The sequence below is a fragment of the Tinamus guttatus genome, unplaced genomic scaffold (assembly GCF_059628265.1).
Source record: "Tinamus guttatus ecotype Peru unplaced genomic scaffold, ASM5962826v1 Tinamus_guttatus_pri_ptg000423l, whole genome shotgun sequence".
NCBI lineage: Eukaryota > Metazoa > Chordata > Aves > Tinamiformes > Tinamidae > Tinamus > Tinamus guttatus.
Window position 1 is genome coordinate 4,438,005 of NW_028288957.1, and position 118,072 is coordinate 4,556,076.

Below are 118,072 nucleotides of genomic sequence, written 5' to 3' on the forward strand. Positions count from 1 at the left end.
CTAGAGAGGGAAAAAGGCTGAGAAAAGAAGGTAAAAATCAGTTATGAAAACTAGGTCATGCTAGCAGCAGACCACATCTCTAAGGACTTTAAAGGGACAAGAGAAAGGGTCTACAAGGGCACTTTTTCTAAGCAGCAGAGGATAAACAGCCCTGCTCCTCCTTTTCCCACTTCCTGCAACTTGCCTACTGCAATCTCATTTCCCCATCCCACATCTTCCTGGGAAGAAATTCTAACGAAAGGAATATGACCTTCCATTATGATAAAAGTATATGATATATACTGTATAAGGTATATATGTACATTGTGCAGGAAGATAATCCATTTTGATTTTGTGAAAGATGCAACTGTAAAAATATGGGGTAAATCATCCCGTATTAAACATCAAATTTAAATAGGAAAAAAAAAGTCTAAAATCACAGTTCATCTATGTCAGCAGGTAAGACCAGTTCACCTGAAAATTGTGTGCTCACTGCAGAAAACGCAGGGTGAAATACTCATCACAGCCCTGATCCTGGCAAACCATTAAAAAAACATTTCAAACTGAGAGGCCGCAGGAGGAAATGACTTGCCCAGCTCACCTTGCACGGGAAGGACAAAGCTGCCCAGAGTGTTCAGTCGGATGCCGACCTTGCTAACACTTCAGACCAAGAAGTTTCCAGGTAGAATGAAATGCTGAAATTCTCCATCCTGCCCAGAAAGCTGAACTGCACAACGGCATCTTCCCATTAACCAGGTAAAGCAACACCATACATGGTAATGCTGCCAACAATGTACCAGTCCCTGTAGATTTTATTCATTGTTCCATTTTAATTTACTACCCATTATTTCATTCCTATCAAGATTAAACATGTCATGAAGCCACTGCTGAATTATGCCCAAGTAACTACATTTGGTAGATTATGCTCCTCATTCTTAATAATGCACATACTCTGACTGTTTCCCAAGTGAGTACGTACCCAAAAGGACAATCACACGCAAAAATCAGAATACCTAGCACTTAAGGCTCCTGTTTATTCCCACCTGGTCAAGACAAATCCCATTTCAGAAAAAACCTTACAAATTTGCAAGCCAAGAACTTCTGAGGGTTGGCTTGTAAATCCACATTTGGATATCCAAGTAAAAGTAGCATTCCACAGAGAGAAATATGATTGTTTCAAATAAGTATTAGATATCCAGTGAAGCAGACGTGAATGAGCATTACCTCGTATGAGCAGTGCATTTTAGAAACAAACATCCCCAATGACCTCTACTTATTGCATCCTGGTATACACGGCTGAAACAGGCTCCTCTCAGATGAACTGACGCCAAGGACACACTCCAGATACTAACGGAAGTTCAGTCCACAGGACCAGACCCATGGCAAAAATCTGAAACATGGGTACTGTGATCAACTTCTCCTCCGAGGCACACACACTACATCTGTATCTTTAGTATCAGGTTCTTCAATAGCATTAATGTTTTTAACGAAAGCCTGCAGCTTTTCAGAAAAGAGTATGTTTAAAGAACCTTCACAAAATATAGCCAGGAGAAAAAATCCTTTTTTCAGGACCTGCAACACTTCCAGGTCATGCCTAAAAAATGAAGAACACATTTTAAGCAAATGCTGAAGAACAGAGTCCAGTACCTGACTTGCCCGGGATGTGTTCACAAGTACTGCCTCTTTTGCAAGGTGTGATCTTGGGAGGTTTTTTTAGATGGAAATTTAAACATCTCTCTGAAACCAACTTTGGATGCACAGAATAAAACTGGAACTTGTTTCCCTTCCCCCCAAAATACCCATAAGGGTTTTTTAATTTTTCACAGCCCTACTTTAAACGGAAATTGCGGAGGTCCAGATATAGGTATGGCACAACTGCAGAGAGCAAGCACAGGCATTGTCACCTACCCATTTCCCTTGTACTCAAAGGTCTTGCAAAACATCTCTTTCAGGCAACTCCTGCATATGCAAACTTTTTCATCTCCTTACCCTCAGATTCTTCTGAAGACAGAGGCCTGACCCAAGCACAGCAATAAACTGGAGACTTCAATAATATCAAACCTGTTTCAAGGGCGGAAGGAGGGAGGAAGAAATAAAGCCAGGCCAACCATTCAGCACATCTGATCCTCCCTCATCTACCCAGCAGTGACAGGCACCTCTCTACTACCTTAAAACCTGTAGGCAAGAAAAAGGAAGTCCCATCACACACGTCTCAGCCTCTGCTCATGACTTTCCCTGGGACACAATGCTGCAAGGTGCATCCCCTAGCAAATGTATGTGTAAACAAATCAAGGTGGTAAAACCTGCCATCTCAGGCCAGGACGTTAATGGCATGAGAACGTGTAGATTCAGACAGGCACACACACAGACAACTGGCAGAACAGCGAAGCTTAAGGTTCCAACTGGACACCATGCACACAGAAAAGATGCACTTTCTCTACTCACCAGTTAGCCTCCGAAGTCAGGAGAAGTTTCTAACATCTCTATATGTAAGTTTCTAACATCTCTATATGTATATAGGGATGATACACTCTCTTTTGCAACAACATAAGCACAAAATTGATCAAAGACATTAAAAGACATAAAATTGACTAAGGGAACACTTGCACAAATCCATTTGTGTAAATTTAGGGAAAAAAATCCCTAAAACAAACAAAAAAGCATAGAGGAATTTCCTGGCTTACCATGACTACTACTTTTAACTCCTTCAAAACCAAAACAAGTGAAACAATTTGGGCTCAAATTCTACACATTCCAAACCTGCTCAGAGTACAAATAACTACAGGCCTTCGCCAGGAGCACCAGATTTCTCTGGCATACCAAACAGCAAATAAAAATAATAAATAATAAATAAATAATAAAATAAAATAATAAAATAAAATAAAATAAAATAAAATAAAATAAAATAAAATAAAATAAAATAAAATAAAATAAAATAAATCCTCCCAGGAAAGACGACACATTTCATATATGCAACAGAAAGCCCACTGTCTTGACAATGTTACGGACGTTTAGACAACTGAAGAAAGGGTTGGGAAACAGAGACAATGGAGGAAAGGGATTAATCTGGAGGACAAGGCAGACTTACTAGAAAAAAATACTGAAAGAAGTGGATGGTAGAAGGTAATCAATTTAAGTTCTGCTAAAAAAGAAAAAGCAAGAAGTCATTTAAGAGCTACCAGTGAACAACAATAATAAAAAAAATCCAATAAAAGGCCCACAAGAATAAAGCTGCTAGCTAGCACAAGGGAAAGTGATGATCGTGCCTTTACTTCCAAGAGTAAATACCTATGTCCCATGTGTACATCCAATTCAGCGCTGCTCCCAGCTGGAAACAGAAGATGAAGCTTGTTTTATTTTATATATGCACTGACCTCTGCACCTGAACAGTTACTGCAACACCAAAAAAGGAGAATTTCAGTTAGAAAATTCCAATAATTTTACAGAGTGTGACATACAAAAAAAGCCTATTTTACCTCTAACTATGGAAGCTTACTAACTACTTCTGCACACAGAACATTGTTACAGAGAAAACAAAATGAGAAATACAACTTACCTTGTCACCAATTTGTAACTTAAGGATACACAGCACAGAAGGACTCCACTTTATAAAATTGATTTTGTTTGTTTGTTTATATGCTTATATAACCAGCATTCAAAATTGAAACTAATCAATAATCTTTGAAGTGATTTACTTGGTTCGATTCAGAAACTCCTCCTCACAGACCTAAGGTATCAAGTAAGCTGCTCCCTTGGCCACTCAGTGGAGACTCCATCTCTTTCAGGACTTACAGCACAAGATGTGCGCACTGTTCTGCAACAGGCGCAGAACCTTCAATTTATTTACTGCACAGTTGTTTTGAGCAGCCTTAAGTACCCTCCCATGTGATGCTTAAGAAAGGCCACAGATCTGAAATGGATTAGGATTACCAAAGGGGATTATGAATGAGAAATGCAATACGCTGGCTCCTCTCATCTTAAACAACAAATCTGCTCTTACACACATTCCAGTTGCCTTTTGTTAATGCAAACTTCCAGAAGATTTAAAGGTTTCACTCCCCATTTTCGTCAGAAAAATCTTTGGGCTTTGTAGGTAGGGAGTCTGCCATACAGGAACCAAAGCAGGAGGATGCAAGCAATTCGATTATCTACAAGTGATTCTTCCTTTATTTAAAAGCAGAAAACAAAAACTTCCCGAATCCACCAAACCTTTAAAAACTACTATATTTCATGTTTTCTTCCCCATCTGGCATTGCTAAAATGGTTTTAAGCTATGAAAAATGCTCTTATTTTTATCAAATTTCAATTCTTACACAAAAACAACACAACACTCATTTCCCAGGTTAAATAATTATTTCATAAGATACATCATTAATAACTTTCTTACTGTTTGTATTTTTAGCACGTAATTACATTGCTACAACCTGAAAGCTAAATATTCCCTCGATTAGCAAGAAAAAAAAACATTTAGATTAACATATACTCTTCTGCTTGGCATCTGGATATGTGAACCTTTATGAACTGAGGAAATGCAAGACTTTCATTTAAAAAATACAAAATAAAAATAAAATCAACTTCTTTAAAACTAGTCTCCTTTCTTTCTTGTTTAAAATACAAAAATAAAAAATCTTTCAATATGCCACTTGGTGTCTGGACCTAAGCAAGTTCTTCACAGCTAATGAGACGAACAGGAACAGAGCTTATATATATATATTCATGAATAACATGGAAATGAAGATACTATTTTACAAACCACAGAGAATCTGGCCACATCCATTGCCAGAGGCTGTTTGGCCTTACACAGCCAAGGCAAGAAGACCATGCTAAATTGCACAGGTGAGGATCTTTTTCCCTCTAGTTGCGGGTGGCTGTTGAATAAAGGAAACCTTCTGGGATCAGGAGTCCTTGTCCGCTCTGTGAACTCAAGCAGTATTGATGTGAAGTTTTATCTAAGATACTGTGATCTCTTTTGTATTGTTCCTCAGGAACCTCTGCTTTTCAACGGCATCAGTTCTGGCACAGGAGTCCTCGTAACAGCGTTGTGCAAAGTGGGTCAAGGCAAAGCTTGTGGTGCATTTATCCGGGCAGAAGCAGAGGATGCAGGTAAGCAGGTTATGACACTGAGCAAGACTAGTGCAGGACGATCAAGGGCCCACTCCTCCGGAAGGCTCTCTCAGGAAGTCTGCCTAACCCATGTGCAAATACCGCAGGCAGCATTGCAATGCCTGCAAATGGTGCTCTGGCCACAGGCAAGCACCCCTTGGACCCTGTACAGGCGAGTGTTCTTCCCCTAAAGGCTGCCAAAATATTTCTATCTGTTTTATTCATCACAGGAACCAAGAAAGAACAAGGGGTTATTGTCTCTAAGTACAACACACACCAAGCTGCATACATGAGACATCACCAAAGGGCCTCTGTGCTTGAAGTCATGGGAGAAATTTTCTATTTGAAGATCTAACAATCTTACTGCATCATCCTCTCCCAGGTAAAATTCTCACTGACATTAGTGGGATTTTTTTCCAATGAAGAATCAAACCTTTAAGCTATATGTGAAGGTATCCACTGATCTTGACTGCACAGTCCTTTCATATTCCTGCTCTGTTTCCACGAAATGCCTGCATTGACAATACACAGGCACAGCATAAGCAGACCAACCAAAAATGGATACACTAGAGAAGTTAGTTGTAAACCTTCTACTGAAGGCAGCTTTCGAATGTGCGCCTAAAGCACGTGCTATCAGATCACAGACTTCTCTCATGTATCACATGAATAAAAACACAATAATGTACGGCTCCCCACAGGGCTACTCCATCTAGCCATGTTTCCTTGCCTTACATTCCTTAAACTGATGGAAAATTCTCCCACTGTGGTTAAACACCTTATCTACTACCAGAAGGCAAGGGCTTTTAACATTATGTAGGAGCCTCCTTTGGACTACATGCCTCCCAGTCACCTTTCAAAACCCTCGTAAAAAGAGTTAAAGGGGTTTGTCCATCAGAGAACCAGTCCTGTTAGACTCAGGACCATACACCCGCCACGTGTCAGAGAAAAAGACTACGACATAAACAGCAATATTAGAGGTCTTCATAAATCAGACAACCAGCTGCGCATCTTTATTTCATTATATGCAAACCTACAGCACAAGCAAAAATATAAACTTTTCTTTTTATTTATTATTAATTACATGAGTACATTCAAATTGCACAATAACTATTTCCAAGAGCAGTAAAAATACTTTGTAGCCATAAATGCCTGTTAGAACATCATTGCAGTTAAAATAAAACCAAACTTCTACTATTGTTCATTAACGGTATCATTTGGTAACATTTCAAAGAACTAACAAGTCATTATTACCTGAATAGTTCATGTAATTAATAGGCAAAACAACTGCAGTGCTTTTAAGAGTACTTTTAAAAGTATGTGCTGGTCTTGGAAACCTTCAGCATTTCACCCATTTTGTCTGTTGAAATAAATAAATAGATAGACAGACAGATAGATAAATAAGGGAGCATAGGCTCATATAAAGTCAGGAAAGAAAGCAAAGTCTTTAGAATCTCCAGATGAAATGAATTAATACTTCTATAATCAGCTGTATTATAGTAGTTGCCCAGTACAACTGCTACCACTAAGATCCAAGAATAGTTTAAAATAAACTACTCAAACTGGAATGCAGCTCCTCATGCTCCTGCCAATCACACGCAGTTTCTTGGAATAGAAGTAAACATAACTTAGTACCTTCCTCTGAACACATCACAACTCTGATGTGGAGAACACCTGGGGAGTTCAAGCACTTGCCATTTTTCTGCATGTCCGTAAGACAAACGCCCCAGAGGATCATCATGGTCAGTTGTCTGTGAGGGACTGCCATAGACTAAGCCTGATCCTTCTTGGTGCCAAGTGTAGAGCCCTCTCCTGTTGGGGTTCAGCTCACTACGGGCATGACTGTCATAGCCAACCACCTGGGTTGTTTCCCGGGAATGAGATTTGTAAAAATAATAGATAAAAGGTTTATCTCAAGAGGTGCTACCTTTAGGTAACAACACCACTCACTCTGATAAGGCACTTTTTCTGAGGTGCAATAAAGGGTTTGCAAAGGAAGTCAGTACTTAACTCTATCTCTAAAACAGCAAGAAAAGCTATTTGCCCAAGGTCAAGAAGCAAACCAAGGGAGAGTCAGGAATTCCAACTACATTACTTGACGCCACTGCAACGTTTTGTGCCTCAGTGACTCTTCACTAGCTAGAGTACCAACATGCTACTTACCCCTCTTCATGTCACAGTCCTGATCCACGTCCTGTACTTATCTGGAAATGCAGCGCTCATTACTGTGGTATACACTGTGTTACTGGTAGGGGAAAAAGAGAAGAATGAGGGAGTCAGAATCATTCTGAAGACAAATGATTCATTTATAAAAACAGCAAAGCAGCAAAACTAATTTTAGCAGAAGCAATGCTCTTTGTACATACAGAAGTGTTAAAAGGACGCTGATAAAAATGAAGGTTCTTGGCACAAACTTTTACCATTTTTTTTTCCACTTAGTACAAGAAAAATGTGTTTCTATATCTGTTTAATCAGTGTGGTAAAACATTAGCATGACTGATCTTTGCAGTCACATGAACATAATTTTCTCCTTTTCCAAATTTGCTTATAAAGCAACAGAGATGAAGTCCTGGCACTGACTTTGAGGACACCATTGCCAAGCTCAAATGTGAAAAACAGATCCAGAGTAAAACAAAACAAGGTACCTGCAGAGGTACAATTTGTGTAACAGCGCAAAACAATAGTGGTATACTGAAATTATTCTGTTTTAGAAATCTTGTTTCTAATGTATGTGTCCCATGTATTATTTTTCCTTTTCGTACAGAAAATAAAACAGCAGAAATGCTGCTGCTGGTCTGAGCAGTCATTTTTTTTTTCAGTGCTACAAAAGGCAGAGTCTCCCTGTAACCAGATGTTACCTAATGAAGTGCAGTTTGATGTCTGGAAAGCGAGCAATAAAACAAGAAAGAAGAGTTCTGCGAAATATGAGGACAAAATTCCCTGTGCACAAGCAGTAATTTAAGCTAGGAAATCACAAGATACTCAAAAAGACATACACAAAAATCTTGAAGTCTGTGTTTGGCTTTTAAGTGCCCTGAGGCATGGCAGGAATCACTGGTGAATACTGAACCTAATACTTACTTGTTTAAGACCGGCTTCACTGACAATACCTGTGCAGAAAGTTTGAAGAGTTGTCATTTTGGTAAATGAAAGGAAATTAAAAGGCTGTTTAGAAACAGCAGTAAGATTAAGTTATGAAAATGAATAATGCAGAATCAAGGATTATTCTTGCCATTTTCTTTTTAACATCAGACTGTATCACAAAAATATTTAAAATAAAAACTCTGAAATATCCAAGACCTAAGATCTCAAAACTAACTGAAAATAACCACTCTTCTCTAATACTTTCTTTGACTGCTCCAGTATTCATAACTGTGCTTGAGCTGCACAAAAATGATTGTGGTTGTAGATTCACCTCCTGCCCTTTCACGTTCTCCTTTTAGCTGTGGCCACACTACCAAATATTGTCAGCGAAGGCCAGTCATTCACAGACCCCTGGAAGGAATAAACCTTATTTCTACATAAACTTCATGTATTCCACGCCCCTAACTGTGGGAAACTGCAGGCCACACAATATACCTGATTAAAATTCCATTAAGTATCAGTGCTCTTTCAGTTGATTTCCATATGCTTTGGATCAAGCTCTAGTATCACACGGTTATAATCAGACTAGTTATAGGAGTTCCTTCAATCAAATCTCTCTGTCCAAATGTCACATGATGAAATCCACAGAGAAAATGTAAGAATTTGGATCACGGATAAGAACAGGTTCTGGATGCCTCTGATTCTGATGTTATTTTCTGCTATGCACACTTATGGAAATTTGGGTTGTTTCAGTGCTTTTTTGCAGGCTTATCTGACCCATCTACCGAAAAACCTGGATTTGCAGACTCTTACGGAATGACTATATCGGAACATACCATTATACATACTCATTGCTCTTCTTAACCTAAATCCCCATGTGAACACCATTGGAACTTTCCATTCCTAATCTAAACTCAGTATTTGAGCCCATCACTAACTCACCTAATGTATGAGCAGCAGTTCTGATCAGAGAGTCAAACTCCGCCACACAGCTTTTTCCTGTTTACTTACACTCAGAATCACCTCACTGTACAAATATTGGTGCATTACAATTTTGCTTCCATCATTAAAGCAATCCAGGAAATTGGATTCTTCACCAAAGAAGTAATTATCATTTGATATTACTGTTGAAATATATCAGGATTTAAAATCTAAAAATATTGCATTTCCTTGATGCACGGCAAAAAAATCAAACCTCACTCGAAACTGCAGTATTATATGCAATAAAGAAACATATAATCAATATATTAAAATGTGCTTCTAAAAGCCTTATGGTGCTTTTGAAAATAGCAGTCTGTTTCTAGATTAGTAATAGTAAAGAAACTCCGTGAGAACTCTGGAAGCCCTTTTTGAATAGACCTAGACGTTACTCCTGATCAATGTAAAATAATTTAACAGTATTCTCAGTTTTTTCAAAACTTGCAAATATCTGTAGTTCGATGCAAGAATTGATATTGGGTCCCTAACCAATGTTTCATATCCCCATATCATTTCATAAAAACAAAACATTAATTAATAGTTCCACAACATGTATTACTGAAATGTCTTAAGGCATGAACCTGCTTTCTCCTCAAAAAAAGTTCTCCCTAACAACTGTGTTAAATTTACGAGAAAACAGAAGCACTGCTTCAGCTCTACTCCTGAATTCTCAGTGGGAAATCGAAACGGACTGTCCAGAGAAGTTGTGCACCTATTTATCAATTGAAGTTCACAGGAGCTTAAAATCAGTGCCCAGATATCTCAGTCTGGGCATCCAGAGACGAAGTAATCCAGAACTAACAGACTCCTGAAAGTCTGGATTTGACTCGAGTCACCCAATGAATTTCCAAAAGAATCTGACTTGTGAGTGTCCACCAGGAGATGACATTTCAAAATAAAGCTATCCAGAGTGCGTCCTGCAATACACCTTTTTTTTTATTATGACTTAATTGTACAGCTTTTGAACCCTTGCCAAAAATGTAACTGCTCTTACAACTGCTTTGGAGCAAAGCTGACATGCCACGATTTAGAATTTAAAAGAAATACCTGAAAGAGTGTATCAAAATTAATATTCTGCTGCCCAGTGGCATTGAGAGCTCTGATGGCTGGAGTTCTGCAAGAAAACAATACAATATCATTAAACACACTTTACTGTTTCAAAGCTACAACACATGACTAAGAAAAATCTCTCCCCAAATGCCTTAACATTAGAATGCTTTCTAGAGTGCTGTGTGACTACATCCTGTATCTTACTGCCAAAGCTACTATGTTACTGTATTGTGAGAACAGAACAGTTGGGAAACTGCCAGTAACTTCTTGTATACTACACAGCCTAATGATTATATTATGTCTGTGAGTTTTTTAATAATGCCATCAAATACTTTTTTTTACTGTAAGGTCTAAATCCCACTTTTTTAATGATTTCTGCTTTAAAAGGGCCTTTTCGACTATGGAAGAATATACCCAGATCTCTGCACGTTTTCAAAATAAAAGTAGTATCTCACTATACAGCTCCAAACTAAATTTACCTTCGATCATCACAAGGAGGAGGGGTAGTCCAGTGGTCATAGTTTGTCTCCACACGAAACCACCTATACCATAATACACAAACACAAAAGACATCTCAACGGGTAATTATTAAAGACCAAAAGTGAGTATTTCTGTACTGCCAGAAGGAAAAAAAAAAAAAAAGCTCTCTCAAAAGCCTCTTTCCTGAATCTCTGGCAAGCCCAACGGATCCCCCTGTTGATACACATAGCAACCTTTATAAATTACTGAATACAAACAAAACAAAAATGAGGGAGCCTTTAAGTCTCATTTCTCTTGATATCTGGTCAAAGAACAAACACATACACACATTTTTTCCTCTACTGTCTATCTAGACCGCCCCAACCTGACAAGGTGGTTTCACTCTTTTTCTAGGAAGGAGAGAGGAATGTTCCTTCCAGAGAGTCTTATTAAAGCCTGTCCTATAAAAGGTATTAAGAGATGAGTCTCTACAGAAAGCACTCCCATTACCCTTTGCTATCACTCAAAAACAAGCAGGGAAGATGAAACCAAGGCTTTTTATTCATACTTACTCTCCACCTAAAGGATCCAGAGGCCAGAGATCTGCTGGCCCTCTTCTGTTCCTCGTTATGACCATGCCTTCTTTGGGTGACACGCCTCCTACGATATAGTACACTTCTGCAATGATGGGAACGCTAGCTAGGCTAAGAACAGCAGACTGAAAGTCCTCCGCTCTGCTCAGGGTCTAGTGCAAGAAGAAGGCCAGAATGAAACAAAAATCACAAAGTGCCTCTCGACATATTACAAAGAAAGAGTTCCCTGATAACAATATCCGACATAGTTTCAAATAACTATTGGATCATCATCCAAGGGAAAAACTGCCCAACTGTATCCCATTTTACTGTATCCCTCCCCACTAAACGAAATTCTCCCCAGGGTAGAAGCATTTGCACAGCTCTCAAAGATTTCTGACACTCATCAGTGCTAGGTGAGTTAGCCACCCAAAGGACAAGAATTGCCTCTATCATACATGTTGCTGACAACTTAGGAATGAGAACTAACCCCCTTGTAAAAATATTTTATCGATCTATTAAATTCTCTGTGGAAATAGCAGTCAGAACAACAGATCTGTTATAGATCTTAAGTTCAAGTAAAATGATTGTGAAACCTGAGAATGCTGTGCACTTACATCTCGGACAAGCCAGCTGACCGGGTAATTTCGATTCAGGAAAGCAGCTATTGCATTTTCCCACCACCTACCACCCTCTGGAAAAAAAAAATTACAAAGGCATGTTATGTATACTGTATGAAATGAATCTTTCTGTCTTCCTTTCTTTTACAGGTCTACTTTTGCACTCTTTCCCTCCGCTGCACTACAAAAGAGCAGTGCAATAAATTCTCTTGCTATAGCACTATCACCATATCATTAAAGTCATGCAGGTTCCACTAAACAGGCAAAGCACATGCCATTTCCAAGTAATAGGAGCCTCTTGTGACATCTTGGGTTTATCAATGCTGTTCAGAACACTGAATGCTGATAACACTCCTTTGTTGTTATCGTACCACTTCACTGATAGCTATATATTAAACCTGCAGGGGCACGCTGCAAAATGAGGCTAGGGTCAAACATACCTGAAAGGCCTTCACTTTAGAAAATGCACCCTTCAAATGCTCAGGCATGCAGTTTTGCAGTTTTCTGAATCATTAGGTACAGATATATGTTTGGAGAATCACGGAAAGCTAAATTCTGAGTGAAATAGGGCAGCATTTATCAATGTGAAACGGCAGCATTTCAGGAAAGAAGCTAATAAGCACATCTACCTGCGACTACAGGTGAAATATAAATAGACTACATAATCCCAACAGAAGTTCAGTCAGGGGCAGCTGGATTAGCACTCCTGCTTTTTAGAATATATCTTGGGATCTGTAACGACCTAAGAGATTGGGATCTTAGCTTTTCAGCCTATTCTGATTGTTTCAGTTTTGTGACCTGTGTTGCAAGGTTGGACAGTAAGGTGATAGGGAGCTGGTAAGACAGAAAATAAAGACGATTGAACAGTTTGTATTTAGTGATAGATTCAAGAGAGCTACAGCAACAAACTCAACCAATCTGAAAGCTTTCTATCAGAAAATATGCAATGAAATCAAAAATGTCTCTTTCAAGACCACCCTCAGTACTTCAATGATCTGTCTCCATGAAGATGCTTATACTGACTTCACCATCAGCTTTAGCAATTTTAGTTGTAAGAAACCACACACAGAGCTGCAAAGAGAGAGAGAGAGATGCTTGAAAGGCTGCAGTAGACAGAAGTGGGAAGTGCATTCAGTAACAGAAAACATGTATCTCAAAACAAGTTAGTGCTAGAAATTTCAGGCCAAAAGTAGCACATTCCTTTTGGTCATGATCTACTAAATGTTTCAATTTAGAAACATTTTTTATTCATAGTTGAATGCTGAATAATGACAAGGGAAAGGCTAATGTATCAGGGAGTAGCTCTTCATAAAGCATACTGCCAAAAGGACTGCGGCTCTATTTATAAAATAATCAACAGCTCTCAGCTCAACTATTAGCACAAATTACCCATAATTTATCTTACTGAACTTGTTCCACACGAAATGTGCAGAAGAAAATTAGGAGAACTAAGAAAACAGGAAATACAAAGGTCAAGTTTATAATTATTCATATGCCAAAAAAAATCAGAAAAAAAAATGTTGTCACTTGACAGACCTTCATCCTAATTTGTAGTCATCCTTCTCCAGCAATAAATCACACTTTTCACTTCCCTCAATCTCAGTTGTACAGAGATATATTAAAAAAAAAAGGAAGTAGTCAGTCTCAATTCATTATCTAAGTGCCACAGATGTTGGGCGAATGTTGTCTATAACTAAAAAGACGTCTGTATTTATATTGCTGTCTATAATTTAAAAGTGTCAAAGTTCAAGGCACACAGATGGATGATAGCACGTGGTTTTGTGATGTACCAGGGCAGCCATTTCACCCAAATCTGGCAGTCCTTCATTCTCATTTCAGGCTCAGGTGCACAGAATGGATCTGTGCATGGACTATCGCATCTCCCAGCTGTCTCAAACTATTTTATACTGAAGTCTGAAGCATCCTGCTGAGGAATTAATATCTCTGTAATATATCTATTGAATACTGATCCTACAATATCTAAAAAACATGAGAAAAAAGACTGCCCGAATTCAAAAAGAATATTTGCTTATCAGTAGTCAAATATAAACATTTATTTTAGATGTAGCTTCTAATTCAGACTGGATTGTTCCTTGCTGACATAAACAGTCAACAAAGAACAGAATAAAATGACTGATTCTTAAAAATAAAAAGAGGGGCCAGGAGATCACAACCCAATCTCTGGTTTGGACATGGTGTTGAAGGACATGGCAGTGATCCCTCCTCTCCTTTCTAACTCTTAACAAGGCATTTTATTATCATCAGATACTATTCATCAACAGCAACATCTCTCCTGTTTCCTCAGTTGCTTTTCCAGTATCTCCTGGGACCATGTCAAGTGCCCCTGCCTTTCCCCTAGATCTCACAGTTCTTTACGTGCTTGTCTTCCAGCCCTCTCTTTCAAGTTGTTTTGTGGGGATAGATAAAAATGGAATATAAAGGACAGAGCACCTCAGGAAGCAGCAGTTTACTTGCCATACAAGACATCTCTTTACTCTCTGCCCCTATTTTGCCTTCTCTAGTTGTGTCCCTGAAAAGATCCCATGAATTCAATTCTTCCTGATTTCCCCAAGGTTCTCTTCGCACTTTTCAAGCTCAAATGACAAACACTGTGCTGACAAACACCTCTCTTCTACGCAGCTGCCAAAAAGCAGCACTCCATGTGACACGACTCCCTGTGGTCTCAATTTCAGCTCTCTCCTGGCATCCTTACCGCATTTTCCCTCTGGGAGAATAAGGCAACGCGCTGGAAGAGGCAACAATCAACTGAAATAGTGTACGTGCTGTCAAGTGCAGAAAATTATTTTACCTCGTTCATCACCAGAGATTGTGAACTTGTGGGGGCTCTGTCCAGTCCATAGGCCTACATAGCCAAAAAATGTAGTGCCTTGATATGCTATCTGCAACCACAAAACATACAGTATTTTAGTATTCTGGATCAGAGCACATTTTTAAACACAAGCAATACTCTGAAAGGGCATCCTGCAATTCTTTCTGTGAATTTCATACATTATTTTAGAAGTCACCATAAAAACTTGGCCTCCAACTAAAGAAAACATCATGAAGTAAATTATAAAAGAACTCTACAGGCCAAAATTCAGCACATTTAGTTTGCTCACAATAACCAAGTACTATAAAAATGTTGCAAGTAAGAAAAAAACAATAACTTTTCTATTGCAAAAACAACTAATGAATACTAAGAAAAACTACATTGAAGAGGACTGTATTAAAAACTATTCGTTCATAATGATTTTTCAGAATCTAAACCATATACATTGGCCACAAAAACTAGCATCTGAAAAAGGCATTGGGATCTGCCAAAGTCTATCTCTTTCCTATATTCTCTAGTATTCCTTCTTGTTTTTAAATGTCTTTACTTTCTTCTCCCAGTGGTTCCTTCTAAATATTGATCTTGAGATGCTAGATTATTTACACTGTTCTATCTGTTCCTATTTCTCCTCACCGACTGAATAGGCACAACGGTGTTCCAGGAAATCAATAACCTAGCATTTTCACACTAAATTTTGTTGCCTACACAGTAGTATAACTGCATACAATTCTTTCAGAGACCACCACCTAGCCATGCCCACCATAGATCATACCTGCCCACATTTTATAAATTGCACATCAATTGTAATCTTGCTTAAAATATCTACAAAATCATAATCCAGGTTCCGACCATGGTAAATGTTTCCTTTATCATCCTGAGCAACAATACTGGTACAGAACCTTCAAAAGAAAAAGCAGAAAAAAATGAGTTAAGAAAAACTAAGGTGACATTTTTCAGCATTACGGCAAGCTAGTCAAACTAGCTTAGCATTTCAGGAGCTGTAACTTTTAAGTATTTTACTAACATAAGCATACAAATAGGAAACCACAGTACATGGCTAACACTTGCACTTCCTGACCTGAGAATACAGCCCCTCCTTCTACTTTTTGATAGAATTCTTAAGAGCTTTCATTTCTTCTTGAACACAACAAAAAAGATGACGCACACAAGTTCGGCTGAAACTCTGCATAACTAGGAAACATTACAATGCCCTATGCAACTCCTGCATGATAACCAGATGAGGGCCCTATCCTACACCTGTATCTATACTGTATATACCTTACCAGGTCTCATCAGGCACAGAAAGTCAAAACTCTTATGTTGCATCATGTCAGATATTACAAACCAGGTAGGTAGCAGCACTTCCACTCAGAAAAAAAAAATCGTATTTTCAAAACCCACCTTTTCAAAATTCAGATGAGAAGCTGACATGTAAGAATAATCACAAGATACCAGGCTGAAACTTTTAAAATTTCATTTTCCTAGACTACTTCAATTTGCATCTTGTTTATATTTTTAATTACCATTAGATTACAAGTTCAAATAAAATCCTCTTAAATCTAAAACACAAGCTGTTTCTCACGTTAGTCGTTCAAACGAAAGTTAGACCATAGCTCCAAAACAGGAAATGTGCTGTAATTACCTTTTGAATATTAAGAGGTTCAGTTTCACTGAAACAGATTTCTTTTTTATTAAGCACATATATACATACATATAGATATTTAGATATTTATTAAGTATATTTATTGTGTGGAATTGAAAACTTTTCTTCTCTGGAGTGGGGTTTGTCAAGCCAGTGATGCAAAGCACAGCCTTTCAGAGCTGTAAATTGCAGACAAGTAGTCTTTTGCTGTGAGCAACCAGAAAAGCAACCAGGAAACCTTTAGCTTGTGAGCAAGTAATCTTAAACTTGAATAAGCTTTATTGGGGTTGAAAATGGTCAATGTCCTCCATGAATAACTAAAATGACTTTTGAGGTATTAATTCTTGTAAAGAAACAGTATTACTCTTAATTGAGTATAGAGATTAGAAAAAGTAATAATAAAATATGAAGAAGTGTCTGTATCGATCTATTTTTAGTTAAAACAAAGATGGAGAAAAAACAACTTGATCCTCATACACAGAGTATCTTCTATCCTCCTGCACATACTTCTAGTGCAAAAGAAGGAATGGAAAACGAGTATTTTTTTCCACTGAGGTTTTCTTTCCCATCATAAAAGTAACTGCAACCATTTTGCATTGAGAAAAATAACAATAATAAAAAAATCCCATTATGTAGCCAGCATGATGGCCCATCCAGACAAATGTCTTGGAAGCCACTTTATCCCAGCTAAAGAGTCTAACTGTAATTAATAACTTTTAAAAAATGTATTTTTAAGGCACAACTATTGTTTTCCATTTCCTTCTTGATAAACTACAACAACTTAAAGGAATGCATTAGATTTATCTTAAAAGAAGAGCAAACTAAAAAAGTTTAAAGAGATGGTCCTTCCTTACCAGCAATTTCTTACTATGCTTTTTATTTATATTTTTTATATATTTTTATAACACAATGGCTGTGTACTACCATTATTAGTAAATGATAATGCTGCAACATGCTTTCTTCGATTTCTCACACAAGCAATGGGGAGAGAATAAAACTATCCAGATTAATATATGAAATATATGAAATATTAATATATGAAATCCTAACAGAAGAAGCAATAATCTACCATGTGCCTTCAAATATACACTTTCAATGAACTAAAATGAATCTCTACTTCACTTCTATCAGTATTCAGATCAGATTCAATCAGTACCAGATACTTACGCTGTGGACTCATAGGCAAAGTTCAGCAAAACTCCATCTCCCAGACTTATCCCCAGCGCTTTGCACAGTCCCAGAATTTCCCCTACAAAGGGCTGGGGCATAAAGAACTCCAATTCTGCGGCAAGTGGCCGAATAACTTCATGGACCCATTTTGGTACTGCTTCACTGCAAAACATGCTCAAGGAATTAATTAAGTATTACCCAAGAATGTGACAGGTCTGCAGAAAGGTTGCAGCATACGCTCAGAAATTAAATACTCGTCGTACCTGCTACTACTCCGATCAGCCTACACCATTTGGCACTGATCATTTACTAGATCCACCTCCCACCCTGCACCACATATCCCTGCACCCCTGCTGGCTCTGGCGCATCCCCAGGGATGTCCACGCAACCTCTGAAACCAGCACTAAGCTTGTGTCTCCCGCCTGCTGAGGCAATTCATAAACTTTTGCTCTCTACCACTGATCTCTTACAGTTCACCCTTTGATGGGATTCCTAACGTAGCAGCACTAAGCTTGCCCTGAGTTAATACTCAGAAAACTGAAAATTTGCAGAATAATTGAGGAATATGCCGCCTGCGCAGCATTACCCCTGCTCTTCATTGCAGCCCCACTGCTACGGCTGAGGGGGAGCAGATGGGTCCCGAGCCTGTCCCGCTCCTGGCAGGAGCTGCGGGAAGGGTGACAGGGACCCAGGGCCGCCCTTTTTCCTCTGAGGGACACCTTGCTGCTCCCCACGGAGGGTCACGCAGCCGCTTCGTCCCTCTTCCCGCACCCTCCGCCTGCACCAGCCCGGAGAAGAGCGAGGGGCACCAGGCTCCGCCGCTGCCCCACACTCACTCAATGACCCGGGCGACGGCGGCGCGCAGGAAAGCGGGGTCGAAATGCCGCAGCAGCGGCAGCCACCGCTCCTCGGCGGGGCTGTCCAGGCTCACGTTGCAGCGCAGCGGCGCCGCGGCCGCCGCCGCCCCGCACAGCGCCGCCAGCAGCCCCCACAGCGCAGCCCCCCGCGCCATGGCGCCCAGCACCGCCGCCCCCCGGCACCGCCGCCGCCACCCCGGTCTTCCCCGCCGCGGCGCGGCCCGTAACTGCAGCGGCCACCCCCGCGCGGCCGCCCCGCAGGGGGCAGGGCTCGGGCATGGCGGCCGCCTCACGCCGTAACGGCCGCCCCCGCCGGCTGTAACGGTCGCCTTAAGGAAGCCAACGGTCGCTGGCTCCGAGCTACGCAAGGGCGGCCGGCACGCCGCAAGAGGGAGGGTGGCGGGAAGAGGCCTCCTCCCTTTAAGTTCTCAAGTGTTGAGTTGGCCCACGCACACGCAGAAAAAGCCACAATTGTTCAGGTACCAGAGGAAACAGAGGAGCTGCATTTTCTACCCCTGGGTCTCGTATGCCTGAGCCGCTCCCCTAGGAGCACACAACGATAGGAAAACAAGATTAGTTCGTGTCCTGCTTACAGAACCATCTTTCCCTTTAAATAGAAAGATTAAAATGAATTTTATTCTTTTCTCATACATTTTAACGTTAGAGTATAATACTTCTCCCCCTCCACTGTTTCAATTCATCAGTGGTACAATTATTCTTTTTATTACTCAACAGGTAAAAATAACCACTCACAAAATGGCTTATTACTTAAATCTACGAAAGTCATAGCCTTAAGATAGGCATAGATATTACCCAAATGCACCTCCTTCTTTGGGACTGATGCAGAAGATTAAAATTCCTTCCCGTAACCATTAACTGCTTCATGTAAGAACATGTTTTATAACAAAGGCTGTATATTTTAATTAATTCTTACACATACAAAAACAGGTCACTGGAAATAATTTACATTCAATAAAGGATAACTGCCTTGAATCCTTGAAAGATTTTGGAATCAAGATCTAAGGATTAAGGCATCTTCGGTGTGTCCTGTACATGCAATATTCCTCCTCTTTACTGTTCATTACTTCAGCAGCCGTTTCCTCTTTTTCAGAAGTGCATCTCGAAGAGCCAGCTGGAACATGGGACAACAGTGGAATATTCAGGTACCTCAAACTTTTAAATATCAAATTAAATGAAATGATAACAGTATACAATTCACAACCCTCTCCACTACGCCAATAATATCCATGCATCTCACTGCTATTTTTGTCAGACATCTACACAAAATCACCACACTGGAATTCAAGTTTACACACCAATTAAAATTGTGCATCAATCCTAAGAAGAAAACTCCCCTTTGGGGAGTTTACATCATGTATACTGAGATACTGACATCTCTACGGAGGCATTTATATACTACAGGTAAGGAAGAGGTCTCCAAGATGAAAAATGAATTTGAACTAGCTTTAAAACCAGCTGACTCGGGTACAAGAAGCAGAAAAGTAGTAAAATACAAGGATGTAACTTCAATCCCAATGCCACAAATTTTTATAGAAAGCTAACAGCAACATTTCCAGCTGTAAAATTAGGAACTTGAGATGAAACTTACTCAGAAAGGTTTAACTAAAAAGTTTACTCACACTATTTTGAATGGGTAAATATGTAATGACGTAAAATTCCTGAAATTGTTCAACCTCACAAACAGGCAGTAATAACTACTCAGCTAAAACTGGGAGCAGTAAATACTGAAGACTACCATGGCAGAAATGGTGTGGTTGCTTAGCTAAAGTTGGTAGTACAGTTAAGGAAAAAGTTGGGCCTCAAAAGTCAGTTTGTATAGGATCTGCTAAATGCCATACTGACACAATTAGGGAAAAAATAACAAACTGTTCAACTGACAGATTATATTACATTAGAAGGAATCAGAGGAAAAAAAAAGCACATCAATTATCTGATAATTAAGTAGGATTAGGACAGTTTTAGGAGTATTTTAAGAGGAGTATTACAGAGCTTCTTTTAAACAGGGAAAGGAAGGGATGTTACAGTTTTTTTTCCCAAGTGCTATATAACTTGAAAGAGAGTTTACTGTGTACTCAAGGCAAATTGGTGGGGCTTCCATTTTCTGGACTACAGACAGTGCTCTATTTTACGCTACTACTGAACCACATAGGGGAATTCAGTATCAGACAGCCCAGCCCACTATTATGAAACATTTCCAAATCATCGTCAACAAAATGGGTGCTATGGCCTAGGTGAAAAGCAGCCTGAGCAATTTTAGCTTTCATCAAAAAGGAGATATTATGAAAAAATTCTTCTTTGGACATTCATCTGATATGAACACATTCAAAACCAGAAACAAAAATAAGGTCTAGAACAATTAAAGATGACTTTTTAGTGGCACTGAGTCTACGTTAAAGAATTTTTATCTAAAATCTGGTAAAATGATTAATGGCATCACAATGGAGATTATTGTCATATCGAAACAAAGCAAATAACCTTAAAAAAAAAAAACCAAAAAAAAAAAAAACCTGAATTGCTACTGGCAGGTACTCCAAACCTCTCTGGTTCTAAATGCACCCAAATCTTTCATAAAAGAATGAAAACTTAAACTAGTTTCCTAAGAGGAGCTTAAGTTTTGGTTTGCTACATTTTGCTGGTGTTCTGAGGACTGAGTTAATGTAGTCAGTGTTACTTGGGGAGAGAGATAATAAAAAGCAGCAAATCAACTATTTGCTCAAGGTATGAGGCTACATCTTTCCATGCAAAAAGAAACTTCTAAGACACACACTCTATTGCCTTCTCTGCAGATATTTTTTTTCCTCTAGTATTTCTGCCTTTAGGACAATAAGTGGCAAATAAATATACATTCTGCTGTTGTTACTGATATTGGCAAAGGAGGGATTGTAAAAGAAGAAACAAAATGTGCTCTACCAAAAGACAGAACCTGTCAAAAAAATCTCAATTAAAAACACACATAAAACCAAGAGGCCTGCATAACTGTATTATTCAATAAGTTTTTGCTGAAACATGTTCAAAAGCATTCAATTTTGTAATGCTCTGGAACACTCCGTACTGGTTACCTGCCAGGTTAGATAAAAGGGTTTTAAGGCAGACTTATTTTTAACACACGTGCACCCTGACAAAGTGAAATGTGGTAGGACAAAGCCCTGCCTAGGTCTCTGCTCTAGCCCCAGCCCTCTTAGAGGCACCTTTTCAGCCACGCTGCCATAGCTACCTGTGGGACAGACCACTTAGTAACTAGACCAAAGAACTGCTGTGCTTAACCCGCACATCCTTTTGCCAGAGCTGCTTTGAAACCTGCATCAGCTGGCAATTTCTCTGCTGAGATCAGCATATTGTAAGAGAGTAGCAGCAGGCTAAACCCAAGATGCAATTTTCTACACAGTTTCAAATAGGTCTAAAATTGTACTTAAATCTGTGCCCTAATTCTCTTTAGGGCAAACTGTTGGATTCTTACATGACCTTAGGGCCAGGACAACTGAGCCCATAATATGACAGTAGTATGAAGAACAGCAAAGTCAGACACACAAACTAATAGCCCTTCCTAAAAGACAACTCTTAACATGCTGCAAAAACATTTCTTTTCTCACACCGTCATCAAGGTCCTCCTCTGATCTACTCTTGCTTATATAGACCGAATCAAACTATGTTATCATTGGCTTTGTAATAACCCAGGCATGACTTCACACCAGGGCTTGGTCCTTCATGTATATTAAAGAGTAATTCATGCTAATAAGTGAAAAGTCTTCTCCACCCCAGAATCTCTGATACACTCTATCCAGACGGGATTCAAGAAAAGCAACTTAACCCTAGTTGCTTGCCAGCAACTCAGCCATGCCCAACCAAAGCTTAGGGCACAGGATAGACATTACCTCACCTGAACTACAACCTTATTGCTCACACTGCCAGCCTGTCCTTACCACTGAATATTACCTGTTTTTCTCTGAAAGAACGCTTATTTTTTGTGCGGACATTATGGCTGTATCTCATCATCATGAAGTTCTTCTGCTTTTTCTTTTCTTTGTTGGTAGTGCTGGCAAACGGGTTCATTTTAGTTTTCTTTTTCACAAATTCTTTTCTGTCTGTTCTTCCAGCCTAGAATAGAAAAGGTATTTTAGTATTTTCCTCTCCCCACAGGTAACATGGGCTTAAGATGACAAGTTCTATGTCAGAAACAACAATTCCAGATTCAGTATATCTTTCTCCATATTACACACATTCCTCCTTGCTGGCTTTATTTACTTAAACAAGGGTGAAGTGTCTGTATGTTTATATTCCCATCATCATTTGTGACCATTACTCTCGTTCACCCAAAAAGCTACAGGAAAAACAGCTTACAAAATGTCTCAAAGCATAAATGTCAGCTAGGCCTCTTACAGACTCAGCCCTACCTGCTCGTTTTTCAGGGGAAAACACAATTCCTTCAGAACTGTAAAAAGACAGAAGATATGAAATAGCCAAGTTTCTCACCATTGCAGTTGCCAGTCTGGTCTCCTTGTCCGATTTAGGCTTCTTATGCAGATGTTCAATATCTCTGAGCGAAAGCAACTCTCCCCTACACACAAACGAAAATCCAACAAAAGGCCATCACTCGCAAAGCACCATCTAGCAAGAAAAACAGCACCCTCCTGACCCGTCATCTGCCTATAAACATTCACACAGCACTTCTTTCTCTCAAGCTAATCCCTGGGCTGTGACAACTTTCACAAACTCTCATTATTGCTTTTTCAAGTCCTTTAATCACATAATCAAAAACCCTTGGAGATACAAACATGCAACTACTACTGCAGGAAAAACATGCCCATCAGTCTGAACAAGCTGAACACTCTCTTGGTTTTCACTGGTCCCTCTTGCTGCCGCCTCCTTTCTTTTCTCTCCAATAAAAAGAAAACCCTGAGGCCAGGCAGTTTGCCACATGGCATCAGTTATCCTGATGCAATAGTACAGTTCTGTACCCTGCTGCAATTAAAAAACAACCAAGCAAAAAACCCAAACCCACCAGACTACAGAGAAAAGAAAGGCCCGATCAATATTTCGTATCCTACCTGCTCTCCTCTTCTTCATCTATTTCAATGTTTTTCCTCTTGGCAGCTTTTCCTGGTGCGGAATTGAGCTCTTTGGACAGCTGGGCAAGACGTATTTTATGGAAGTCTTCCTGAGTTAGCAGCCTGCTTGTACTGACTGCTGCTGCTTTGGCTTTTCGCTCCTCTAAGGGCATGCTTTTGATCTTTTCTGCCTTTTGCAAAGAAGTAGAAAAGAATCACCCAGAGGTTCGCAGAAACATTTCTCTGCCCTAATCCATGACCCGTGCTTCCCACAAACTTATAAAACGGGGATGTTGTGGGGGAAAGCTCTGATCAGTTGTTAGCGTTCTCAATATTCTTATATCCAACACAAAGTAATAAAGCAAAGGCATTTTTAGAGCAAAAGAAAGCATTCAGTATGTAAAGATTACAGCTTTGAAAGAATTCAGCATTGGGACAATATTCCCCCCATCAGCATGCATCCTTCAGTACATGTGCAGAAAAACACTTCACCTCATTGATCCTAGTAAAAATCATCGTGCAACTCTGCATAATTGTAAGCAACCACGTGAAGGTACAGAGCACCAGAATCACATCTGCTATAGCACATAACATTGATATTTGTGGTAGAAGACACTTGAAACTCACTACTTCTTGCTGCTCCTCATCTGAAGAGTGATGCACATCAATCCATTCCCCGTCTTCATCCTCTTCCTCCTCACTGAGACTAGCGCTTTCCCATCCATCTGTCAGGGCAAACAAGCACACAGCGCCTTTGGCACAGATTCAGCTCAATTGCCTGAGTTGCAAGGAATTCAAAGAAAACGTCCCAGGCTCTCACTGCCTTTCACTACCTACTTGTTAACTACATTTATGCCCAGGGACATGCTTATTAAACAGATCACCTGTAGATTTCAGCAGCCCATGCCTCAGAACATACAGACATTAGCAAGTCGCTTGATATTTCACTCATTTGATTGCTGTTTGTGAATAGCGTATCCCCGAAGACATCCACCATGGAAGAGACAGGTAGCTTTCCCACCAGCAAGCTCAGCCACAAACTCTGTCTCTGCTACCAATTTCCATCTGGCCTGCAATATCTTGAGTGTCAGAGCACAAAGCTCTGGCAGCTACCATACAAACAGGAAAAGAACTTCAAAGTCTTCAGTTCTTGGTGCACCCAGATCACCTGCCTCCACCACATTCAGGTACGGGCACTCGTTTTTTGTAGTGGTAAATGCGTATGTCTGTGTGCTGTCTTGGAGAATGTTCACACCTGAAACAGACTGCCTAAAACACGCAGTATATGCCTTCATTACTGTCAATGCAATCCCAAGCATTTTTAAATATCAACTCATAAAAATGAAGGCAAAGAAAATTTTCATTTTGCTAATACCTGCATTCAAATGAATAAGAGAAACAGCATGTCAGGGCACATACATTCCTCTAATACACTTCCACTGCACTATCTCCATTACACCTCAGCCTTGACTAGCAGAACTCTTCTGACCTAAGTTTCAAGTTCCACTCCCACCTTTTTTGCTTTCCTCCAGTTCAGGCAGCAGGTCCAGGCTGCGGGGAGTTTCTACACCAGAAGCAACTCACGGTAACTAAGTACAATATTATCAGCAAAAAAGCTTTCCTTTTGGAAGGGAAAGACAATAATACGTAAAATGAAAATAATAAAGAGCCAACCTTCCTCTTTGTTTCCTCCTTTTTCGTCTTGACTGCCAACATCCAGTACTTCTGCTCCTGGAATATAATCTTTTGCATCCAGCTCTCCATATTCATGAATTCTGGCTTCCAGTGAGGCCTCAGTAGGCTTCCCCTATAAGCAAAATACAAGTTAAGTAGACTGCTACTTTCAATCCCAGAACCCTCCTCTATTTTCATCAGAGAAATGCTATCTTAAAATGAAATAAGAGGTGATCTTGAATTATTCAAAAAAAATCAATAAAGAGAGCCAATTTTCTCTAGCATTTCTTCAATGAACAGATTAATACATTTGAAATGAAGAAGTCTGGGAAAAAAAGACATAGCTGCGTCAAACAGAACGCAGCCAGGGAGCAGGCACAGGGAGAACACATGCCTTATTAACATGCAGGCTTGATTCCATGCCATTGCCAGGGTGTAAGGAGCCTAGTTGCATCAGCATCACTGTTGAGCATGGAATCCTATGTCTGCGATTAATGCAGTGTGTATCAAACACATACCCTGAATTTCTTCTGCAGCATCTCTGGATTCAGCGAACGGAAAAGGTGTATCAGAGTTCTGGCAGACATCATCACATCTATGACCCATAAAAAAGAGAGTTTGGGTTAGCTATAATGGAGAAAAGAAGGATTTGATCCCACTCCAATTTTAAGCATTCACAGCCTGCTCATTGACTTTTCTCAAGTCCAACCTCCCACTGTTTCTCTAGTACAGGATCCAACTATTACTTAGGGTCAAATCTTCCTTAGCAGGCAGTTGCCTTCTTCAGTTTTACTATTTCCCCTGCCACAGCTACCTTGGCTTTAGCCTTCTACATGCATACATTTACAATAGGCAAAGAAATGAGACAGACTACCATTATAAGCTGCCTCACCACAATAAAAAAGATATTAGCACTACATTTCAGCTCTGAAAACTGTAACAGTGCAAAGGAAGACAAGATAATACAAGAAAGAAAGAAAGAAGAAAAGAGATCTAAATATACACTAAATAATACATCTAAATAATACACTTACTTTTATTTTTATGAGTCTTATATTGAGCCAGGTCTTGGAGCAGATCTTCAGTCATGGCTAAAGGACATCTTGCAGTGATTTCTTTTATTGCATTGATTCTGAAAAATAGAAAACAAAATATTTTTCAGTAACACAGGAGAGACTCCTGCAAGCCCAGAAATAGACTTATCAGGAAATCCAAGAATTTTAGACAATGTTCATATAAGTATAAGACAACCAGACAGAAGATGCTCTCTGCCACAGTTCTCCAAAATCCTCTGTCTTTGGCCCATGTTTTGTACCCTCCAGCTATTACTTTGCTTGATCTCCAACCACGCAGCCTGATAGCTCCTGACCACTTAAGCAGCAATGCATTCAAGTGTTGACAGTGCCGTTATTTCCCTGAGCCAAGAAATACATATTCCACATTCCAAGAGCATGAGATTTCATACATACCCCACAGTCATCACTTCCCCAGAATTCTTGTCGGTGACAAAGTTGTTTGCTATAGTCATTAACACTGACTGGATAATCTGAAAAAAAAAAATTAAATATACATATTGCACTTTTATTAAGATGTCATAATGTTTTATTCAATAGCCCTATATAGTAGGCAACGGAACCCCTTTTCACAAAAATGTAGAGTTTAGGATCTATCATTATAACCTGCAGATATTTTCCAGACAAATTTTCCTGCAGCAAGACATATATTGGGGGGCAGGTTGTTTTTCTTTACACAAAACAACCCCTCTGAACTGTCAAAAGCAGCCAACAGGAGCTAAAACTCACATATGCTTTTCAAATCATCCAAAATGTAATGACTAGAGCTATCCTGTAAAAACACAGCAGACACCATGGAGAAACTGGGGATGAAAAGGGTGAAGACTTTTTTTTTTCTTCTCTCTTTCTCAGCTTATAAAGTTCATATGACAAAATGAAGATGTGGAGTTGGTAACTAAAATGCCCAGACACTAATATGGGTCTCCAAAAAGGAACTCTTGCATTACACATTTCTCTCAAAAGCCTTTATTAAAAAAATATTCTGCCATGGAGTTTTAACCATTTTGGAGTTGCTTTGGTGTTCAACACAAGACCAGATTCCCTGTTCCCTCACCCCTAATCAATGCACTGAGCAAATATATAACCATGCCAGCCCGCTGCCCATTTTTAATGTCACTGAAACTTGGTGGCGTCCTGACCTCCGGTGGTACTAGCTGATGTGAAGCCTGTGCAGCAAACAGAAGAATCTTTGTCACTTCTGGAAAAAGGAAAAATGGGAAAAAAAAAGATGTTCTGTCTGATAAAAACATTCACAAATACCATAAATCAACAAGGCACTAGGTCTCTTAGTCTCAAAAACATTTCAGTTTGCATTTGAGCCATCCTGTACAACAAACCACACTAGTTAGGATCTCCCACTAGAAACTCAGCAGGTTCATTTATTTTCCACTTCTGGAGTTTCTCAATGGCTAAAATCATCTCAGATGTGATACACACAAGTCTGAAGCGCCCTGCATTTCTGGCAGCTGGGGCCTTTTGCTCAGTAGGAGCATTTGGGATAGAAGGGGTAGGAAGTCACCTCTGTTCATAACCTGCCTTCATCCAAACTCTCTGGAGCTACTCCTTCTTAGTACTTACTACCACCTACTTCTGCTGCCTCGTCATTTAAAGCCACACTGCTAACAGACTGTACATGTGACATAGTGGATGAGTGTTATTATCTACCAGTAGCTGCTTACCTCTTTGATGGGGCTGCAGGAATCTCTGCACAAAGGGATAGAAGTTAAAAAGAAAAAGCTGTGGAGAAAAGGAAAAAAAATAATCAAGTTGTGACATATTAGCTTCTTCTCTTTTAACCGAGATCACCTTCACAGGCCAAGATGAGACATTCTCCTGCCTTGAGTTAAAGGAGAAATGCAACAAAGTGACTTATGCAGAGGAAATTGCAGAAATATGCAGAGGAAGGTCCCTCTACACTGAAGAACCTGACAAAAGCACCTGGAAGGTCTGGAAAAAGACATTTTCCCTCCAGGTGTTAGGGGGGATCCTAACTGACAACAGGGCCTTAACAGCCAGCAAGGAAAGCTCAGTTAAAGCCATGCAAGCCAACACTGTCGTGCCATTCTGCAAGGCCTACTGGCAAATACAAGACCACACTCATTTTCTTTTTTCAACATAACAGTGAACTTAAAACCCACTTCTCAGAGGCACCAGGCCAGAGTGTATCATGCCTTTAACCTTGCTGGCTGCACACTGACTATTAAAAGTGGCAAGTCAGCTTCTCACACCAAGCTAATAATTTACTAACATTAACATAGCAGGTACCTCATGTATTCCAACTAGCCTGGAAATCAGGTCCATGAACATCATCTTCACTTCAAATCGTTCTTTACAATTCTCCAACTGTTTCAGCAGTTTCTCTGCAAAGTCTAGGGAAAAAACAAACAAACGAAACCCAAACAGGTATGTGGTAAATTTTAACAAAACAATGCAGAACACAGTTCAAAGTTAGTTGAAAAACTGGCTTTTTCAAGTGGCAGTGCCCTTGCAAGAAGAAAGCAAAGATGCCAAAGAACACTGCTCCTGAGCAGTTTTTTTTCTCTCATGTGCTTAGAAAGTCTAAATCAGTGCATAGATGCAAGTTAAAGGAGAGCTAGCAAAAGCTCCACATCATCAAAAATACCGGATTAGCATATAAAGCTATTTTTATTAGATATATTTTAGATCTACCTGACAAAATCCCCAGAGGTTTACAAGATCGGACTGAAAAGAAGTCAAACGGTATCAGACAGACATCAGACTAGTAATAGGGATTATTTTCTAAATGGGGGTAGTCAATTTTTAACTGTCCAAAGCACTTTAATGATATTGAAACTAAACAGAAAACTCAAAAAAGCAAATTTGAAGAGATAAAGTATTCCCCATTCAAACAAGTTATGGCCTTGACACACGCAAGGAAGAGACTAAGACCCAGGTCTTGATTTGTAACAACATAAAGGAAATGAATCTAACACTGCTCTTTCCTTGCTTGAATGTATAGTAGTGCAACACTAACTTGGACAAGCACAGCAAGTTTTAAATTATTTTACTGAAGTACTCCCAGGCCCTATGATCAAGCGTGCTACAAGCATCAGCGTGTCACAAGCGTAACCGCTTACCCCTTTTATTCTGGTTGCATATTGGTGGTTTTTTGTCCTCCAAATCCTAGTATTTGGCTGTCAACAAACCAGAACAGGTTACCTGCTTACCTTGGGGATCATGAATCAAGTGAATAGCAGAAAAGTTGAACACCTCTGGCTTTCTCTTCTTCTTCTGTTTCTGTATCAGAAAAGAAAAAAAAAAAAAAAGATTTTTTCTTTCCTTCTCCTGAGGTTATTGCTGAATGCTGCCATTCCCCATTATTCTTTCCAAAGAGAATGATAGCTGTTGATTTTGACAAGAAAACTAACCTTCTAACAATTGCATATCGTTTTCAACCCTGGAACTCAGAGGCAACTGAAGCTGCTTAAAAAAAGTTACCTTCTAAGTACAGACATTTGTTCCTAGATGGTCATTTCTGTTCAGCAAACCACTGTTTAGGCAGCAGACAGTAACCTCTTCAGGGCCCTGGGTATCTGAAGTACACAAGGGGGACCACAAAAGAGACCCCAGACCACAGTTTACAGTATACAAGGTTGTTTTAGAAGACCTCTCCCCTAGGCAAACACTGCATATAACCTGGCCAATAGATGCTAAAACACTTGAGGAGCTTGCTCTAGAAGAGATGACAAAAGCTAACACATCAGAAACCCCTGAATTCTTCCACTTGAAGGTTACGCTAAAATCCTGGCAAGTCGGACACCAATCTGCTCACCTTGAGGACCTTCATGGCTTTCTCCAGTTTCTTCTTGCGCTTGGTGGTTTTCTTATTAGTTGCATATCGCACCATCAGCTCTCTGGCTGTGGGGCCATCATCCTTCAGAAAGGGCATGAGGGAAAAAAGTAGGACTCATGAGGAAAAAAAAAAAAAAGAAAAAAAAAAAGAAAAAAAAAAAAAAGAGGAACTCATGTGAAATCAGGCTTCAAATGTGAAGCAGAAAAACAAAAAGCATCAATATTTTTCAGGATCACGTACTATATATGAGAACTCCCTTCTCTCTATACCATCCTAAATTTCATTTTACAAGCATTAGAACTTAAAGTCCTGATTATATAAAACTAGCACAAACTTACATACAAAAGATTAAAAAGAAGTAAAAGCACATCAGCACAGCAGTTTTAGCAGCTGGGTGATCAGAGTGATTATCAGAAGAAAGCCCTTCTCCACAAATCTACATTATACTTTTAGCAATTCATTAGCTGAACAAACCAGACCAACCAGGCCCTGGTTAGCTGCTATGAATAAATTGCTTCCTACACAGTAGCAGCAGCAGGAGGGAAGGAACCCTTAGTATCCATCTGGAGACAGATGACAAAGGCATCCTGCTATCAGTAGAGGACAACTCTCAAAATCATTGGAAGTTTTTCACAAACATTAAAAGTTTTTACGAGTTAGACAAATCAGTGGAGAAAACAAGAGGGAAAACACAGTAATACAGAAGCACAGCCTCGTGTAGCCAGTTTCGGCAGGATAACTCATCTATTAGCATTTGAAGAACTGAGAGAGAAAGATTAAATCCAAGGCCCACCTCAGATTCGGAATCACTGTCTGGATTCTCATCTTCATCTCTCCCAAGGAAGAACTTCAAACCAGCAACGAGTATCTGAAAAGCAAAGCAAGTTCAGGTCAGACTGGACGAAAAAACAAGGGAAATTAAAACAGCAAAGTGACACCAAGACGCTCCGACCACATCTGTGAACAGAAAGCAAACCAGATCAAACTGAAAAGCATGAGTGCACTAACACGGCCAGTCTTTGCTGCTAATTCTCAACAAAAAACAGAGGCACAAGAAGACTTGGGAAGCTGCTGGGCTTCCATAACACTTTCAGTAAAATTTAACATGCAAATTCTTTTCCTCTGGATCTAATTGCTCCATGCCACAGCTATCAAGAACTCCTACATAATCCATACCTGATCCACAATGCTCAGAACTCCAAGGTTTTATTAGTTTATATGGGTTTGTAAAGTCCCACCCACCCATGCACCCCCTTTTTTTTAATTAAATGAAACAGCTTTTGAATTTTATTATGGAAGGACTTCGCTCAAACTATAATGTGCTTTTCTGGAACATCCAGCCCTGCAGAACCTGAACAGATGAGACCAGTCCTCAAACGACCCAAACCACGGGCAGGAGTGCAACTGTCTTCACTTCTCACAAACAAAAGCCTTACTTGCCAGTTATAAGGAGAGAATATTCTGGCAATTGCTTCTGATTAACCGCAGAGTATTCCTGCCCTCCATGCCATCCCACACTTTTTAGAAGAAAAGAAATCCACTGCTACACCAACTTGTTTCTCTTCTCACCTTCGTCACTTTGGAAAAGCAGGCAGTTGTGATAACATTGACTGTTTTGGCATCATTCCTGAAATAAAACAAAACATTATATTTTACTTGAAGCTTGGCCATTTCAAAACATTCTAAGAAAACTAAGTAGTATAAAATAGGACTCCTCATAAGTGTAAAGGTTCCTAAGAATCAAACCCCTTAATATTCCAAAGACGACTCACACAATTATGTTTCCAAATGTCGTGGTTCCAAAAGGAACGTGACAATGGCTTTCCCTAGATGGAACATAAATTTAGCTGTTGATCTAGATCATACTGTGGAACGAGTGGACTTTGACAATAAAAATGAACCTACAGTAAAACAACAGCAGACAGTTGTTACAATCCTTTGCACTGATAAAAAGAAAACAAAAATACTACCTGATATAAGCCATGGAGAATTCTGATTTGTACTAGAAAAAGTGCTAGAAAGCTGAAATAAATTATCTCTTAGAAATGAGGTTCTATAAGAAATAAAGCTACTGAGATTATTTTTAACTTATCCTGAGTCTCACATGCTTACCAAATCTGTTACTAAAATGGCAAAAACCTTTCCTTTGAGTAACAGTCATTTATTTCAAGCTCTATTTTCTCTCCACTGTAGAAGTTCTCATCGCACTGCTACACCAGAAATCTTAGCATAGCTGCTGTGACCTTTCTGTTTGTGCCACAGATTAGACTAATGCCCCACAGAATAGGCCAATGGATGGGATTTCCTGGAACACTGCTCATCAGAACTCCTCAGGCCCCAGTACTCGTGGGTACAAGGTTGTGTTCATCACCTGTTTCTCCCTGTAATGCAGAAGTGCAGTGGTGACATTCACATCCCTGCACAACGCACACAGGAGTCACTGGGAACTCTGCCCAAGGACAAAACGCAGGAACTGCTTCCCTAGGGAAGCTTCCCTCTGATCTCTTTGGGAAATACAGAATAAGCATCAGATACAGCGCACATCAGCAGCATCGCTAGCCGAATTCAGACAGCTTCTTCCTAAAGTTCATTTCTGTGCAAGAGTCAGGGAGATGGAAATTGTACAGCCTCAAGTTTTTAAATGTCCTTTTACAATCAAGAGGCAGGTGATAATGAACAAGATGCCATCTTCTGCAGTTTTCCACTAAAAAGCATCTGCTCAGGCATTTTGTAACAATAAAAAACAATTTCCCACCATCTCAGGCATGAGAGAACCAGCGTACCTAGCGTGCTGCTACGCTTTCCCTTATTTTTCCATGCTGCAGTTATTCAGGATACTATCTACTAAAAATAGTGGCTGTCTTACAGCGTCAGGGAAAAAAAAATAAAGAAAACCTCCATTAGACTGGCCATCTAGAATGATCTTGCAAACTTAAGGAAAAAGAAAAAGCCCAAGTGCTGTCTCTCCATTATATTAGCAGTTACATGAAGAAGTTCAAAAAAAGCACAGCTTTTATTCATCCAGACAACATGCAATTCCTGTATTATTTTCAAATAAAACCTCAAAGATTCAACCTAAATAACCAAGAAACATCACATGAGAGAATATTTCCTCCCAGTTAGATTGCACTCCACAAAGTACGGGTCCACTAGTTCACAAACAGGATAAATACAATCACGACACAGCCCCTCCACGTGACGTTTTGCACTACATGCCGAGAGGGACTTCAAGAGGACTATCCCATGGTAAAGGGCTTGCCAAACCTACCAAATATTCCTTCTGTAAAGTTCAATCATGACATCCAGAGAGATCTTGGCAGCAGTGGGATTGCTGTCTCTCAGCATGGTGTACATGAAGTTCTGCAGGGTCTAAGAAAAAAGTTACGGAAAGTTTATTGCTAGGATGCTTTTGTGATATGAAGAGGTAATAGAATATTAACCTGAACACCCAAATACTTACTGTGTTTATTTTGTTGTTTTTATGTTTAGCGTTTACATTCTTGATGTCTGTCACAATGTGAGTATACAAAGTCTGTAAATGAAGAAATAACAGGAAGTCATGCACAAGTCATGCAGAAAGCACCACAGATGCACCACAGTCTCTCACCTGAAGTACTAAGGTGAGAGCAAGAACTGATGACCATGGTGTTAAACATTCTTTTGCCTTTTAAATTACAGTTGGAAAAAAACATAAACGGCTACTCTGTAAAGCCTGAAGTATGTCCATTTAATGTATTTGAACCGTATGCTTAATTTATAGCGCAAACAGTGAGACAGGAAAATGAATAGCATGCTTAATGCTTCATTTATAGTACACACTTCTATGCCTAATGTATGCTTAGTTTAATGTATCTGAACTTCTCTATTTAATAATATATCTGAACAGTATGCTTAATTTATAACACAAGTAGTGGGGCAGGAAGATGAGCAGCATAAAACAGCTACAGAAACCCAAAAAACACACTCCTGATCCATTTTTGCTAGGACTACATTCTGATGGTGAATTAAGGAATTCTGGTGGTAGAAAGTGACAAGTTTTATTTTTATGTCAAAAAGAAATTAAATACGGCTACAACTAGCATCTCTCTTTCCTTAGAAGTCTTCACAAGAACTCCGAAATCACTCTTATGACAGCAATGTGCTGCCAGTTTTCAGCTCTAGATAGAAACACCCGAGCGGCTCAACCTCAAACACAGAGCGGGCCTAAGAGCTGCAACACGGCCCGTGTCGTTCGGGGTAGCGAAATTCATTGCTTAGGCAGCGTGTGACAATAGACGTCTTTTAGGCTTCATCATTTTGCTACCAGTAAAAGCAAAACAGCTGCCCGCTAGGCTGCATTGCTTCTGTTAACAGTCAAAACCCACTGGAAATGAAGGATGGTTTTTAAAGCATGGCTTACTTTTCGGAGGAGTTTATCGTGACACCGCAGCAGTTGAAAGAAGAGCTCCAGCAAACTCGTTGGATTGATCAGATTCTTGTTTCTTAGCAAGATCAAAGCCTTGCAGAAGGTCTGGAATGAAGAAGCAGGGATCAGAACCAAAGCTCACACCTGCTTTCAATGCTTATTAAAAAAAAAAAAAAAAAAAAACAGCAAAGGAAACTGCAGGCTCTGATTAAACCAGGCTACAGCTTGTTACCAACATGCACCAGAGCACTCGGCGCGAACCTTACCATGCGCAGGTCAGCGTCCAGGACCGTGTGGTGGTAGGAAAGCAGCTCCTTCAGCTGCTGCGGGAAGTTGGCCACGTGCTCTGGGTAGCAGTGGGCCACCTGCGCGAAGACAGCGTTAGCGGGGCTCTCCCACAGGGAAACTTCAGCTGCGCAACAACAAGCGACCAAGGAAGTTCTTCTTCCAACACCAACTTAAAAGTTGTATGGAGGCAACAAATATACTCAACAGCAGACAACACTGGGACCAACACCCTGATCAACTCACGACTTTACAGCCAAGTCTCCGTGGCCACCACAGCAAAGCTCTGCGAAACACATTTTTTCTCTCCCCGCCGACTCAAGGGCAAGGGCTGCCGCTCTTCTCCCCGTTGTCCCCCGGGAGGGCCCCGCCGCTCACCTGCGCCAGGAACATGACGAGCTCGGCCAGCTCCTTGCTGGGCTTGTCGGGCTGGAAGGTGAAGATCTCCACGTGGGACTGGTAGTGGTGAAGCTGCTGTAAGAACTGAGCGCGCGGGGACAGCGTTGGGACAGCGTTGGGACAGCGTTGGGACAGCGTTGGCACCGCGCCGGCCTCCGCGTCCCCCCGCGCCCGCCTCGCCCCGCGCCGCCCTCACCTCCTCCGTGTAGGACGTGGGGTCCCGCTTGATGAGGTTCTGCAGCTGCGGCAGGTTGCTGGGCAGCTTGTTCCCCTGGCGGCCCGACATGGTGCGGCCGGACCGGACCGGAGCCCCCGGTTCCGTCCTGGGCCACCCGGCACCGCCGCGGCCGCGTGAGCTACCAGCTGGGCGCCGCCATGTGGGCCCACCCCCGACGGACGCCGCGCAGGGACAAACTTCCTGGGGCAGCGCGTGCCCCGCCGCGGCGCAGGGGGGCGCTGGCGATGTGGCCACCGAGCTGGGAGCAGCTGTCCCCCTTTCCGGGGACACCCGCCGCTTCCGCCTCTGCGGATGCCTTCCAGCACTGACAGCCCGGGCGCGCCTCGGCCTTTCAGCCACGCAGTCACACAGGTGGCTTCTCACGTGGCCTAAAGGATAGTTATGGAATATCAGGGTCCTTATAACCCTTTATTTGTTCCACCACAGGTAAACCGCCCCCCACCAAGTTTGTTTCTTCTAAATCAATGAGATGTTCAACACATGTTATCTCTGCTTTTAAAAGGCTCATAATCATAATACAGTCACCAGCAGTGTTTTCAGGGAACAGTTAACATTTTCTTAAGCAATTTGGGTGGACAAAGTATATCTTTAAATACATAGTCTATCTCCTGTGCAGGAAATAAAAGACTTCTAGACAAAATAAATCTGAGATCTTAAATTGTTCAGAAGCACAATCTATAAAAGTGTACCAAGCCTGGTTTTCAGGACTATTGAAACAAATGCTCTGCCTTTCCACCAGGTATCTAATGGCCTTCAGACACCAGTAAAAATGATTCCTTTTTCTTTCCATAAAGAGTACTCAGATAATATAGCTATTTGAACAAAGTAGTTTAAGATAACTCAATCTATCCTCCCTGCAGCCTTTTTTTTTGCTTCTCTCCACAAGAAACAGATACAGGGGTTTTCATTTCCTCTCATATATTGGGCAAATATGAGTTCAAAATGGGATAAGGGAGCAAGCAAACTAAGTACAGCCAGTAAAATGGGTGCAGAAGGATCAAGGACCCTATTAACCTTAAATTAATTAGTAATTTCTTACTCTAGCAATTACCATATGAAAGTACAACTTGAATAGCAGTAACAAAGTATAACTCTATACTTTTCTGCAAAAAAATATGAATTTCATATTACAGGTTATACTTTCACAATTATGTCCAAGTAAGATTTTGCCTGATGCCAAACATTCATTAAATTCTGTTCTCTTACCTTGAATTGCCCTTAAAAAAATCACAATCTTGAAGCAAAGAATAAGAACAAATGCTTTATTCATGATAGCTGGAATTTAGTTTCTGTAATAATCTTGAATGCCTTTCCAAGGCACAGGGGAGCTGACAGCAAAGATTACTTGCCATTATAGGGGAAGGCTTTGACCAAAACAAGCAGGACACCAGAATATAGATGCACAGTCTGCTCCCATACTTATAGAGACTGCAGAATTGGAAATTAGTAGAGCCACTTCATATGGTTGAAGGTAATCTCAGTCCTAATTTCAAAGTAACCATCATGATGTTTCTTTTGTATTAATAATGTGGGTTTTTTATTGATAATATTTATAAAGCAAACAGTAGCCATTCAGTAGTCAAAACAAAACAAAAAACAGGAGGAAGCTAAAGCTTTTTTTATACTTGCCATTAAGTCTTGCTCATTCCCAGCAGACCTGTTTTTCCCTCTTAATATATCCAGTCTACTTATGGACACTTACCAAGACACCTCTGCTCCAGAAAAGGTAGAGCAGGTAAGAGAGAACAAATTTAAGAAGTGCAGGAAAATTGTGTCTCCTTGGAAAGATGTAGAGTACCTTAGGAGTAGTACTGCCTCCTTTCTCCCTGCTTCTAACAAGGAATTCTGCATTGCATCCCACAAGTGACCAGCTTACAGGAATTAGTAGCAAAGTGATAATTGTCAAAAAGTGAGAGAAAAAAAACAGAAATAAAACACTTTGATGTCTTATTGGTTTACCTCCTGAAGACAACAAAGTTTAGAGCTTCTTTTCTGTAGGCAGCTGAATATTTACTACATAGAGCTTGCATTTACGTGATTAATATGGCATAGGATTTCTTACAAAGGATTTTAAGAGATCTTGTGTCCAGTAATTAGTTTTATATAAACACGCTTCAAGTAACAAAAAATACTTTTGGGAAATCAAGATCACATTGTTAGGAGTCCAGAATAACTTTATCTATTGCTTTTAATAAGTAAACTAAGAAAAATTAGTCTCTTAGTAAGAGACTCATTCTTACTGCTATAATTGATTTTAAAAGTTAACTTCAGTTAATACAAACACAAAACAAAATAAATAGAGACTTAGAGAGATTTACGAATTAATTGATTTTTATTTTCATCCCCATAAAACTTATGTAATCTACTCACTTGCAATTTTAATTAGTATGAAACAAAAAAACTCATGCTTAACCAAAAATAGCAAAAACAATTTTATAAACCCCCCACACCAAAATACTAACTCTAAGAAATCAAAATTACTCAAAACACAAAACTTTCCACGTAACTATTTATAATCCAAGTCCTTTCCCTCTCGCACTGTGCTTGGTCTGATTTCCATGAGCTGATCAACCTGAGCATGATTTAAATCATTTTGTTCATTAAGTGTGTTGCTCCCTTATACAGAAAGAGTACTGTGTAATCGAAGGGCACTTTTCTAGTTTCCTCTTTGTTTCTGCAGAATCAATGTTACTTGCTGTTTCCTTCACAATTGTAATAAGTTCTGAAATTGTGTTTTTCTTCTATGTATGATTTTTTTGCCTATGTATGCAACATTTGTAGATGTTATAAAGTTGTTACTTAGTCTATTAACTAAGCTTTTTGTTATGATTTCCTGTATAAAATCAAGGCTAGTCAAGAAATGTTTTATCTGATAGCATATTTTGTGTTCTTTTATAAAGCTTTTAAATATGAATGTGTTCTGTAGGTACACAAGAAAAAGCTTATCTTCTATTTTTTTTAAGGGTTATATATATATTTTAAAAATAAAGTTACTTTTGTAATGCTGAGAGATAAGTAAAACACTCAGTTTTGTAGGTTTTTAGTTACACTCATGGTAATATATGTAAAGCCTTCTGTCAAGTCTCTCTGGGGCTTTTAAGACATAGGAATATAGTTCCACTAAGATTGTTCGTGTCCATTAGGTTAAGTATATGAATAACAAGTTTACTGTGTAACATCTATTCAGTTATTGTTGTTCTGTATTTGTGCAACATGCGTTGTCGAACTGGTAAAGCACAGTTTGAGGGCAAAGGCATTTTAATTATTGTGTGGTTTCTTTCTCCGATATTGAAAGAGGTCATGCTATCCAGATGTAAGGCTTTACCTTTATTGATAATAAGCTTTTTCTGTTCTTGTTTTTGTTATTAACTGTCTGTCTGATAAGTAATTAAAATATGTATTTCTGACAGACACTGCCATTTTGAGCTTGAAAGGACCGGCTACATCAACAAATAAGGTAGACTTTTTTTGAAATAAGTGTTTCTTTTTGTAATTAACTCCTGGCACTATCAAATATCTTGTGCTTCAAATGTAAATTTGAGGTGGGGGAAAAAAGACAGTATTTAACATATTCTAGATTTTGCTAATTCTGCTTTTCAAGAAATGCACTAATATTAAGGATGGAAGCAATTTCACAATATGGCTATAGAGAGTGAATGCTTTGGTTTGATCCTGTTGTCATTCCCTATTTCCTAGCACACTCGTAGCTGGTTATTAATTAATTCTGAGTGCACTAGGTACTGTATAGATGGGGCAAGGGAAGGTGCTGTGTTAAAATAAATGCCAGTCTAAACAAAAAAAAAGTAAGAACTATTCAGGTTTAGGCAAGTTCCCTGAGACTCCCCTGACTTAACCAGCAGGTGCTGGTGTACTTTTCAGGTTAACCCCTTTCTATCTCTTCCAGGGTGACTGTTCTGCTGTTGGGGAAGTAATTGTTATTTGAAATAGTGAGAAAAGCAGAATTCTGAAAGTGAAACTCCTCTCCTTAGTTAAATGAATGTTTATGCCAAGCAACACAGAACTTTGCTTTGTTTATCTAGTCTCTTATTTTCTGTATGTGCTGTTTTTCAATACAAGTAACTGATCATTCAGTTATATAAGCAAAAAAATGGCTGAGAAGTATGTACTTCTCTCAAGGACTTGATTTTTGAACCTGGAAGCTCCCTTTCCATGTGCAGTTTTAGGGAGAAGGAGTTTATTTTACACTTTGACTTTGCCTTTCCTTCCCGGGTTACAAGCCCGGGAAGCTGAGGGGTGCCCGCTGCCTGCGCTGCTGCTGGAGGCTAGAGAAATGTTCCAGCCTACTGTGTATTTTACTGTGCTAGGATTGGAGCTACAGATCAGACTCTTCCTGAAGCAAATGCTGCCCTCAGCCGGATCGGGAATTAGTACAATGTGTTTCACAGCCTGGTGAAGAGACCTACTCTGCTGTATTCCAATTTTCTCAAGGGATTATTGCTTTGGAATTCATCTGTCTGTAATAAAAACCATGTGAAGCTTGGTCGTTTACCTTGGAAGATCAGATCTGGTCCTCCAAACTTGATTTTCATATGTTCTGTGGTGATTAATGTTCAAGAGGCTTTATTAAAGGCGTGTTAGGCTAAGTATTGCCTTGCTATTCATCAGCAGAAAGGACCTGGCTTGTTGGGTCTTGAACCAAGTACTGATATTTACTGTATATTTGCTTGTGTTTTCAAGCAATCAAGCTCTGCTTAATTTCCAAGTTATTCCCCATGGCCTATGGGAATTTTCTGTATCTGTGTTGGACTATGTGTGACTAAGGTGGCCTTTGGGGGCGCCAGTGCCACGGGGCTGTGGGCCTTGGGGGTGCCACGGTAGGCGGATAGAGTAGGCCTGGTTTCCACAGCAACCAAATCCAAACATACCCAATGTATTTTATCATCTGGGACTTACAACCAGTGCCCTTGCCTGAAGCAAAACTGCACCATTATTAACTTGAGCTTTTCTTGCACATTGAGTCTCCCTTTGTATATCAGGCATTGAGGAATAAAATGCCATTTTTGCCTGTGAAACCTTCAGAACCTGAAAATATCAGGTATGTGCTGTTCTGTTTGCATTTCTTGTTCTATTCAAAAGCATCTTAGGAATGACTTAGTACTGTAATTACTAATTCAGATGCTTCCTCTAGGGCAAGTGGAAAACTATGATTCTGTAATGTACAGCTTGTATGCTCTGCAGCTTGGTTATGCTTTAGCAAGTGAACACTGGTATGAAGTCATGGAAGACAGCAGTTGTGAATGGGGGTTCAGTGCCCCCTGCAACAACCTGAGTCACCTTAAATTGCAGCCTGAACAGTCAGAGCTCTTGAAAATGAAATGAATTTACCAGCTTGTATCTTGTTCTGTAAAACTGCTGAGGCTGTTTAACTGCAGATGTTAGACTAATTTGGCGGGCCAGGGGTCAAAGATTTCATATGGAATAAGTGAGAAATGAGCAAGTTACAATTAACTGCAGTGAGGCAGTTCTGAGCAGTGAGGGCAATCTTGATTGTACCACTAAAAGAATGCCTGATGGAATAATTTTTTTGAAAATGCTGTTCTCAGGGAGCATAGCTTTGATAGCATTAAGCCTTTTGTTTGTGTTTCTGACTGTTGTTTAACTTACATTTCAATGATTGGAATAGCCAAAACTAAGCTTGAAATTCTTTTCATGTGGTATATGTATATACAATGTATACTTGGAAACAGCTTTATAAAGTTCCTAAGGATTTTACTTAAAAAAATTAAAGTGTCAGCAACTTCTGTAGGAAAGGAATTCTGATCTTTAGCAGTTGTCTGATACAGAACAGTTGATTGCTGCTAAGCTTTCATTTAAAGCAGAGTAATGATAAACCACTGGACAGCGTGGGCGAATATACTTGCAGTCAGATATCTGTTTATACTCTCAATGTTCAGGAGATGTGCTAATGCATTTCGTGTTCTCAAATGTAATTTGTTTTCAGATGTCCTAAGAAAATGTCTTCAAACTACTTTCGGGAAAGCAAACTGATGTTATCAGATTCCCTTAATGGCCAGCGCTGGATATTCCTGAAAAAGGGCTTAGACGACTTCAGAGATGGCTTTCCTCCTTCATCTGATAACATGATTGTGTATGGTAGAAAACGATCTATCCCAATTATCCTTAAAAACAATGCCCTTAAATTTTCCTGTACAGCTGAACATAAGGAAAGGAAGAAAGGCAAAACACAGGTTTGTCTTTCCAGTCTTAGTCCACTGCAGCAAACCAGGAGAGATTATGTTGCACAGGTAGAGTATTGACTAAGCAACTATCCTTTAACAGATGCATTTGTAGGAATGTATGTCTCCAAAAGTGATGATTTTTGTAATCCTAGTTAAACAAGGATTGTTCAGAGAGCTGGAACAGAAAACTAACCTAGCATGTGACTGCTTAGCTCAAATAAGGAGTTTGTTGGGAAAAACTTTAGAGTTGAGAGAAAGGTCCTGAGTCCCTGGTCTGTTTTTCAAGGCCAGGCAACAAGAGGGTTCTCTGCTCCAGACTCCTGCTACTAGGGCAAGGAGGTCCCATAAAAAGGGGTTGAACTGAGAGGAAGAATACTTGAGAACCCTGGAAAGAATCCGATATGCAGAGAGACTGCCATAGTCTCAGTGTTAAGTAGCCTTTTGCATAGCTCCAAGAGGATTTCAACCAATAAATTTTTTTTGAATGCATGTTTTTTGGTTGGTTTCTAGCTCTTTGCAGAGGTCTTTGGAATCCTGTATCCTGAAGTGCATTTGAGTGGCAAAGTTGGATGCAATTACTATGAAGAGAAGAGCCAGCTGGTTCAGAAGATGCAGGAGGGCAAGAAAAGCAAAGCAACAGGTCCCCAGACTCAACCACTGTGAGTTCAGGATGAGATGGGAAGCAATGCTAAAAGCTTTCTGAATTTCCCCTGCTTCAAGATGAGATATATGGAAAGGAAATTCAGGTTCATGCAGGCAGGCATGTTCCCAGACACAAGCAGTGAAAGCCAAACCTTCTACAGAAAGGCTTCTCATCCCTTGTGGTTTTGAAGTTTTTTTATTTAAATTGCTTCAGTGTTTGAGGCAGGAGGCAGGTTGAGGTAGTTGATGACTTTGAGGGCTGCTGGATATTGCAGGTTACTTTGGAAATTGTTTCTGAAAATGCTTTTGCTAGTTGGTAGGTGGAAGGTTGGTATGTTGGTCAGCTTTATTTATGAAGCTGATACCTAGAATTAGTTCAAATAGCTTATGCTACTCCATGCAAGAAAAGTTACTGTGTCTCGTGGTAAACTGTAGCGTGATCCAAAGCTCTATGTGGGGGGAAAAAAAGGGGTCCTGCTTTAGTTTGTTTTCTAGAACTGATAGTTATGGCTGCAGTGAATCATTGTTTCAAAATGTTGTATTTTCCTCAGCAGCAAGGAGTCCCAAAGGAAAAACACAAGCACTCGGTTTTCCAAGAAGAAAGTATCAGCAAGAGAAAAGGTGGCTGAGCTGAACAGCTTTGCTCTCCTTGATGAACACATAAAGCGGGTGACAAAGCATTTTTGTGACTGGGTTACTACATTGGTAAGTTGGAAGAGACAGAGGCAGTGTGTGTGGAGGGAACTTAACCCCCCAACCGGTCAGCACCTGCCCTTCTAGAAACCAATGGCCTCATTTATACAAAAAAAAAGTCTTCAGATTTGGGTAGTAAAAATATGGTTTTGTGTGAATCCAAGTCAGAAAACCTTGTTTCTCAATTTCAGCTCTGTCATGCTGTGGCTTACAGGATATAGTCTATTGAAACGTAAAGCAAGGATAAGCAGAAGGTGTTAAGTTGGCCTGAGAAGGATTCCTGGGAAGCATGACTGTATCAGTTCAACTGTCCCAGCTTGAAGCATTCCTTATTGACCTGACATTAATGCACCAGTTAGTATTTTAGTTCTGGATTGACTTCAGGCATACCTCCTGCTCACTGCCATCATGTTAATACAAATATACTTGTAGAAAATCTCAAACTGGCCTTGGGCTTATTTAAATATACACCTTTGGAGCATTGCAGGGAGGATGTATATGGAATACAAGTAAATACATGTCCAGAAGGGAAGTGGGAAGGAAAACCTTTCTGTCTTTGCCAATCTTGAGATTGTCTTCTGGCTCTTGTTGCAGGGTGGAGGGAATTGCAGCATTGATGAAGGTGCTCTCATGAGCTTGTTCAGCACCAGCTGTGGAAACAAGACCCCATCCCCTAAACCTTTCCGTGTTGTGCAACTGGACAATATGCAAGCAGAGCAGTCAAAGGGCCAAGAGGATTCACTTCCTTGGGCTGCTGGCAGGAGTTCTCATATACGGCACCAGCCGTGGTCTTTTAAGGTATATAAGCCTACAAATCCCATCTTCATGCTTGCTACATAAGCATAGGGAAGCAGAAGGCTTCTCTAATGCTATAGAGAACAGCCCTTCCAAAGGTAAAAGCAGGGAGCTGCACATGACCAAAGCAGTTGCCTGTGTGCAAAAGGTGTGCTGAATGAGGAGCACCACTGCGGTGGTAGACTACTGTCTGACAATAAAGGCAAAACTTATCTGACTAGTAGTGTTTTTGCTTCATTTTTTTTGTTGCAGCTCCTACTGGGAGAATGTCACAGTGTGGTGGTGGTGTTTAAAATCTTGAAAAGAATAAGCCTTCCCTCACAAAGATGTTGGGAGTAGGAGGGACTGGCAGGGAGAGGACCATTTTCTATTGCCCCGTGCATCTGATTCAAGCTGTAACTGAAAAATGACTAAAAACCATCCAAGTCTATGGAGACATCTTGCATCTTTAAAAACAGCAAATCAATTTTGAATTAGTTGGTTGTTACCAGCTTAAAATTAGTAATTAGTTTTGAGAGTCCTGCACATGTAGACTAGTTTCATTTGGCCTGATGAAGCTGTTCTTAAAAGTTAACTTAGGTGACTTAAATCTCTTTAATTTAGGGGACGGAACCTCCAAAGCCCCGCAGCGCACATGCCTTCAAGGAATTCCTGGAGAGAAAGGGCTACCGAAAGCCTCAAGTGAGTTGGGAGAAGCAGCCAAGGGCGTTGTCTGTGCATCCAATGCAGTGTGCCTGTTGCTTTTACCATGTTGTTTTAGGGTCCTTGTGATGCCATTAGCTGGATTAGGGACCTGTGTCTCCCTGCTGGAGCTTGTGTGAGAGTCCGAGGTGGATTTCTGTCAGTTGAGATATATGACTGCAAGGGATTTTGTTTAGCAGGGGTGCTAGAAGCCTACAGTACCTTACCTGTGGATAACAGTGCCCAAAATGCGGTTTCCTCTCTGAAGAACTCAGCAAGGAATCTTGCTGGGTTTGGGGGTTGCTGTCATTAGAACCACCTGCTACCATGAGCAGCATGTGTACAGGATGCTTTTACCCTTTCTCTTGTATTAACTGACTTTGTTCTGCATTAAGCATTACTTCAGGCTATCATGCTTACATCTTGAATCTTTGGTTTCAGTTCCTTCTGAAAATGCTGTCTGAGGAAGATGGTGGTGGAGGTCATGAGGAAGCCCCCAAATCTTGCAAATAATGTCCAAAGAGACATAGAAGAAATAGATCAAATCATTCCATAACTGTTGAATAAGAAAAAAAAATCTCTTATGTTCTCTTGAAATGAATAGGAAGTGGTAGCTGAATTGCTTCTAGAAGAAAAATCTCACATCAGAGCAAACTTCAAGTTAGTGTCCAGTTCCTTTGCAGCAGTGGCCAGATAAGTTTGGAGGTTAGACATGGACTGTCAAAGTCTAGAGACCAACCGCTTAAGAAGTTTAATAGTGATTTGAAGCTTGAAGACACTGAAGACTCTGAATGGCAATGTTCTAGCCAGAGGCTTGTCCACAGTTAGATGCTTTCTGAGTATCCAAAATGGGCTTGCTGCTTTACACAATATAATTAAGCCGTCCTTTCTCTGTGAATTCTGTAAGGACTATCTGATTGCAATTTATATAGCTAGAGAAAAATTGAAAGCTGACTGAGAGAACTGTACTGCTTTGTGTACTGTAGAACGATTGAACATGCATAGAATTTAAGCTGACATAGTTCTCTGTAATAGAAGCCATCAAAAAAATCATAGCCTGTTACCTATTAATATACCAGAAATATCTAAAGATAAGTCAAATGTATTCCTGCATAGCTCTGTTTCCTCATGGCGGAGATAAAAATACAAGTTTGCTGCAGGAGTTGGTAGATGGCATTGCAGATGTCCTCCAACATCCATTTCTGCTTCACCAGTGTGTCAGAGATGAACAGAAGCAAGAGAATGATGAAGGAACCATCTTAGCCAACAGTGTCCAACAGACTTTTTTTTCAGAGCAGCATCTCTCAGATATAAAGCCTTTACACTCCAGGAACTGCTCTCTTGCAGAATACTTGACCCAACTGAGTTCAGCTGCTATTTGTCCTGCTGCTCAGCATTTCCTCTTGGTAAGGAACTGTTTAGGTGTTGGTTTATTTACTGTGAAACAATGTCTGAGCTCCAAGATGAGTTGTGCTCAGCTTCATGTATTCAAGTTTCAGTAACTGCTTGCAATTTTTTTCCCTAGACTGCAAGCAGGATTATAAAAGTAAATATGCGTGCCTTCAAAAGGACTATTTTTTTAAAAAAGGCAAGAAACTCCTACAGCATGCCAAACTCTGGACAGATTCAGACAAGGAAGACAGACTTGAGAGCAGGTGAGTGCAGAACCACTCTGTAAGCAGATAAAATAGCCATTTTAAGGGTATACAACAATTAATTTTAGGTTAAAGGCTGAATAGTCAAGTATTCAATATAGCTGAAAAGTTAATCTGAGTTGGGAAGATATAGTGAACTGAGTTGGTAGGAGGATGTGCATACATGGGGAAGCCCTGTCTCCCGGTACTCTCCTGAATGGCAAAATGGCAAAGCTCTCTTGAAAGGAAGGCTCTTAACCCAGCATCAAAACCAAGAACACAGTGTCACAATCCAGGTAGAATGGGTGGCCTGGGCTGGCAGTTCTGATTCTCCCTCAAAAAAGATGAGAGAATGAATGCTGCTTTCCTAGAAAACCAAGCCGTTCATGTGGGGCCTTTAACATGAAGGAATTTAACACACAGACTGCTGCAGAAAAATTTATTTCATGTTTTGCTAACAAAGCTCAAAATACGTATGTCAGGTTTTTGCTCTTATTGCCCTAGGACAATAAAAAATTCATTGGAAACGCTTAAGGTTTTACAATTGGCTTTAAAGAAGGGTGAGAAAAATACCAGTCTTCCCAAATGTAATGCTGGGGAATGCACTTCAGTATATGATGTGTGTACTGACAATACCTTCTAAAATTCATATGCATGTAATGTATTATACAGAATCAGGTTCTTTATTCAGTGTGGATTTCTTACATAAAGAACTCAGATGGCAGAGTGAATGCAGTCCCATGTAGGGCCTAGTTCTTGCAGAAGTGAATACAAAATCAGGATGAAGATATTCGAGCCAGTTTGATTTTTACGACAGCCATTCAATTAGGAGCAGGGGTGGAAGACTGAACCACAATCAGTACATGAGCATAGGAAGTGTGATGCTTAATGGGTCCCTGATGATTTTGCTATTCTTGGAACCCCTGAGGTCCTGACGCCTTTGAGATACTTCAGAGCAGCAGCAGCATGTTTTAATTTTCTCTAGGAGTATGTGAAAACCAGAAGCTTGTGACTACTGAGGCACTACAAGTGTCTAGAGGTTTTTTAATAATTTCACAATCATTTTGAAATAGTCACTCAGTTTTGCCCTCATCTTCTCTCTCTCAAGTAGGATTGTACAACAGAACTGTAATCATGCCACCAGGCTTGTGCCAAGGTCTCGTGTAGAGTGCTCAGGAGAGCAGATAACACGGACACTCCTGCTGATGTCTGTAACGGCCTTGCTTAGACAGGAGCAAATTGAAGGCTGTCAAAATAGATCAATGCTCCTTTGCTGTTAAACAGTTTAGTTCCTTTGATTTCAAGGCAATTGAACTCATTCACACCTTCTGAAAATGTATAGGGTGATAGTGTGTGATATATATAATTTCGTGAATATGTGCCAAGACTGCAAGAACAATCTCTGAGAACCAGCAGCTGTTCCTGGGGAAAAGCATTTTTTGATGCTTAAAAAGAAACATAAGCAAGCTTGTGTTACTCTTGGAGCTGACATTTCAGATGCTCTTGTCTAGCTACAATGCTGCTAGCATAACTGTGGTGATAGGAAAGCAGAATGCAATGAGGCAAGCAACAGCAATGCTTTGAGCTATTCGGCGTAGCAGGAGGCTGGAGTCAGAGCTGCTTGAAGGATTTTCTTCTCCCCGTTGTAGAGGAAAGGGAAGGTTGTGGTATAGCACTTGTCCCTGTCGTAGGTGTAGCAAGTTTCCGTACCGTCGCAGGAGGTGCTCTGCTGGGCTTGGTAGATCTCGCCACCCAGCTCAATTTCTACAGGATCACATTTTTTGCATCTGGAAAAGAGAGGGGAGTATAAGTTGAAAAGCTGTCGCTAAAAGACACCCTTGATTAAACTCAATGTTCTTCACTGATCTGGCAGCTTGGCCTTTCTAGGTCTCCTGTCTTGCACAGGAGCTCCTTGAAGAACACACTCTGGCTGCACAGTTTTGTCAAAACACTATTCATAAGGCAAGTCTCCAAAAAGCATGAAACAGAAAGTGTAATTTTCTGATTCAGAATGCAACCTACCATGCAAGTGTGAGTTTTCCATGGGAGTTCTTTAGAGGATTAACTGAACTTGGAAGAAAGCACTGGTTTAAGGCTAATGTATTGTAACAGAGTAGGTAGGAGAGCTGGGTTCTCTAGGGAGAACTGTCCTGTGTAACTCTGCCTTACTTGATCCTAGGGCCCTCATGATGTTTGTGAGCTGCCATGGGTAATGCTGCAGGGAGGGTAAGCATTAGGAAATCGTGTCAAGGGTACTTACAGATCAGTCATGCGGTAGACAAACTTAGTTCTGACGGGGGATGTGGGGTCGGAGATGTTCTCTCGGCTCTTCAGTGGGACTCTAGAGGAAGGAAGGGGGAGAAGTACTCTGGTGAAAACTGCAGGTTAAGCCCAAACTACTTTTTTGCTGGTATGACATGTTCTCAACTCTTGTTCTTTATTCAGGTCATTTTCCCCATGCTTTGTGGGTAAAAGTGTTTGTACCTTAAATGCCAGTAGATGTCAAATAATACAAACCAAAGGGGTAACCCTTGCAACACTGCCACCCTGTTGGTCCCCACGTGAGAGTTGTCTGCCACTTACATGATGCGTATGTTTCTCTCCAGGATTTCTTCTTCAGGGTTTTCTTTAGAGGGGACAAACTTGGAGGTCACTGTTACACATTTACACTTGTTGTTGACCAGCAGCACCTCCTCATCCTCATATGCTTGTGGGTAACCTGCAAGTACAGAATATGTAATCCCAGCGTCAGGAAAAAACCTCTTGCAAGCTGCTCCAGTAGCAAGGAAAGTGCTGAGAACCTCCCTGAGGCACTTTGCTGTTCAGGCCTTTGAATTGACTCAAGTCCAGGTCACTGCCTATAGGGCAGTCTCTGCGATGCTAAGTCTACAGTCTGCTCACTTGCATGGAGATGAAAACTGGAATGAGGAAAATGAGCAAGGATTTCTTACAAAACAAGGCAAAGCACCCAAGGAAGCCTACAGCTTCACCTGGCACTTCGACTGGCAGCTCAAGTGTTGTCTGTATCCAATATTTGTGGTTCATTCCTAGGCCACCAGTGTGCCTGGGCCCTAGGTAGTGGCTTCTGCTCATGCAATTCCTGGAGTGAAACAAGGCTGGCTACTCTGCTGCTCTAGTGGCTTCTGAAGCATAGGCAATAATGGTTGAAAAGATGCCTCAAGGGAAGCTTAGCCAATTTCTGTATCACTTCTCATGATTATTCTAGTAGTTGGGTTCTAGGTTTGGTTCTATCCTGTAAATATCTATAAAGTTGCCAATGTGGCAATTGGTCTTGTCTGATATCTTGCAGCGGTCCCTTTTCCCCAGGTTCCTTAGAGGACAAATGCTGAAAAGCACCCCAGGACCGTGTGGGAAGGCAGTCTGCCACCCTGCTAATGAGAGGCAAGTGGTTTGAAGGGAAAACTTTCACCTTGCCTGGCAGTCTGCTTCTAATGAAGTTCAATCTAGCAGCTGGCTTGCTTACTCAAACAGGGGAGAGTCTTGTGAGGGTATGACTGTCTCCCTCACTTTTAGCGCATGATTCAGAATGAAACTCAGTCAAAATAAGATGGGAAAGTTCTTGTCTGTCACCAGGTTCTTCTGCTGTCACTGTTGGTGTGCAATGCCTATTTTCTCCCTGAGCAACTAGATGAATTGGAAAAAACTTCTTTTCTCCCAGTTTACTGTGCCCAACAGCCTCCTGTTTCCTGGTTCTTAACAAGTCCTCTACAGCTGAGTTGCATCCCTCTCACATGGTCAGTAACTGATCTCTCTACTTCTAAATGCTGCCAAGCTCAAGCTGCTGGATGGCCTCCACAACACGCTGGTCTCCTCCACTTCCATTCCACCCTCTCAGCCCTCATTACTTGGGTGCTGAAATTAAAAAAAAGTAGTTTTCAGAGTGATCTCACAATTTATACAGTGGTTGCAAATGCTGCTCACTCTGAATCCCTTCTGAGGAAGGTTCACTTGGGTTTTTACATCAGGAAGGAAAGTACTGTGCTCCCTTGCTTTGAGCAGCAGAACGTTCCATTAAACTAAAATCACTAACTTTGCATCTCTCTTCCTGCTGCCCCTGCCCCAGAAAGGATCTCTGCGCTAGAATCTCCGAGGAGATGCTGAGGTTGTATTGTCAGCTGTTTGAGCACAGGGCTCCGAGTCCTGTGCACCGCGGTGCTGTCAGCAATCTGTTCTGGAGGGACACGCCAGCACTGCAGGACAGGCTGGCTGCCTCCTTTGCTGCCGCATGCGGTGGTTTCTGAGGAAGTCTTGGTCCTTTTGCAGTGTTTGCCCACTTAGCTCTTTGGAGCAAAGGGCTGCCTTTAAATGTCTCTACGGCAGGGAGCACAACCTGTCACCTGCACAACCTCTGGCTGGTTGCTTTGTGCCCCAGCAAGGTGGGAATGCACAACCATATCTGAGCCATGGCTGTAAAGAAGATCATTCTTCAGGGTTTAATGCTGCTTGTCTCTTTTTGTACCTCTTCTCCCTCCACCAAGTCTTTGCATGTCTCCTCTATGCCACCTCATCACTCAACATGGACTTTTCCCCATGAGGCACATACTGCCTAGAAAAGCCCGTCTAGTCTTTGCCTCACTTGGCATTTCTTCTTTTATAGGTGTCCCGTATCTTCTTTTCTTTTGCATGTATCTGTCTGATGCCTGCCAGTGTGTTCTATACATGTTGTGCATGATTCTTCCCTCAAGATGTTGATCCAAAGCCAGTCTTTAAAGCCAGGCAAAGCCAGGAGTCTAGTGGGTTCTAAATCATGTTATTTGTAGAATTGCATTAGTAAATGTACTGCTTAATGAATATATAAGGAAGATGTACTGTAAGGCAAGTACTCTAAAGTTACTCACTTGAATTTATTCTGTATGTAATTCTATCTACTTAGATTTTCAGCAGTGATATAACACACAGGAGTTCCTTTTTTTTTTTTTCCTCTAAAATTACCAAGCTGGGACTAGTGTTTTTGAGGTGTATCAGCAAAGACTCCAAGTATCTCCTAGAAAAGCACTCTAGGGAGAAGGTGGCAGTTAAATACAGAAATTCCTAATGCCTATCTAATTGTTTGCATGTCTTGCTGCAGTATCATGTTCCCCCTCTTAGGGACACTTATGTAGAGATACTTCGACAAATTGTCTCATCTTTTAATACTGGATTATCTTATAATATACTGTGTTACGGAGCAATACACGGGAATGGAGCCCAACATAATCCATACCTAACAAAATGCAATGTCCTCAAGAAGCAAATGCATTCCAAAACTGGCAGTTCAAACTGTGCAGAATGTCAAAGTGGCTATTTAAAGCAGAAAGACGTCCAGAGAGACCAAGCAGCTACTAATTTCAAAACAAATTGTGCAAATGTCAGTGCTATAGATGCAGGTAATTCAAATTTTACTTTCCTGTCAGCAGCATGCAGGCACACACACGTACACACAGGTATGTATATATCAAGCCATGACTGTGAATGCAAAAGACCAGACTGGGCTTGGTTGAAGCAGCACAGATGCAACAGTCAATCTCTCTCATCCTTTTCTCCAGTTGCAGCTAATGGGTTATGCAGTCAATCGCACATCCCAGGAAACAACCCTTGTTAAGGAGCTGCCTGGATATGTAATAAGCCCTTTGCGGAAAGTTAGAGGAACCTCAAGGGGGATGTAATTCATGATGAACACAGATTTGTGAACACAGATTTAATTCTGTGGAGTAAATCCATCACAGGAATGAGGATGGCTTTTGACCATTATATAGAAACCTGGCACTAATATAGTCAGCATCAGTTATCTGGTTAATTATAATGGTTAATTGTAAAATCTTAAGTTTGCAGCTAGTCATCAGTCTTCCAGCCTTGCAGCAGGAATTTAAAAATGCCCAGCAGGAAAATAGGAAGGTATCCAGCTAGCACTAAAGCACGACTTGAGTAGCTCTGAGGTTCAACTGCTGAAGCTAAAATTATTATCAGTAAATTATACCAAATGTGTGGCTGCTGTTAAGCACAGTTTTCCCTGGTCTTTTAATCTCACCTACCTTCCACCAGGATGGACCCCAAGGAGACGGCCAAGGCCACCCACAGCACCAGAGCGCTCTTCATGTTGCCGTGGCTTCTTTTGAAGAACGCGCGTGGAGAACCTGTGCCTGCCTATAAGGGCGTGTGCAAATGATACAGCTGTGTGTTTCCTAAATTAAACAGCCCAGCCTGCTCGCCCCGGCACTGTGGAAAATGTGGCTGGTGATCTGAAACCGGGCAAGTGCGATGGTTTGTTGCACGCAGCGTCCTGCCGTTCAGGAGCGGATGGGGGCAGGGGGTTGCACTATTACTGCATGTCTTTATTTCTGCTCAGTGCAAGGGGGGACAGCATCAGCCAGCACGGGGCCAGCTACGAAGAAACGGCATTGGTGCTCTCCCAGCTGGGAGCAAAGGCTGCAAGGCAGAAAGTGTCCAGACAGCCAAGGGGAAATAGACTTTTAAATCACTTTTGGGGCTTGTTTGACCCATGATACAGGAATATTCTGGGCCAGCAGATGCCATGCAAACATATGCCAAAAGCTTGACTTGCCCCTGATACGCTCCCAGTCAAAGCAGACATGATGAGCAGTGGCAGAGGGAAAGCAGGACAGTGGCTGGGCCAGGCTCTCCAGCCAGGACTCTGCACAGCATCACGGGGCTGCTCTGCTTGTGGATGGCTGTGTCACCTCGTGGCAACTGACTGCCGGGGAAGGGGGGAGCATTTTAAACTCTCTGAGGTACCAGTCAAGCAAAGTCTTCCTGAAGCACTTAGTCTGGAACATGAGAGAGTGCTGGAGAATCCATTTTTCATTGTCCCAAATTTGGGATTGCCTGTGTAGCTCTGGAAAGACAAATTGTTAGGTAACTTGCAAGGGCCAGGATGTCCCTGTGGGACATACATGTGCCTTGCACAGAAAAGGCCATTTTTAAAGAGAAGCTCAGTCTTCAATACTGCTTTGTGGCCAAAGCCTCCACACACCTTATAGCAGCAAATAAAATCCCCTCACTCCCTCACTTGTCATTTCAGTGATGGCAGAAGGAAGGCAGGACAAGCCGTGCTGCTCACAGACTCGTTCTTAGCTGTCCTGAGCTTCATCCTGACACAAACCTCTCCAGAGACAGTCGCATGATGCAAAAAGCTTTGGGGTTGCATCAGCAGCACATGAGGTGGCCCCGGCAGAGGATCGTGATGCAGGACCCTGGGCCAGCTCTGCCGTAACTCTTTGGGCCAAATCCTGCTCTCTCAATGGGCCGCATCTTTACAAAAACCACATTGTTGTCTTTTTTTTCCCCTCTAGAAAGAATTGCTGGTAGAGTTTAGTGTGGAGCTTTCTTTGGAACAGCAGCATAGGAGCAGGCTCCCTGTGACCCACCTCCTGCAGAATGTTATAAATAAACCGGGGTAATAACAGCTGGGCAGGGGGTTTTCTGTCCACAGCAGTATTTGTTTCAGTTGCCTTTCTTGTAATCAGATAAGTTTAAAAAAAACGTAGAAGAAGGGGCAAGGCAGAGAGCAGAGTCGAGAAGATGCAAAAGAGGCTGCATCTGGCCAGTTCTGCTTCTGCGCATGCATAAGAACCTGGCATGTTTAAAAAATAAACTGAGGCATCCACGAGTACTTTAACCTGGGGGGAGAGTCTGCAGATTTGTGGTTTCAGTGGATTGCTACATGGTTCTGTTGATTTTGGTGGTTTTCCCTGGCTGCCAGTGCTCAGCGTCCCTGGATTTCAGGTGCCAAACCTGCACGTCTGTTCCCACTTTGGTCTGTACGTGGTGGCTGGAGAAGTGTTTTCAGTCTCTCTGAACCACCTGCATTTCTCTGGGGGTTTCCCCTTAGGCTCGAAGCTCTTCGGGGGAGGATCTACTTTACAGACTGTTATTTTCATGGATTCCCTTCCTCTTACTGTGTGACACGTCAAGCTCGTCACCGAGCACGGTACCGGGAGCAGAGATCCTGCTGACATTCCCAGCAAACCCATGCGGATCAGCTCCAGTGGGTCCTCCTAACACGGAGAGCTGCCTCAAATGGGGGGTGGTCTCCAGCCTTCCCACAAGCCGGTGGCCTTTCCAGCAGGCCCTCCAGAAGATCACAATGTCTCCAGGTGATATTTTTTTTTTTTCTGACCATAGGAAATAGCCTTGGATGGAGACGCAAGGTGCCGATTCCATCTAAACTGCCGAAGCCTAAAGCAAAGCCGCTTTGTCACAAAGGCTCTAGGCTTTAAGATGGAAGATTTCAGCAAACCTGAGGGCACGGCACCATGAAGGCTGCTACGGGGGAAAACACCAGGGACAGAGCAGGCCTGGTTTTCTTGAAGTCCCCGCAGCGAAAGCTGCGTGTGATTTTGACACCGACAAGGGGACGCCCATGCAGAAGGTGGCTGCTAATGCGCTCCGTGACCTGACGTTTCACCCTTGTTCCTCCCCTTGACCCTAAAAAGCTGCTTTTTTCCCTCTTTTAGGCCTGCACACGGGGAGGGGGACGCCCCAGATAAGCAGGGCGGGTTTGTGGCACGAGGCGTCTCGGAGCGCCCTGACCCGCGGGGACCCCCGCGGAGCCGCGAGTGCCATCGTCCCGCCATCGCCCGGGCCTCATCTCGGCATTGCCCCACTTCCTCCGTGCGGTGTGGGGGATAAAGCGGCTATAAATACAGCAGCAATAAATAAAAGAGCACCTGCGATCCTAAATTAAAACAGCGCCCGCTGAGAGCGCGTTTCGGCTCTCGCGGGCAGGTGCCAGGTGCGCTGCGGGCTCCGCTTTTTTTTTTTTTTTTTTTCCCTGTGATTTCGGTGCTTTTGGGACATGTGCGTTTGCGGCCACCCCCGGCCGCGGCGGACCCGGAGCGCGAAGCCGGGAGCACCTTCCGGCGCGGGGGGGTGGGGGCGGAAGCGGCCGCGGCGCCATGAGGACGCGGCGCGGCACCGTGTTGCGGGCGGATGGCGGCGGCCGCGGCGGGAAGGAGCCGGGCGAGGGGGATGACGCGGGCCCGGACGACGCGGGGCTGGACAGGGCCGAGGTGGAGGCCGAGGCTCTGGCGGACGAGGTGGAGGGTTTCCACGAGGAGCGGTTCCAGGCGGCCATGAGGGCGCTGGAGAGCGGGGATGAGGCGGGCGGCAGCGAGGAGGAGGAGGAGGAGGAGGAAGTGCTGGCCTTGGAGCTGCCCGAGGAGGAGGAAGACGGGGAGGAGGAGGAGGAAGGCGGTGAGGAAGAGGAGGAAGCGCTGGGGCTGGAGCTCCTTGTGGAGCACAGCGCAGAGGAGGATGGAGGTGGCAGCGAGGAGGATGGAGGCGAGGAGGAGGAGGAGGAGGATGATGATGAAGATGGGGAGCTGTCTATGGAGAGTGACTTGGAGGAGCGCGGCCGGGACGCCGAGCTGCCGCACGAGCTCTCGTGGGGCCAGCGCAAGCAGCTCTACTACGACACGGACTACGGCGGCGAGGGCAAGGCCAAGGCCAAGCGTGGCCAGCAGGACCTCGATGCCGAGGAGGAGGAAGAGGAGGAGGAGGCCCAAGTCGTCCAGAGGCGCTTGGTGCAGGACTTGGGTGAGGACGACTTCGGGCTGGACGTGATCCAGGGCTACTTGGCTGAGCAGCAGAAAGCCCAGCAGGCTGACAAGGGGCAGAAGATTGCCAAGGATTTTCAGGCCCTTTCCAGGAAGGAGCAGCTGAAGCTGCTCAAGCAAGAGTCCCCCGAACTCCTGCAGCTCATCGAGGACTTTGAGGTGAAGCTGATGGAGCTCAAGGATGAGCTGCAGCCGCTGCTGCAGATGGTCAAGAACGGCACCATCCCCCAAGGGAAAGGCAGTCGCTATCTGCAGACCAAGTTCCACCTCTACCTGAACTACTGTGCCAATATCAGTTTCTATTTGGTTTTAAAGTCAAAGCGGATGCCGGTTCACAGTCACCCTGTTATCGAAAGACTGGTTGCTTACAGAAACATCATCAATGATCTTGCTGTGGTAGATCAGAAACTGTCATCCCAAGTGCGTCTGCTTCTGAAAAGATTCTATGACAAGAAGGAGGTTAGACCACGAGAGCAGAAGAAGTTCCCGGCGCTTCCTCCACAGGCTGCCAAGAAAAACAAACCCAAACTTGGCCCTGCATTTACCAACGGCCGGCGTGATGGGGATGAGCTGGCAGAGGAGTCAGACCTGGATGAAGAAGCGGCCCTGCGGTACTATAAGATGATGGAGGAAAAGGTGAAGCTCAAGAGGAAGAGAACTGCCGAGCAGGATGTGCTGGAGGAAGAAGGGGAGCAGGAGGAGGAGGAGGAGGAGGACCCGAATAAAAAGAGGGGCGTCACCTACCAGATGATCAAGAACAAAGGCCTCACCCCCAAAAGGAAGAAGATCGATCGCAACCCCCGCGTGAAGCACCGGGAGAAGTTCCGGCGAGCCAAGATCCGCCGCAAGGGCCAGGTGCGCGAGGTGCGGCGGGAGCTGCACAGATACTCCGGAGAACTGTCCGGGATCCGCGCCGGGGTCAAGAAGAGCCGCAAGCTCCAATGACGCTTCTTATGCTCCCGTTTCTGAGGGAGCAGAGTAGCAGTTTTGTATGCAATAAAAGTTTTGTAAAGAATACTGTGTTTTTAATCCTTGAAGGAAACAAAACAATTTTTAAGAGCGTGCTTTTCAGAAGGTGACGTTTCTAAAAAAGAGCCCCCTATTGCCCCTTTTTAATCTTGCCTGTGTGTTAAAGTGTTGTTTTTCTCTATTGCAATGTGTCATCTTTCCATAATGTGATGGTGGCTTTGGGAGGTGTCATGTGTGAGGCAAAAGTGATGATACTTCGAGGAGAGAAACAAAAGGGTTTGAGGACCTGAGAGGGACAGAGGGACTTGGGAAGCAGGTTAAGAACAGGATACTTTGAGCTGCCACTGCCTTCTCTGTCCTTTCTACGCTATTACTCTTGTTCATCTGGGTTGAGACACAGAGATAGATGGTTATGGCATTTCCCCTGCTTCTTGCTCCAATTAAACTATTCTGTTGCTCATATTCACAAGAATATACTAATTTTTAGGCGATCATAAAGCTGTTGAACTCGGTAAGCAAGCAGAAAACTGTTATCTTAAATCCCATGTAGCCTAATACTTCCTCATTCAGTGAGAAATGAAGCAAAGTTTCTTCTGTATTTTGTACATATTTATTTCTGATAAATGTGTTACTTGTTGTCTGCTATTATAGGTGTAGCATACTTACTGTTTATACAGGTTAAAGAGGTAAATCTTAACCTTGTTTTTACTTGGAAGATAAATTGCCAAAACAATCAGATTACTTTTATGTGTCTCGGTTGGAAAAATCTCACAGTGAAATTCTTGATGGGAACCGCCACAGGACGATCGCATACTAAGAGGGACAGTTCCTGTTCAGGCTGTGAAGAAAGAGCACATCATTGTTAAAACTCATTTCTTAAAAGTATAAAAGAGCTCTCAGTAGTTCACTATCTCAAGGTAAGATGTGCCTGTCCTTATCCGTCCCAGATCTGTGGGAAGCAGAGCCGTGTGCTGTAAGTCTAGTTGGGCCAGTGTTTCAATAGATAAACATATGGGGCAAAATCCTGAAATGACAATTCTACAGATTTTAATGGTCTTGCGTGTGTTCACCTGCTGCTGCTCAGGGGCTGAACAGCGGCCGTTGGATGCTAGGCCATAACATTTATATATAGGGCAAGTTGGAAGCACAGAGCACTTGGGATGGATGCTTTCTGTACAGCAAAATGCTTGCAGAGACGGCAGGATGTTAAGATCAACAAACTCCAGAGGATGAGGAAATTGATACAGTTCTTTGTGCACGCAGAAGTGCAGGGAAAAGGCTCGTAAGTGAGGTAAAGAGTGCGAGTGTGTTCCCAAAAGCAGGTTTCTCCAATTGTAACAGCTTTAAAAGGGAAGCTGCAGCCTGGAGTCCCGCGGTAGGTTTTTCCAAGGAAGCTGGGGCCAGCTGCACTCTGCTGTCGGAAGCAAGTGTCGAGTCCTGGGCCTCTTGTGCTGGGAGCATCGTGGAAGCAGACAGGAGGCCCAAATGACACAAAGGGGCCTGGGTGCATGTTTGCTCATTTGAGCGAGGCCACCTCTCCTCTGATGCCGTTGACCTGCGCTCTTGAAGCTGTGGAACAACAAAACAGAAACATTTCTGCGCTGTTACCAAACTCCCTCCCTGGCATTGCTGGTGTTCAGGCTCAAGGGCAGAGCAAAGGGAGCAGGTCGGCAAGTTTCCCGCAGACGGCCAGCAGATGGCACAGCCCATCTCGTAGGGCTGGGGCGTAAACCACTTCTAATGGTAACGAAATAACAGTGTTTTGCTCAGTTAATTAGTTCAGAGTTTGGACAGAGCCATAAATAGTCCTTCACGGTGTGGCTTTATGTATGGAATAATCATGGAAAGGTCACTGTTTGCTATGGGAGCAGGTAGACACACTTCATCTTGCTCTAAAAATGACTCTGAAGGTTTTGTGCTGAAGGGAGAAGAAATCACAAGAGGTAAACAAGTTTTGAAGACCCCCATTTAAGAAAGGAAGATGCATATGACATAGTGGAAGGACCACAGAGGATGGTCAGGAAAATAAGTGGTAAGTGGAGTGAGTTCATACCTAACAGGGTTTGTTTTTTCCCCAGCAGCATCTCACTCAGGCTGGGACTTAGATATCAGTGCCTTAGTGCCCTCTCCGTCCATCCCCCATAAATGGTTGGGCATCCAACATGATGTTGGATTCACACATCCTTGGATTATACAAGTACGATGACAGAGATGGGGATGATATTTTCAGCATTAGAACCTGGCATTTCTCTTCATACAGAGTAAGAAAAATGTATTACTTAGCTCTAAAGGAGATAAATCTGTAGCTGCCCTAAGTTTTTGTCAGGAGTTTCACACACTTCTTCCCAAGCACTGCACTAGCCACAATCTTTGACATGGCTTTACTCATGCTATTAGTAGCAAATACAAATCCCCCAACCGGATGGATTTCTCAAGTGGATTAAAGCCTCAGTTAAATTAGTTCTAACATGTTGCATAACTGAGGGCAGCGCTAGAAGAAGAAAAAAGCAGGTCTCCAGAAAGCTGTTGACTTTGCACCTTTGCTCTTGCAATTGCTATGCAAGATGAAAGACTATTTCAATGTCATGTTTTAGGCTAATGTATCTTCAAAATCTGCCAGGTTTGGGTAAACATATCAAATGCCGGATGTTTCCTAAAACCTGCTGGGTTAGAAGTTTATTTTTTCCTGTAGTGACACATTCCAGTGCATACTTATTGCCCTGCCTTAATGAAAGCTCTTTAGTGCTGTTTTCTGGAAAAACCATCTTCTAAACGAGACGCCAACTGGTACTGCCTAATTTGGTTGCCTGAAAAGTAAAGAATTTATTTGGCCTTCTTTATTGTCACATCTATCAAAGCGTCTGAAAACGCTGTTGTCAGTGAGATCTTTTACTCCCTGAAAGAGAGGGGGAGGCTACAGATACTGCAAGGGATTTTGCAGATAAGAAGTTAAAGCGCGTGGGCGTCCGGCTTCCTTACTGCTTGGTGAACATCATCTTGCTCCAAATTAGCACCTGCTTCAGCCAAGGGCTGAGGGCGCCCGGCCTGCAGCCGCACTGCCTGCACCTTCCTGAGGCTGTGACTTGCTTTAGAGAAATTCACCCCAAAATACATGCGCAAGGGCAGTGGGTTTTTGTGAGCCGCCTTTCAGCAAGCAGTTAGGTGGGGATTTTTTTTTTCTGATTGGGGCTGTGAAGCTGTTTTTTGGTCATGGCTTCTTGTTTTTTTTTTTATTTAAGCGTGTGCTGGTTGGGTCAGCAGCGAAGGCAAAGAACATGTGCACAGCATGAAGCTGAGGGAGGAAAATCACCAAAGAAGGGTGCCTGAACTTCTCCCTGCGTCGCTTGGGGCCTTGGCCGCTGCGGGAGCTGGGCTTGTAAATTTGGATGGGGCTTTCCATGATGAACCTGTGGGAGCAGGGAAGCAAAGGGAAAACTGACAGGGAAAACAAAACAAAACAAAAAACAAAAACCAGAACTAAACAAAACACAAAGCGGCCGCCTTGGGGGGAAGGGGCTGAGCGCCACGCGCAGGTGCCGCGTGCGACCGTTAATAACCGCCGCGTGCGGCCGTTACCGGCCCACGGCCGCGGCGGGAGCCACGCCCTGCCCCGTGAGGAGAGGCGGGGAAGCCCGGGCGGGCAGGAGCAGGAACAGGCGCGGGAGGGCGGCCCTGTCCCCGCTTCCCGGCCGGGGCGGAGCCGGCGGCGGCGATGGCGGAGGCGGAGCGGGTGCCGCCGCCGTTACAGCCCCCTGCGGAAAGTTGCCGGGACGGCGTGTGCGCCGAGCTGCCCCCCGCCATGGAGCAGCGGGCAGAGCCCAGGGAGGAGGAGGAGGCGGTGGCAGCGGCGGCAGACGGCGGCGACGACGAGGAGGAGGAGGCGGCGTCGCCTGCCTCGCCGCCTTTCTTCCTCCTCTACCCCGGCCATGGAGGCGCCGCCGCGCCGCCCAGCGTGTGGAGACCCCCGGCGGGCCGCGGCGGCGCCGCGCTGCCCGTGCTGCTTCTGAGCTACACGGGGCCCGACGGAGCTAGCGGCGGCTCCGGCACCCGTGAGTAACCGGGAGCTCCCCCTCCTTCCCCTTCCTCGACCCGGGGAGCCGCTGGGGAGGAAGGCGGGTGCCGTGCGATGCGGAGCCCGAACTCCGCCGAACGGCAGCGCCTTCTCCCCGTCCGCACCCTTTGCGCGGGGAAGAGGCACGCGGCCCCTGGAGAGGAGCCTCTGGGCTGGCATAGAGGCCGCCGGTAGGACTGCGGAGTGCCCGCTGGGGCTCTCTCCTTGTGCTCCAGCTCTGGAGAGCACGCTGGAAGGGAGGGCATCTCCGGCTGCCTGGGATGGAGCACGTCGCCCCGTGTGCGCGCCCGGATGGGGAGTAGTTTTCTTGCTTCGTAACACGCGTGCTAACATGCTCGTAGTGTATTCGGGTGGCTTGGAGGACTGTGGAATAGTCGGTGTGTGCAAGTATTAAGGAAACGTGTGCCTGTTGAAGCAGCGTGCCCTTATCCATCCATCTTGAAAACTGCCAGGGGCTCTGTGGTCTGGGCTTGTCCCTCCGTGGGAGACGGAGGTTTGGTGTTCTGCTTTCCCTGCCTTCTGCGTCCCAGGTGAGTGCTTGCCCATGCAGTAACCGCGTGTTTTGGGGAGAACATCTTGAGCTGTGCAAAGAGAGAGAAACAGAGTCTACTTCATTTAAACCATTAGTCAGCAGAGCTGCAACCCATGGGATAGCAACCTGAAGAGCGGGCAGGGACCCAACGTGACTGGTACGAAGGATGCCTCTGCCTGCAAACTGCTGTGCACAGATGAAAAATCCCTCTGTGCTGAATTGTTGTTGAGACTGGTTCTTTCCTGTCAGAAACTGCATTTTTAGTAACCTGTTGCTTGCCAGTTGGAAAATCATTTACTTCCATTGCTGTGTGATGTGTGTGAGGGGCTGAGCTGTTTCGCTCGGAGAAAATAACTCCTTTAAGATACCCATGCTTCTACCATAAAAGCTGTTGCAACAGTACCTCTTGTAATACCTTTGTAAGAGAGGCCTTGCATAGATAAGGGGAAACTGCATCATTGAGAAAAGCACACTTATTTGAGATGACATGGATTTAGTATAGCAAGTGTGTTGTTGAGAAGAGCCATGGTTTATACCAAGTGTTAGTATAGGTCTGCTGTGACTTTTGGGAGTGTGTAAGCTTTGTGAAAAAAGCCTTACAAAATGTTTGTCAAAACTTTCTTCTGTCTCGGTGATAGTTGCGTGTGCGAAACAGTATGTCAGAGGCCTGCTTGGTGAATAAGTGACTGACACACTTGAGAGCATGTTATAAAGGGAAGGAGAATTGAAATCTGTTTGCGTGATGCCTTGGATGCTCCTCTGTTCCTCCTGGGGCAAGTTGCATGTGTAAATCAACCTTTCCATCAGCCCCCACCCCAGCTGCCCTACTTGTTCTGCAGCTCTCCCATCTTTGGCAATCGCAGGGTTGGTTTGCTCATCAAGGAGTGGTAGCAGCAGATGCTGCTGCTAAGTTTCGCTCACTGTCTTGCTGACTCTGGCAATAAAGCAGTGAGTAGGAACACTGCAGCGGGAAGGATTCTGAGTTTGAATGCTAAGCCTGGTCCTGGGTAGCTGTAGGATATGTGGCCTGGGAAGTTGTCTTGCATCTCCTCCAAGTGACAGGTGCCGTGTTGTTAATGGTGAGCCAGGTTGCGGAGCAGGCTGTGTTGGTGCTGGTGTTGCTGAGGAAGCCCCTTGGTGGCCTAGGGAGCCCTGTTTCACAGGACCTTCCCAGCTGGCACTGGTCGATAGGATAGCATTTCACAGCACACCATCAACCACTCTGCCTCTGTTCCTCCTTAGTCTATACTGGCACTTGGGATGATTGCTCATTTCTGTTTTCCTTGGTTCCTTGGTCTTCAGTAAATGTGTTACTTTGGGAGTTAAAGTAAACCGAGGAATGTAAGGAAGGCTATTTTTGAGTCTTACGCATGTATTAAAACATGTTCTCTGTGTCTACTAATCCCTCTCTGTACAGCTGTAAACTGAGAGAAGAGATTTAAGTGAAGGTTTCCCTGCTAGATCAGGAGTGCCTCCTTTGAGTGCTTGAAAGCTGTAATTTCCATGGATAGTAATGAAAACAGTTCTTTCGTATGGAAGCTTACGTACTACAGGGGAGGTAGTAACCAATACACAGAAAAATTAATATTGCAGGATTTTTCAATGTTTATTTGAAGTAGTCATGTTCTGCTTTTGTGTGTGTGTTTTTGTTATGGGGCAATAATGACACCCCTCTTCGGAGAGAACACTTTTTGTGGGATTGAAGGATACTCTCTTAATCGTTGGGTGTGTATCTATCAGTGGAGGAATGTGTACCAGAGCCTAGTAACATCTCAGTAAGATTCGGGTAGCTCTTCAGCCAGTAGCTCTTAGATTGCTCGGAGCCTTGCAGGCAATCTCTTGCCTGGAAGGAATAGTGTAAATGATACTGTATGTTGCTGCTGCAAGGGAGACCCTGCTCATACTGAAAAAGGTGAGAAGTACATGGATGTTGAGAATGAAGAAAACTTTGGGAAAAAGGACGGCCTATAAAACATCAGAGCTATTTAACGTTATGTCTAAAAATCTTTGGAAATGTCTCGGGGTTCAGTGTTACAGTTTGCTTGGTGACCCTAGGGGGTTCTGGCATCATCTATTGCTTTGAACTGTAAAACCACTAACTGAAGCATTCGTCACACAGGTGGTAGTACAATTCTGGGGTGCCAAGGTGGTGGGGCTGCTGTGTCATTTTGGTGCTCATGACACGAGGTCTACTGAGCAGTGCTAAAAATTTGTAGGAATTGGAGACAACAAAGGACGAAATCCTAAGAATAGGTCTCCTAAAACAGTGGTTTATTTTCTTAGTGACTTGTAATGGCCTGCAATATTCTGTGGTTAATATTGCTCTGTCACTCAAGTTTGCTTATTGACAGGATGAGAGAGATGAAATATGATTCCCAAAGCAAGGTAAAGCAAGAGCTGCTGAGGCAAGGAGTTAGGTGTCACTGGCATGAAAAGCTTTTGCTGAGCAGACCTCAGTGACGTCCGCATGTCGGAAAGATGTGGGCACAGTGAGATCTACTTAAGCATGATAAGCTGCAGGAAATCCTTAGCAGACTTCAAAAAACAAAAGCAACTTGATTATGCTGACTCCAGAATACCCAAACTATCCCTTGTCCCGCTGAAAGCTTATCAAATTATGATATTTCATTTTCTTACCCATGTTTTGTACCTAATTGTACTTTCAGAGGTAAGAGCTTCTTGAATCCTGAAGTCATCTTGGTATTTTACAGTAGGTAGAGAAACAAGTTTGTTACTTGGTCAGGGAATTTAGAGATGGATTTGCCATTCTTGAGGGTGTTAATTTCTTACTTTGGCCATGCCTATTTTTTGCAGCAGGGTTAGGCGTGCCACCTTACCTGAGTCATGTGTGTTTCTGTGCTGCCGGGGGGTCGGAAGAGGCAATCTCTTTACTAATTTTATCTTTTTCTATTGCCTTGCATGTGAAGACAGCTTGGAGAGACAGCTGCCCCTACATAGCACGTCAGTATTTTGTGTACAGCAGCTCCGTTGGCTCTTGACCCAGGCATAGGCCTGATGCTGTTTTTGTCCCAGTTGTGGTAGCCGATGTAGCTATTGAAAGCAGGAAGGTGTACTTGGCCAGGGTGTTGAGTGAGAGCTGAACCTCCTGGGGAGTGTTTTGCTGTATCTTTCCAAATGCAGTAAAGCTAAAGGGTGATAGAGAAGAGATGAGCACTGGAATGGCAATCATGTTCAAAGCCCTGTTGGTAAGAGATTTTCACATGTCAGGCAAGGGCATGTGTGGGAAATGGGAAGATGGCCTTTGTTTCACTTAGAAATGTGGGAGCTGCTTTATTGGGTCAGATGGCCAGGCCATCTAAGCTCTCACAGCAACCATGAATGGGTTATGTGCTTCAGGAGAGCTTGCAAGATCCTGCTTGTGATTCATGCTGGTCCTGCATGGCAATATTCACAATTTTTATGTTGCTCACAAAAGTTACCTGTGGCCCGTGTGCCTCTCTGAGGCCATCGGAGTGGTTCTAGAGCTCATCAGTGCGCAGGAGCTGTCACTGCTATCTGGGTTCCTTCAGCAGTTGTCGCTGTTGACACAGAGGTGGTGGCTGCTTCTGTGGCTCTGTGGTCTCCTGTGACTTCAAATACCTGAAGTAGCACTGTCACCTGAAGCAATCAGCCTGCCTGCTGACTTCACCCCTCTCCTCTGTGGCTCCTCTACACAGCGTGAGGGGAAGATGCTTTTGCAACCACTGCAACTCAGTCTGGTTGCAGGCTGAGTTTGCTGGCACTGGAGGTAAAACTGCCCAAAGCTGCCTTTTAAGTAATGTAAATTCACCCGTGGAGACCAAAGGGTGCTGTGGGGGCTGGTTTATTTCTTTTACCATTTAGATTATTCTAATTTACTCAGCTTTTGAAAATACTTTTAGTTTTGGGGTATGAATGACTGATGGAATGGATTGCTTTCAGATATTTAAGCCTTAAAATTCAAACAATTGACTGTTCCTTTTCTTTTGAAAAGATTTTTGTAAATGATGCTGTTTTATACTTTAGCTAAAATCGCGATATCCTGCTTTTCCAAAAAGGGGGTTCATGTAAGGATTTTCTAAGACCATTCAAAGGTCTGCCTGACTTGGGGTTTACAAAGTAATATTCTTCATAAATAACCTCCCCTTATTTACTGCTGCACTCTCTCTTCTGATTTTTTGCCAGTTCCTGAGGTCTGACAGAGCTTTGTCTCTTGCCGTGGAGTTGCATGATATTTCTATCAAAAGCCTATGGTATTTTTATACAAATCTTGGTCGTTTTGATACTTTTTGTCTTTGAGATATAGAGTCCTTTTGGGGCAGCATGGTGGAACCCTTCTGTCTTCTGTTTCCTGGGTGCTTATACAAAGCTCGTGTCCTTAAAGTCTGAATTTTCAAGAGAAGCTTTTTTAAGTCTTTTTTTTTTTTTTTTTTAATTTGGTGGGTGTATGTTGAATATTGTACTGCATCTTGGAGAATATCATGTTCATTGGCCACTTTGGTTGGTTGTTTGTTTGGTTCATTGGTTGTTAATGTCTTAAAATACTCATACCAATGCTTTGGAAAAAAAAATCTCCCAAAATAAATTAAAAACTTTCACTATGTGGATAGTTGATTTATTTATGTATTTATCAAGGGTATTAGAATGGTGAAAGGCATAGTTTATATTAAAAGGTGAAGTAGGTCTGTCGTTTAAAATGCATTTTAAACTGGCAGTTGCTTAAAATCTAAGTATAGTCTCCAAACCTTAGGTTTGAACAAAACATAGCTGTGAACTGAAATTTGTTAGAGCTGAGCAGTATTTTGAAGTACAGTGTTTTATTTATTTAAACATTCCTATGTGGTATTTGCGGTAGGACCTTTGTGTAAAGGAGCCAGAAAATATAACTGACCTCAAACGGAGAGCCTGAGTTCTTGTGTTTCTTCATGCTGAGAAGCAACAAATGGCCTAAAATTGAAGTTGAACCAGTAGTTTATCAACAAATGTCGGTTGTGATCCTGCTATGTGCATGTGGGTTGTTTGCCAGGCCTGAGTCTGTGTGTGGTTTTCTTTGTTTGTTTTTTGTTTGTTTGTTTTTTTGGAAAACTGCTGTAGCATTACTCCTAATGTTGTTTGTGTTGGTAACTCTTCCTGAAGAAAAAATATAAACTGATAATTAACTGCATTGCTGCATTGGATTCTAGGTTACGTTCTTCTGGTGCTTAATCGATTTTGGAGGGTGTTTTTTTTTTTCTTTTTTTTTTTTCCTCCTAAAAAGTGATGTCTGTTTTCCTCTAGCTGCTTGTGTATATTGATATACAAGCCTCCTCCACTGAACACTCAAAAATAATATAAAAACTGAATGTTCCAACTAGAAGTTGTTGTTAGTGAAAGGTTATATAAGCATGACACAAGGTCAAGTACTGTCAACATGGTTGATTTTCTCTTTTAGGGAAAAGGAACAATAGTAATTGTTTGTGAAATAGTTCTCCTTTGCATCACTGTAGTAATATGCAGCATGGCTCTTGGTCCATTTTAGTCTAATGGGGAGAAAAGTTGCTGAGTCAAAGTGTTAGGCAGCATGCGGGAGGTCTGCTCAAAGCAACTGCTTCCTCTTGCCTGGTTAACAAAAACATCTGTGAACTCCGAGTGTTTGCTTTTTTTCCAGCTTAATGCAATTTTGACACGACGGATGTGCTTCTGCTTCACAAAAAGCTCTCTGTTGGCTTGCTGAAGTGATCGGTTTCTGTATTAATAGGGCTCACGAGTATATACACATACTTTTAAATATTACTGTAGGGAAAAAAAAATCCTGAGATACTTAAGGTCATGTGCATTAATCATTCATATGTTCCTATCTGTACACTTTTTTGGTGAGCAGTCAGCGTTTTCTGAATTTAGATAGGGGGAAGGCAGAAAATGCTCCTGGGTGGATGCTGCACATCAGAGGAGCTGCTGTCCATGATATAGTGGAGCTGCACCGAAATAAAACAAGGTGATTTTTGTTCATGTGGTTGGCAATCTGGTGTCCCAGGGCATGGTTAAATAGTGGCTCCGCTAACCAGAAAGGTGCCTGGTGACCGGGCACGATGCAGGGCAGTCCCATGTTCCCTAGACATGGGGCTGCAGTATCGGGATCGCAAGGAGAGCCGCCCTGCGGGGAAGCGTGGGACCACATGGCGTTGTTGCTTTGTTCCTGAGAACCTGAAAGGTCATTTATTCACCTGCCAAGGGGTGGTATTTTTTAATGAGGCTCATTTGAGCAACACCAATTTTCCAAAGAGGTTTTAAAGAGTAAAATTATCTTTAGTGCTCTATATGTATTTCTTCATCCTTGTTCTTCCATCTCCTCTTGCCTTGCCTGAAAGAGCTAAATCTTAGATTGCTGAAATTATCTGTAGATATTTTTTTCCTTTTTGTTTCCTCGAGAGGATAAATCCATCCTGAAATGTCTTTGTTTGCGGGAAGCCCTTGTTTCAACGTAGTGCCTGAAGAAGGGCTACAGTGAATGCAACGTAAATCGGAATTTGCGCACCTATTGTGAAAACCAGGGATCTCGCTCTATATAGCGCCATCCATGCACATGAAGGGAATACAAATGTCTCTTTGTGTTCGTGGTGCCGCTGGTCTGCGCTCCTTTGTAGCATGGGGGTGAGTGAGGAGGAATATGAGCACTGAGCCGCTTGCGCGCAAGGGGCTGAGCAGAGGTTGATGAGAAGGTGCTGCGGCAGCTGGGAGCCTGGTCTCTGTCCCTGCATCAGGAGCGTCTCCGGAGCATCCTGGGAATTGCTCGCTCTACGCGCGGAGCAGCCGATCACATGAGCTGAATTTTCAGTTCAGTTCATTAGTCAGCCATTTTGGTCAACACCCTGCTTACTGCGCACAACCAATCCTATTAGCACTCGCTGCCCTGGCAGAGAGCGACCAGCAGCTCGCTTTCAGCAGATCCAGGGCTCCTGTGCTGCCTTCTGCCTTGGGTTTTGCTTGGGTAATCATCATCAGAAGACCTTTTTTTTTTTTTTTTTTTCCTCTCCTTTTTCCTTTTTTTTTTTTTTTAATCTTTTCCTTGATCTTATTTTTTTTTTCCTGCTCCGATGCAGAAGCCACGTTTTCTGTGGTCAGCTAGGATCAATAGCCTTTAGCGTAGCTGAAGACAACGGCAGGTGGTGAAAAGGAAGGAGGAAGAGGCAAGCACGAAGGGGCAGCGTTTTTACCTTGCTGTCTATATGAAAAGGCTAGAGCAGTCTATGCGATCCTGAGCACATCTGTCCTTAACAGCAAGGTATTACTTATTTTCTTCAGCGAGCTTTTCTTTTTAGTTGTTGTTTTTCTGTTATTGTTGTACCAGCTGAGTCATCATGTCTGCTCTGACGCCTCAAAGCGACATGCCAACCCCCACCACAGACAAGATCACTCAGGCTGCCATGGAGACCATCTATCTTTGCAAATTCCGAGTGTCCATGGATGGAGAATGGCTCTGCTTGCGCGAGCTGGACGACATCTCGCTGACACCCGACCCAGAACCTACCCATGAAGGTACGGTCACATTCCCCGCCTCGGGGTCCCTGCAGCCACTGCTTTGTGGCTACCCTGGCGCCAGTGTGGGAGGGGATGTCTCCGGGGTGAGGTGCTCTCGTCCCATCCGGACTACCTGGACGCTGTATGACATGTTACGAAAGCCAAACTGGTGCTTCAGATAGAATATGTTGCAAGTGTCTTTAATAATCCACCCTTTTCAGAGAGGCAGATCTGTGTATAGTTGTGGTTTTTGAGATGTATAGCAGAGATCAGGTTTGCGTCTTACCGGAAGAAAATACCATGATGTGTGTTCGCTAATACATTTAATCACGAGATCACACTTAAAATGTGGCTTATAGCTGTATTGGTGAAGTGTCAGCTTTTACAAATGCAACATCCTGGTAGAATACTGACTTGCATCTGCCTGTGGTCGATGGGTAGTTTTTCACAAGATCGCGGTGATTATGCGCTTGTGATAACACCATCACGAGTCTTGCAGCTCACTTGTGCTGAACGTGCCGTTGTTTGTAATGGCTCGTAAGCCTGAAGCCCCGAGGTGCAACATACCTTTCTCTGTTTTTGGGTAATGATTTATGGTCTGGGCTGGTGGTGAAAACAGCTTACTTCTAGCAGGTCAGCTGAAGTGAGGACTGAAAGCTTAGTGAGTATTTAAAAAATAAGCAGGCATCCACGCGTTACCCTACCAATAAGAAAGCAGGGGAAAGAGGAGGAGCAATGAATTCCTGCAGGAATTGTGCATGGTGGCTTGTGCTGCCCTGGTCTCCTAGCACCAGTGCTGCTGGAGTCTTGAGTGCCTCTTGCTGAATGCTGAGCAAGGCCCAGTCTTGCTGGGGGGGGACTCCACCTTTTCACTGGGCCCTTTTCTGGTAACTACATGAGTGTTGACTCCGCCAAGCAGTCTTGTTTGACCCTTATTATGTTGTTATGGGGGAAAGGATTTAAGTTTTCAAGTCAGTAAATTATGAGGTGGAAGGAGGGAGAGAGGAAAAAAAAATGACAGCAGTTTTGGGGGTAGTAGACGGTGAGCTTGGATTTGCTTGCCCAAGGTCTAGTTGTACGAAGGGAGATGAGAAAGAGGTTTTGAAGCTAGAGCTCCCTCTGAAACATGTCCCAGGGTTTTGGAGAGATGCTGCAGGCTGAGAACACAGAACCAGAGCAGTTAGGGTGAGGTTAGCCAAGAGTGCAGTAATTCAGCTGGCTTCCTATTTCCATGCCTTTTTCTGTGTGTGTGTGGTGCATGCTTGCTCAGACCTACTTTCTTTTTAACTTGGTCTTTTTAAATTTGTACAGTAGATGCCAGTGTATGTAGAATGATACTTCTCTGTCTCATAAAGTCTTATATTAGCCTTTTGGCTTTTTGTCTGGTTGCGTTACAGTTAGTAAATAAGCATTTGATCTTCTCTTAGTACAATCCAGAAAACCATGTGTCTGCAGCTTGGGGGTTACCTAGATCTGTGTTTCACTGCACATGTCTCTTAATTCCATGTTTACTTTCTCCCTCTGGACAAACTCGTAGGGGAAAGTGGGCTTGGATAAATCCAGTTTCTTTTTTTTTCAGTATGTTGAACACGTGTCCCATTTGTGTAATATAGTGCGCAGGCTGCAGTCCTGCATGCCTCTCTGGAAACAATTCAAGAGCTAATACTAGAGGAACTCTTCCCCAAAGCTGTCAATGCATATGTCAAAAATGATTTCAAAGATCCTAGTGTGGTGGCCTTCATGGAGCTGTTTATGCATTCATAGCTTAAGGAGGCTGCTTGTTGGGAGAGAGAAGAGTAGTTTTTTGGAGTCAAGTGGTGTTTATAACAGAGGCAATATTGCAGGAAATAGTGTTTGTAGTGGAAATGCTGTCACAGCTTTAGCCATAGTGTTAGAAGCGCTGTTGCAGCACCAGCATTTCTCCCCCCGCCTCAGGGGATGCAGGGCTTCAGGGTGCAGCGCGATGGACCTTACAGAGGCCGAGCGTTTGAAAGGACAAGCTAGAGACGTGGGAACGTCTGTTTATAACATGTTTATAAAATTGATGTAGGAAAAAAACAAGAGTTTTGCCAAAGGCAAAGCGAAAGGCTGCTATTATTAAAAATAGAGACTTGTGAAAAACAAAATGATATTTTACAGTTGCAAATCCAACAACCTTTGAAAATAAGGTCTTGAAACCTCTAGTCATTGTCCCTCAGCTCTTGCTCCTTTGAGAGATATGCTTGCAGTGTTGCTGCAAGGGCTCCCCAAGCAGAGAGGTGGCACCGGAGCTAGTAATTTAAGGAGAACTAGGACATGGTGATAATTGCAGTTTTATCCACTGAAATTTAAAGCAGTAGGTACTTTGCTGCAGTGGTGGTGAGCTTTGGTGAAGCTGAGCCCAGCTCTGCAGCTGCTTAAACCAAAGGCTCCATACTTTGAGAAGGAGTAGGATCTCAGAGGAAGCAGTGCCAGTTGGAGTAATTTGATTCTTTGCTGTAGAGTTCCTTGGGGTAAGTAAGAGCAGAACTTAAGGTTTCTGTGAAACCTTATGATGGTGTTTTCTGTTGCTCCTTCTAGTGTACATAGGCACATATGGGGTTAAACACTGACCTGAAATTTTTGTTTTGGAAGTTAGGATGCGTGAAATGGTCTTGGGTGGTTTTATGGGGTGATAAATGCTGGTTCTTTATAAGGAGCTTTATATCAGCAACAAACTTTAATGCTTGTGAAATTGGCTTATACATGAGAGCACAAGCAATGCATAGGATAACTGTATCATCTAGACTTGCACTGTCAGGAATTACTCTATCACTTAAGATATTTGAGTATTTGCGCTGAAAGGTAAACTGAAGCCTCAATGAGGGAGCTACAGAGCCACTGAGTTGCGTCTGAATTGGATGCCATGAAGGCCTGTGTGCCTTACTGGGCTGCTCTGTTAATCCCTGCACCCTGGCAAGCCTGCCCTGGGGCTGCGAAGAGCAAAATGTCCCTGGGAAGGAACTGCGATAACAATTACTTTGATTTCGGTGTCCTCTAGTAACATGAAATGGAGAAAGCAAGCTGTCCAGGAGAGCTGGAAGTGCTTCAGGAATAAGGGCTTTCGGATTGGAAGAAAAATGTAAATACTGTACTTAAGAATAGCAGGAACCTTTAGCATCTTGATGGAAACAAGATGCTGCCTTGCAAGAGGCGGCTCTTCCTTTAAAGTATCTGTTGTAAAACATGTATGGTGGCAGAAATCCCTAAATAGGTCAAAAGTTGGAAGGAATGGGCAAAAGCGTGCGGAATGCCAGATCGGCCATCTGTGAAGCCAGTGATAAGCAAAATGTGTGAAACTCAGTGTGGTGATGGAATTAATTCTCTCGACTAGTAGTTAGGTCGCGTAAGGCGGATAGCATATGCTGAAAGGTAACATGATAAAGGCTGTGTGATCCCTGTGAGAGGGAGGAGAGATTGTTGTTTACACCAAATTGCATCACAAGTCAGGAAGAAAGGGCTGAAGAGGGTAAAGGACAGACAAAAGATGGATATTTGGCCCTGGACTAACGTGGGGAGAAGATGAAGTTTTTAAAAAATGTCTTGGGACAGATGAGTACTAAGCTGCAAGCTCTCAAGTCAATTTTTAGCAGTCGAGAGAGGGTACTCTATAGAAGGGCCTTGTTGCCTAGCCCTGTGGCTTTTGTTGCTAAGATAGAGTCCTTAAAGATGTCTAGGATGAGACTGTTGTCAGGATTATTCAAATTGGGTTCTTTACTATTAATTTTTAAATTGTCAGCCTTTATTTTTCTTTCAAGAAATTACTACTGAGATTTTTTTTTCCCTCTTCTAAGCTTGTTAAGTCTAAGTGAAGATTGGAGATTAAAAAGAAGCTATTGTTGTTTTTCCTGGTCCTGTCAACCCCTTCCGAATTGAAGTTTCCCGATGCTTATGCTGGGTAGATGGGTTGAGGAGTGGGAGGGTTTGCAAGTGAAGAGTGGTGGGGAACAAATCGGTTGATTTGCTAAGGGACGTGTATTAAGTCACTAGTAGAAAGAGGAGTAAAATATGAGGTATGCTTGTGCTCTTAATAGCGCTTGGTGTATCCTTCCTATTGACCTAATGCTTAGGTGTAACAGTTGCGTCAGGATTAATACGTAAATTAAACTGAAACAAAAGCTGTGTCTGCTGTCAGGAAGGTAAAGCAGGCTGCACTGATTGAGACAGCAATGTTGGTGCAGGATAGTGCTGTGGGGACTGATTGCTTGTGTAGCACAGTAAGAGGAAACGGATGAAATGAGAGGTTATCTGTGAGGAGCAGACTGCACCAAGGTCAGGAACATCAGCACAAACAAGCTGCTCGGGAAGCAGGGCTGGGCCCGGCGGGCTTGCTGATGCAGCAGGACTTGCAGGGGAGAATGTGCTTGCCGGGCTTTTTTCAGGGGCTGTTCTTCCACCTTCTTCCCAAACAGCTTTTCTTTTTCCGTTGGCACTTTGTGACATCTTATTTGCAAATCAAATATGGAAAGAAAATTACTCATTGTACACCTGTTATAATATTAACTGCATCTACTTAATTTCCTTTCTTTACCACTTTAATAATTCCTTATAGCGTACATACATTATTTAAAATTCCTCAGGCAGTAAATATCAGATAATACAATTAAAATAACCATGATAATGTGACTAGGTTTTCTTTCATGGCAAAAGTATTGTGTGTCTGTACAGCCAAGGAGAATATGGTAGTCTTTATTTATTTTTAAAGGCAATTAATTTATGTTTATTCAGTTCTCAGTAAGTCTTCCAACTTGCTCTTATATTGTGGGATGTTTTGGCCCCAAAACAACAGTAGACGCTTAGGCAGCAGACTAAAAGTTAAAATGAGAAAATAATACTATAATTAACTTAATGAGCACATGTCAGCATTTCTTTTATTAGCATTTCCCTCTAAAACATGGAGGATACTTATTTTCTTTCAGGCATAGTGAGGCGTAACTGACAGTGAAACTGTAGATTCTGGCTATAGTTAGGGGCTCTGTGGAAGTGCGTATACTGGTTTTAGTGCTTTTGAGTGAATCTGTGAAATGCTGGAGTAAGTCATGGCACTTTGAGCTGGGTCTGTTTAGTGAGGCACTGAGCAGAGGTCTTCCTTTCTTAGGAGGAAAAAGGAAGAGAGCCTGGAGGGCTTTGTGCAGTTGGGGTTTAGATTAATGAAAAGTGTGTGCCTTTAGCAAGAGAGATCAGGAAGGAGCCCCCCTTGCATTGCCCTAGGTTTTTTGTTTGTGGTTTGATTAAATCGATTTCACTGTCGTCTTAGTTCAGATATATATTATTCCTCTCCAACAAACCTGTAAGCACTTCTGTAGGTCTGTCTTGAAATCCTCAGGCAGGAGAAGAGAGAATTTTATAGAAGTGCATGAACATAGCCTGAATGCAGTCCAGTTTTGTTTCCTGCAACTGGCTTTTTGCTGTATTAGATGTATTCAGTACATGACTCAACCACGGCTGTGCAGAGCTTAAAAACAACCGCTTTGCTTTTTTCCATAGGTAGAATCTTGGATGGAGCATGGGAACTCTGAGCTTGTTGCAGTTTTTTTGCTTGTGAATCTTCAATGGTGAGGTTTTCTGTGAACATTGATACAAACATAAGTAGATTTTGAGACCGGCCTTTTGCAGCAGCTGGAGAAAGAGAAACATTGCTCACATGTCACTGCTGCTGAGCATTTTCTGTATTGGGTTCTGCTTTTGCTTCCCAAAACTGTTGCTGGGTTTTTTTTGGGTACTTCACTGACTTCTCAGATTCTCTTTAACTTACTAGAAACTTAGACACTTAAACAAAACCAACCAAAGAAAAGAACAGATTCTGACCTATTTAATCTACTTCAGGAAAACCTTGATTCTGATGTTACGTTTGGAACCTTTATAAACTTGTATGAATTCTGTGCCTTGCTATGTGCATTTTTATTTACATACAAATAAATCCCACAGCAGTATAAGACTTTTCAATTTTCTATGTTAGTTTTTTCCCATTGCAGGGTACATAAAATTAAGAGGACATGGACAGCAAACTGGTGGACTAGGGAGTCACTTGGGCGTAAGGGAACTTAGTTCAGTCACTCTACTTCATGCACGTTGTGAGAGTCTGAAATTTGTGTCCCAATATAGGCTAACATGGTGCGAGTGGATAATTTTCACTCTATTTCTTAATATGTTCTGCATAGGCGGTTTGAAGGAAATACCTAAGTTTTGCGTAGTTTTGTAGTCAGGAGTATAAGAACTTGCTCAGCACTTATTCAAGGGATGCATTTAATGCTTGTATAGGTTTAAAATGTTTGTTTTAGCTTTCAAATATGGCTGGGATATTTCTGCTGTGTGCTTAGCAACTCTTGTTTTGGTTTCCTCTCATGAGATGCCAGTTGAAAATCCACATCACATGAATCCAATACTGTTTTTTGCATGGTCATGCCCACGGTGTCAGAGGCCGAACTGAGGTAGGAGCAAATTAAAGAAGATAAGTTCAGAGAGGAAGGATTTTTTTCGAAGTACATGTAATGGTTCACAATCAATCATCACCGCTTTGTAAGCTTTCTTAATAGCAGGAATGAAGTGTTAGCACAGAGCTGTTTCTTCATGTGCATTAGTACTCCTGCTTATTAAAATTTATTCTTTTTTTTTTAAATCATTAAAAAAGGATAAAATATCTGGAGGAAACCCTATATAACACTGTTTTTGAAAGCATGTGTTTCTTTTTTATTTTATTTTTCCTCCTAAAAGCGTTTCTGAACTTGCATTGCTACACTGGAGTGAGCTTACTGAGACAGCAAAAGGTTTCTTGCCCCAGTGTGAAATGCAGTAAATGAGTTCTAGCTGAATCCCACGCTGCTGCTAGGCCACCTCCTATATTTAAAGCTCTTGAGGTTGTTCTGATCTTGTGTCAATAAAGAAGAAAATTACTTAAATTCTTTGTGAAGTAATGGATGGAATTTTCATGATTTGTATGTTAGTGGTGTAAGTACTTCAGTTCCTTTGTAAAGAGGAACTTGGTGCATTTACTTTAATGTGATGTTAAATTTCATGCTACTAATCTTCTTGAGAATCCAGTCGGAATGAGGCAATTGAATTTTATGAGGTGTTGATCATCCTGTTTTCTAAACTGTATGTGCATTAGTTGAAGGATCTCAGATTTTTGCATAATGATTCAAAGTGCTGGGTTTGCCTTACAGGTATCATGATGAAGGGTATGGAAACTTTCAAGTCCTAATTTTACTTCCTTTTTTTGTCTTTAAGAGGTTTCCCCATGCGTTCCTGTTAGGTGGAAATTCCAGACAAGTAGGGCAAAATGACTCTACAGTGTAAAAGAAGAAATTAAACGTATGCAAACTTTTTGGATACACCAAGAAATGAATGCAAAGTTTAAACAGTTTTGTCTTAAACAGGAATTCTTTGCCTAAAAAGGTTTCAAGATGAATAAAGTGCTAATAAAATGTGTGCCTCTTCCTTTTGATCTGTACATATTCCCTAGTCCCCCATTCACACCATCCTGGCAAATATTTCTCACTCAGAAGATGGTAGGATGGTTGTGTATAGGGCGATGATACAGCAAGTGGCCAGAGTTCGCTCTTTCTTAGCGAGCTGTGTGTGGCTCGCTTGCCAAGGGTCGAAAGCAACGCGTCTCTGCTAGCTGTGAGTTAACCTGGCCCCAATGGAGGAGGAGGCTGGCGGTAGCTTTTTCCGTGGGAGGGGAGGGAGGTCCCACTAGTTTGTGTACTTTGCTCTGTACTTTGCCGCCTTTGGCTGGAAAGGGAATAGAGCCCTTGTGTTACAGCCACAGAGCAGATGGCAAGTTAGTGCTGGGGAGAGCAGGCATGTAAGCAGGGAGCCGAAAATCATGCAGGGGTCGGGCTCTCCGGGGCTTTGTCAGGCCTTGCTTCATGGATTTGAAACCAGGGAGTTGCTGGGTGTGCTGAAAGGAGTTTTCTGTCGTGCCCACTGCTCTCCAAGGATATCTGCCTCCTCCCTTCTGCCCACCAGCCATCTGCAGTCACCCGGCAGGTAGCAAGAGGGCTAGGCCTTAATCACCTGCTGTTGGAATAACGACCTAAGTCCTGTGATCCCCATCCAGGCTAAGCTGAATCACTTTTCCTAGGTGTTTGTCCTGGAAATGATGGTCCTGATGGAACTGGCGCTCTGTTTAACCTTGTTTATGTTGTTAATATGTCTTTGTGTGTGTGCAATATGCTGTGCTTGTAGGGCTGGGCTTGCTTTTCACTGATAACTGTATTTCCCTGTTACTTTGGGGTTCCTCTGTGGGTAGGAGGAAGCAGAAGTAAATGCTGATATTGCTGAAGTATCAACCATTTAGTGCTTTTATCTTACAGATCAAATAATGCATTTCTCTTTTTAGGATGTGCTTTACAAAAATATTGCTTGTCTTAATGCAGAAAAACCAATAACTTCTCAAGCTTTACTTAAGCCTACCTTAATTTGTTTCCCAAGGTGGGGGGGGGGGGGGGGGGGAATGACGCTTTGCTGTATTGCTTTGTGCAGACTAATACACCCTTTTGACTTGCAAATCTCTTGCCAATATGAATTGAGTCTTGTATTGTACAAATCCCCCTTGATTTTGAGCCTTTCCTTCCCCCTTGATTTTGAGCCTTTCCTTCCCCCTTGATTTTGAGCCTTTCCTTCCCCCTTGATTTTGAGCCTTTCCTTCCCCCTTGATTTTGAGCCTTTCCTTCCCCCTTGATTTTGAGCCTTTCCTTCCCCCTTGATTTTGAGCCTTTCCTTCCCCCTTGATTTTGAGCCTTTCCTTCCCCCTTGATTTTGAGCCTTTCCTTCCCCCTTGATTTTGAGCCTTTCCTTTTGATCATGGCTTGCATGACATTTTCTTTCTTTTCCTTTCTTTTTGCTGTTTGCAAAGACTCTTGGGAGGATTTGACAGATGTGGTGGAGCAATTGCGTGATGATACTGAAGGTGCGTGCCACACCAACATCTTTCAGCTGCTATTTCCACTAATGATTGGCTTTTGACTTACAATGTGGAGTGTGAGTGCAAGATACAGTCTTCCTTAGCAGCGCCAATAGCTGTGGCTTTGTGAACGTGCTTGTCTGGTTGAACCGGGCTCGCAGCCGGAACGTGCTGTACCAGTTGCACTCCTGTGTGGATATTTGTCTTCTGCTGTTAGCATGTTAAACAATGTCCTTGATCACTCAAGTGTGTGTATTCCTTTTGTAATTTCATTCATTTCCTTTTAAAATGAATAATGTGAAGGCTTTTATGTTTCTAAGTTTTATCCCACCGATCATGGGCTCCATCTGATCAACCTTGATTTCTAAATTCTTACTGTTACTGCTTGCTTTTCAAAATGTGTGGGTACTCGCAAACCATCTCGTTTAAAAGATTGTGCAACGATTTGCTAGGCAGATAGACTTAAAGATGAGATAGTGAAAGGAAATAAATAGGGAGCTATTTTTTTTGTTAAGCACATTCCGAGAATGTGTTTTTCCTGAGCCTCATTTATACACAAAATGTGCAAAGATATATGTATGCTAAATTTGAAATACCAGATTAAAAAGAAAGATCACCTCAAAGCTTAGATGTTCTGAAATTTTCCTGGTCTTTGAGATGATACCTTGCAAAAGTGACTTTAAAACTTGCATTGCAAATTTTTTGAAATATCAAAAGAGAAATCTTGTAGACTGTGTCTTGATTCTTCAAAATGGTAAGCAAGTACATGTATGTTCAACTCAAGTTTATAATTTTGATGATTCAGTACAACTGCTCATACTCATGGTAATTATATTTTGCAGCAGCAAAAAAAAAATACGTTTTGAAGGCAAGAGAGGGGTCACAAGGATAATACGTAGGCTTTATACAAGACATATCATTTCAAAACTGGGATGTCCAGTTAGAAGCTAAAGCTAGAGCATTTGGTATGTAGCAGGCTTAAGAGCACAGGCTTGTTATTGACACAGCCAAATTGCTAACCTGGAAAGCATAAGGTCGGCTGATGGATTGCAGCTTTTTGCCACTTTGTGAACCGAAAATTTTGGAAGACTGTATTCATTGCAGGTTGCATACTTGCCAGCCTGTGTCTTGTTTGTTTTTGGTCTAATTTTCATGGGTAGGATGTCAACGAAATCCTGCATTTGTTTCTCTGCAGTGCACGTGAGCAATCTCAATGTAAAGCTTAGGAAAACAAACAGGTAAAAATAAGTGAAGCACGCTTACTTTGTGGGCTCAAGATTATAAATAGAAGATGAAGTGTGAGCCCAAGCGTGAATGAAAAACATTGTAAAACATGTATTAAAACACACATTTTAAGCATATACAATAATAAAATATTATTACTGGACTAATGCCCTTAAAACAGGCAAAATAACACAGCTAGCTGCAGGGCTGACTTAAAGCCCTCGTGAAGAGGTATGAGCGTGTTGCTCATGAAGAAAAAGGCAAAATTGGCCATGACACTGCAAAATCTGGTATTTATATTGCAAGTTCAGATAGTGTGAGTCTTTTCAAGTGGGTCCCTTGTGCATGAAGATCAGTTTTAATGCGTAACCTATATTTTTCTTGCTTATCTTTGAGAGCTTCTGTGTATGATGTGCGAAGTATGTGTTGCCTCTTTGTTGAGAAGGTAGTCAGGGGCTCATGTTAATAGCAAGAAGACAAAAAATTGAATGCAAAGAAATGTCAGTAAAGCTTCAGATGAAAAATGGAAAGTCAAGATATCCAAGGGCATTAAAATCCTGTTTGTTTCTTTGCCCAGTATTAAACTAATGTTAGTTTGCTTTAGCCTTTATGTCCATCAGGAGTGCAAAGGTCTGGATCCCTGGCAGATAGCTCTAGTGGTGGCAGGCCTGGACCAAGGTCCAGGATTGCAGAGTCTCAACCTTTCAGAGGAGCTTTCTCACCTTCTGCATGGTGCAGTGTGGCAGAACTGAGGCTAAGAAAAAGACAGTCAAGAGAAAGAAGGCTCTCAGTTACTTCAGGGATTTGATTTTCATACCTCTTTGGAATTTTGTATATGTTCAAGCATAGTCTGAGCAGCTGGAACTAATGTGTCTATGCAGGTGAATTTGCTAAACTGAAACTTAACGCACTGTGTAGATACCTGGGTGGTTTATTAGAAAACGTGTGATTCACCATGGTGTATCTCAGTTGACCTGAATATGGTATAAACTGTTTGCAAGATGTTATTCCTCTGCCATACACAGAAATGGCCCTGGAAATTTTTAGTTTGCTTGGATTCTTGATTTTTAAGGAGGATTCTGTGTAGGGAGGACCTCACTCAAGTAGGAACCAATTGTCATTACTTTGGGCAGGTAGACTCACAGTATGGGACAGGTTCTAGTCTGGTTTCCCCTTATTTCTTTCAAGCAAAGCTCATATGAAGAGGGGAAGAAATACTTGGAGTACAGTCACAGCTCGATCTTGATATCCAGTAGTGCCTTGACTTTCCCTTGACTTTTGGATTCCTAGAGATGGACGTTCTCTTTAAATGTTGCAGATTCATGATGTTCTCAGATGTTTTGGAAATGTTTTCTTTATGAAATTTCTCAGCACTGCTTTGCCCTTGCTACCATCAGTGTCTGAAAGACTAGGGCAACATTTTAAATGTTCAGAAACCTGGAGCTTGTTACTTGAAAGAAACAATAAAATTGCTCATTTCTTTTGTAACTGTCATTGTAGTGGGATGCAACTCCAATTCACTCATTATGTTTGGTATCCAGTGTTAATTATAAGCATTGCTGATCAGAAAAAAACATCTGTAGAAGCTTCCAGGTTACTTAAACTTGAATCCTGATGATATCGAAAGGCAAAGTTGAAGGGCCAAAATTTTTCTCTTAGTTTACTGCAGAGCTGTTTTGCACTAGAGGGCTGCAAAAAGTACTGGCTCAAGCTGAGAATATGAATTTCAAGTCAAGGTCAGGTAGTCAAAGCACAAATGGCCGGGCTGACTTAAAGCAAGCTGAATAGTCTTCCTGTGTGAAAATTATCGCTACTTGCCTGACCTGCTCTTGAAAAATGGAGATTGAAGATGTATATCTTGCTGCACATGTAATAAGAGTACAAACTGCTTAGAATTTCACTTTTTGGAATAGATCTGTGTGATTTTATTCAGTTTGTAACTACATAACAGCTACTCTATTTGCAAAATATGAGTGTTATAGGAATTGCATATATGCAGCATATCTTCATTCACGACACACTAATGAAGCAGAAACATCTAATAAGGTATCTGAATTAACATATTGTTCAGTGATATAGTGTTTTTCTCACTTTTTAAGGCCATGTCTGCACATCTTAGTCTTAAATGAATGCGTAGCCCTACCTTGTTGTTTCTTCCCTCACCCCAGTTGCTTTCATCAGCTCAGATTTGTTCATTCACTCTTGTCCTTTGGAAGTGTTGAAAGCATCCCTGGCTGTCCTGAGGGTACTCCAGGTAGTTCCTTTTAATGAAGGCAGCACTGACCCCAGTTGACACGTGCCGGACATCTGCCAGACATCTCTCAGACTCCTGGGAAGCTATGCTGCTTGCATCAAAAAACATCTCATAACCTTGAGCTCAGTGTGGGGCTGTGTATGGCCTACTCTTGCCCTACTCGAAGGAAATCGTATGGTTTCCTGCAGTTAGATAATGGACTAAGACCCTGATTCTGAGAGGTGTCCTTGGCATCTTATCATAATTCAGATTAGCTAATAATCGTAGCCTGAGCATCGTTCCCCACGTAGTGGTCTTGCACAATTTCTTTAATGTTTCCTTAGCAATTCATTTGTCACTTAAGTAGGATCACTTTGGACAACTGCCTTGCTACTGCTCACTGATTTGATCAGTGAATAGCAGGTATAAGAGATCTGCACTCTGCTAACAGTTACTTATGGAAATGTTGCTGAAAGAACCTGGCTGGGTTGGGGGGAAAGTCTCTGAATTCTGATAGGCAGGGCAAGCCCAGCTGCAGGCCTACAGCTGAGGCTGGGAGAAGTGCCTTCTCCCTAACCCTGTTGTGGTGTTCATACACTCCTCAAGAGCAGCTCTGATAGCTGCAGTTTCAGTTATTATTCATTACCATTATCTAGAAGGAGAAAATATTCAGTAGTATTCAATTTCTTTTAATTGCATGCACAAGAACAGTGTTTTTTACATTCCATGTTTTGTCTCTTTTTATTTTATTCCTGGATTTCTACTAACAATGTTTGTTCCCTTAGCAAAGCATGAAATGGATTGCAAAGCACAAAATCAGTAATCTACTCAAGATGTGTGTCAAATCCTACAGTTCAAAACAGTACTAGTTCTATAAAGGCAATGAAGAGCACCCCCTCAAATTAAAACCTTCCATAGTCCAGCTCTGCTGCAAGAATTGCATTCCTAAGCCAGGATTGGAACCCGTCTTAACTAAGAAAGTGCAATTTCTTAATTGCAGTCTTTTTAGAAGTTGTAAACTGCAGCGTTCTCTTCTACTTCAAAAGTTCATGTTTAGTCAAGTAAAATTCAGAAGTCTTTTAATCACTTTTTCCCAGAGTAGATAACAAATGGGTGGAGATGCAGAACAGCTGGACTTCTTTAGACTTCTTTGAACAAGAGCTGCTTTTCCCGGCAGCAGATGTGGCCAGGAGTGTGGTTAGACCGGGGCTGCCGATAGTCACTGTGTGTGGCAAATCCGTGTGGTATTGCCTAGCACCTCCTGTGCGCTTCCCGTCTGCATCCAGAGACCTGGCCTTTCAGAGCCTGCTGCTCACGTACCGGCTCCTCCATACAGGAGTTGTGAAGATGGTTCCAGCGAGATGCAGGCAAGGAGACTTCTGATACTGTTTCATCCTGGAGAAGAAAGGGGAGAAAGGAGGCTTTGTCCTAACCTGCCTTTGAGGAGACTCAACAAATGCTGCCATAGTGTTAGGATCTGAATGGTGACAGCCGCTTTGACCAGCCGCTTCCCCTTGGACTGTGGACCATTTGACAGCTGGTAGCTTCGTAAGGGGTATCTGGGTGGTGCTTGCACAGTTGCAACAGAGCAAAGCCTGAGTATTTATCTAAGAAGTCAGCCTGTATTCTGGCAGACAGCTCTTCCTGTATATGATGCAGTCCTACAAAACTGAGCAGTGCTGTTTGGTCCTTCTTAATAAGGCCTCACTGGCTTGTTGCCTGCCTGGCCTTGGAGCCATGGGAGCCCCAACATGGCATACTTCACAGGCAGATTTAGCAAATCTGCCTTTAGTCAAAAGATTTCTGGGTTCTCTGTTCTGATCCCCTTTTATATTTCTCAAGTTCTTTGAGACTGGGTATGGCTGCGCTTTCAGTGGTTGCTTTTCCTCTCCCATCCCTGAGTGCCTTTTCGTGGATGCTTTTGTCTGGTGTAGGGAATCTCAGCCATGCAGTATTAATGACTCTTCTCGTTGCCTGTTTTGGATTCAAACATTGGTTACTTTTAACAACTACCTGTAGGTAGCAAAATAATTCAAAGGTCCACGGCTGTTTGCAGCGGCTGTAGAATGATGGTGCCTTAAAAGGAGAAACTACTGGCACCAGAGATCATCTAGCTCGGAAAGTGGATGTGAGATTGCAGGTGGTACAGGTACAAATAGAAAACAGCTGCAACAGATGCAGCACTCCACAGACTAATTCTTTTGATTTAATGTTACTGTATATTTCTAGGCCTAAAGCTTGAGTACACTTTTTTTCCTTGAGGGTGGAAGGGTTTTAGTTGAGTTAGAGTAGTACTAAACAGGTTTCTTGAGGCATTGAAAGTGCCCTGATGGTGTTTCAAGAGAGACACTGAGCAAGAGTAGGTGTGTGTGTTGGCATTGTGGACCAGGCCAGAGAAGTCAGCATGGGAGTCCCATGAGGCAGGATGTAATTGGAGACATGGATATCTGGACTTTTTTTCTGCAGTGAAAGGCATTTCTCCAGTATATGTTTCTGAATTCTTGTGTACTGTGATGCGACAGAAGAAAAATAGTATTGGAAAAAGTCTGTTGCAAAAGTGGTAGACCCATGAGGATCAGCTCCTTTTTATCAGCAATAAAATGCATCAATATTGTTGAGAAAATGAATAGAGATGGGTGGAAATGAGCTCGTTTTTACATCCAAGTTCATATTGATGGGATAAGCATGAAAATTCATGATTTGTCTTTTGACCAAAATGCAAATTACAAGTGGATGATTCTTTTGGTTCATAATAGCTGGACATAGCTGGGGATTTGAGTTAGAGTAAGGGAGAGCTGTGACGTTCAGTAGCACCTTGTCAGAGGTTGTGCCATATGAATGGCTGTCAAAAAACAACTCTTTCTTTATAACTTCGACTACTTGGGTTTTATTTTCAGTATTGAGGCACAATTAGTGTGATATATCATTTATTCCCATTTCAGTATGGCTTTTACCTTAAACTGCTAGTTAATTTTGATAGCCTCAGGACAAGACCTGAGGGGACCACCTTGCATCAAGGGGTTGCATCTGTTATAAGGATCCTCAAAGCTGAGGGACGAGAGAGACACAGATGTGGGATACTTTTGCAGTATTAAAATAGCTTTTGTTATTCAAAAGTATTTTTCTTCTGTCTTTTGTAGATCCTAACTATCTCATGGCTAATGAACGCATGAACCTGATGAACATGGCGAAACTGAGTATAAAGGGGTTGATTGAATCGGCATTAAATCTAGGCAGAACTCTGGATTCCGACTATGCACCTCTTCAGCAGTTCTTCGTTGTGATGGAGCATTGCCTTAAACATGGCTTGAAAGGTAACACTGTTAAAGAGGAGTCCTCCTCGGCTGGTTGGGGTAGTGTGGGTGTGAGAGATCCATCTTGCTTTAAAAACCTGATTCTTTAATCTAGAGTAGGCTAAAGAAGGGCTGAACAGGGTCACTGCATTTGACAGCTCATTTATTGGAAAGCAAAAGCTGAAAAATCCGCCGGAAATGAAATGATACGGGTGAAATCTTTACGGTTGTTACAGTTATTGATTGTTTTTGGAACAACTTTTCAGATGTGATGAGTATAATTGAGTTTGGTGATAAAAATGGCCTCTTTAACAAATACGTCTCCTTTTTTCTGCACTTTCTGCAAAAAAAATGCAACATTGAGACACTATCTCCATACCTGAGTATATATTTAGCCGCATAATATGGGGTCACAATAAAAATGAAGTACTACACTGCTCTTCTTGACTTGCTGCCCTTAAATGATGGTAGCTTGAGATGAGCCGTGGGGTAGAGATTATTAAATTCCTTCAGCCTTCTTAGGTATATCTTGTGGTGGTGGCGCGTTAGTGGCAGGGTTCAGCATTGCCTGCTGGTGAAGGGACTCATGCAGCAGTTTAGGTAACATGTAAGGGAGCAGTATACACAGTCTTAGTGCTGCTGTTGTGCACCATTCAGTAGCGTCCCTACTGCAGGTCACGAGTTGAAGCTTAATGGCTTTCACTGTTCTTAGTGCTGCTGCAAAGTAGCAATAAAATTGCTCAAGAAACAAGTGCGTTTCTAGCTGTAGTTTTTGGGAGTCTCTGAAAAGCTTTCCTGAAGGAGGAGAGGGTGACCAGACAAGACTCCGGAACAAACAGAGAAGAAACTTAAAGGTGCTGTGTTTATTTTTCATGGAAGATGATGGTGTGTGCACCTTCGTTTTCCCTCACTGACCAACTATGGTTCAGAGACAGTGGCAGCATCCTAGTAGAATTTTTTGCCTATGGTAGTGAATCCAAGTTGCTGGTTATCACTGGGTGGTGGTGTTTTGCCATATTTGGGGTATAAAAAAAATACTGCCTGGCATCTATTTTGAGCTCCTGTTACCTTACTCAAATGAGAACTGTAATTCCCACACTTGGCTATAAAAAGTGATCTATTGTACTTGCCCAGCAGGCAATCACAGAAGACTCTTTCCAGTGATTTTTTTTTTTTTTCTACTGTTGATTTAATTCTGAATGTTTGAGAAAGTATTTAGTTAGTGCAGCTGGAAAGGACTCACTTCATGTCTTCTCTTTTCCTTTTTTCCCAGCCAAAAAGACTTTTCTAGGGCAAAATAAGTCATTCTGGGGACCACTGGAACTGGTGGAAAAACTTGTTCCTGAAGCTGCAGAGATCACAGCAAGTGTTAAGGATCTCCCAGGGCTGAAGTGAGTATGGTCTTGTACTGCACAAGGACATAGGATGGTTTTCTAGCAAGAATGATCATGAAGAGAAGGAAGGACAGTCAGTCTTCAGGAACTGATCTGCCATTTCTGCTGATGTACAAGTGGCTCATATTCTTTCTTACGGAACTGCAGGAGGAAAGGAAGGATATATTGTTTCTGTATTAAGGAGGGGACTTAAGGACATTAGGAAGTTTATTGCCAGCACTAAATGAGTGATGATGTGCCCTATGAATAGCCTTTATTATCTCCCTTTCTGAATTCAGACTGAAGAGGAGATTCAGATTAGATGCTGTTGAGCCTAATTTTGGAACATTAGACATCCAGAGGTCACTTTATTTTTTAAATATATGCTGATAAACTTGTGGAGTTTGTATAAAAGGAAGATTCAGTCATGAAGTTAAAGAAGATAATAGATTATGTTAGGGGGATTAAAAAAAGGTCTTTGGAAATACATTGCTTTTAAGAATTGCATAGTCACCTCAGATGTCGCATTCAGGTTTTTTTGTTTGAGCTTTACAAAGAAACTGTAAGTGAGGAATGGAAACTGAGGAGAGGAAAAAGAAGCTTAAGGAGGAATCTGTATGCCACGCAAGCTAAAGATTAATTTGTCTTTGCTCAAAGGTGAGATGCATGAATGAAACAACAAAGTAGAAAAGGTTTTTGTCAGGTTAGTGTTTAACCTGACAAACACTAACCTTGTCAGGTTAGTGTTTAACCTAACTTAGTGTTAGTATAAATGGACAATCGCTTTGGATGAAGGGCTGTGCAGGACTGTGCTTGGAACCCCTTAAAGACCAAAATGAAGTGCTAGCTGGCACAGGAGGCAGAACTCCTGTTATCCTGTTCTGTTAAAAGAAAATTGTAGGAATATTTTAAAAAAGAAAAAAGGCAATTGTACTCTAAAGCTCAGCTTTGTATATGCTGTATGCTTAACAACTGTTTGAGAATTAAGCCTTATGCATTGCTGAGGTCAAGAAGTCACCTGGTGTTGATGATGATGACTTCTATGGACAATAGCTGCTTATTCTAGTTAAGATCAGAAAAAGGGAGCTCTCCACGTGATGCTTGGTATAAGGCAGGTGGTTGTCTGCAGGAAGCTGTAGAAAAGAAATTTCTCGCTAATTGTAGTATTGCTCAACACGAGGGATTTGCACCTTCCAATTAACAGGAGAAACAGGGGAAGCAGGCTATGACTAACCTGTTATGTCCTGCAAGTGTGTCAGTGAGCAAAAGACTTTGAGAATACTACTGAATTGGTATTTTCTGACGTCTCTGTATTCTCACCAGGCTTACCATCTACTGAAGCAGTGGTGCTTGGGCATCTATGCTGTGTTGAGGTTTACGTGTGTTCTTCGGATTTGCCTTAGGCAAAACTGAATTTGAATTGGAAGGTGATTTATCCAAACAATTGATCTCTGTCTATGTAGTAGCATCCAACAGGGGTAGAGTGAGGGACATATTAGAATAATAACAAATGCATAATTAGTTAAGAGATGGGAAATGATGGCTTAGGTATATGTGTTAGTAGCTATTTTCACTTAAATATCCTGTGTTTTTTCCCTTTTCATTAAGGAAGGCTATATCTTTGAAATGAAGTAGACTGCAGAAACTTCAACTAGAGAAGGATTTTTAAAGCGGTGTGTGAGTGGGATGCTGCAGTAGATAATTCTTATTTATGGTCTTTGCAGGACACCTGTGGGTAGAGGAAGAGCTTGGCTTCGCCTGGCTCTAATGCAGAAGAAACTCTCAGAATACATGAAAGCCTTGATTAACAGAAAGGATCTTCTCAGGTGAGCACTGCTCTCTCTAAGACGGGCTTGGTTTAGCCTGTGCACCCCTGTATGGTCTTTAAGATCTTTTGTGCCAAATATAGTATATGTGTACTTTCTCAGTGGCAGCATTGTGAAATCTAGAGCTTGCTCTGAGGGATAAGAAGTATTTAGGATTCTTTATTTTGTCGGAAGCTGTCATTTCTCTTAATAATCTTGGGGATTTATTACAGCAAATATTTTAGTAACGTAGTACAGAGAGAATATGCTGTTCTTAGAAAGATCTTGGGCCTGGTTTTCTTTCTCACCTTTGCCTTTACTTGCTCTGATATGGAACAAGTCACTTGACTGCCTCTGCTGTGTTTATAAAACAACAATAAATTTGTAGATTAGTTGGAATTCTATGGATAAGATTCACTATCTGTGCAGGGTAGTAGTATTAATAAACATGTGGATGTGAACTCAAGCAAGTAGATTTGTCAGCTCTTTATGCAAATCCATAACTGACTTGAGGTGGAGAGCTTTCTGTTGACCACTGGAAAAGGTGTAAGTGGCTCATGGCAGAGAAGTTGGTACTAGCTAGTAAAAGTGTGCTTCTAGGGCTTCGCCTTGAAGCCGCACTGAAATCTTTACTTGGCTGTAAAGTAACTCAGGAAATGATGCTTTGCTTTGATCTCTTCTCAAAAGTTGAGAGGCCAGCTCTCCTGCTGCTTGGCCCTTTGCCTCATCTAAAGACATAGTGTGCTAAGAGATATCTATTCCGGGTGCAGGAGTACGTTGTAGTACACAGGAGTGCGCTTCTGTGTTAGTGACATGTCTTTGTGAGGCTTTTTATTAAGCATGAACTTGCATTACACTGCTGTAGGAGATAGCCAGCAAGTAGTTATGTGTTTGTACTAATTTATCCATAAGCTTTACTTCACTCTAGTTGGTTTTTCAAAGATGCAACACTTTGTCTTCTTTTGGTGTGCATCCTGCAGTGAATTTTATGAGCCTAATGCACTCATGATGGAAGAAGAAGGTGCTATCATTGCTGGCCTCCTGGTAGGGTTGAATGTCATCGATGCAAACTTTTGCATGAAGGGTGAAGACCTGGATTCACAGGTACTGGGTATTCACTTTAGTGTTCTCTTTCTGCTCATTTAGATCAGATTTCCACTGTAAAAGACTTCCTTCATCTCAAATATCTTCATTGCTTGTAGTAATATAAGACTAATAAAAGTTTGTTACTATGATTGCATTATTCACATGGTAGGTAGTGCTGAGATCAGAGGCTCAGACTTCTGGTTTTCTAATGGCTCCCTTCAACTTAGCTTTTGTTGGTGGAAAAACCTTAGTCACATAAGCTTAGCATTTCCTCTGACTTGAGTGCCAGCAGAACACTTTGCCCTGCTGATCTTTGTACAGTAGTGATCTAGCTGCCAGTTATACGAAGGAGTGCTATAGCCTCTGTGCTCTTAAAATTTCATTTCTTAATGTGCTACCCAAAAGCCCACTCCCAGTTATCTCTGCTGCTCTGCTTTGCTGTGGTCTGAATGCAGGTCACTGTGTAGGGAAATGTGGAATAGAAGAATGGAGAAAAAGAGGGGGGAGATAGGCAGAAATGTTAATTCGCTCTCAGCATGTTATGAGATCATCTGTGAACCAAAAGAAAACAGGCCAGTATGCACTATTGTTTCAGCTTGCTTGAGTTGTTGATGTGGATGTGTTGATGACCTGATTTTGTCCTTATCTCTTTAAAACTTGATTTCCAACTTGCTGTTTCTCCTAGCACACTTGAACTAGTCTGTTCTCTCATTTGTTCTGCAGAGACTCCTGTTATAATGAATCTGAGATTACTGTTATAATGAATCCTTATTATAGTAAAACGTGCACTGATGTTATTAATGAATGACCCTACATATTTATGGATACAGGGAGTGTTCAGCCTTAGGAAAAGATTTTAATATAGAATTCCAAAACTTTATCTTCTAGGTTGGAGTTATTGATTTTTCAATGTATTTGAAAGAGGGGAACAGCACAAAAGGCAATGAAGGGTAAGTGCAACCCCAGCTGTTCTCCATCTCACCCTATGGTAACTTGTATTGAATATGCAGGTTGTTCTGTAAGCTGTTACGTTTTTCAGTCAGATGCTTCTTGCAGTGAGGTGCTCTTTGTTTTGTAAACATATGAATAAAGGACTGGAAGTGTTGGGAGAGAAGAAAATAAGTCTCCTCCAAGTTTTGGATATTCCTCAAATGGCTGTTTGAAATGAAATAGTTTAAAAGTGACCCTCAGCTGAGTCAGGTCTGCTATTATTTAAAGTTTTCTCTAAAAACAATTCAGTAACCCTTAACAGTTTTGTGGCTAGTAAGATAGGAGCTGATTTTTCAGCACCTTAGCAATTTCTGACCACAGAAATGATTTCTGTATTCGCAATAAGAGTTGGAATAAGAGCTCTTGTGCCAAAATACTCAGATGTAGCTGTCTAACATAAAGAAGTAAAAGTCAAAAAGGACAGCTTGGATATGCTGGCTGATCTAGTGTTCTAGTTATCTGAGATTCTTTGAGTGCTTCCTTCTTAGGAAATTTTATTTTGAGTGTAGGTATATTTTTACCATTATTCCTCAGAATCAGGTATTTTGCTTGCAATCTTTTAATCTGTTGTTTTTATTATTACAAACTGCATTTCTTTAAGATTTCCTGCTGGAAACACCAGCAACGTGCACTTGTTGGCAGTTTTTGCTGAGTGGATTTGGTATGAGTCATGTTCAGTACAAAAGTGGCAGTAAGATCAGCCTTTTACTTTTCCTGCTGGATTGTTGTTGTGCTAATTGAAATGTTGCAGGCATTGCTGTGTCACAAAATGCTTGCACATTATTCAGATGAATGAAGTGATTGCAGCTTCTGAGAAGTGAGAACTGTGACTGACCGTGAAGGCATAGGCGGTAGCTCAACTTTTGCTTTTTCGTGTGCTGCACGCACTCATCAGGACCCAGTGTGTTCAGTGCTGAGCTGAGGATGTAGGCTGTACTGCCACATTCCTCTTAAACATTTAACAATGCCCTTTAGTTCTTTTAATCCAAGTGGTGAGGCTTCGGATCAGAGAGAAACTGTACTCTTTGCTCCTGCTCCCTGTGGCTTGCTCCACGTAAACATGCAGCAGCAGCCTGGCTGCGTTGAGCAGTGAGTGTGAAGCCCAGCCAGGAACCCCCACTGCTAGGGACAACCAGGATGGCAGGGTAGAGCTTAAAGCCTTGCTAGAAGCCAGCTGGATCACTAGTGATTGACTGCTCTGTATCATTTTATTTCTGGGTGGCAGAGCAGACCTGCCATTCTGCCCGGTAGCCTCTGGAAATACCATGCAGTTAGTGTCTGTGGGTAGAAAAGAACTGCACTTGGGATGAGCTGAAGGTTACTTTTTTTTTTTTTTTTTTTTTTCTTCTCAGAGATGGTCAGATAACTGCTATTTTGGACCAGAAGAACTATGTAGAAGAACTCAATAGACACTTAAGGTAATACATAATTTTTAAAGAATATATTATTGTTATACAACATAATAGAAAGCAGTCTTGAAAAAATGAGGAGTTACTGTAGCATCTTTTTCTCTTTAACAGTGCTACAGTAAACAACCTACAAGCAAAGGTGGATGCCTTAGAGAAATCCAACACTAAATTGACTGAGGAGGTAAGTGTAATAGAAAAGGACCTAATATTTTGGCCTTTTAGAGTCAAGGATTAGAAAGGTATTTGAGATTGAGATTGATTTCCAGATATTGGATATGCTTGCTCATGGCTTTTTAAGAATGCAGCTGGAATAACTGAGCAAAGAGGAAATTGTGTTGATCCTCACCGCACACGAGGTAGAAAAACAGCACACTCTTCATGATAAAAAAACTAAAGCTATTAAAGATGCTTTGCTCTCTGAAGTTTTTTCTGTTCTTTTTTAAAGATGCTTTAGAAAGCATTGAACAGTGTGTGTGGTTTCAGTTGCATGTAGCCTGGAGGAGTTTTCCAGCTTGTGCTTATTTTGGCTGATGCAGAAGTTGACTACAGTGCTAAGATATTAATAAGTTATTAACTGTATTTCAAATGATAAAGAACCTAGTGGTGGAGGTTTGTGTATCTACTTGTGCTGTTAAGAAGTAAATACTGTACTTCACAATTAAAAGGATTATTTTTTTAGTTCAAAAATGTGGTCTACAGTAGGCTGCTTTTCCTGTGTCGCTGCTCTTGATACCACATGCTGAATGTGCATGGCACCTGTGAGGTGAATTCCTGTGTTGACTGAAGTATAGTTGATCTTAAGATCCTGTTGCTTTTTGCTAACTGCAGTCTGTATGCTATTGAAAGTAATTGACCTGACACTGGAACACACTGTGCCTGTTGGAGCTGTGTGCAGGATGTAGTTAATGGTTTAGGTCACATGTCGCATCAACTTGTCTATTTGGGAAAAACTTAAACTCTTGTCAGGGTACTTAGTATTGGGTCTGTCATTTAATAACTGATCTCTTGGAATAACAGGGAGCTTTTTTGTGTGTGTCTGAGTTTTATGTAGGTCATAAATTATTAAACCCTCCCCCCAAAAAAATCCAAGTTATTTTGGCATTTGACCTTACACTTCAAGTAGCCTGTTGGTTTGAAATGAGGCCCTCTTCAGGACATCCTTTGAGGAATATGTCCTGTCTCATACAGATGCTGTGTGCTATTTGCCCTCAGGTTTCAAGCCCAAATTTCTCTTTCTAGTGTTGCCCTAGTAGTGCTGCTGGCACCGCCTTGTTCAGGTGCTTGCGCATCTTGCGTCTCGGGAGCTCTGACCACTCATGTATCCAAACTAGCAGAGCTTTAGCAGACTCATGCGAGTGGGTGGCTCTGTGGTCACCGAATCACGGATCATTTGGTCATGTATCACACATTGGTGGTTATATTTCCATTACTCAAGTCAATGAAAATTAGCTGCTGTGTTCCTCCATTTCTCCATTTTATTATCCTGGCAAGGGAGAAGGAATGAAGTGAGGATTTCTGTGGATGCGTGCTAACCAAGTGTTAAACAGAATCTAGCAAGTAGTTATCTGAAGAGCTTTAGTGACTTCATTGGAAGACATGAGCTGGAAAGTTGCGGTTTTGGACAGTAATGGAAAGCCACCACACTGGATCTAACAGATTTACTTAATTATTAAGATAGCCCCTCTCTGTGGAGAGACAGAGGCTGAGTTGTAGTTTACTACTGTAAACAAACAAACAGAAGCTGCCTCTAAATGTGAACAGACGAGTGCTTGATGAAAATCTGCCTAAAGAGGGGGAAAAAAAAAAGTCAATGGTTTTTTGATACAGAACTGTTGTTTTATTTTGTTCACAGCTTGCTGTTGCAAACAACAGAATTATTACACTGCAGGAAGAGATGGAACGGGTTAAAGAAGAAAGTTCTTACATCTTGGAGTCCAATCGTAAGGTGGGTGGTGTCGGATTTCTGAATCCACTGGGCAGATCCAGCTTAAATGGGGTAAGGAGGAGCTATTTCGGAGAGACTTCTTTTCCTTATGTATATCACAAAGAGTGGCAGAAAAGACTTGACTCCAGCTGGGCCCTCCACAGAGGGCAGCAGATGGACCCTGGCCATAGTACATCCTGCTTGGCAGTAACTGATTAAACTCTGAGCACATACAAAGCTGATGGTTAACACAGCCTGTCTGTGGCTTGCTACATGGAGACAAGAGGAGGGGATGATTTACCAGGAGGCTGCAAAAAGCTTAAGCAAGTGGGAGTTCTGTCTTTTTTGACCTAAAATGCTACCCGTTCTCAAATCAAGGGATGGTTTCTTGAAATATTCAATATGCTTTTCTTCCTTTATTTATGATAAATACTAGCAACTGTGTTAGAGTTGCCTGTTAGTTGTAAAATACACAGGATGGTTTTACATAGTTCATAATTGGACTTAGTACACTCTCCAGGGCCTGTGTGCACTGAGTTGCCCTAAACAACTGAGTTTAAGGGAAATACTTTAAAATCACAAGTAAATTGCATGATGAAGCTGAATGAAGCTACTTAATTTTGATGGCTATTAAGTTTGTTTTCACAGAGAAGAAAATGGTTAGCATGTTACTATCCTGGATAACGAGTATATAATGATGAGTTATTTGGATTTCTTCCTTAGGTCACTAAGGACAGAACTGCAGATGGACACGCACTTACTGAGGCACGAAAGCAGTTAAAGGAGGAGACTCAGTTGCGTCTGGTAAGGGCAGTGGAAGCTTGGTGCTCCACAAAATGGCATTTTAATGTAGTTATTCAGTGTCAGTCACTTTAGAAATGGTTTTGCCAGGGGGTTATTTTCATTCCAGCCTGCCCTGCTTCAGTCTGATCTGAGACTGTCAGAAGTGATGTTGATTTTTGTGTGTGTACCTGGGTTGACCAGTTTGAAATCTGTTCCTCAAAATGGGCAGTGGATTTGAGTTTTTCTGTCTTAGGTATCCCCCTTGAAGATAGAATTCTGATCGTATCAGTAACCCTATTCAGTATAGCATATGTTCAGTTCAGTGTAACATGTTTATTTGGTGGTGAGGCAAATGTTTGAGCAGAATGTTTTTAGGAAGTTAGTCTGCAAACTTTGCATTAGTCTGCCTTGTCAGAAAACGGGCTCCAATAGGACTTGGCTACTTTCTGCTGGTAATGCTGTTTACATTGCTTTAATGTTTGACCAGAGTTATGGGTTAGTTTTCCTTAATTGCCTTTGATGTGTCTAATCTGTACTGTGACAGAGGCAATGCACCATGCTACTGGGTGTGTTGGCAGGAGTACAAGGGGTATCGCCTGGGTACTGGAAAAAGTTAGTTGGAAGTGCTGACAGCTGTGCATGTTTCAGGATGTGGAGAAGGAGCTGGAGGTACAGATCGGGATGAGACAAGAGATGGAGTTAGCCATGAAGATGCTGGAGAAGGACGTCTGTGAGAAGCAAGACGCACTGGTGGCACTCAGACAGCAACTGGATGATCTCAGGGCCCTAAAACACGAACTGTCTTTTAAGCTGCAGGTAGGGAAAGAATTAAATCAAATGCAATGAATCCTTACTAAAAGTGTTGGCTCTTGTGCTTTGTCTTTTTTCCTCTGTTTAGCAGATACTCACTAGGGAACGATGACAGGCTTTCTAAGTCATTTCACTCCTGATGCTGTTTCATGCTTTTCCTACAATTGACTTGTTTGCTTTAGGGCTGACATTCTTAACCTCAGATTAAATGGGGTTTGAACAGGGAACTTTAAGGAAGATATACTATCGATAATGGAGTTGCAGCCTTTTTGCCTCTTTCAAATGTCTAACAAAAAAAGCAAGATGGAAAAAAGTGAGACTGCAGTCCAGTGTTTTAATGTATGTGGTAGCATTACACGTGTTATTGTTCAAGTAACAAAAAGACTTGAGGTAAAATGTGTAATGAAGTAAATCCTGAAGTCCAGAAGTAAATGCTAATGTTAAATTTAGAACAGAGGAAAATGGTTTTTACTTGCTAATATCACTCAGTTGTTTTGCACATAATGATTAGCTCAAGGCAAGTACTGCATTAATAGAGATTATGTAAAAAGCTGGACTAATCATGGTATTTCCACTCTGTGATATCCGGATATACTCTATATCTGTAGGAAATAATGTTTTCTCTTCCGATTAATGATCTGGTGTTTGCTTTTGGATCCCCTTCTCAGGTCCAGCTGGTTTTGGCCCATGTACTTGCCAAGTAATTTACTGTGCTTGTAATTTAGTTTGTTTTTGCTGCTACTTACAAAAGGTGGGATACCACTTTTTTTGTAGAGTTCAGACATGGGAGCAAAACAGAAGAGTGAATTAAACAGCCGCTTGGAAGAAAAAACAAACCAGATGGCTGCTACCATCAAACAGCTTGAACAAAGGTAAAAAAAAAAAAAAAAAAAAAAAAAAAGGCAATATTTGCAGTTCTAAAATGGTGTGCGTGTTCCTGAGGTGCAGTGCGTGCTTTTTTCAGACAACTATGTTTTTATTTGAAACTCTCTACCTCACTTTTACATAAAAAGTACAAACAGAGTGATATTCCTGAAGAAGTTGTTAGCAGATAGGCTTTAATTTAGCTTTTTAAGTCTAAGGAGTCTCCGAGTGACCTAGTCCTGCTCTGTTTGTCTGCTAGAGTTGCTACTGGCTTGAGCAGCAGCAGAGCTAAAACCATTACAGGTGAGAGAGGGTGCACAGCTTAGCCACCACGAGCAGAGCTCTGCAAAGTGAGCAGGTTGGCTCTTCCGGCAAGAATTTCATGACGTGCTATTAGAGACATTACAAAGTCTTTCATTTAGAAAAGAACATACTACTAAACCAGTAAGTAGAGTAGAAGCTTTGTTCTTTACATGAGCTGCATAAATGTTAGCCAATCATTTACAAATAGTGTCTCTGATAGCACTGATTAAAAACACAAAAATAAATATTTTAGTTATTTTCATTTTTCTCTATGTTTTTTCTTTTTGTTAAAGCCAAGCCTTGTTGTTGTTTGGCGTAAGGTTCAGAACTTAATTGCCTTGAAAAAAGGACTATAGTACTATCTTCGAGCAGAATGGGGTCTCAAATATATTTTTTTTGCTGAGATTTATTTAATGAGTAGTTAAATGCATTAAACTAGTTGATTAATTTTAGAAGTTGTGTTCTGAATGGTTCTTTACCAAAGAGGTCACTTGTTTGTATATAGACTTTATATTTTAAAAAATATCGTGCTACCTATTCAGCTAATTGATTTGCTCTTTCTCTTGCTGTCCCTATTCTTTTATTTCCTCATCATCCTCATTCTAACTTTCTCATACTCCTTAGTGAAAAGGATTTGGTGAAACAGGCAAAAACCTTAAACAGTGCAGCAAACAAACTGATCCAGAAACATCATTAGACACTTTTTTGACTGGTCACCTCGCAGCTCTGATATCAGAACTCATTTATGAGGGGAGAACTTGAGAATTACTAAAAGCAACTGTTTAAATGTTAATTGTCTCCTAAAGTTGATTTAGAATTTGCTGAATTTTTAAAATCAGTGAGGTTTTTCTTCAGAGATTTAAATTGGTTATAAAAATCCCTAACTTTGCCATTTAAACTGTTAAACTAGCAATGAGCTGGCCAATAAACACGTCAGGAAAAGCCTATGGTGGTGCACACTGTAGGCAGCAGCACCAATCTTCAACCTTTACTAGATACTAGATGCGTTGTTCCAGCCACCATTTGATTGGCCAGCTCAGGAAAGTCAACTAGTTTTCTGTGTTACCCTTTTTGTGAAGTAGACGAGAAAATGCATCCCTGGAAGTTGTTGAAAGTAGTCGTGTGCATCCCCCAAACCGTTACCCGTTGGCGTACGTCCTGCGGGTTTGCCCCGAGCCCAGGAGGAGCGGGTGCCTCTCAGTAGCTCATCGCGTGAAGACCCTCTAGTGACCAAGACTGCTTGCAACAATTTTGCCTTAGTGACTTGGTGGGAGGGTGGGAGCTTATCCTAATTCCTTTAAACTTCATGTGTCCAAATTAGTAGTTAGGTGTCTTAGAGTAATAGGATAGAGTGGTAAGTTCAGTGAAAACCTCCTTATCTTTGCATTGCCTTCTACCTCTGCCATAAATCCCTCTAGAAATATGTTGCAGTTCTTCCTGATAGAAGGAAGCTGAGGAGAGGTGTTTTGATAGGCCTTTCTTCTTCCTAGAAAGGAAAATTAACACGTTTTACAAAAATATTCTGATCTTTATACTCTAGTGTTTAAAAAAAAATAAAAAAAATAAAAAAATAAAAAGCAAGGAAAGGTGCAGTGATGGGGAGTGGGACCAGTAATTTGGTATTTTGCCATTCCTTATCTGAGTAGTTAGTGGTTGGACAGGAGAGTTGCCTTTTGCTATTACACTTGTTACACTGGCTTTTAAGTTTCTGTTGTTTGGTACATATGGAATTTGCTAATGAAAGAACAGCTAAAGCTTGAACAGCTCTGAGCAGGGAAGATTGTTGTCAGCTCCCCAGTGCAAAACTTCAACTGACTGTAGCTTGAACTGCTGTAAATGAGTATCCTCTTCCTGGTGGCTCCAAAGCTGCACCATGCTGGCCACCATGCTGGCCCTTGGCAGGGTTTAGGCTATAAATGCTCCTAGAAATATTTTGGTTCAACAGGATCATGTTGAGGTGTGTGTTCTGGATTGTTTGTTAACTTATTTTTTGGATAAGGGTCTTTATTGCTCCGTCGAGATGCTTTTAAGTCCTTGGAGGCCAGCTCCTCTCTTGTCCTGTAGAGCAGCGCTCCCTGACATCGCAGGAGGTGGCCGTGGCTGTAATGCAGCCGGGGAAATAAAACCAATGGCATTCCCGCTTGGCACGTGGGAAAAGCCTGGCCCTCCTGCACTCAGGCGCGGATGACTGACTCCTCCCCAGGCAGCCTTGGAGACCGCGCCGGAGTCTGAGCAATCCCCAAGTCGCGTATTTGGATGTATCAACTTAATCTTGATCATCTTTTAGTATAAACGCATCTTAACTACCTGGGCGGGGGGTGGAAATGCAAGCTTTCACCAAGATATCCAAATGGCTAGTTAGGACAGCTAACTCCCCTGCCCCTCCTCAAATTTCTGTTGTAGGAATAATAGTTCGGACTGGTTTTGTTTGCTATCATAGCAATTCTAAGAGTTAAAGATAAGATAACCCAAGATAAGAGTTAAATCTCTGGTGGTTTCTGGCCAATCTCAGGCCCAAAGCAGAGATGCTTTGGTGTGCTAATGCCCGGGCACTTGGTCCAACGTGATAGTCTGTGGAAGAGACCAGGAAAATGCACTAATTCTAAATATAATAGCTAACCTATGTTGCAAGTTCCAGTTACACATGTAAAGCTGAAATGTAACGTACATTAAAATCAAATTTGACTTAAATTCTGTGTACTTGAGGTTTGCTTTGAACCTGGATAAAAGTGATGTTTTATGTTTTTCATCTAATGGCTGTAAACTGTAGTAATAGAATAAAAAACATTGAAAATCAGAGCTTCTGCCTGGTTCACCTACATTTTACTTTTTTTTAGAATGTTTTCTTCCTTGCCATTGTTTTTACCATCCCTTCATTTGGATTTTCCTTTTCACTGGGGTTTTTTTTTTTTAATTTGTTGTTTAAACTCGGTCTTCCTCCCCACCATGGCTTTTGTTTTTTATCACAAGTTCATGTGGCTCAAATCCAGATTGCGGCAGGCGGAGAAGGACCGTCAGTTGGCCGAGCAGGACAACCGGCTCTTCAAGCAGGAGTTTGGGGACAAAATCAACAGCCTGCAGCTGGAAGTGGAAGACCTCTCCAGACAGCGGTGAAGACATCTTTTTCCATCTATTTGTTGGGCTGTTGTTACTATGTCTAGTATAAAAACCGTCAGGACAATCCCAAGAATAGAAAGGATTTGGGAGAGGGAGAGAAACAAGCTGTGGAGCCTGTCTAGGAAGCTCAGGCAGACCGTTGACTGCAACACAGACCTTTATCAAGTCTAGCACTAGTATTTTTTCCCCCTGTTAGCATAACTTTGGCTTTGAAGCAAACAGTTTCCTGTTGCTTATGAGCAGCAATGTAGCAATTAAGCCTCAGCCTGGCGGCGGCACTTCTACAGAAGCATGGAATAGTTTTAGTGGAGCAAGGGAAGCCATCCTTGTGGTCAGCCTGCAAGCAGTACCGGGTCTTTTCTAGCCAAAGCCGGGTTATTTTGATGGGAGGCAATTGGGGGAGAAAAAAAAAAAAAAAAAGGAAGACATAGCAAGAGCTATCAAATTTTCCCTTGCAGTGACCTCCATTTACCAAAATCAGGAAAATAGAAATCCTCTTATCTTAAAATAGAAGAGCTTCTCTCATTCTGCAGACATGACACATCCTCTGTTTTGCAGCAAGGTCACTAGGATGATTTGTATGAAAGCATTGCTGGATGTGTGTGTTGGCTCTCCTCTCCTGCCACAGCTGCTTTTTTTCCTTGTTTCCTTGTGGCAAGTGCTTAAAAGACAGTAAGTAGGAAAGGCAACCCACAAAGCTGGTAATAGATGCCTTGTATCAGGAATTTAGGTCAAGTTCCAGGTGTGATAGTGAAGAATGTATATGTATGTGTTGGTACAAGCCTGCTCTTTCGCATGTCTGAGTGTGGAAATGCAACCCTCAGTTATGTGAAACTGGGTCCAAAAGTATGAAACTGGACAAGCTTAGATGTATTAACAGATAAAAGGAATCATCATCTTTGCATGTGCATTTTGTACTAAGTCAGTTCAGCTGAATTAGTGTACTCTCTGGGGAGGGCACTTGCAGATGGGTATGTTTTTGCATCAGTTGGTTTTCTGTTGATTCCTTTTTCACACATGCTCCATCAAGGTGATGTATGAAAAGGAATGAACCTCCTTGCCAGCAGGCTGTACTGCTTGCCCAGGTGTGTGAAGCAGGGCGATGTTGGAGATGCTGCAGTGGGTGGTGAGCAGTCTTGCGTCTCAGCATTTTGTGTCTGAGCACAGGGAGAGACAGCATTTTACCAAGAGGCAACTTTGAGCTCTTCAGTTGGGGCTCAGTCCCTTTGACATGAAGAAAGCGCTAAGCAGTTTGTGTCATGTTTGTGTCACTCCGTGTTGGCTGTTGAATAAAAGCATAGCCTTTACTCACCATTCGCCTTCAATATTACAGGAGCCAGCTTGAACTGGAGCTGAGGCGGGAAAGGGACAGATGGTCGCATGGTCACCCAAGTAGCCAGGAAAACAAAAAAGGCTGCCCAAAGAATCAGCCAAGAGCGGTAATGTGAGCTTTCGTCATCTTTGCTTGTATTTAAGTGTAGCTTAATTTTGCTCACTCTCTTTCCTTGGGTTTTATTGGGCAATGAATAGATATTGTTAAGAGCAACACCAAGATGAGCTTTGAAACTTTTTTCATACATGCAATAAATAACCATTTTACCTGAGCCCTGAAAAAGTATTTAAAGCATTGCAGAACATAATTTACCCTTCCCATAGGGGTAGCTCACAGCATCTTGAAAGTAACTGTGTTTTTCTGTAGTTGTTTAAAACCGATTGTGACATTACAGGAGAGATGCTGTGCTCATATCTGATGAAAAGTCAACCAGCATTTTTTTCCTTTAATCGTCATGTTGAGTTTTCTCTTGGAAGAGTTGAACAGCAAAACTCCTTAGCAAGTAGTTTTCTTGAGGGAGCACCACAGAGGATTTTCAGTGTTCTTGTACTGCTATGCATTGGCGAATGGTGTTTTTAAAGCCTAAGGCAGTGTTTATCTCAAGGGTAAAACTGATGGTCCTCAAGTGAAACTCCCTTTTTGGAAGTAAATTTGCCTTTGAAAGTGAAAATCTGCTTCTTTGACTTTTCGTTACAAAACTGAAACAGGTTATTTTGGTGGGAATTGGCTGTAAAACAGCTATTTCTGAGGGAGAAAGAAATACCACAAATGTGAGAACAACAAAATAACGCAGGTGGTTTTCAAGATTCCTGCTGGCTGACCTTGAGGTGGCCCTGGACTGCTTGTGTAGTGCTCGGCTTCATGTTGGAAGCTGCTTCAGTTCTTCAGCTTTTTTTGAGGCTCCTTTCTGTGAGGCACATCCCAATCGACTGACCAAAAAAACACTGTGTTTCTTGCAGCAGGAGAGCTAGGATGCATCAGACACTGCTGGGATACATTGGCAACACAGCTGGCCAATAAAAAAAACCTGTGTAGTTGGATCTTCCAAGCCAATTGGAGCTCTTTGGAAGGCAGAAGCTGCTTTCCTGGCCTGTGTGCCAGCAGGTCCCTGGGTGTGAGAAGGGGTTGCTTCAGGGGTTACCTGCCTTTCCTCAGCACGCGAGTGCTGCAGTGACATGGGGGCTTCTGGTAGCAACTCGTGGGCTAATACGGAGACAAAGTGATTTTAGAAGGGATTCTCTTTTGCCACAAATTTTATAGGTGAGTTTTGGTCCCAGGGAGCTTGCAGTTGCAGAAATGTCCGGGTTTGATAGAAGTTATAGCGATGAATTCAGAACAGTGCTTGCATGCACGGGTGGTTCTGTCAGCACTTATCATGCAGGCAGGGCACTAGTTTTGACAGTCAAGTTAGGCAGCAAGTTAGGTGCATATTTTGGGCCATGACCTAATTCTTATCAGGGAAGGAAGATTTGTTTCCTTTTCTATTTGAGAAGATTTGTTTCACGGATCGGTTTTAAAAAGCCTGTAAAGCCAGGTCACCTTTCAACTTGTGCTGGGGAGGGGAAGAAAAAGAAGAAAAACATGGTCATTAAGTTCCTCCTCCTCTAGTAAAAAGAGACCTTACAATATTTTTAAGTTTCCATCTGTAAAATATGAAACCAGCTTCTGCATATCCCTTGGTAGTCTGATTTCCAGCCAGAGGAAGGCAGACAGCCTGCTCCTGGGCACAGAATATGGGTGTTCGTAGGCTCTCGTGTGTCCAGACAGGCCTCTGTGCCAAAGAGGGCTAAGGAGATGAATGCTCCTCAAATAATGCTGTAATGTGTCATTGCGAGCAGCGTGGCACAGGTGAAATGGGAGTTTGTTCACACAGTTTTACTGACTGGTCATGTTTCCTTTGGTCAGGATGGAAAGCTGAAAATCCGGGAAGAAAATGCTAAACAGAAACAGCTATCAAGAGAGGAGAACAGTGTCTTACCACACAAGTATGAAAGAAATCGTTATATTCTGTTTTTCCCTTTTCTCTTGTTCAAAGTCTTGCTTGCCTTCTCTCTAACTTTGCTAAGGGTTGAGAAGTTTGGAATAATGATTTTTTTCCTGCCTAAGAAAAATTTCCAGGTTTGTGCCTATTGCTTAGGCCTCTTCAGTTTTTGCTTTGTGTGTTCATAGCTCTCCAAGGAAAGAATCTTTTTGCTCTGCTTGTGTTTGAGCTCAGTGTTTTGATCTCTACACTTGCTTTAATGAAAATTTAGGGGCTTTCCTGTTTTTGCTTCTCTAAGGAAGAGTCTGTACAAGAATAAATGCTAAAGGGGAGGAAGACCTACTTCAAATAGCATCTCAAGACTATGACTGTAAAAAGGCAGAGCTAATACCTCTATATTAGAGCATATATCTAAACTGAATTTTACAGAAAACCATGTCTCTACTAAGATTGCTTTAGATTTTGAAAGTTAAGCTTAAGATGAGTATTTCATGTGAGGAAATGTTTTCAGAATATGGAGAACAGCTCTATCATGAGGTGGTTGTTCAGAGAGGGCAAGGAACATTTGAAGTGCTTTCTGAATGTCACCAGGGGAAAAAATGCAGCGCTGTAACACAGTGTGCTGAATGTCAATGTAGAAGTGATCAGCAGAGTGTTGTCTTACAAATAGCATAAGCTCAATTCACATCTGCTTAGTCCCTCCCTGTTTCACAGTGACTGCAGAACTGTCATAGGTCTTTCCTGAAGTCTGGAAGGTTTCATGACTTAATCTTTTCACAGAAGATCTAGGGGATAAATATTCAGTGGCATTTTTTTAAAGAAAAAAAAGTCTTTAAAATGTCTGTACTATCTAAATATTTTCCCCAGACTCTGGCTTCCTTTTTTTCTGCTTTTCTGTCATCATTTCACAATTGTTTTCCTGCTTCTCCAGTTTAGCTGAGTGCCATGTGTCTAAGCGGGTTACATTGGTTGTGTGGGATGCCACGCAGGCCTCTTGGCTCTGATGTCTGATGAGGCTTGTGACGGTTTCCTCTCCATCATGCAAGCGATGCTGGTGGTGTGGTTTTGAAGAAATAAAACCAGAAATCAGTATGGGTAGGATTTAAAAAAATAGCCCGAGGGAGTCCTGATGCTCCGGAAGTGTGTTTGTTTTTTAATGTGGGGGTTTAAATGAGCGGTAGCTCCAAGTGACAGTGCTCTTCTCTTGTAGGTTACAGAGTGGCTTGCAGGACGAGCAGGTTAGTGATATGTTTCCTTGCTTTGAAATGCTGATTTGCAAATGTATGGAGGGAGCTCATGGACTACTGCAGCACCTTCACTGGCCCATGTACCTTCAAGTTTATCCTTTGGGTTTTGCTGTCAGGAGGATTTGTCTGTAGAGTCTATAGCAGCCATCATCCCCTGGAGGACAGGCACTGCTTATCTCAGTAGAAAAGCTTTTGGTTGGCAGTGCTCACCTACTTGAGGTCATTTTGCACCCTCGGCACAACTACTGCTTCTGTCATTGATCCTGTGGGCTGTGTGATGTGCCATCAAAGAGGAGGGATTTAAGATGAGAAACACAAGAATGGGAAGTACCTGCCCTGCTATGGGATGAGGATCATCTGTAGGGCCCTATTGTAGGTGCCATGTAAGGTTGACCAGAATGTCTACTCTCCTTATCCTGAGGGTAGGAGCAGCTGTCAGCACCAGGAGATGCCCAGCTCTGCCAACTCTGCCAGGAAGAAAGCAGCCGAAGCAAGAAAAAGGTGAGTCTTAAGGCTGGTACGTTCAGCCGTGTGGCGAATGTACACGTGTCCCCTCGTTTTCCTTTTGCAAGAGATGACAAATAGATGACACATCTCCTGGTGACCTGGGGCCAAGAAACCACCCCTTCTCTGATGCTTGCTCTGCTGTTAAGACAAATGTGCTAAATGTCAGAGCTTCGAGGGACCCCAGGTTCCTGGGTGCTTGGCTTTTCCTTCCTGTTTCCAGTTTCCTCTCTGCCCTTTCTAACTAAGTGGTTTTGCCTGGAGCTGAGCAGCAGTGAGAACAGCAGGGTGTTGAAGCCTGTTGTGTCTCCACAGGAACTGTAATGGCTCCTTCTCACAAATGTCACATTTAGTTTTGAGCCCCCTTGTGGAGTAACAGAACACCTTGTGTTGGGCGGCTCTGCTGCCTTTGGGCCTCCCCTCTGCTGACTCTGCGGAGCAGGAGGAAGTTCTACAAAAACGAAGACTCCTAAGGGGGGACCTCGCCTGCTGCAATAGGGCTGCGCTCAGACAGAAGGGTGACGAGGGGCTGGCACGTTGCCCCCGCCGCGCTTGGGTTAAGGACGTGCTCTTGACCTTTGTTGTGCTCCGTTTCAGAACGTCTGCAAGAACTGTGGTGGCGTCTTCTGCGCAGCTTGTTCAGCCCACGAACTGCCGCTGCCGTCCAGCATCAACCCCGAGCGCGTGTGCAACCCGTGCCACAGGCGCCTCATCCAGCAGTACTCGAGCAGCCCCTTGTAGGGCGCGTGCCGTGGGCGCCGGCACCGGCAGCTTCCCTAGCTCCTGTTGGCCTCGGAAGCGTTCCGAGTGGACGTGAGGAGAAGCCGCTGTCCTGCGCCCTGTGGGTCATGGGAGAGGCTGCTTACGGTGTTTACAGTTTCTTGTGAAGAAAGATGGACAGCCTGAAGCCTTCCTACTTGGGAAGGCCACCTGCTTCCTGGCCTCAGCCTGGCTGGGGGACTGGCTCAGGGAGCTGCATGCGGGGTGCCCTGAGATTAGGCACCGCAGGAGCCGTGAGCCTGCAAGCACAGTGGCTGCGTGCATGGGTCAGGGCAGCCTCTTCCTCAGCTCTGCTGCTTCATGACGTGCTCACTGAAAGCACCATGGGAGGGGTCCTGAAACTCCGTGTGTGGCTGCACTTCGGAAATACCATTTCCATGTTCCCTGCTGCCTTTGGCAATCTGGCTCAACCCTGTTAGTTCAGTGCTAGGCCTGAGAGGCTTGGGTAATACACCAGCCAAGTGTAGTTCAATTCTTGGGCCATGGTTTTGCTGTGCACATCAGTATCAAAAGCAAAAAGGTGGGGGGTAGGGAGGCAGACTAAAAGCCCTAAAAGTCCTTAAGTGTTTTAGGGAGTTGGGGAGTGGTGGTATTGTTCTTATCTGAGGCATGCATTGCATGATGTGAGAACTCACCTGCACTGCTCTGTCCCTCACAGCAGGCACGGAAGTGCCTTAAGGCATCTCTGTCCTTTCTATCGGAGACGTTCACTGTGACTTGGCTGCAGGATGGTGGCCAAACCAAAGGGCTGCAGCTCTGCTTTCTTTCTCGATATAGTAACTGGAGGAATTTGATTTCCAAGTCCTTAGACGCACAACACTTCTCCCTAACTACACAGGATGTTCAGGGCCATGTCTGGGCACTCTTCCCCCTTGTGCACATGAGAGTGGCTGTAATGAATCTGGTATTTCTTGCTGTATTTTGTTAGGTTAAGGTGAAGCTGGGATGAGGTCTGGATGTTTTTCACTTATTAGAAATTCTTATCTCAAACACAGTTGAAAGGGGCTTTACAGTTCATGCTGCATCTTTTTTTTTTTTTTTTTTTTTCTGTTATCTTAAGGAATTGTGTTTTACTCCAAGAAGTGGTGGCTTCCTCATAAAGCATATAGCAGGTGAGAGTTGGTTTGCTCTGTTTGACACTGGAAGCCCACTGGAGTCTTCAGTATGCCGTAGCAAACTGATAGGATGTGGTGCTTAGATTCACTTGGTGTTGTACAAGTTGTGTTAGAGGGCAGTGATTTAATCTTTCAAAAGGGATTTTCCAGTCATTAGAGTGGCTGGAGCTGCATGGAAAAGCTCGTTAGAGTGGAGGGTGGTTACAGCAGGTGATGCTGGAGTTGGTAGCAGGAGCTGGTGTCTTCCAGTTCCCTGCTGGCCTTGGTGTTTTCTGCCACACAAGTCCTTTCTGCCTCTACGTGCCCTTGAGAGGGGTGTTTCAGAGGAGGGGGCTTGTAATTCTTTTCCATATTCTGCTCTTTTTTCCTTCATGGTGATAGTTGCTACCTGGATTTTTTTGTTGCAGTCTCTTAAATTAGACCAGAAGCAGGAAATAGCTTTAAAAAATAAAAAGCCTAGAATACAAGTGCAGGCAGACACTGATTTAAAGGGTTCAATACCATAGATGAATGGAGATGGTGCTGAATTAATTGGTAAGAAGCAGTACCTTGGCGTACGTATTGTACACGTTTATGGGGGTATTCAAATTCCTGTACCTGAAAACCAATGCGACTTCTCTCCCAGGGAAATTCTGACTCGAGCAGTTTGAGTGCTGGAAGGTTAAACTGGAAAGCTGGCCTGTCCCCGCTGGGACGTGTGTGCAGCATTGCAGCCTGCGTGCTGCAGCTTATTGGTGCCCGACTGCTGCTTCTCACCGTCCCCGGGGAGCAACCACCGCTCTGCTTGCTGGAGGCAAAGGGCTGTCTTCAACTGATGAAGCAGGACAGGGTTTTAGCAGCTCCTTTGAAGTCATCTTCAAAGAGGTGCCTGGAGACCCCCGAGGACACAGCTCTGGCTGGTGACACTTAGAAAGGTCAGAGCGTGATGCATGTTGGCAGGGTCAGCGCTTGCCTCTTCCCTACTAGAGCAGATGTTGGGGAAGGTCCCTACTCTTCTGCAAGTGCTAGGTATTATGTGCAGCTTGGTGATGCTGCGAATGTTCAAGGTGTTTGCTCAGGTCATGCTTGCAAAGCTACTTCATGGAGTTGCACCTGAACGCTTGGACGGGGGAGAGCGGAAGGCAGTTTTCTTGCGTTCATTTTGTTCCATGCAATAAATTTTCTCATGGGTATCTTGTATCCTACGCACTCTTTTTTGGAAGGGCCTGTATTATTGTGGACATCTTCCACAACGTCTAACAGCTGCACAAATGCTTGCACAGCAAGAGAGCAGAGTGGTAAGAGGGGCAAGGTTTAGCTATCAAATACAGTGAGTTAGGATCTTCCCTCACTTTCATTTAGAAAGTGCCAGTGCTGTTCTTGTGTTCATGTTGTGTGTGCTGTAACTCAGCACTTAATTTGCTATCATGTCTCCTGCTCAGAGGTACCATCTGCCCCCAAATCATGTTACTGCGACTGCCTTTTACCACAAACACAGCCATGAGCAGCTGCAGGTGCCATCTGCCAAGTGGCCGCCAGCTCAAGGAACGACTTTTTCTACCTTTTGAAAGGGATGACTTATGCAGAGTATACCAAGGCAATTTATTACATGCTTTTACACAAATCCAAACTAAATTATTTTATACAGTTTATCCTTGCCACGGAGCAGTAACACTTGTATGTCCTCTTCATGTGATAAGCATAGAACGTGCTTGCTGTGGCCTAAAAAGAAAGGAGAGGAAAAAAATTTTTTTACTCCTTCACTGCACTTTTTTTTTTATTAGTTAGCTTTTTTAAATATACCTTTGCCTGCTACTGTAAACCATTGTTTCCAGTAATGGAAAGTAGAAGCTGGCACTATTAAAAGATCTCACCAACAGTGGTAGAAAGGTATAAACAGCCTCTGCTAGAAAAAAAAAAAAAAAGCCACCTAATACATTGGTGTGATTCTTAAGAGTTGTAGTAGTGGGGGAATTAAATTAAAAAAAAAAAAAAAAAAAAGGGGGGGGGTGGGGGAAGACTGTCCCAGTTGGTCAACCTTGCCCATAAGTGTAAGCAGCCTTTCTCCCTGCCTGCAAAAGCAGTTACTGTCAAGTGTCTGGGTGCAGAAAATGCTACCTCCTTCTTCACCAAAGCTTCCCTGCCATGGGCTACGGTCACATAAGCACTTTTGTGGAAACCAGAACCCTGAGTCTTTTTAGAAAACAAACCAGACCCGACTTGTGCGTGTTCCAGACTGCCTCCGGGGCAGGAGTTGAAATTTTGATGTTGTGCTGCAAAGTCAGGGCTAGTGCAGCTTACCCCTTAGGCCTGACACTACCCTGATGCCCACCTCTAAAGCATGAGGAGGATCAGCTTGAGATTTTTTTTTTAATGCATCTTAAAGACTGCAATATAAAAAATAAAAGAAAGGGATGCACTTACCAAATCTGCTCCTGTTCCACTGTCATTAGCAATCTTCTGGGTGCTTGTTCAGGAATAACTTGATGGAGCTGCACTCTGGGGAATAAGTTGGGAGAGGTCAGTTTGTGTGGGATTACTCATTATACTACATGTTCTTCTCTCCAGTTTAACATAGAGAGGAACTTGCCCTTCCCCTGTTAAAATGGTCCTGCTGGGCAGCACGTTACCATGGGATAGGGGCAATGTGCTAGGTGGGAAGCAGCTGAGGCTCCAAGGCCTTAACACAGTTTTCACTTACGGGCACTTGACTCCTGCTTGGCCATTGCTGCCACTGCTGCCTCCTGGCTCTCAAAGTGGACGTCTGCTTCACCCGTGGCTTCTCCATGTGAGTTGTATTCTACCAGGACCCTTGTGGGCTTCAAGGGAGCAAAAAACTGAAAGGGAAGGAGAAAGGAAAGAAGTTTGAAAAGGGGGATCCCAACAGGGTGAGGTGGGTGAGCAGCCTTGCCCTTGATGCAACTACAGAAACAGCAGGCTCCAACTGAGGCCGTCCACAGGGCTGAAAATCAGCAACTTGTGGATCCAGGGACACCTGGGGAAGTTGGTTATTAGTGTGGTTACTTTTTACACAAATGTGTGTGCAACTTCAGGGCCCAGCACAGAGCAGCATCCTGCCACCTCCTGCAGCCCTGTCTGGGGGAGGCTGAGGCACATGCGAGCCCCTGTCCTGCTCTGCACTGCATCCCCCAGCGGGGCAGGGACAGGAACAAACGTCCTCACCCAGCACCCACGGCCTGTGCAATAAACAAGGGCACCGACTGTACACACTGCCATTCTGTGACTGTGGAGGCTATGAAAACCAAGTACATTTGATATTAAAAAGACTGTGAAATTGATTTTGGTTGTGGTCAATTCTGGAGTTTTTTTTTTTTTTTTTGTGGTGAATTCTGTAATCTCTCTTAAGTTGTCAGACAGGAGCTCAGCTGAGAGTAATGGATATTCCTGACACCCAACCAGCTCTTCTCCATCCTTGTTTGCAAAGGCAGGAAAGGCAACACTGAGCCCCAGAGACCCTGCGAGCTCCCGTCCCCAGGGCTCACAGTGACCCAGGGAGCTGCTGACCCTGGGGGCAGCTGAAGTTCCCCCATGCAGCCAGCCTGAAGCAGCCAGCACTGAGGACTGACACAGGCAGGGAGGAGTTACAAATTTTAAGCTACTTGCTTTGTCATGATTAATCAGTGAATGTTGGTACTGACAGCCACCACCGTTCACCCTCTCACTGCTACTCACGTTGATCAGGTCCTGGGCACTAGCTTCAGTAGGGAAACCCCTCACGTGGACAAAATGCTGCGAGGCCGAGGCCTCCCCAGCTTCTGACGCGGACCTTTCTGTATCTTCTCCGTACAAACCTGTCAAAGCAGCAAAAGCACCGTGAGCACTGCAAGCATCGAGCCCTCGGGTGAGGGCTGCAGAAACGCAGGGCTGCGCCTGCACGTGCGGCGAGGGTAGCAGGAAGGTGCCTCAGAGAAGGCGGGTAACTCACTGGTCTCTCTCTGGGCACTGGAGCCTCCCATGTAACTTAGCCCTCCTTCTTCTCCAAGGACGGAATTGTGTTCTCTGCGCGCTCTGGCGTAAGGCGACGTCGCTGTGTCCTGCATCACGTGCCTCTGCATGTGGTGCTTCCTGCTGACGTAGACCTCTATGTACCTAGAGCAAGGAGACGGCTACGTGACACGCGTGCACCCTCCGCAGAGCGCTCCGCATGGCACGAAAGCCTTGCTGTGCTGCAGGACATACTGCCCTCAGCGCCAGACCCTGCTGCACGGGGAGAGAGAGTTATGGTACACTGTAACTGGCAAGTAACAGGTTTGAAGAAATAAGTTATTATTTAAATAATTTAAGTTATTCAGTTAGATTTATGAGAACCTTTTTTAACTTGAAATGACCCTTTTTGACTTGAAATGACAGTCATTCTCTTTAAACACACACACACACGGCCAGACCAACTACCAATGTTGCCCTCATGACATCTTTAGTTCAGAGCCCCTTAGAAAGCTCTTGTAGAAGTAGCATCAATCATTACAAACCAACATTACGTTGCCTTCCAGAAGTACAGGTTCTTATGCAGACGTACAGCCCTCTCACGCTGAGCAAAGCGCAGGCGTTCGCAGGTTTAGGCAGAGCACGGGGCCTCGCTGCCTGCCTGAGCAGCTGTCGCGCGGCCGCCCTGGCCCTGCGTGATGTTACAGCCCCTTCTCGCCTAACCACACGGTACCAGGCCTAGAAACCCGTGCAGGTGGCTCTGCTCAGCCCTGTGCAACGTGACAAGGAGAAGGCGAACGGTCGGTAGCCCAGAGGGTGCTGGAGGTGCCTAAGGGTGGGACATGCGCGGCCAGGAACTGCTGGAGCTGGGAAAGGGACCCGAGCCAACAGGTCTGGTGCTTTAGGGCAGCTGCTGTGAACCATTAACTGGAGCGATGCACCTACCTGTTCCCAATGTATTCCTTGTGCCTTAAGAGGGCTTTGGCTGCCATGTCGGGAGCTGCAAACTGCACAAAAGCTTCTCCTGTCCGTCGGTCCCCCCGGTTAACGAACGCTATGTCAGTTATGCTCAAACCTTTAAGGAGGAGGAGGAGGAAAAAGGCAGTTATAATTAAGAGGCACTTGTGCCATAGTTCTAAGAGACACCCCTTCCCATCGCCATCCATTTTAAGAGAAGCCAAGGTCACATAGCTCTCCATCAGCTGCTCATGCTGGCCCAAATATGGCTCTTTTTTTCTCCTCATTCTTTATTTCATTTTACTGTATTTTTACAAGTTCTAGTGTGAGCTTCAGCTGCAGAAACACATCCATGTAAGGTTTCAAACAACAGAAGTTCTAGAGAATGAGGAAGCCCAAAGCACAAGAACACTTAAACTAGAACTCTTCTCTTCTGGTGACTTTTTTCATTCTCCTCTTTAAACCCCAGCCAACTTCAGCTCAGGGGCTGTTCCCTCCCACTGTCCTTCCCCCATGGAATATCTTCCTAGAGAGCCTGCAGGCCATTCAGTCACTACATCAGACGCAGCGCACAGCAAGACATTTCCAGCAGACCAGGCTGGGCCTCTAAACTTACATATGTATTTTTTTAAGCCTAGGAGTGTGGGTGTCCTTCAATATTGTCTTCACAACCTAAGCTTCCAGAGAAAAGGTGACAGTTGCTCCAAAATGCATGAGCTGCCTTAGTCACCTCGCTGGGCTAACACTGCTACTGGCCATATAAATGCCTTGGTTAACTCGTGGTGGTGACAGGAACACTTTTACTAGTGGCCTTCATTTATTGGCAGGATGAATTATCATTACTATTATGAGCCTTGGTATTGGAGGCTCATAATAGTATGAGGGTATCTGTGTGTGTGTGCACAGCTAGAGCGGGAGGAGGTGAAAGAATCGGTTTTGGTTCAGTCTGCAACTTCATCCTTCTCTAGGAAAACACCCAACAATTCTGCAAAGCCCAGGAAAGCTTCTCCCTAAGGAAGCCCCTGGGCTGCAGGACACCCACTGTGTGCTCAGTGGAGCGACTCGCTAGTCGCCATTCACAACCACCAGCCAAGAACAGGCAACACACGGCCTCTGTACAGCAGTTTTGCCAGGAGCATGTGCGTCCTGTTCCGGCTGTGCTTCTATCCACCCCCAAGCTGGGCTCACTTGCGCTCTGTCATACATCCCTTTCCTCTCTGCTCAAACAAGCCACATTGGTGCCGGTAGCGATCCAAGCGTGGGGAAAAACATGATCTAGATTCATCCCTTATTTCCCTCCAGACGACTGCTGCAAGTACTGGCCCTAGGTCAGACCTGCAGAAATAGTCACAGTTGCGTTGCAACTTTGCTGTTGGAACCTGGAGATGCCTCCAGTTGCAACGGGATGGTGGCTTCTTGCACTGCTCACAATGGCAGTGGGTTCTCCTGGTAGACTCGAGCGCGTTGCGAGAGCTCGGCAAAACTGACCTTGAGGCGGGAAAGAAGGCAGAGCAAAAGCTCGTCCGACTTACCCGCGAAGAAATCCGAAATGTCATCCTCCGTGCAGCTGTAGGGCAGCCCCCTGAGCATCACGACGCCATCATTAATGGCCTTGGACTCGTCACGCAGGTTCTGCAACAAGCCTTCCACATCCTTATCGTGTACTTCAAACACTGCGGGGACACGGCACATGGCAGCTTGTCCTTCCCTGCACGCAAAACGGGGCGCCCGCCGGAGCCGCCCTCCATGGCAACGTTTTCCCTGCTACCTTCATCCCATTTTTCCCTCACGTTAGAGCACTCGGGGACACCCCAGGGGCCTCCCTGTCCAGCCCAGTCTGACATGGCAGCGCCCCCCCGCCACTCTTGCTGCTTTTCTTCCCTTTGTCTCCGGCCTCCGCTCTCCTCCACACGTCAGCTCTACTGCTCGCTTTGTTTTCAAGTAGCTCTTCCCAACTGGAGCGTGATTTTTCTTCCCGTTTTGTCCTGCCCTTTCCAACGTACCTTTCACATAGCGCGGCCCCATGTATCTCAAGTGCTTTTCCAGGGCTCTCTGGACATCAGCTTTCGATTCCAGCTCAATCAAGGCATCGCCCCTGCGCCTCCCATCCCTGTTTAAGAGGAAGTGTATGCCGCTCTCACCGTTTCGAATTCTACAGCCTGGAAATCAGGGAAGAGGTGACACACAGAAACACAGGCAACTGCAGCAAACATAAGACGAGAGGGCTTGATCTAGATCAACACCAATATTCCCTATAGAGCCATTTCTCCCAGCAGTGTGAAGCACTGGCCTGAAACAAACCCAGGAAAATCTGATTTCTAACCCTAAAGGTAATAAAAAACACTCTTCGTGGAAAAGAAACCACCTGGGCATCCCTCATGTTCCAGAGCTGCGGGAGCGGGTGCCCTGTGCTGCTTGGGGGCACAGCTTGCTTTGGGAAGCAGTGCTGCGTTTTGAGGCTGTTGCTTTGCGGGAGAAGCTACGGGAGCTTGGTGTGACTTAGGGGCTGCCTGCTGGGAGCTCCCTTCCCTAGGGCTCGGGATGGACTTGCTTGGCTTGGTGGGATAGCAGCCTCATCAGCTCTGCTGTGCCTGGGTCATCGCAGGACCACGGGCAGGGGGAAGGGGCCGGCCAAGCTACGGGGTGGGCTAGTCCCTACGGTCCAAAGGGAGCTGGAATGGAGCCGGGAAGGCAGGAAGCACCGGGCTCGAGGCCTGTTGTCGAGGGGATGGGGAGGCCACGCCGAGCAGCAGCCCGGGTGACTGCGGCTCGCAGAGCCAAAACCGCGGCCGGGGGAGGCCGGCGCGGGCCCACGCGGAGGCCCCTTCCGGGCTGCCCGCCCGGATCCCGCCGCAGGGCCCCGCGGCAGCCCGCGAGCGCGGGGCCGTACTGTCGAAGAAGGCGATCACGTCCTCCTCGGTGCAGGAGAAGGGGAAGCCCTGCGCGCGGATCAGGAACACGGCCTCGTCGCCGGCGTCGCGCTCGGGCAGCTCCCCGGCGTGCGGCGGGCGCCCGGCCACCTGCGGGCACAAGCGGGGAGGCGCTGAGCGGCCGCGCCACGCGCGCCGCCCGCGCCCGCGCGCGCCGGGCCCTACCTGGCTGCAGGGCCGCGCGAGCAGCGGCGGCGGGCGGCGCGGGGCGGCGGGCGGCAGCGCGCGCGGCGGGGCCGGCGGGCGCCGCGGCGGCAGCAGCAGCAGCAGCGCGGCCAGGCCGCGGCGGGCGGCGGCGGCGGCCATCGGCGGCGGTGGCGGCTCCGCCTCCCTCCCTCCCCTTCCCCTTACCTTCCCTTCCCGTTCCCGGCAGGCGCCGCTGGCGGCGGGCGGAGCGCCCGGGCGCCGCCGAGGGAGGGGGTTACCCGTGGCGTTCCCGCGCCCACGCGGGGCAGGGCTCGCGGTGCGGGGCTGCGGGGGGTCGAGGCTCGTCCCACGCGCCCCGCAGCGGTCCCCTTTGCCTACGGGCGTCCCCTCGGCCCTCCTGGGGCTGCGTGGGCCCCCGGAGGCCTCCCTTAACCTGCTAGTGTTAGACGTAAAAGCTGCGGGTGGCCTGGGAATACCCCGCGCTGCTGGCGCTGCGCCCCGCGAAGGGCCCCTCGGCTGTAGCGCTGCCAGCCGCTCATTTATCAGCCGCCTGTTTTAACTCATCTCGTCGTTGCCTTTGCTTTTGTAAACATTTTGATGCGTCAGACTTTCATACAACAGGCTATTACCTTGCTAGTTCCAATCATCATCTCTTGACGACATCATGTGTTAATTTCTTCCGACTTTCCACAGCACGCCGCTCTCTGCATTTTCAAAGGAGTGCTGAACTCGGCAAAAGATTCAGCTATCAAGTAGGACGTGTTTGAGTTTTTCACAGTTGAAATGTCAAGTTTCTCTTGCAAGTACTTTTTCTAGGTGCAAAAAAAAAAATAGTTCAGTCCCTCTGCAACACTTTCGTGCTGTTACTGAACAGCGGTCGCTGAGTCTTGCTGACCATGGCGGTGTTTCGTGTGTTCTCTTTTTGTGGAGATTAATTATTCCTGAACGTTTCTGAGCCAAGCAGGGTTTAAAGAGGATTCTCTTGAACACAGGGACACGTCTCCCACCCATTTTGCCTGGAATCTACTTGTTGCCCAAGCACCATGAGGAACATTTGCTCCGTGTCCCATAGCATCCCAGTGTGTGCAGATTACCTTTAGAGGGCACCGTTTTGTTGGACTTGGGTCGACATCAAAGTTTTCCAGGAATCTCTGGGCTTCCTTGGCAAGTGTGGGAGGAGCAAAGCGTCTGCACCAGGTTGGAAAAAGCTTCACCCTAGGACAAGGGTATTCACAGGTATTTATTTTTCAGATCAGGTGTTTAATGAAATCTATCTATGAGAGGAAATGTGTTGCACTGAGTAAAAGTACAAGGACTCTAGAGAGTCCCCCTCCACACAGTTGTTAACCAAAAAGTTAATTTATTTACCCAGATGATACCTTTTTCATTGAAGCTACTTGAGCAGGCTGCTGTTGAAAGTTATGTGTCTTTGGTTTAAGCAGTGAGAATACTCCTGCAGATACTCCCGCATCTGGAGTATTGTGTCCAGTTCTGGGCCCCACAGTACAAGAGGGATGTGGAGCTGCTGGAGAGAGTCCAGCGCAGGGCTACAAGAATGATCAGGGGCCTGGAACATCTGCCCTATGAGGAGAGGCTGAGGGAGCTGGGCCTGTTCAGCCTGGAGAAGAGAAGGCTGAGAGGGGACCTGAGCAGTGTCTAGAAGTACCTCAAGGGAGGCAGTGAGGAGGATGGTGCTGGTCTCTTTTCAGTAGTGGCCACTGATAGAACTAGAGGAAATGGCCACAAACTGAAACACCAAAAGTTCCATGGGAACTTAAGGAAAAGGCCCTTCCGTTGCATTCTGTGAGCAGCCCCACAGCAGAGTGGTTCATCTACAAGCCGCATTCGGATGTTTGAGTGACCTTCCAGCTCCAGAAAAGAGAAAAAACAAGCACGGAGAAGTGAGGTAGGAGGAACCCTCAGCTGGGTGCGTGCCACAAGCACAGCGTGGATTCCTGCAGCGCGGCTCCCCCAGTTCACCTCGCAGGTGCTTGTTATTAATGTGCAGCAGCCCGGCTGCAGAACCGGCACTTACCAAGCACCGAAATGCTGCTGAGAGCAGCAGGAGCCACGTTTGCTGTTTTTGCCATAATCCCGTGGTAACAAAAGGCATAGGCTGCACTGTCCCTGCTTCAGGGTTAAGGTGATTCTTGGGACGACTGTATAGTACCTTGGATTTTTGTAATTGTTTTCATTGAAGTTTTTGTTCATCAGAATTTCTCTCTAGGTACATACTGTAGATTTTAGCTGATATTTGTACTTAAATGTTATGCTACTATTGTATCATTAGTCCTCCAAGTATTCTTTGTCAGTGAATCCAATCCCTTACCTTAACACACAAGGATCCAATAAAAGAATTTGTACATACGAGCTGTATGCAGAATGTAGGGAGAATGTTTATATATCTTAGTATTTACATACTATATTATTTATGCTTCTAAACAAAGTTTGATTTCCCTTTTCATATATCTCAATACGTGATGAATAATTTGCTCTTAATCTCTGCACTTATTTCACCTTGAATCTTCTGTGTTTACCGAGCTGCATTATAACCTTTGATGCAAAAGCTGGAAACTTCCACTCAGAAGCAAAGCATTTTGTCAACTTCCCGCTTTAGGGCCCTTTCAAAGCAATTCTTTATGCTCTACAGTATAGTGGATAAACCAAAATGACAGCTGTGGGGCCGTGGGTACATCTAATAAGCCTTTACAGGAGCAACTGAGCAGTTCTGCTCTTATGTAATCCTGCAGCTCGCTGCCAGTCCCTGATATCCCCCGTGTCTCAAGCCAGCACTTCATGTGACCCTTGGCCACGGTGAATAGCACACTAGTAATGTGAGGCATAAAATACACACATTATGTAATCGTTTCTCCTGACAGCAACCCAGGCAAAGTATTTCCTACTGACTGCGGCAGTAACAGACATTTAATTCTAACTTGCCGCTAAAATAAAGTGTTCTGTGGGTAGAAGGAAGCATATGGGTGGCAACAGAGAGCGGAGGTTGTTCGTGCCCAAACGTGAATGCACCAGAAAGATTAGCAGTGTTTCTGGAGCTTGATTTATACGGCCAGCTTAGCCTCACAGCCTGTAAATGCAGGCTGTTAAAAAGCACACCAAGCCCCGTTGCATGTCTGCCTTCACTAATACGGCCAAGGAGAAAATTGCAAACGTTGTGAAATGTATTTTAATTATACCCTCAGCGCTCGGTAAAACACCTGGTTTTAAAAGTGCCTTAAAAACACTAATAGAACTTTTGTTTCGTTAGACTCACACTGACCTGACGCTATGACTTACTGTGGAGGACAGAACCAGAAAATGCAGTGTCAGCGTTTAACAGCATGAGAAAAGCAGAAGCCTTCGCTGTTGTAATGTAAGGTATTATACTTCCAGAAAAAAAAAAACAGCAAAAGAAAACAAAAAAAACAGCCTTGCTGTACAGAAACTTAACGCTGCGTGGAATCCCAGCATGTTTCAACATATTAAATATGTCAGGGGAGGAACGGCGCGGTCCCTGGGCTTCCCTGTGCCCTACCTGGCACAGCGTGGGCTTTGCGAGGTTACGTGCGCGTGCGGTTGTCATAGCACAGGAGGGAACATCGGGAATACCGTGCAGTCTGCCCTTTCTCCTCTTCTAAACTGGAAGAGGATTTCATGTGCCTGAAGAAAGGGAGAGTTTTCACATGAAATTACACCCTCGGATCGTAACTTCTGCTGTCCAGAAGTGGCCCTTGGAGGCAGTCAAGGTTATCCTGGTTTGATATGAATATAATGGTTTGTTTTAGAGCCTTCTGGGTGCTTCTGTCTATCTTTGTTTCTCTTCAAACATCTGAGACAAAAAAATTGCAATTATCAGTCCTGATTTGGAAATGAAGCTATTCCCAGAGCATGATCCCCAAAACGCAGCCTACAGCTGTTGCGTACTGCTTAAAGAGCCTTTGGACGTCTTCCAAAATGTGCTGAAAAGTTCAAACTTAGGGGAATAGCCCTGTATTTCATGCTGTGGTCAGCCTATCATAGGCAGCAAAGACATGGTTGCACTTACTCTGAGAACTTCCTTTGCTGAAACTCTTTGACTATTATGTATGGGAAATTTCGACGTGTGAGAGGACGTACAGCTTTTACCTCACACTCTGTGTGTGGTGAGGAGGCTCAGGGCAGAAGTTGGGTACAGGCAGTGTTGAAAACTTTGGAGGCAGGACGTGATTGATTTCACTGCAGCAGCTTGCAAGTGGCCTTATCTTTATTTAGAGGCGTGTCCTTCCTCAACTGCCTGCCAACTTTGCTAAAGAGTGCTTGCAAACCCAACATTTATACTCGGGGAAGTATTGAAAGTCATTTTTATGTATTTGCTTAAAAAGAAGATAGGACTAGCTATGTGAAGAGGGCAGAAAGGCAGGCGCGATTCCGCTATTCTTCTGCTGATGGTGTTGCTGGTTTGCCCAGCTGTGGC

At 43.1% G+C, this 118,072-nt stretch overlaps 7 protein-coding genes across 9 annotated transcripts; 3 read left to right on the forward strand and 4 right to left on the reverse strand.

Moving 5' to 3' along the window:
- Positions 1-6,345: 6,345 nt before the first annotated feature.
- Positions 6,346-18,496, reverse strand: NAAA (N-acylethanolamine acid amidase). The gene is made up of 11 exons (XM_088531525.1): positions 18,321-18,496; positions 17,482-17,646; positions 15,445-15,571; positions 14,652-14,742; positions 11,840-11,916; positions 11,223-11,395; positions 10,671-10,733; positions 10,189-10,255; positions 8,161-8,189; positions 7,243-7,324; positions 6,346-6,439 (listed from the first exon to the last, which is right to left on the reverse strand). The coding sequence occupies exons 1-10, from the start codon at positions 18,494-18,496 to the stop codon at positions 7,249-7,251; spliced, it is 1,044 nt and encodes a 347-aa protein (XP_088387651.1). The 3' UTR covers positions 6,346-6,439; positions 7,243-7,248.
- Positions 18,497-19,235: 739 nt separating this feature from the next.
- On the reverse strand, positions 19,236-35,361 carry SDAD1 (SDA1 domain containing 1). The gene is made up of 22 exons (XM_088531670.1): positions 35,254-35,361; positions 35,037-35,141; positions 34,640-34,738; positions 34,368-34,478; positions 33,429-33,500; positions 33,237-33,337; positions 31,538-31,595; positions 30,762-30,836; positions 29,948-30,049; positions 29,343-29,412; positions 28,420-28,523; positions 27,834-27,891; positions 27,294-27,352; positions 26,551-26,627; positions 26,116-26,213; positions 25,600-25,676; positions 25,082-25,214; positions 24,035-24,132; positions 23,408-23,598; positions 22,833-22,917; positions 22,296-22,457; positions 19,236-19,473 (listed from the first exon to the last, which is right to left on the reverse strand). The coding sequence occupies exons 1-22, from the start codon at positions 35,341-35,343 to the stop codon at positions 19,423-19,425; spliced, it is 2,076 nt and encodes a 691-aa protein (XP_088387796.1). The 5' UTR covers positions 35,344-35,361; the 3' UTR covers positions 19,236-19,422.
- A 5,909-nt stretch (positions 35,362-41,270) lies between these two features.
- On the forward strand, positions 41,271-44,819 carry FAM47A (family with sequence similarity 47 member A). Its single transcript, XM_088531526.1, has 6 exons — positions 41,271-41,561; positions 42,006-42,154; positions 42,689-42,842; positions 43,425-43,628; positions 44,229-44,306; positions 44,748-44,819. Exons 1-6 carry the CDS (start codon positions 41,271-41,273, stop codon positions 44,817-44,819), a joined length of 948 nt encoding a protein of 315 aa, XP_088387652.1.
- Positions 44,820-46,888: 2,069 nt separating this feature from the next.
- JCHAIN (joining chain of multimeric IgA and IgM) lies at positions 46,889-52,104 on the reverse strand. The gene is made up of 4 exons (XM_010212888.2): positions 51,973-52,104; positions 48,524-48,659; positions 48,201-48,281; positions 46,889-47,727 (listed from the first exon to the last, which is right to left on the reverse strand). Exons 1-4 carry the CDS (start codon positions 52,034-52,036, stop codon positions 47,526-47,528), a joined length of 483 nt encoding a protein of 160 aa, XP_010211190.2. The 5' UTR covers positions 52,037-52,104; the 3' UTR covers positions 46,889-47,525.
- Positions 52,105-54,855: 2,751 nt separating this feature from the next.
- UTP3 (UTP3 small subunit processome component) lies at positions 54,856-56,527 on the forward strand. The gene has a single exon (XM_088531671.1). It carries the CDS (start codon positions 54,856-54,858, stop codon positions 56,458-56,460), a length of 1,605 nt encoding a protein of 534 aa, XP_088387797.1. The 3' UTR covers positions 56,461-56,527.
- A 3,656-nt stretch (positions 56,528-60,183) lies between these two features.
- On the forward strand, positions 60,184-104,510 carry RUFY3 (RUN and FYVE domain containing 3). Of its 3 annotated transcripts, XM_088531677.1 has the most exons (19): positions 60,184-60,515; positions 77,443-77,496; positions 84,088-84,261; positions 85,514-85,631; positions 87,338-87,439; positions 88,399-88,522; positions 89,393-89,454; positions 90,847-90,912; positions 91,015-91,084; positions 92,756-92,848; positions 93,551-93,631; positions 94,259-94,426; positions 95,195-95,292; positions 98,578-98,697; positions 100,038-100,143; positions 101,943-102,022; positions 103,229-103,256; positions 103,692-103,766; positions 104,367-104,510. In XM_088531677.1, the coding sequence occupies exons 1-19, from the start codon at positions 60,197-60,199 to the stop codon at positions 104,508-104,510; spliced, it is 2,082 nt and encodes a 693-aa protein (XP_088387803.1). In that variant the 5' UTR covers positions 60,184-60,196. The 3 variants fall into 3 exon arrangements, with proteins under 3 accessions (XP_088387803.1, XP_088387804.1, XP_088387802.1); XM_088531678.1 differs by lacking the exons at positions 60,184-60,515; positions 98,578-98,697; positions 100,038-100,143; ... (2 more) ...; positions 103,692-103,766; positions 104,367-104,510 and adding exons at positions 68,106-68,582; positions 96,212-96,477; XM_088531676.1 differs by lacking the exons at positions 60,184-60,515; positions 77,443-77,496; positions 98,578-98,697; ... (3 more) ...; positions 103,692-103,766; positions 104,367-104,510 and adding exons at positions 68,106-68,582; positions 96,212-96,477.
- Positions 104,511-108,092: 3,582 nt separating this feature from the next.
- GRSF1 (G-rich RNA sequence binding factor 1) lies at positions 108,093-114,272 on the reverse strand. Its single transcript, XM_088531494.1, has 9 exons — positions 114,252-114,272; positions 113,436-113,565; positions 112,549-112,704; positions 112,078-112,218; positions 110,534-110,663; positions 109,590-109,753; positions 109,337-109,455; positions 108,345-108,480; positions 108,093-108,142 (listed from the first exon to the last, which is right to left on the reverse strand). The coding sequence occupies exons 1-9, from the start codon at positions 114,270-114,272 to the stop codon at positions 108,093-108,095; spliced, it is 1,047 nt and encodes a 348-aa protein (XP_088387620.1).
- Between the last annotated feature and the right edge of the window lie 3,800 nt (positions 114,273-118,072).

Bases quoted from the DNA above. Each gene is read 5' to 3' on its own strand.
- UTP3 (XM_088531671.1), top strand. From the start codon at position 54,856: ATGAGGACGCGGCGCGGCACCGTGTTGCGGGCGGATGGCGGCGGCCGC.
- RUFY3 (XM_088531677.1), top strand. From the start codon at position 60,197: ATGGCGGAGGCGGAGCGGGTGCCGCCGCCGTTACAGCCCCCTGCGGAA. The intron at 94,427-95,194 runs GTAGGGAAAGAA...CTTTTTTTGTAG, and splicing joins AACTGTCTTTTAAGCTGCAG to AGTTCAGACATGGGAGCAAA. The intron at 103,257-103,691 runs GTTAGTGATATG...TCCTGAGGGTAG, and splicing joins GTGGCTTGCAGGACGAGCAG to GAGCAGCTGTCAGCACCAGG.
- NAAA (XM_088531525.1), bottom strand. From the start codon at position 18,496: ATGGCGCGGGGGGCTGCGCTGTGGGGGCTGCTGGCGGCGCTGTGCGGG. The intron at 11,917-14,651 runs GTAAAATAATTT...TTTTTTTTCCAG, and splicing joins AATCTCTGGTGATGAACGAG to AGGGTGGTAGGTGGTGGGAA. The intron at 11,396-11,839 runs GTAAGTGCACAG...TTCTTGCACTAG, and splicing joins TCAGCTGGCTTGTCCGAGAT to ACCCTGAGCAGAGCGGAGGA.
- GRSF1 (XM_088531494.1), bottom strand. From the start codon at position 114,272: ATGATGATTGGAACTAGCAAG. The intron at 109,456-109,589 runs GTGAGTTACCCG...CTGCTTTGACAG, and splicing joins CAGTGCCCAGAGAGAGACCA to GTTTGTACGGAGAAGATACA. The intron at 108,481-109,336 runs GTGAGTAGCAGT...CTTCCCTTTCAG, and splicing joins GTGCCCAGGACCTGATCAAC to TTTTTTGCTCCCTTGAAGCC.
- FAM47A (XM_088531526.1), top strand. From the start codon at position 41,271: ATGTCTTCAAACTACTTTCGGGAAAGCAAACTGATGTTATCAGATTCC. The intron at 42,843-43,424 runs GTAAGTTGGAAG...CTCTTGTTGCAG, and splicing joins GTGACTGGGTTACTACATTG to GGTGGAGGGAATTGCAGCAT. The intron at 43,629-44,228 runs GTATATAAGCCT...TCTTTAATTTAG, and splicing joins ACCAGCCGTGGTCTTTTAAG to GGGACGGAACCTCCAAAGCC.
- SDAD1 (XM_088531670.1), bottom strand. From the start codon at position 35,343: ATGTCGGGCCGCCAGGGGAACAAGCTGCCCAGCAACCTGCCGCAGCTG. The intron at 31,596-33,236 runs GTAGGTTTGGCA...GTTTTATTTCAG, and splicing joins CTTTACAGAAGGAATATTTG to GAATGATGCCAAAACAGTCA. The intron at 26,628-27,293 runs GTCAGGACGCCA...TTTTTTTTTCAG, and splicing joins ATCAGCTAGTACCACCGGAG to ATTATCCAGTCAGTGTTAAT.
- JCHAIN (XM_010212888.2), bottom strand. From the start codon at position 52,036: ATGAAGAGCGCTCTGGTGCTGTGGGTGGCCTTGGCCGTCTCCTTGGGG. The intron at 48,282-48,523 runs GTAAGTGGCAGA...TCCTTCCTCTAG, and splicing joins GAGAGAAACATACGCATCAT to AGTCCCACTGAAGAGCCGAG. The intron at 47,728-48,200 runs GTAAGTACCCTT...TCTCTTTTCCAG, and splicing joins GTCTACCGCATGACTGATCT to ATGCAAAAAATGTGATCCTG.